We start from the raw sequence: 144,179 nt of genomic DNA, 5'->3' as shown, positions 1-144,179 counted from the left end.
TGGTGCGACACGAGCCAACCCGCTCCATAGGATTAGCGTTAACTCGGATGATTCACAGCGATCGACATCGCCGTACTACGGCTGAACTTTGCCGGTCCAGAAATCCATACCCTTCAATGGAGCAGGAATCGGGCCGCCCAGTATCATTCATTATATATGTGGAGGGATGCGAATTTACGCGTGGAAGTTACAGCGAAATGACAATTTCCAGTCCAAGACTGTTGACTCCTTGCGATCTGAAACTTATCGGAGCTGCAAAGAACGTTGACTGCCTCGTACCTAGCGATCACGAATCTGTTAGTAGCGAGGGGAATGTTAGATTGAAAACAAAATGTAAGGCCTATGCAACCCTTAGCAATGTGTCATGTTCCCGATTTTGAGTGGGTCTAGGGTCCTGAGGGATTGTTTATACACCGTATCACATAAGTTTATAAATTGTTTTGATACGGTATGCGATTAAGATCAAAGTTTTCAACCATCAGTGTTAGGTTCTCCGCCAATGGTCCGGACCTGTCGCCAGACTCTGCCGCACAGTGGGACCGCAAGTACAGCCTGTGTAGTGTAGCCAACGTTTCTGGCTTGTTGCACTTCGCCCACGCTTAATCCACAGTAAACACGCCTTTTTGGGAGTGGTACGAATAAAATGACTATAGAGCCCAGCCCATCCGTATGCGCTGCGCCAACAGCTACGAAAAATACATGCTGGTCTTCGAGTTGGCCAATCCCCGACCTGGTGCTGACCTAAACTCGAACGGGTAACGGTCCCGCCACACCCACCATACCCATAGCACCTGCAGCCCCGCCAGTTGATCACTTTTGTGTTGGCTAATTTAGCAGTGTTTCCGTGACTGCATGATTAAAAGCTTTGTTTATGGAATAGCCTCGACGCACCGGTGAATTAGAACAGTTAGTTAGCCACTGGATAGTTGGCATTTCGTTGTTGTTGTCATTTCGTTCAGCTGACCCCATAATGCAATCCCTGCCAGGTGTGAAGCCTGTGCTACGCAATGAGCTAGAATCGCTTTTGAACCAGGGTGGGAGTGAAACATTTCATCGCAAAAAGACCGTGCGGGAGCGAACAAATCAATTCACAAAAGATGAAACTTATGAACTTGTGACTGATGTTTCAGCAAACAAAGACATGTATTTCAAGTTGGCATGGACATAATATCATAAACCTGACAAAACCGTCTTGTTTTTGTAACATCTTAGGCCCTAAAAGTGAGACGGAATATATTCAAGAATAGTAATTTCATGACAGTGCAATGAACATACAAAATTATTAACACCAGTAATTTGATGCTGCACTTTGCACTTCCCTTCCACAGCACTTTCAACACAAAACAAAGCAAAGGAATGCAATAACAAAATAACAACAGAAAATTCAACAAGCATAAAACACTCAAACAACAAAACCCTCGGATTCCTACACATCAGCCCATCACCAAGTCAAACACAATAAGCATACCTCTGGCTTCTGTTAAGATGGGGTCTGGGAAAACAAACATTTTGTCATTGCTTCTTACAAAATACCAATGCTTATTTCCATGAAAGTAGCCTTACTGTGCCTAACCTAAAGAGATATTAATTCATCTCATCATGTCTAGCCTGTTTGTATCACAGCAGCAGTCGTGAGTTACTGATTCTTGCACAATTCCTGTTGCTTCTTACCATGCACTTAACCAACTTTACCTACATTAGAGTAGCCCATATGTTGAACATCATCTCAGCTCACCTATCTGTTGACAGAAACACTTGTGATCAAAACATGATAAAGCTAATTTTTGGCTGGCTTCCACTTGCATTTTTGCTCAGTTCATTTGGGTATGCTTGTTGACATCAGACAAAGTTGACAACACACAAATCAAAACACTTTAAATCACTTTGAACAAGCAACTTATTGTGATTTTCATGGTTGACCGATGTCAAGGTCAATAATGGGCATGCTCCACAAAACAACCTCTCTTCTTCAAAAGTAGCATAACTTTTAGATAACCATGCCAGTGTTACGGCTTGCCTTTTCAGCTGCAGCAAAGGCATCTATTTAGGCTTGTTTATTCATATTTAATGACAAAGTTTGAGATGTTGGCCTCACATTTTAAACGGGATTGTCTGACTTTTTGTTACATACTTACATTGTAATTGTTACATACATACAACTGATATTATAATTGCTATGCAGCTTACACTATTCCTGTGTTAGAAATGTAGAGCATATATACAATACAGTCATTTGCCAGTCAGCAAACTATGACAGCTATGGAAAAATCTGGTTGAAGCAGCCATGAGGGACCACTTCAAGAAATTTGGGGCAAATAATCAAGAATATGGAACAAAATAAGCCCATTGCATGCCTTGTGGTATCATAATTTATCTTTTGACAAAACTCCATGGATTAAAAGAGAAAATGGCTAACTCTGGTTACCAATCATGTGTTGAAACCAGGTAAGGTAAACAAGTACTTGGTTCACAGGAGGCTTACTGGCTTTTTCCTTCTCCCCAAAACAAAAATCAACACCTTTTGCATGGTTTACTGGCAGACAGAATCATTCCCTTCACTGCCAAGTATAAATATAAATCATGCCTTCCAACCTACGAGATTAAAATAGGAAACAAGTAAGAGGTGTGCATTGTAAACATCTCCAGAGGGTAGAATTTTGTCATCAAACACTTCTGTATTAGCTGCGTCAGGTCTGTCCCAAAGCTCTGTATGGCAGCATTAGGATAGTCTCGTCAGGTAGCCTGGCGAGTTAGACACTCGAAAGGCTTAGATTTATCGTTATCGAGCACGACCATGAACCAAGAAGGCGGTTAACCGAGGGCTTAGTAGGGTAAAAATGACAGTTAACTGTTTGTAAATGACTACTTCTGTCTGCATATAATAACAAGCTGTCTGTAAATAAGTTCCGTGCTTCAAAGTGTCTCTTTCATTCCATGTGAATTGTTTACTCTTGGGTGGATATCAAACATGTTTGCGTGGCTGGCGAATTCATCCAAGTCATACATAAAATAGTACAAGTTTGCAGTACCTTTAAAGACAATCGGAAAGTAAGGAAGAAGAAAGTAGTATTACACTCGTATGATACCAAGAAAAACAAAAGTAATTAAAGAAGCATGAAGACTGATACTATTTTTGGCAAAACTTTGTACTCAGCCAATTTCACTTAAAATATGTGAACATGAGTGCCCAAACGATGATATTTATGTTGTAAATCTAATTTAGAAGTCATTTCGTAATTTTTCACTCCTGTATTTCGGGAGTGATGCAGTTTAGTGGTCAAGTTTCCTCGAGAAAAAGTAATACGTGGAGCAGAATTCTCTGCCAGGCCTTCTGGTGTTTTCACCAGGCTCTGCTTTCGTGGTGTGGTGGTCAGACAAAAAAAAAAAATGGGGGATTCGTGAAAACCTTCCCTTAGCGCATAGCTGCCGATTGTGATGCATTATGTAAACGAGCCAAATTTGATGCGTGCAAGCGGCTTGGGTCGCTGGGCTTCTTGGGCTTGGAGGTACCTGGCGCCCTTGCTCTGTCCATACATTCGACATGATTCGGATGTAGGTGAGGCAGGACATAGCCATAGGTGTCCAGATCTTTGGAGCCTTGTTTATGCTTGGTGGTTTCAAGTGAGCTCGGTTTTGGATGACATCTGGAAACCTCACAGAGGGAAACATGGGTTTGACATGTGCGTCTAGAAAATGTCAGGCAGGAGTGAGAAATTTACGTAAAATGTTGGGAACAGGAGTGAAAATTCCTCCTCGTAGGGCGCTGCTTTGCACTCAAAGTCGGCAAGTCTAGAACACTGGTGCCACGCGCTTCAAACCTGCACAGAACAACCTAATGTATCCAGATCAGTGTGCGTCGCTGGTTTTAGTTTGAAAACCTGTCTAAATGCCACTGCAGAAGCGCCGAAACAACGGATGACGAGACAGCGAGCAGGCCCCAAAATGAAGCGCAAAATTAATTCATGCCTATGAAGTAGGAGATGAAGACGCCGAAGAAAATGACCGGAGACGCATCGGTACTCGACAGCTTGGCGCGGCAAATCGGCGGCAGCGACAATGAGCTGGTCAAACTGCCAGGGCTCCGAGTAATGCTGCGAAGAACAGCACTTACGTGGTCCAAAGCGGGGTTCTTCCACAACGTCTGCAAAGACAGCAGCGGCAGCACCAAGGTCATAAGGAACATAGTGCACATTGTCTGCTGATACTGTCAAGCCGGAAATGGTCAGGCAGGGATAAGAGATAGTTGCTGCGATGGCAACATGGCAAAGTTGTAACTATCTAGTGGCCACCCAAGGTCTTCAACATGCTCCTCCTTATGCACTCGTCAGAAGCCAAGCATTTCAGGGAGAATGTGTAGACGTGAGATAAACCACTTATGATGAACCACTGCGTTGCCGGCAAAGAGCTCACATAGTGCGGCTTGTTTACCACGGGCAAGGTCCAAGGCCAACGCCAGCACAATATCGCAAGTCTCACTCATTTGCAAGATGAGGAGCCCAAAGTCGTTCAAGCCACATCATAGGAAGCGGAAACGACGGGGCCAGACGACGCTGCTCTTTTCAAGACGGCATCAGGCAAAACATCGCTCTTCAGACCTGCAGGAAATGCTCCACGAGACACACTGTAGAGCAAAAGCTTTAGCTCTGCCTGGTTGCAGCTCGAGAAGCCAGACGACAGAGTTGTCGTACCGGCTGATAAGACACCCACCGGAGACCACGAGTACGGCTTCAATGCACGAGTCGCGAGCTAAGCAGGCTGCAGTCAGATTACCCGGAAATTTCGCTGGAGGGCTTCCAGCAATGAAATGTAGGTACGAATGCTTGCTGTATAAGTCAGATCAAGTTGCGACTATGACATAAAACAACGTCCGCAAACCGTACGCTGGCAGCCTATTTTTACATTTTCCTGCTTACTGCGCTCTGTGTAGTCGTTGATAAGCTATTTGTGAAACGGATCCATTGAATCGAACTTATGCCTAGCTGAGGGCAGTTTTACCCAACGTAATTGTTTTCCGAAAACGGCTTCCGAACAGTATAGTGTAGCGACACCAAACTTGGCAAATCTGCAGACAGCCAAATAGCTCGCCCGGCGATGCAGACAATAAATTTGAATCAAGGTCACGGGGCTGTAACAGGACACGGCAATCTTAAGGGCAGCAGGTACAGAGCTTTTAATGCAGGTATAGAGCTTTTAATGTAGGTACAGAGCCTTTAATGCAGGTACGGAGCTTTTAATGCAGGTACAGAGCCTTTAATGCAGGTACGGAGCTTTTAATGCAGGTACAGAGCCTTTAATGCAGGTACGGAGTAGCGTTAATGCAGGTACGGAGCTTTAATGAGGTACGGACAGAGCTTTAATGCAGGTACAGAGCCTTTAATGCAGGTACAGAGCCTTTAATGCAGGTACGGAGCTTTTAATGCAGGTACAGAGCCTTTAATGCAGGTACAGAGCTTTTAATGCAGGTACAGAGCTTTTAATGCAGGTACAGAGCTTTTAATGCAGGTACGGAGCTTTTAATGCAGGTACAGAGCTTTTAATGCACAGGTACGAGCTTTAAATGCAGGTACAGAGCTTTTAATGCAGGTACAGCTTTTAATCAGGTACGGAGTTTTTAATGCAGGTACAGAGCTTTTAATGCAGGTACGGAGCTTTTAATGCAGGTACAGAGCTTTTAATGCAGGTACGGAGCTTTTAATGCAGGTACAGAGCTTTTAATGCAGGTACGGAGCTTTTAATGCAGGTACAGAGCTTTTAATGCAGGTACGGAGCTTTTAATGCAGGTACGGAGCTTTTAATGCAGGTACAGAGCTTTTAATGCAGGTACGGAGCTTTTAATGCAGGTACGGAGCTTTTAATGCAGGTACGGAGCTTAGGTACAGAGCTTTTAATGCAGGTACAGAGCCTTTAATGCAGGTACGGAGCTTTTAATGCAGGTACAGAGCCTTTAATGCGGGTACAGAGCTTTTAATGCAGGTACAGAGCTTTTAATGCAGGTACAGAGCTTTTAATGCAGGTACGGAGCTTTTAATGCAGGTACAGAGCTTGTAATGCAGGTACGGAGCTTTTAATGCAGGTACGGAGCTTTTAACCATCGCCCTGACAGTGGGGTCGATGGGATTCTCCCTCAGGCTTTTGAAGATGACCCTCCAGCATAACGCGCAATCGCGTAAAAATATATTAACCAGCCTATGTAGTATCATATGCGCATGTTTTGACAACAAAAACGGGTTCCTAACTTTTTTGGTTTCTGAGTAGCAGTGGTTTTTTTTAGGAACACTCCACGGCGATCTACGGTCGGCGCGTGCGATGGGCGGTAAGCGACAATGCCGCGGAGCGCGAGGCGGGCCGACGTTGATACATGAACAGAGTCACACATCATAAATATGTGCTAACACACATAAAACCGACACGTTTGTGGTCAAAATGGAACAAGGAGCCCATTATTTTAAAACTGCTTTCATAATAGCCTGCATGCTATTATAACGCTGAAAAGTGCGATATTCGCCAACAAAATCGACCTTTGACCAGGGATAATGCCATTCTTTACCTAAACAAATACAAATAGTACCAATCGCGACATCTGGTCGAGACCAACCCGCTTTCGTTAGTTCAAAAATGTCGTGGGGAAGGGGGTCGCATCGAGCCCCTATATGTCCGCGTTATGAAAAAACCACGAATCAGGGCAAAGGTAAAACGCAAACATAGACATTTGGATTTCCTCAGAAACGAACATAAAATGCATGCATCTATCCATCTACATCTGAATAGATATATGCAAATATATGCATCAAAGGCACCAATGAACTGATCTCAGTCACATATAATTGGTTTGATTCTGTCTCAGTTATGAAGATCAGATGCCAAAGACGATGTCAAACACAACAGCTTTTGTTCAGAAAAAAACATGCAACCAGCATCTAGGTCGCAACTGGTTGCCTGAAAAGGTCTGAGCACCCTTCTGGCACTGTTTTTGAGCTTAATGACTGATGAAACGCACCTATGTTTGACGTGCACACAGCACATTCGTGTGTTAACTCGTATGGTTGCCCAGCCGCTCGTGGTAGCAGCCCGACCACCCTACCGCAGCGTGCGAGACGGCCGAAGCACCATCAGTGAAGAGAAGAGCACGCTGCCATCGTCGGCGCGGGTGCGCAGGGCTCAGAAGAACGCCCCTAGTGCGATGCGGCGCTCTTCGTGGGTCATCGTCCCTCGTGCGGCTGGAATCGCGAAAAGAAGCCCGACGCTCGACAGCGCTCGACTCGTTATGCCGGCGCTCGGCTGTGTTTCAATACTTACTACAGCTCGTAACCAAATTGGATGTTAGAACGAGGACAGATCCTGGTTGACAGTTGTGCTCACCCCCAACCACAGACAATGCTTAGATACAACGGAACGCAACCTTCATTTATGTCGTGGTTTCGCCACACCAGTCTATAGGCATTTCAACGGGGGAAATTTATACCGTTATTGATCATAGCACAGAACAAGTTTTCACAAAACCGGCAGTGTCCACCCAGCTCTCCTCGTGCCCATGCCCTTGTTACGATTGCCCACGCACGTGCCGGCTCTCGGCGCCGGCCCGCCGGTCGGTGTCGCGTTTCAGCCACAGCGAGCGCGGGCCTACGCTTAGAGGTCGATGCCGCATCCATCTGCCGTCAAAGCCGCTCGTAGTGATACAGGCACCGCACAACGCTGAGAGGCTGTAGCATACAGCGCATGTATGAAACCATTGAGAGCTTTTTGGTTGGCACCCTTCGCCATGGATAGGTAGCGCGTACTGCAACAGTCGGATCAGCATTTCCGCAGTATTTTGGACAAACTGGAACATGATAAGTCAGGCGAGGATAGCGCCGGTGCAGAGGAAGATACGACGTCTTAAGTCGATTCACGCTCCAGTGACAAGCGATGCCGCCGACACACCCGCCGCTGGTATCGCGGGAGCGCGCAGGTGTGGCTTCTCAGCCCTCAGAAGGAACAGTGCGGATACATATCGGCACGTCGCGACAGAGGCTGGAGAACGACACTGACGTCGCCGAGGTGCGGCCCTCTGAGACAAGTGTAGCGCACGAGACAGGCGGAGTGGAATCAGGGAAGAGCGGAGCAAGCAAGGCTCCTGGGCGGACCCCATGTAATATCACCAGTGATTGTCTTGGTCTTAAGGCTGCTGCGGCGGACACTCAGACGGAGGCCCGCTGTCGTTGTGCACTGTTTTGTACATGGGAGGCAATATATGATACATTTGTGCACACAAACCAGCTGCTAGATAAGACACGGTATCGGTTTCTGGATCAGTTACTGGACGGCTCCAAACACTCTCATCTTAATGATCTCGCGCCACTGACGCTCGTGGAGCTGATTGCTTTCATCGGGCTTTAGGCTGCTCCGCTGCTCTGGCGGAAAAGGTTCTCGTGCTGATGACCTTTTTGCAGCATTCTCGCTCCGCTTCGTCGCTCGTTATTCTGGACAGGCGGCAGCATGCTCGCATTCTCACCTCGCTGCATTGATGATGCCAGAAGGCTTACACAGAGGGGGAAATGTAACGAGCTCCGTGCCGTGTGGAATGTAGTGGAGTTGTTTGAGCTCAGCTTTTGGCGCTGCTACATCCGCACGGCGTTGGCTCCTGCCGACGAAACACTGGCTCGACTCCGTGGATAGTGCGGCCTCAAACTAAGCGCGCCCGCCAAGCCGGGAAAATCCGACAATATCACATTCTCGCCGATGCAGAAAATCGCTATGTGCGTAAAATCAGGCCACGTGACGGGCCGCGCGTCCAAGCGAGCCTAGAGCAGGCAGACACCCTGATACCGTCGGTGTCTATCTTCTGGTCCTGCTTCTGGCAAGGGACATGGCCAGATGCAGGAGACATGTCGCCACAGACCTCTAATACACCGCAGTCGACTGCAGCAGCGGAGACGGCTCACCCCGGCTCGCGAGCGGGGTCAATGTAAACAAAGTTTTGCTGTCAACATCGTTTAACCAGTACTTCATGGACTTCTGGTATATTAAAGGCCGATAATTCATTCACTCTGCACTTACGATTTAAAAAGGAAGCTAAAGGCCCTTCTTCACTACATTAAATAGGCGCGATACAAGCAACGTGTCGTAGCTGAGGTCATTTCCCGCCCAGATTTGTGGCTAATCGCTGCGCTGGGTGGCTTGAGAGAGAAGTTTGTGACAAGGCATGAGCTCAAAGGCTTATTCAACATCTTGTGACGAAAGCACAGAGGTTTTAAGTGCAGCATTGGTATTGGTCGAATAACTCGGTGACAATCACACTGTGAATGCGCACGTCCATCACGTGTGTGCGTGCAATGCGCCACGTGATTTGCCGGATTTGCACAGCTGTGTTGCACCATTTCAGCAGCGGTGGGAAGTGGGTGGAGGGATATCACCACACCTGGGTTAAGCCGCCCAACACCCGGTGGCATCATACGGCGAACAATGCGCCAGGTGTTGCGACGTGATAGGGATAGGAAAAGGGACATGAATGTGAGTGCGAATGAGATAGCGATAGGGGAAGCGGATTGTTGGGCAGGTGCGAACTGAACAAACATTAGGTCAAAGCTGAGCTCTCGGGCGTCCGACTACGCCTTGGCACTTTTAGAACTCTGGTAGCTGGCGCGCAACGCCCATTAAAGGTTCCAAGAGCAGGAAAGTTTCATTACAATCTTCTGATATGGAAGCAATCGGGCGTCGGAGTTGCGTAATTAGATAACTCTGATTGCTACGCCGGCCTGCCTTAATTGCTCGCAGGTTGTGGGCTCAGTACTCCGTTAATCGCGTGGCCACCAACGCCGAACTAGGTACGCATCGTAGTTCAGCGTAATGGTTCTATGCACCACGAACAAGAGTGACTCGCCTGGTCACAATGCCCAGTAGCAGGCTACCTAGCGGCAGCGCATTTTTTGCAAACTGTGCAAATGCATCAACGGACTATGTGTGCTGACAAATTGCACTATTAACAGCAAGTACATGAGGGCAAATACCACGCCACAAAAGCATTAAGCAGTTCACAGGCGGACGAGCGATATCAAGACCGGAAAGGTAATCTGCTTGATGGTATCATAAGTGATTTGCCCTCACTCAAATGGTCCGCGTAATGCACAACAACGAAACATCAGGATACTCTGTTTGGATGTCATTTACGGGCGAGGTCGCTGACTGATTGAGTCGTGCTTCAGCTACGACAAAAGTTTCCATTTGAGGTCACCGTGACACAGGGCTAAAAACACGGTTGGCCGGTGACCAGATCTTTTCATAAGCTGGTCACCATTCAGAAAGGCTGGAAGGCGGGTGTCAACATTTTGCTGAGAATTTGTCTCGAGAAGGTTAAGTTTGCAATCTCGCTTGATAACCTTAGATGAATATTCATCACAAATATTTGGCAGAAGAGCACTCGGGTAATGTTGGGTGGAAGAGCACCACTGTGCATTCGTGCTGTCGTGCTTATCACTGTGCATTCAAAGATGTGTCCGATATGATAAAAAACACAAGTGTCACCTGAGACCTCCCACTGAAGACGGAACGGCGTGAATTCCTTCTTTAAAAACATCATCCACTTTTCCGCGCTGGATCCATCCAAAGTTTTTGTTGCAGACGTAAGTCTGCTTTGGGTATAAGAAATATGAATGATAGATGGGATATCTTGATAATAAAGATATATGTGTGTTCCAAACGAAACAACGTCCGTTACTTTAAAGATTCGTAACTAAGCATAAAAGGTGTCTTTACAAAAACCTAAAAATGTTGTAGCTTGTTTTCTCTTGCCCTCTTTCTCGCAACTTTCCATTTTTGCGGCTCCAACAGTGAGAATCTCGTTGAGACTTAAATTGAATGTTGTCCTGTCACATCAAAATTGGACAAGCGGCTCTCGAGACATCTGGCTAGGGCGGAACTTCCCTCCCAGAAGATTAACGTAAATCTCACGGCCCACGGGGAATCGAGTTAACCAACCTTTTGTTGACGGAGAACGAGAGCTTTTTCGGCGCGTCGTAGGTTGCTCAGACAGATGAAGGCGCCATCTCGTTGGAGGGGAGCCCTGTTGGTGCTCAGACGGGGTGCGGGCTGCCAAGATGGATCCGACAGTATTGTGTATATGTGAAGCGTGGATGGTACTCGGGACACCGGTCTTGCGGACGTTCCAACGGGGTTTTAGCATGCTACATCACTGGGGCTGTTGAGCCATGTACTTGTCTGCTCGAAACCAACGTACGATTTCCGTCTGCAGCTGGCGCCGAACCAGCAGTTCGCGATGCGTGGAGCTGCCGCAAAATACAAGCGCAATGGTCCACAAGCTGCTGTCGGCCACAACCACTGAGTCGTGCGGAACTATGACGGACATTAAAGCTGGGCACGAACTTCGAGCACTGAAACTTTTATGATTGCGTTAGTTCAACGTGAACCTAACTTCATTGATGGCCAAATCCTGGATTGAGCTATTTATCGTGCCTTTCCATCTCATTATAACATATTCACTTCGGCATTCCCCCAGCAACCTGAAGACAAATCTTTCAGCGTTTAAATGCAGCCCTAATTCGTGGATTCATCACAACTGAAACTCAAGCGGAATGCAGCTTAATTCGGCTTTGGCATGAATAGAACTATAGTTAGAAACTAGACTAGAACATATATAGATGCATTTACTTGAGTATATGCGGTTTCCAACTTTGGTTTGACCTAATAACTTAATAAGAATTGCCCGCCAACTTATGCATTCAAGTATTTATTTGCAGACATGTTGCGACCCGTCGATGTGGTTTGTGCTGTTGAAGAATATCTAAGTGGCAAGCGTACTCAACAACTTTGCAGCGCTGCAACATGGCCACGATGTGACCTTCCCATTCGAGCATCGTGAAAAAATGTAGAACTATCGTCTTGAAAACAAACTGAAGAATAATTGTACAAAACGGGTCCACATTCTAACGACTTGACTTCGCAGCGGCATGAAGATTATTCACCCTAGTGGAGGATAAAAATGGATTATCGTTCTGGCGAAGGTGCATACCGATGTGTACATAACAGCATGCGTTCCCAGATTTTGGGTGTTTTAAGAATTTATGTTGTATTTCTGCAACAAAAGGAGATCAGGGCGCATCAAGCAGTGCGTGGAACGAAAGGAAAGGTGAAGGTACTGTCTATAAATCACTATTCGTTATCGACCCCGCCCGAACAAAGCACTCAGGCAGTCAATGAACAGGAAGCAGTCAATGCCACCTTTTCCAAAGACAACCTCGAATTCATCACATTATGGTCTAAGCGATCAATTTTAACGATAGAACAAATAGTCGTCAAAGCATTATCTGTAAAAAAACTGCATTTTTGTAAATATCCACTTTCACCACGCAGAAATTCAAGGAAAAGGCCTGGAAATCCTCGTTCGGTGAAATTTGCAAACGTTGCCTGGTAAAGGTGTGCTGTCACTAGCTCTAATTGACAAAATGTCCAAGTCCACGACACATCACGTTGTGTTGCTGGTAGCACCTATACCAAAACAGGGTAGCTGACAGCCATCCTCAAGAGGGGTAATCGCACCACCAAGTGTGCAAAATACCTCCATCGTCGGGCCAATAGGCCGCTGACAGGGTCCTGTTCGCTCCACATTTGAATCAGCGCCGGTCAATTTCCGCTTCATGTCACCGAGGCGGCTCGCTCAGCCGACAACCGGCGACGACGGCCTGCGACCGAAGCGACACCTGGTCGGCGGGGCGTGAACTAGACTGCCAGTCGATGCGCAATTCTGACAGCCCGCGGTCTCGTCAGCTGTCGGTCTGCTGAAACACGGCCGCGGAGCGGAGCAACACACGGCTCGCAAGTGTCAGAGGGACACGCTGTCTCCTATGCACGCGGTGGGGGAGTGATGGAAAGGTCAGGTCGTGTAGCTGCTCGCTCCAGCAGTCGGTGTTAATTAAGCTCCAGCCTCAATTTCGGCTCAAGTGAAAATTAAACTGCAGCAGTGCCTCGAACGACATGGGTCCAGCATTGAAGTGATTAATTCCTGCATCGTCCGGTTAACATAGTTGTAACGCAGCTGGTAACCGCCAAAAGAGCAGTTGCGGTAGTAGCGCAACTTGCAAAGCGATGCCCTACGCTGTCCTCTTTTGCCCATCCCTCGCAGCACATTTGGTGCTCCAACCCTATCGTATCATATCGCATTAACGACTTAGGCCGTGGCTGGAATGCTGAAGGGTTAAAAAATGCATAACAGGACGCAAGCCCCCGCTGGCCGCTCAGCGTCATGGCCCCCACATTTGATGCGTTCTCTGGTACTCATCTGGGCCCAGACCTGCCGCAGGACAGAATTTGCCGTGTTTCACCGGTGACGTCACAGCCATTGTCGCGTCCTTGATTACAACCGTTCGCGAAGCCCAATGCATCAAGGCTCAAGGCTTTGCCAGCTCCGGGTCTCCCATCCCCTCCATTTCAACAGTGGCGTTCCCTTGGCTTCGCTACAGCCGCCTTGTATTTCTGCATTCACGGCACGGCGGTCCTGGTGCCACGTCTCCTGACGCGTTGACCTGGTCCCTGCCGACGTCTCTGACATCCCTGTGGCCGGCACCACGTCTCCTTAAGCGCTGACCTGGTCCCTACCCACGTCTCTGACATCCCTGTGGCCGGCACCACGTCTCCTTAAGCGCTGACCTGGTCTCTGCCGACGTCTCTGACATCCCTGTGGCCGGCACCACGTCTCCTTAAGCGCTGACCTGGTCTCTGCCGACGTCTCTGACATCCCTGTGGCCGGCACCACGTCTCCTTAAGCGCTGACCTGGTCTCTGCCGACGTCTCTGACATCCCTGTGGCCGGCACCACGTCTCCTTAAGCGCTGACCTGGTCTCTGCCGACGTCTCTGACATCCCTGTGGCCGGCACCACGTCTCCTTAAGCGCTGACCTGGTCTCTGCCGACGTCTCTGACATCCCTGTGGCCGGCACCACGTCTCCTTAAGCGCTGACCTGGTCTCTGCCGACGTCTCTGACATCCCTGTGGCCGGCACCACGTCTCCTTAAGCGCTGACCTGGTCTCTGCCGACGTCTCTGACATCCCTGTGGCCGGCACCACGTCTCCTTAAGCGCTGACCTGGTCTCTGCCGACGTCTCTGACATCCCTGTGGCCGGCACCACGTCTCCTTAAGCGCTGACCTGGTCTCTGCCGACGTCTCTGACATCCCTGTGGCCGGCACCACGTCTCCTTAAGCGCTGACCTGGTCTCTGCCGACGTCTCTGACATCCCTGTGGCCGGCACCACGTCTCCTTAAGCGCTGACCTGGTCTCTGCCGACGTCCTCTGACATCCCTGTGGCCGGCGCCACGTCTCCTTAAGCGCTGACCTGGTCCCTACCCACGTCCCTGACATCCCTGTGGCCGGCACCACGTCTCCTTAAGCGCTGACCTGGTCTCTGCCCACGTCCCTGACATCCCTGTGGCCGGCACCACGTCTCCTTAAGCGCTGACCTGGTCCCTGCCCACATCCCTGACATCCCTGTGGCCGGCACTACGTCTCCTTAAGCGCTGACCTGGTCCCTGCCCACGTCCCTGACATCCCTGTGGCCGGCACCACGTCTCCTTAAGCGCTGACCCGGTCCCTGCCCACGTCCCTGACATCCCTGTGGCCGGCACCACGTCTCCTTAAGCGCTGACCTGGTCCCTGCCGACGTCCCTGATACCCCTGTGGCCGGCACCACGTCTCCTTAAGCGCTGACCTGGTCCCTGCCGACGTCCCTGATACCCCTGTGGCCCGCACTGACGTCGCTGCGGTCGGCGTCTCACCTCCCGCCTCCGCTCAGACCCGGCGGGACGCTCAGCCCGGCCTGATGGATGACTGCCGGTGCTCACGTGACGCGCGTTCACGTCTCTCCATCTGACCCTGGCCGGCTGGCAGCCTGTGGTGAGGCGCACCGGGCCAGCCCGCCGCTTCGTTGAACGTCGCCGGGCGCGCCGGCACCGCTCCGGGGCCGGCCTCACAAAAAGCGACAGACGGTGGGCACTGGAGTGGCAGCAGCCACCGTTTAGCGCTCGAGGGGGCGGGCGACGCCGCGCCGGGCGGGATGCGAGGGGGACGGGGAGGGGAGGGGGAGGTCTTGCCACGCCGCGGCGAGCTGCGACGCCACTGGAAAATGGGCTGCCACGCGCCGGCTACAGCTGGTATTAGAGCGCAGCGCTGGCGTCCGGAAAACCAAGCCATGTACGAGATGTGATCGACTTTGTGTTAGTTCGCGTTAGTGTGACAATCCGCACAGTTCTTCGATGCGCTTTACGTTGGCGTTTGTTTTTGTGTGCTGTTTGGATGATGCCATGATAATTAAACATTTCCAGGCTTTTCCGAGACGAGTGTTGGTGGCATGGTGACCACCAGTTCCTGACCACCGGGATTGCACCAATGGTGCAACAGAGATCTGAGTTTCATGCGGCTTCCTCAATCGTGTTTTGTTCCAGGCATTCTTACGTAACACGGAGCGTCATATGTGTATCCAGTGACCTTGTCCACAACGTTGCAGCCTCTGCGTCTGGCATTTCTGACAAGATTGTTGGTCTCCGTCTCAGCTTCCCCATCCGGCCTGCTGCGCCACAAGCTGGTCAGCGCGACAGCTACCCTTTTATTTGACTCACGTCTGTCTTCCAAATTTCCGCACCATGATTTGCTGATGACCTGTGGTATTTCTTCAATTAATTACATAGTGTCCATAGGTTTTCTGATGCAGTCCGCTTCGCAGAAGAGCTGGCCTACCCCGCCTGACTCACAGCGGGCTTTGATCTGCCGCGTGTGCGTCAGTTGGTGGAGAGAACATTGCCGATGCAAAAATGCACTCGCGCGTTTATGCGACGCTGAACTAAGCACCTGCCTACGCCGCGGTGGGATCCTCCGAAGACAGGGATTATGCTCTCAGGCGGCGCGACTTTAAAATGCGTTCAACTGAAAGAGCGTAAGCCTTCCTTCAATCGAACCACGAAGCGCCCCAACTCGCTTAGCAGGTCTAGCATTCAGCGAGCAGCGTTCTGGCCTCGCTTTCTGTAAAGACGATTTTGTGCAAAAGCTTGTCGGCTGAGCCAATGAGAAGCATTAAATGTGAAATTCTAGAAAAGATTGACATGAGCAAAATTTCTAGCGATCTAATTAAAGCATTTTTCAAGAGGAGAGGTGGTAAAGCTTACCGACTTGGTGGATAAGGTCAGCGACAAAAATGTCTATTTTCACACGACACTCGATGCCAAAAAATAGATTTACTTACAGTTTTGGTGACGGCCACCACAAAACATTAGAGCGTGGATTTCACAACTTTACATGAGCTTCAATGGTAATGTATTTCATCCCATAACACCACGAAGCCTTTCCGTAAATACCTGTAATCGTACCCTACAGGCCTATGGTATCTTTTTTAAGCTCCATCTCAGCCCGGCGACAAAACTATCCTAATATATTTAGTTAGTCACCCACTTCGGTGACAGGTCGGCGACAAATCAGTGTATTTCCGATAGCAAGCATTGGAGAGGGACAGGGCCCCAAAAATCATTTGAATTGACACTTCTGCATCATGCATGACAAGTACCACAGGCTTGCTTATATATCTTTGCTACCTAGTACGTAAAAGGCTATTGTGGCTTGCTGATTTAATCAGCATCAACGTATGCACGCTGATAACGAAAAGTGTCATTCTGATGTACTAGCTTATTTGTTTCCATGATCTCAAAATGCGGATTTTTACATCAGCATGTGTAAAATAAAAAAGCGTGGTAAACAAAGGTGTTAACCTTACCCCGATTCTCCGTTGTTCGTGGCGAGGACTGAGAGGGGGCGATACTCCTGCCATTTTCATACTAAGCATGAGAGCCTCAAGTAAAGCAGTGGACTGTTCGCAGCGAGATCTCGCGTGCTGTAATATGTTTTATGTTGCTACTTGCTGTGTGACAAATTTTGGGAGCCCACTAGACCAAGTCGACTTAACCAGACTAGACCCCACTAGACCATGTCAAGTTCAAATGCTCCCTTAAAATTAGGCTCTTTCAGCTTTGCATGCGCGTATGTGCAAAACCATACCGTCTAGCACCACGGAACATAAAGAAGTGTACTCCTTGTTTAACTCTGGTAGCAATAGCATGTAGCTTCATTTGTTTTAAACATACATTTACAATGTTGGGCTCCGTTAAAAAAACGGTGCCAGGCTTCCGCGCGTGGTCCACAGAATCGTCGGTTGCCCGCGCCGGCCGTGGATCGTTATGCAATGCTCACAAAAACCGTCTCTTATCAGAAACCAGAAATGCTCAAACCACGCTTTTTGGTGTCAAAACAGGTGCCATAAGTGCCCCAGTGGCCACCACAAAATTGGGTGCGACTGCACAACATCCTAGACTTGCATTCTCAGAAACCTCAAGGGAGGCGGCGCATAAGCTCCCTTTTTGAGGCCGAGGGTCAATATGTTCAGACAGAACTAGCGGGCTGATGTGAAGCTACCAACAAATATTAACGCAATTCCCTGGTTTGCTGCAGCTGTTGCGTGACAAAGGTTTGTACTAGCAACATAAATACCTGTTTTAATGACGTCTAACCGGAGTAACCTGGACTGACCTGGGCTGATTGCACTGGGTCGTTTTAGTCACCTAAGCACTCCTCTGGCTATTCAGGGCTCCATCGCCAAAGTGATTTAGCCATCTACAAAGCTCTCTGGATATTTGGGGTCTTCTTAAGTGCTCAAGGCCCTTTCGGTCATTTGGAGGCCTCCTCCATCGCCCAGGGGCCCTGATGGACTCCCAGACCGGTCAGAGGCACTCTGGACGCCCAGGAGCTCAGTAAATGTCCAAGGCTGCCTGCAAGCCTATTGCCCCTACTGCCCCTCTGAGATCTGGCTCTGAAGTAGCCTGTCTAGTAATTCGGTGACCATCGTGTCCCCCAAACAATTCTCCAGTCACTGACATTTATTTCTGCCTGTTCAGGATCCCCATCGAAATAGTCGTCAAAATCACCTTGCCACAACTGAAGTCACGGCTAGAGATGATGTAGGGTATGGGGTAGGATTATGGGTGAGGGTGGGGATAGCATTTTACTCTGACCCCGTAAGACGCAAAACCTGAGGTTTTGTGCAGGTGTACGCAGGGCTGTTTTTTCTGCGTGCAGCGTGTAGAAAAAATGTCCGTGCTGAATGAGTAGAACCCATCCTCTGCCTACTCACTAGGAACCATTTGGCGACCCAGAGGCTCCTGTTACGACTGCATGGGCCTCAGCTGGCTACCGTGGGCGCTCTAGCCGCTGTAGGGGCTTAAAAGCTTCTCAGAGGCTGTCTGTCAGTTAAAAGTCCTTCAGCACACAGAACAACCTCGGAACTACCCAGGCCCTCTTGGACCGCTTTGGTGTGGTGGTTGAGATACGCGCCGGGGAAACCAGAGATACTGGGCTTGATTTTCCTCTGTGCTCACCCTTTCTGCTAGGGTGAGAAGCATGTGGCGCCATTTGGCACACAATCTCAGAAGCTTCGTGCGACGTAAAGCCCCTCCGGCAACATCCGTTCACGGCCGTACTGACCTTTCGATCATCTATGTATTCCGGGCCCCTCTGGCCGCTCACGAGCCGTTTTAGAGGATCAGCGCTCTTCTGGCCGCGATCAGCTCTGGCTTCTCTGGTTACCGACGAGCCTCTGGTGAGTGGTATTCCTCTCTGACAGCTTAGGGACCACACTGGTCGCCCAGGCCCCTGGTCACGAGGCGAACTTTGGATCGCTTGTGGACTTTTCCGGCCATCGAAGTGTTTGTTTGGTTGCTGATGGCTCACTGGCCGCTTAGCGACTCATTCGGCATAGCGGCCCAGCGACTCAGATAATATCTCTATAATCATCGGCCTTTTGGACACCTGTCTTAGGGGCACACTAAGTGTTTAGATGTTGTCAGCTTACCGAGGAGCTAACCCGCGGGCTACTCCAGGGCTCATTGTCTACTGAGATGATCTCTGAGTTATCAGAGCCCTCATTATGAATTCAAAGCTCTTTAGATACGCATTACCCCTTGTCTACCCGCCCTTTTAGCCGCACGGTGCCTATTTTCCCTTTCAAAGGTCACTTGGTTACCACGGAACACTTCTATCGCTTTCAAAAACAGTTCAGTCTTATACATGACTCTGTTAAGAAGTCCCCGTTTGGGTGAAAGTGCGCCGAAAGGTTGGGGTCCTAGATCAGCCAGTTTAATCTAAAGGCAGTCAGAGTGCAGTCTTGTCATGCCCCCTCCCCCCTACAAAAGCTTAAGGCTCAACATTGACGATCAAATTTTATTTCGGAAACCTTGGATTTAATTTTACTGCTTGCAACGGAGCTGGTGTTCTCTACGTACTAAGCAAAATTTCAGCATATTCTGCGCAGAAATATTGAGGTTCGGCTCAAAACGGCAGCGTATACCAATGCTCGGCTGTGAATTCTTGTGCGGCTTTATTTGCATGTAATTGAAAAACATCTTCAGGTTATAGTGTAGGAATGAACGGACGCATGAGATAAACAAAACTAAAAATTCGCGTCTTCGCGCCTCCGTCCAAGTCAACCAACGAACTGTTGAGTTTTATATGCAAAGGTCGTAGAGATGGCTAGGATCGGTGATAGCTGGTTTGCGTTCTGATGGTGAAAACACTTGCTATTTCCTTGTTCAAACGGTTGGACATGAGTAACCCTCAGCCCAAAATTTCTGGGACCCTCATTCGCCAAAGCATGTAGCAGTCTTGTAAAGGTGGGACTGCACCGCAAATTGCTTTTTTCGTTTTTGTTTTGTTTTTGTGTTTGGTTTTGCTCGGCGTGACAGGAATAGGAAACAAACAATATCTATTTTCCCCAAACAGTTCTGTGCTTCCATCTTTCTGCGACCCCGACACATCCTTCTTCAGCACGCCCCACTACCTCTTGCCCAACATTTGCGTAGTTGCCTTCGCCTTAATCTGAGCCTAACCCGGAACCCAATGTATTGCTCCTGGCTTTCCAGGCAGCCGAGAAACCTAGTTTAAGCATGCATATACCAATTGCTATGGCGCATCGAAAGGCGTCCACCAGACGAATCACGCTGCGCCAGGCTTTGATCATGCCAAAGTATGGCGAATGATGGTGGTTGGGGTGGGGCTCGAAGCACACTCGTGGTTTCCATAGGGGGACACGAAAGGAGGCCCGCATGTTTGACGTCATCCCCATGGCTACCTGCCACCACTCTATGGACCAGATTGCCCTCAAAAGTGGGATTAACATACGCTCCGGTGGCCAATTGGAGACACTTCGCTCGGGTGGTGGGGATCATCTTGACCCCCATTGAGATCTTAGGAACTCAGAGATCTCAAGGCACCAAATGCGCAGGGTGTGTGGACCTGTACGTGAACTCATTTGGGTGAGGGTTTGAGGTTTAGAGGTTATGACCTTTGTGTCGAATGAGGTCAAACAAGATGAAATTCCAGGCTGGTCTCCAAAGGGCCCTTGAACTTAAATAACTGTTCTAAGCAAACGGTTGCATGCTCGTTTAAGGTCAGTGCCACTGTCTGACCTTTTGAAGGCCTTTGTGACCAACATCATACAAGACTGCTTTGAGCTTTGCATCTGAATAAGCGACAAAGCTTATGCTAGGCAATATTTACCTAAAAACAAAATTTTGAACCTGTATCATGTTAGGTATGTGACCTATCCTGACTTTTAAGAGGTATATGGAAGGTGTATAATGCGGTTCCTGTCATCAATAAATTCGAAATGAGCACCAGAAAATACCCCTTAAAGCAAGCCCTAAAGTAATAAAACGTATTGGTTCTATACCTTGGTCTGTCCCTCATACCTGACCCTAGGTCAATGTAATTTGTTCATATCATTGCTTTGCTGTTTAAGAAAGTATCTCAGAGATGTATGGCTTCGTCTAACGCTCCGTTGTTGGATCAGATTGAACTATTCACTAGTAATTGCCTTCGCTAAAACCATGACCTGACTTTGACCTGCCATAGGTCAGCTACCTTACATGGATATCTAATTTTTTGACGCCAAGCTATCCGCTAATTAATTTTTTACAGCTCTGAAAAATTTGGCTACGATACTCTGCATTGTTCTGAACCATTCCGGAAAGACCTTCGGGGGGTCAACTTGGCCCCCACCCGACCGCGTGTTAATTCAGTAAGTGAAGATAAACTGCTAGCAACCTGTGCTCCTGACCAGAATCCCATACAGAATCTGAAGCTACATTCCATTTGTATTGTGAATATCAAACTACTGACATTTTCTCAAGGTCAGGCTGAAATCACTGACCTCAGACGATATCTCTGGTAGTTTACTTTGAATGAATTACGCGTGCATGAAGTTTTTATGCGCTCAACTTGAGTTTAGCATTATTTTCAAACTGCCGACGATCGCAGCTATCACATGGTCCATGTTTACCGGGCGTAATAAACCAATTAGATATGCACGCTGATTCTTACTTGTTTCGTCGGACTCGGCGTCGCTGGTATCGTCCTCATGTATACACGACGAGGCCTTGGGGGAGGGGGGGGGGGTCTTCTAGAGGGGCGAGGGCCTCTTTCAACAGCGCTATCTTGCCCCTGACAGCACTCTTACTCCGCACACTGATCGCCTACGAGCTGATCAAAGGGTCACTGATGACCAGTATGTGTCCGATCTGGTCGGCAATGTTATGCAGGCGAGAGTCTTTTCTAGCGTGTCCCACACGGCATGCTCGTAAGTCCTTATTGCGAGACTCTTGTGTCTCTTCACTGAAGAGTCCGAGTGGCAGTGGCAGTGCGTCAATGCCAGCCATTTCATGGAGGAGTACTCGGTGCACAGACACGGACATCGAATACCACGGATACATATGTGCATACAGTTCGGCTGTTTCTTGGTAGTAGGCACCGCGCTTATCAACGTCTGTTTGATATCCGGATGACTTGGCCTCCAGTACAGCATGCAGGTGCCGAATTAGGCACTCGTCGACCCCGGTGATCTCAGCGAAGGTCGTTTCCTCTGCGAAGGCCCGCCGGGCTGTACTGCGGTCGTTTGACGAGCCGCTTCCTCCAACTCTCGGCTGGTATAGATATAGAAGAAGTCTCTCCCAGGACTTTGCCTGCACTCTTTTTTTCTTCTCTTGCATCCGTTTCTTTTTGCCTTTTGACCTGAACTGCCACTTCTGTATATCAAGGCGATAGCTCATGTTGAGCATGCACTCAAAAACCTGGGTCCAGGCGAGCAGTGTTGAGACCTAATTGCAACTGACTTTTGTTGACCGCAAGTTGCCGGACACGCTGGAGATTGTTAATTACTTTTAGCGTTGCCTTGCAGAGTGGACATCGTTGCATTTAGGCGGTCTCGGTAATTGCACCTGCCACCTTGTCGTCGATCATGGTCTCGTGCAAGGGAAAGTTCATGCTGATGGCGAGACGCTCGAGATGCACCTCCTGCTGGGTTAGGTCTTTGATCTGCTGGGTCCAGTAAGTTGATTCGGACCTGCAAAGTTCGGCCGTCTCGCGTTGGTGCTCCAGCTTCATGGGCCGACAGAACCTGGTGTACGACGCTGTGCGGTTGTGCCACACCAAGCTATCTCCGCAAGTCATTTGGAGTGACACAAGTGAAGTGAGCAGCACTCGACCGTCTTACACAGGCTCCGAAGTGCCTCTCTGCTCATAGGAGCTTTGGCCGCTGGACCCATCGAAGCCCCACTTGCGACGTAGTTTCAACTCTACGCTTTCTCGCTCGCCTGCTAACTGGCGCATGACTTCCTCTCGCAGCAGTGTGAGACGACTGGCGGTATGCTCCAGCAGCAATTGCAGCGACACCTCAGCACGGATGGGTTCTACGATGATGTTGGCTGGGTGACACTTTGCTTTTGGCGACCGAATGGCATTGCACGTCGGATAAATATCCGCGCCTTGCTCTTGCAGCGAGTCGTGTAAATTGTCACGTAGATTTGATGAAATGTCCCTCGGCGAAAACAATGAGGGCCTCATTGTCACTGTACTTCCTCGGCGGGCGAGACTGACTTTGGTCTCGGAACAGACGTCGCACTTTTGTTGGTGTCTCGACTGACCGTTTAATAACGAAAGCCAGGTCGTTTCGTCCTTCCCTTTGAAGTTTAGTTACGGTGTGCCTGGTAAGTGACTTCATCGCCTTCCTTTTAACGCTCGCGCCCTTTTTACCGAAACATAAGGTGCGCCGGCTACGGATGGGTGAAGCTGAGAGCTGCTCCGGCAAGACTTCTGTCTTCAGCCACTCCTCGTTTTCCGACATAAAGCTCGCTGTGCACCTGTTTGATTTCAGCCATCTTTCTTTCAGCTTTGTTATAGATGCTTTCAATTGCTGCATGCATTCTTCCAGCTTTGTGACACTGACACCGAGGCCTCAGAAGAAGGTTTTCACCTTTCCGACTGTCACAGCGCTGAATCCACTGTTAAGCTGGATAAAATTATGAATGCGCCTCCGTGACATTGTGGCAAGGGCGACGCCACTCACTGACCCGGGTACACGCGTGAAAGCTCTGTCAGTCGTGCGCCTTGCTGTAAGGCAGCCCGAAGGTGATTTGACCCCACAACTCGCGGGCAGGGAAATGAGCCTCGGATGTTTTATGACCCCTGGCTGACCCCTACTCCGACGACACCGGAAGGAATCGTCACCCAAAGGCACAACAGGAAAGAGAGGGTGAGTGAAAGAGAGAGAGAGAGAGAGAGAGAGAGAGAGAGAGAGAGAGAGAGAGAGAGAGAGAGAGAGAGAGAGAGAGAGAGAGAGAGAGAGAGAGAGAGAGAGAGAGAGAGAGAGAAGAAGAAGGAGAAGCAAAGCGCAAAGATGGGTGATTGCGAAAATCAAGTGGCGTTTACGATGCTTGCTTTCATACGCAGTGTACACTTCAATGCCCAAGCCAATTTGTCATATATGTGCGTATCAACTCATGAATTATATCACGGTACGCTTCGTTATGTCACAAGAGCAAGCCGTTTGTGTCTTTCAAGCCCCAATGAGCATGCCTGGCTGGCAGCGTAGCTTTTTCCCTGCTAGGTGGTAGGCCACCGAAACATGGTTTAGTTGTAGCTTGATAATGTTTCTCGCGCAAGTTTGCGTAACTTTTTTGCCGAGATTAAAATTCAATGATTTTATCTCAACACCAAAACAGGAATTATTGCGGTACTCCATGGAACATTTTTTTATATCCGTTCATCTATCTTTTGATTTCTGTAAAGCGATGTCGCTGTTATGCACATCTGAAAACCAACCTCACAAAAGCTATTATATCCACTGAAGCGTTTTATTCTTTGCGGATATATATTCCACATTGCTTCACTAACCTAATGGTTTGCTTTGTGAACAGAAAGGTACACTGGTACAAAGGTACACAGCAGCTGTCTAAACTTGATTGAACCGTCGCCCCATTTGCTTGCATGCGAACGGCGCCTGGCTGCTATGTGACTTTGACTGATTGGCGGATGCAACAGCGTAGGGATATTCAAATATAATGGTTAGTGCACAACTCTTCATTCAATTTGCAGCTTGTCTGCATCCAAAAAAGTATTCTGACGACTTTCAATATTCGAGTTAATTCCACTTTTGAAAGCAATTTGACCCCATAGTACACCGGTTGGAGTTTTGTCATGCTCTCAGCTGCCCGTAGATCAAGCTTAAACGTGGAGACCACGGCAAGTCTCGAAGGTGTAAGAAGTCTGCCGTGATTGAACTTTCCCATTGTGCTGGGCCGGTGCACCTGCATTTTTCGCAGCAACAGTTTTTCTGACAATAGTTGGATAGCATTGTAAACATAAACGTTTCGGTTGTTTGCATGATATTGCAAGTTGTGGTGATAATGGAGGCTTTCGGTGAACGGCCAATTTCTGATAGCCCTGCTGGGCATTAAGTTAATTGCCATTTTTGTCATTTTGCATCGCGTTTCGCTACTGGCGACAATGTTGTCCGCAGAAATTCGGTCGGCAACAAAAAACGAAGTTTTTACTACTCCTGCGCAAGAGCACAGCAACTCTCCGCCGTCCATTCACTAGGCTTACATGAGCATGGGTTCAGTTAGCGCACTATGGTCGTACATCAACAGTCATGGAATATGTTTGTGAACTTGCCAAGCGTAAAAGTTCGAGGTATGTTGCACTCTTAGATTATCTAATCACTATCACTCGCAGGGAAGAGATGACCAATTATGTCGATTTCCATAGTACGGCGGCAAAACACATTTGTCGCCAGGCATACTCGACAGTTGGTACCACTGCTGTTATCAATCATGCCATGCTGACTGTTAGTATGTGCGCAAGCATTTACGTCGGCGTCGGTGCGATGCAATTATCCGATGTTTATTTTAGACAAAACGTCATCTCTACTCGAGGGCCGGCTTTGCTCATCCTCTCCCCTGACGGGTCCCGGTATTTCGTTACTATCGACTTCATGGGGAACTGACCCCCGTCAATTTCACATTCAACGTGCTGTAGAAAAAAAAACACTTGAGACAGGACGACACGTTGGCAGCTTTGATGAGGCCAATTTGCATAATTTTTACTGTTCACCCGTAAGGTGGGGGTTAGGCAGGATCAGGCTTTGGTGAGGTTGGACCGCTGGAAAAGCGAAGATTTTCCGCCTGTTCGCCGCGCAGAGCTTTGAGAACAACTGTTATAGGCGTCGATGAAGCAATAAAATATAAGGCAAACTTGGGGAAGCTTTAGCAGGCTTGCAAGTAAAACATTACCAGATGCAAGCGATATGCTCCAAGCGAAGCGAAAGGCCTTCAAAAAGGCACGGGGAGGCAACCCCCTCCCCCTCCACCATCCCAGTCTGTGCTCCGACATTAGCTACAGGCCATATGCGCCGCAGCCTGAGATGACGTGTAGTTCCCGTGCGTGTGCCCTGGTACGTGCTCGCGTGATACCTGCGTGACACTGGGTCTCATCCCTGATGTCCCGGTCGATCACTGCCATCTCGAGTGATGTGCTTGAAGGAAAAGAGATGTAAGTTACAGGCGAGCCGGTGTCGTACTTGATCAGAACCGTTCCGTATATCATCTATGTGAACTATGTGACCTGTCATTACGTAGGTCATCTTGCTATGAGGGGTTTTATGACTACATCAATTTGCTGTAAAGCCGACAATACAGGTTTATTGATAAGCCCAAGAGAACTCTACCGCGCACATCGCAGTCGCAGATGGGAACGAACTTTCCTTGCTGCTGATGACCACATTTTCTGTGACCATGCTCGAGTTTGCTTGAAGAGCATATTCGAGGGATAGCGCAACAGGCTTAAGTATGAGACGTATGCGACATTGCTGATGACACATCACGTGCGCGATTGTTTACGAAGGGAATTGCGAGTATAGCATCGATCATTGTAGGAAGACAATGCGACGATTATTTAGAAACGTTCGGTGCGGAAGCCGAGGAGGTCTTTAGATTAAGGATCGCAAACTTGATGAAAAGTAAGAAATCAAACTTCAAAAAGCTAGTTAATTGCAGCTGCACTGAGAAACTTAGGTAAAAAGAAGAAATGTGGAACTGCCACAAGAAGGCGAGTCCCTGATCTGCCAACAAACTTGAAAAATCGGAACTAGGGCCATTTTAACTTGAACAAGTTTTGAGTGATTTTTATGGCGATTAGCCGTTTGGGATAAAAACCAGACTGAAAGGCTGCACTGAAACTGTTAAAGGAGTTAGAAGCGAGGGCCAAGGGTGCAAGCGCATGCCGTCGTGGGATAATTTCTCTTTGGCCAATGCCATGAAGCTTTTCTATGGTGCAAACGAAAAAGAGCATGTTTTGCATGACAGCCAATGCAGAACAGCACAATAAAAACGCCAAAACCAGACCTAGCGAGGTCCTAAGACAATTATGTCACATGTGAGAAGCCAAGCCTACTTGTACGTTGAAAAGCCAGTGCCACCTGTCATGCCGAAGACAGAACGCCTGCGGCCCTTGTTGTAAGAGGAGTCCAGGACAAGTGTCGAAAGCTTAGTGTTAACCTATAAAGATAACCCTGTGTGTATCAAGATCCTTCAGAACGGGTCTGGTTGCAGCTAGCAAATTAGATATCAGCACTTTTAAGGATTCATAACTGGTAGCAAACAGCTACTGAAGCATAAAAGCTTTACTATAAACTTTTGAATAAACAAAACACCAAACTAGAACCTGCATATATTACTGGTATAATGCATATGTTTCCCGCTTCCGTCACCTTAGCTAAGCTCCCTGAGGATGAGCGACTAGGGCTGGTGGACTAGGGCAGTGAGAGAAGAAGTAATCTGACGTGGGCGATGGCGTTGCTGGGCGATTAGATCGACGATGGTGATCTCATGGGAGCCTGCCGCGGTCCGGGACCAGCACCCTCAGACACCGCTGGTGATAAACATCCGAGTGGTGCACTGGTGTCCCGTGACTGGCGATTCCAGACCAAGAACATCCTCCAGCTCCCCCTGCGGCGATCCTGAGGTCGACCTCATGGTCGAGCCGCGCTCTCCCCGCTGTATCCGGATGTGTTCGTCTATTCGCACCGGATGTATCCCTCTTATGTAAGGCGCCCTTGTGGTTTTTCCTTATTTCGGAACCAGCAGTCAAGTGCAACCAGCCACATGTGAATTCTCCGAAAATGTCACCCTGTGCAGATTGGAACTGGTGGATGGCTTGCCGGCTGCTCGCCCGTTCACCTTGTGCGGCAGACACCGCGTCTGCACGCGAGAGGTCACGTATCGACGTCGGACGGACGCCGCTACCGCTCTGGGCTGGACACGGGGAAGTTCGAGGCATCTCCCTTCGAGGTGGAAGGAGAAATGAAAGTCATTCGATGCAACAAACCTCGTGATAGAGGTACAGAGCTTGACATGTTCATCACGCTGGTAGTACTGTCTAGGTAAGGATAACCCAACCGACCTGCTTACACGAGTAATTTCGACTGATTGCTGAGCCCAGATATGTGGCTTCCCCGGACAACATTAGGTGTCTGTTGCAGTCCAAAGGTAACCCCACGTTGCCGGAAAGAGCGTTTTTTGGTGGTCTTTTACTGCATATGACAAAGTCTACCTGCCTTCGGTGGAAAGCAATATTTCGCCGAAGGACTATTCGATGCAGTGTTGCGGATAATTTATAAATGTCCTCCGTGTTCGTGTGTGGGAAACTGCGCAATACACAAAATCCTCGTTTCGCGTAAAGGCAATAGGAAATGTTAGAAGAGGACATTAATACACCATGAGGTTAGCTACTGGGGTGTGTGCGAGTGTACGCGTCTCCTAACAAAGAGCAGGCTCTAAAGCCAGGTACAGCTGTATCCACAGGCTCACCGGCGCACAGGTTAACAGTCTAATGTCCCATGTTGACTGTCCAATGTCAGATGTCCCAATGGATCTTCTGATCCATTGGAACATCTGAAATTTCAAAGTGTACCGCGCTGGTTTTGACGTTTCAGGAGCCAAGCTTGCGGCCAGAGCGTAAGACATGTTTTGGAAAGTACTTCGGGTGGAAAAGAAAAAGAAGAGTAGCATTGGTTTTGACCGCATACTCAGTTGTGAGAAACGTCTCACAGAGCACATTTCTTGTTTTTCAGCCAAGTAAACGACTGATTGACAAGTCGCGTACAACAAGACGACTCGTGAACCCTCGCAGCGTTGTAGGATGACGGCTGCTAGAATTGCAGATGACGGGGTGGTAGGACTTTTATCCTAAGTCATGGCTTCTCAATCTGTTCTGTTTTCTTTCGCTGAGGATGGATTGAAATACTTAACTCAGTCTGGTGTGCAATTTTGCTGAATAGCAATGACTTGGAACGCCATTGACAGACCTAGGTTTTATGAGAACAAGCGAAAGCATAAATCATTGCGTAACATTATCTAAGTGACAAGAGGGCTCCGAAGGTTGATAATGCCAAGCATTGTACAATCTAAGTCGTACCTGATAAAGTATATTGCTTGGACCATACAGACTGGTGTTTCGCAGGCAAAAACGACAGTGCCGGAAATATTTTAGAACGCAAATGTCGGCCGATCCTAATATTCAAAACACGTGGTCGCTTTGGCAGTGGCCGATATCAAAACACTAAGCAAATGATTAGTTTGATTACCAATCAGGATATCTTTTAATCATATTTTGCGACGGTGCACTAAGGCCAGCCACTACAGAAGGATATATATCACCTCCTTTCTTGCTTTTATGAATCGTCCTCTGCTATGTTTTACTATACATATGCAAGACAATGTTGAAATTATATTCAAATAATGCTACCGAGTCAACAGGAAAACGACAGAGCTCGAAGTCAAAATATCTCTCACTCACATCGTCCAATACTGCAGCTGTTTATACTTGAATGTACTTTAATTTTACCATTAAGGACATACATGTTGCCAACGGTAGACCAAAACAAAATATGCTTATTGACTTGGCGGCTCAGCGTAACTAGTTGCCTGGTGTAACTCCACCCAACGCGATTGCCTTTCGACGCCGGCGTACATGCAATATAGCCGTAAACTTAAACGGTATGCGGTAATTGCAGGCATTTCATTATTGGAAGCCTTCGAAACCCTCTATTACAAACACTGCACTGCTTTCGTAAGCCTCTCAGCATAGCTCATGTGGACAGATAAGCATCCATACTTCTTTGCATATTACTCTCGTATCCGTCCATGCTAGTTTGCATGCATGACATATTATCTAAATAAGATTAGCCTTGATGTAATGAACGATGTTATGCTAGGCTTCAACGGGACTGGCCAGGCATAGTCCAGAACACGCCGTCGCCACGTTTCCAGTGCACGACCTGCGATTCTCCTTGACTTGCCCCGTGACGTCCTTCCTGTGGTTGCCTGTATGTAGCGCATAGCGGTAACATTTTGACAGATATGTGCAATCGATATTTGGTAGTCAGCGAGTTTTAGAATGCCAGCCTCAAAGACTTGATTGCAACGGTGAAAAACGTCAGGGAAGAAAAAGACCCATGCCAGGAAATGCTGCGGGGAGCGGGAAATGACCCGAATGACCCGAGGTTTAAGGAGAAAAGTCCAATTGGTGGGATTCTAATGGTGTCTCTTCTCAGCGCAGATTAGTGACAGGGGCACAGCCGTGTCACCACATACTTCAAATAATCAGCGGAGGATGTTCACCCGCAGTAAGAATACTATAATTGTATAGTTTTTCTCCACGCAACATGTACTGTTCAAGTCTTTCTGATTTGAGGCATTCGGCTAGTTTCCAGCGCTGTGAAACACCCCGAAACAGGCATAGTAACCGATAAGCGGATTATGTCAAAGATAATAGAAAAACAGAAACAGACGACACATTTGAAGTGCATTTATTTGTGGCAATCTGCCCTGGATCAAGCTGACACAGTTCCAATATTATATGTTGGTTTGTACCGCGCACCGATTATGTTCCACTAGCACTCCACCGGCATATCTTTCCAACAAAAAACAAATGTCGTAAGAAAGCGCCATGTAGGGATGCAGCAACTCCCAGCCTACCACAAAATATGTGTTTGTTGTGCGACCACCAATGTTACAAGGGGTCAAGTTAATAGTGCATGATGCCTGCAATGACGGGACAAATATAAACTGAATGTTTGCTTAACAGATGAAGGCTCCGAACAGCGATTCACAGACATGCGACGTGTTTTGCAGTCAGCCTATCCTGAATGCAGCGAAGAGAAACAGTTGCACCAAAAGTGGTTTGTGAAGGAGGCATCGCTCAAAGATACAATTATAAAGCTTCTCAATAATGAGCATTATTCTCAAAGTGCAAATGAAATGCAAAAAAGGAAAAACATCGATGCTCGGCAAACTGGATGACTGAAACCACTTGATAGTCCTGCGGATCTTAAAGTTACGTGGTGAAAGGAAAGACACAACATGTTCTTGCACACTGGTCAGACTTATGTCCAGCACATCTCTGGAATGCAGACACCGTCTGCACCCTCAAGCTGGATACACACATACAGAAACTTCGATCTTGGACCACGTAAACACAACGGAGCATTCATCCGTGAGATCACTTACGACTAACAAGAAACCATTCGACCTATTACAGCCGATCTGACGACTCATTGTCGCAGCTTGAGTGATCCCCACCCAATTCCCCACGTGCTCCAAGACTTTCCTTCAGTCTCGCGCGCTTGAAGAGTGTCTCACCCCATCGACCGCGTCAGGAGGTGAGCAGTTCCCCTCCACTCCTCGGTGGAGCACCCGACAGTCTCGCGGCGGCCTATCTGAGTCCCCTCGCGCCGAGCAGGCGCACCGCACCGTGGCCTCCTCCAAACGAGCAGCTCTTCAAGCCAACGCCTATAGCCGCCGCGCCAGTGGTCCACTCCCGCTTCCAGTAGGAGAGCCCAGGTCTCGCGCCAAGGGTAGCGGTTCGTCCCGCTGCCCCTGCACCAGCTTCCTGCACTAACTCACCACGTAAGCAGAGAGCACCACTGCCCCGGCGGCGGCCACAGCCAGCGCTGGTGCAGCAGCGTCGGCCGCCGCCGTCCCGGCTCTAGGCTCGCATCAGCCCGCGCACAGCCTGAGCTGCCGTCCCTCCAGCGCGGCATGACAGAGCAGAACCTGGCGCAGAAGGTGGTCCGGCCGCCGGACCTCTCGCAAACGGCGGGACGCCCACAGACGGCGGCCTGGGCGCCGAGGCCGGCTCGGACGGTATGGAGGGCGCTGGACCGTCGCTGCGGCCTGCGCTGGGCGTTAAGCCGTCGTTGCAGTCTGCGCTGGGCGCCGCTACATCGCCGGCGGGTCGTCTCTACGCGGTGCAGCAAGCTGTGTAGAGGTTGGTGGCGATGGAGAGCAGCAGCAAGGCCGGAGCCGCGGCCTGGCCCACGCCGCCCGTCTGCATAGCGGCCGGGTGCTCGCCTGCATGACAGCGGTGTACTTGTTACCAAATGGGAGCAGGCGGTAGAGCATAATGGTCACATACCAACACGAATATCGGTGGGCTGCATACCACGAGGAAGCCCGACGTCCATGTGCAATAACGGGACTCAGAGATAATACATCTCACCCAAATTTTTCATTGTTCTCATATCAAATAATGGTTTTAAGCCTTCCAGTTCGTGATGTTTTACACACGTTGCGTGAAACAAATATACAAATGCAGGAGTCGTGTTCCGGAGTCTGTACGGATTTCGGTACTATTATAAGCGACTTGTCTCACGCTGTTCAGAGTTTTAGCCGTTTCACTACTCGAAACATTATGGAACACTTCATTTGGCATGCATTTGGAATATCCTGGACAACCCGCCGTGTGTATGCAAACCTCACCTACTATCCTTTATCAGTACAGGCATACGAACATCTCAGGAAGTGTGCGCGTAGGGAAGGGCGAGAAGGAAACGCTAATTTACAAATAGATCTTTCTATGCATTGGCATCAGCTTATGTTGAACATTCTCAAAGCTTGGGGCATGGGGCCGCTGTCACATGCCACCCTCCCTCTGTTCATTCTCTCATGTTAAGCGCGTAGCACCAGCCAGCTGGTGTTAAGCCAGCACAAGCTGGCTTGAGTTAAAAAACGATGTGCTGCTATAAATACCTGTTCAGAGTTCCATACAACCCTATGATCCTTTATGTCTTGTAGCGTTTCCTAATGTTTCAAAAGATCAGTTTAAGATTTCATTCGAACGTTTTAACGGGATGGATTTCTGGTAATGGAGCCGACACTAAGCAGTATTCGTTGCGAGACCTCTGACCCACATCTACCGATAGTAAAATTCCCGGCCAACGGCAGAATTTCGCGGCGAAAGTTTGACGCATCGTAATTATCGCCACGGCCCGTCCGACAGTCTGACGTCACCTGACCTTTAGCACCGCTCTGCCATCAGCCGCGTGCCACCCAACCCAGAGGCGAACACCTAAAACAACTCGACCCCACCTCGCTCCGGGTATGTGGATCCGATGGTCATCCTAACCACCTGAGCTACGGCGGACAACCGGGCGTGCCTGGCCGTACCACCTCCGGTCAGTGATGTTAGTCACGTGTTGACATGCTTTTTCATCACACGTCACTGCAGTAAAATGCAGCAACTACATAGAGCACATCGTAGGTATTGCATGATGAAACACGAGTATTTGCATCAGAACAGTGTTAATGTAACTAATTTTTCTTTCAAGGCTAGCCCAAACGTTTCGAAGGAGTGGGTTTATGGGGTTCAGAGTTCCCGCTAAGCACCAGTTGTTGCGCAAGCTTTACCCCGCCATCCGAACGTAAAATTTCAAGTGCATGGCACAATTTCGCGGTGAAGGCACAATGCACCGCCAGGATTGTCACGGTCCGTCCAGTCCTCTGGCGTCACCTGGACGTTTACGTAGCTGCTGCCACCGGCCGCAGACCATCGCGGTCCGGGGTAAATAGCGAACGTGAACAGAGACTTTAACCCAATCCAACGAGGGTGAGCGAGTCCGAATAGAAAACACCGATGCTCTTACCCACAGAGCTATCAGACCGCACATGATTGGCAAGGAAGGACATTTTTATTCAACACTTTACATTTAGAAACACGTTTCTGTATTAGTTGACGCCACTTGTGCTAAACTCATCAGCTTAACCTGGTCCCAAAAATACGCTGTTGTACACGGGTTAATCCCTTGAAAGTCATCCAATAAACTGCCCCAGCGACCTCACGCACGCCACGGGCAGCGGGCCGTCTACGCGATCCCCAGGCGGCCGTAGTTGGGCTTTGAGCCCGCCGATGAGTTTAGCACGACTTTCCAATCACAGTTGTTTTGCCGGTGAGCGATCCCAGCAACAAGTGCCAGTCATCATCTGGCGCCGGCTCTGGCCGACTTTTCGACGGCCGCCGGGCGGACAATCCGCCGCGGAAATTCGCCGCCGAGGGAAGCGTCGGGAAAGATATCGCTTTGTGAAATGGCCGGCGGCGCGGCGTTAGCTCGAACGCGATGTGAGCCATTAGCGACAGTGCCGATGGCTGGCGAGAGTGGAGTGGGAATCCAATCAGCTGGGCACGGCCATGATGTAAGCTCCGGTGCCAAGTGGAGATCATCGGCTGCTGGGTCACCGGCCAATGGGGAGCGATGTGGGGCGGCGAGAGGTCTGCAGAGCAGAACGATCCGCTGACGGGCGGGGCAATAATCACTTTTACATAGTGTATTCAGCAGCGGCCGGATCACCTATAGAGGTGGGCAATATTCCAAAACGTTTCAAACGATGAAAAAATGGTACTTGGCATAAATGTATATATATATATGCACTTGTTCTATATTACCCTTAGCAATCTGCGAGCTTTGAGACATGCACGAACCTCGCCGTGCGAGCGGAGACGTGTGTGGTAAGCTGTTGTTCCATTGTTAGTTTGCGGGGGACCAATCGTCCGCTCTGACAGCGCTGCTGATCAAAGATGTCTGGAAATGATGTCAGCGAGCGGACACGGCGTGCTGCAAAAAGCGTGCCCACGTTCAGGGCGGGCGCGGCACGCAGCATTGACCGCCGCGCCCACTCGGCTCGTCGGCCGTGCTGTCAATCTGGCGATTTTGAAAACGCTTAGTTTCAGTGGGCCTAACGATGTTATACTTCGACGATGTATTCTTAGCAGTGGTAATTCCATTCTGTTACGGAAGCCAGCATGTGGTGCAATTTTCAGAACAAAACTTAAAAACAGAACGGTATCCGTTATATAGTTCCCTGTTATTTCAGTTGAAGTTGTGTTCATGGTTCTCCGTCCCGCTCCCAAGAACACAGGTCTCCAAACCTGGCGGGTTCAAGCTCAGCATGTGTGGCTAGTTAGTCTATCGGCCGTTGCGGGGCTGACGTGAGCACGCCGTGGAGTAGCGAGCAGCTCATGCGTCCCACCCAGCAGGTCTGACTAGCATAAAGTTCAGGTACGAGCCAGGTCACCGTGTTGGCGGATGACTCCCATATGGAATGGAATAAACCAGGCTTCAGTTGGACCAATAAGACATATTTACCGACGACATATCGCGCACTTCGAATATGCGTTTTGCTCCCAAATGAACATGTTGAAAAACGTCTTCATTTAACTATTTCTGCTTTTGTACTACCCATATTGGCAGAGACTGATTTGCATCAGGTCTAATCTAGACATCACCACTAGGGCCGTGTGTCGTGTCAGTACCACTCGGAAATGCTGCAGTCTAGTAGAGGCCAAATTAGAACCTAATTACAGGCCAAGCCAGGGTGCGCAGGCAGTACCAGCTCGCCGAAAATCGAACACTTGAAGAGGGAAAGCGTTTCCCTCGCCAATGTCTTCAAAATAACGACTACTCTGTCAGTTGGTTCACTTAGATTCGTGCCTGCGCTACTCCTCCCCCCAGACTTCGGGCTAGGGGAACTGCCAGGGAAATACCGTTGAGTTTCAGTGTCCCTGTCAGCACGTTACTGCCCCAAATCCCTTGAGCTCCCTGAAACGTTGCTGGTCAAATTCAGACAAGCACCGAATCGGAAGCGCCAATAGCGTCGCGTGCAACCCGCCTTCAATTACATGATCTGAAGCATGCCGTGCACAGGGGGTCCAGTCCGAACGTTCGCAGCCCCCCCCCCCCCCCCCCCCCCCGCCAAGCCTGCCTAAGGAGACTATTCCAATTCAGAAACCCGCCGTATCGGTGGCAGCGGCTGCCCGAGGCTACGACGAATTTTGCACGGAACGGCTTCAACGCCCGAGCCGGATGCGCCACTGCATAATGCCCCTCTCCGACAGAGCACTCTCCCCTTGGTGGTGGCACCGGCGTCGCCTCCGTCAGATGCTGTCTCGCGCGTCTGAGCTCGGCTAACATTTCAACCGGCTAGTCCGGCGCGAATAAATACGCAGAGAGCTCCTTTCAGCTCCGCGGAGCTCTACCGCAGTGCGTTTTGCCGAGCTGTGAGAAATATGCCGTCTTAGGACCTCGCACGCTCCGCTTCGTCGCCTCCGACTGCGCAGTGTTTTCTTACGCCGTGCTTTCCTGGGTTCTCCTTGTCACCCCTCGTATGTATCAATTGTTGCCCTCACTACACCTTTGCGGAATCTGTTTCTTTTGAACAACTCTACATCTTTTCTGTGCTACATCCGGGCTTGTCGCTCCCTTTTCATGTTTTTTTTTAGAACTATTCGTTCTACATGTCCGGGCCCAGAAGTCAACCCTTAATGAGACTCCAACCCACAGTCACTGGTTACAAGACCTAACATTATCCCTTCGACGAACGAAAACGAAGGACTCTCCGCTAGAGTACAGCTCCGAGTCCCTTAGGCGCTCCCCAGTCACTGCGCCCCGGTCCGGGCGGGTGGCTAAGTGACCAAGCCGCCTCAAACCACCCATTCATGCAGCCCTTCCAACTCCTCCTTCCCGCAGTTGTTCTCATTGTTCGTCCACTCCATCCGGCTGGGCCGTGCTCCGCCGCTCCCTTTATCCGTCATACATCGTTCTCCCGCTCCTAGCCCCGCCCGGCTCATCGAAGGCCACGCATGCACGCCGATGGTCCTGGCCGGCGCCCGCGGGCTCGTCTGGAAGTTGCCGCTCATCCGCATCTCGGAGCGTTAGGGAGCGTTCGCACGAGCCGCTCCTGTCCGCCGCCGCGCCCCCTGCACCGCAACAACCGCTGACTTAAGTCACCCTGCAGGAAATGCTTCGGTTTTGGCGAGATTTCTGCCGTGACAGACGTTCTCGTCCGATTTTTTTTCCTGTGGCGGGTAATGACACGATGGCGCCATCGGTTATACATGGGCTATTTCTTTCTCAAAAGCCAGATCCGTCGGGCGGAAGTTATCTTTCCCATCAAAGTTAATGAACCCCGGATCTAAACGGCTGGACGACATATTCTTACCAGCCTTGAGCGCCACCTGGCCTGTGGGGTGGTAGGATTTAAATAGTGCAAAGCTTTGGCATCATGCACGCCTGCACGGGCTTGAAATAGTCTGCACGAAATAGTCTGCACATCTTTGAGAGCGTGTAGCTCAGAAACTAGAGGGTTTTAATCCACAAAATGGGGACTGTGAGCTGCAACCAATGAACTCCAAAATTAGTTTTTAATCTCAATAGCCCATACAAATATCGAGCACTAGCTTTAAGTTGCCGTGTAATGTCTGCCAGTCTCTGGATGCCAGTCGGCCATCTGTGGAATGACTCTGACCAAGACCACATGTCCGACAAGTAAAATTAGGTTGGAAAACTTAAAGAAACGCTTCCGATGCCATGTGTGCCTTAAGAAGGATTATACTTGCAACAAACAAACTCGGTGTTAAATTTATGACTAACGAGCATACTCAGAGCACAGCATCGCTGTGCGAGAGGTGATATACGAACATTGCATATTAAGAACTATGAAAGACGGAGGAGTGGTAAGGCATCCCAGAAAACGGGAACAAGAATTCCTTGCCCTGTAACTATGATATATTTGGATATGATGGGTGACCAACCATCGAAAAATATGCAGCATTTGCAGAATTTGCTAAATGATGTTTTGAAATACGCAACTACCTGATAAGTTAAGGCAAAATGAAAAACCAAAAAAGAGTTTCGTTTCGAAAAATCTCCCGACAAAGAACATATTTTCTTCCACTCATTTCAGCTCTATGACCGGTTTAACAAACCCGCATCCATAAAATGCGTGTAAATCAATAGCCAAAGAAACGGACGTGTTAATAGCCCACGCCACCTATGTTACAAGACTGTTCGATGAACAACGTAAGTCAACTCGGATTGGGGTCATATACATGAGCAAGGAAAATCAGGAAGCAAGTCAAAATCAATTTTTTGCGGCACATATGCTACGGCAACGTTTTCCTTTGTGCCTGGTTACTAGGAGTCAGCCTTAACTTCATGGAATCAGCTATTAGTGATGTCGGGTGTGAATAGTTTCCTAAATAGCAGAGACGAATAGTTTGGAAGTAAGGATAAGCTTACTTCTTTGATCAATTGATAAGTTTGAGGGAACACTCACTCGATGCAACACAACTCTCGTTGAAGCAGAGAGCCCCGCTACATTCGCGAAGTCTTCTACTCTATAAAAACAGCGATATTTGACTCTCGGCAAACAAAGTCACCAGCTTGAAGCCAAAGCTAGTTTTCGTGAGCCTTTTCCTTTTCCACAACAACACCATCTCAAAGCGTTGAAACCCTGGAAGCGTCGGCAACCAATTCCAGCAGGGATTCCGATTTCCGGTTATCTCCACCAGAACCACTCGTCCACCCGTTTGTGCGGAATCGCAGACAGTAGTCAACGGAGCGTTCTCGATGTCCAGATGACGATGTAGGCCCAGGTCACGTCAGTAGTCAGAAGACGTACGTCCAGCAGTTAGCAGAACATTTTTGATGTCCTGGTGAAGATGTAGGCTCAGCGCAAGTCAGTAGTTTGCGGAGCATTCCCAGTGTCCTGGTGACGATGTAGGCCCAGATCACGTCAGTAGCCAGCGAAGCACTCCCGGTGTCCTGATGACGATGTAGGCCCAGGTCACGTCAGTAGCCAGCGAAGCACTCCCGGTGTCCTGGTGACGATGTAGGCCCAGGTCACGTCAGTAGCCAGCGAAGCACTCCCGATGTCCTGGTGACGATGTAGGCCAAGGTCACGTCAGTAGCCAGCGAAGCACTCCCGATGTCCTGGTGACGATGTAGGCCAAGGTCACGTCAGTAGCCAGCGAAGCACTCCCGATGTCCTGGTGACGATGTAGGCCCAGATCACGTCAGTAGCCAGCGAAGCACTCCCGATGTCCTGGTGACGATGTAGGCCCAGGTCACGTCAGTAGCCAGCGAAGCACTCCCGATGTCCTGGTGACGATGTAGGCCAAGGTCACGTCAGTAGCCAGCGAAGCACTCCCGATGTCCTGGTGACGATGCAGGCAAGGTTCACGTCGCGTCCGCAGGCGAGTCGACCTCGGCCTGTCCTTACCGCAAGACGTTGAGCCGCGAGCACGCTACCACGCCCAGATAAGGACCGCCATCAGTGCCAGGCTTCCAGCTGAACCTTCTCACACTCGCCTTACCGCCATCCACTTCAGACTCCCGCCGCCGGGAGGCCCGCGCTGCCGCAGTACTGTGCGGGCCTGGAGCTCAGTCCGGGCTTGCAGAGTACGCCTGCACGCCTTTGAGCGTGTGCGACATCCCAGGTCGCTGCGGTCGGCCGTCGGGTCTCGTCTGAGGGGGCGATGCTCCAGCGGCGGCGCCAATCGACCTGACGTCGCTTCATCGACGCGTAACTCACACGGCTCTCACCGCATGCCAGGGCGCTAGATGGCCGGACGCCGCCACAGGCGGGGTGCGGAAGTGCGGAACGGATCGCTGCGTGGGAGATAAGGTGCAGGGCTCGGGATTAGGTGCGGGTGCGGCTGTGGGCAAGTGCGAGATGTTTGGGGGCTGTGAAGACCGAGCTAAATGCTGTTTGCAATGGATTACATGGTGAATTGAGGGTGCGTGCTGGAACTGCAACGATGTGGTTCGGACTAATATCTTTGTGACGGTCAAGGGCATAGAAACCCTCCTTCGGCGCATCTGACGCCCTCTGGTAAATGTAACGCACTTTATGCTTTCCAGGTTCCATTGCGACAAAACAGAATGTTGCACCTAACTCCCCGGCATTACGGTTAGGCTTTTGCATAAGGATGCTTCCTTTCAGACGTGTTGGTGAAAGACGTTCTTTTGAAGTATGTGACAAACAATTTTTTGTGTGTAACTTATTCGGTATAGTAACGCAGCCAGCCAGCAGAGCTCAATTGCAATATGCCGCTGGTCACTGACGCGCTTTAATACCCCTGCCCCCCCCCCCCCCCTCCCCCTTCCCTCCCCCGCTATTCACTGTCCCGCCGACACCCCCGGGTGCCCTGCACCAAGCGGCCATCTCCGTCCCTGCAGGCACAGCTCGCTCTGCAGGCTCAGCCGTGGCCCACTGTGGCCGCGTGGGAGGGGTCCCATGGCAGAGAGCCACCTCCATGCGGCTGTAAAATGCATCAGCGCGGCGAACAGTGCTCGGGACTTGACCGAGCTTTCCCCAACTTTGGCCAGGAAATTTTGGCTGCGATAGGCTGCCAATAGAATTCGTGAAATCCGGACATGTGTCTGGGTCACAATAGATGCAGTGGCAGACCGCTGTTACGTGTATGTAGTATGTTTGAAAGTGGGATACCCTTGAAGTTCTAACCCGGCATATTGCATGCCTCCAGCTCAAGTAAGTTTGGCTCTGTCGAGGCACATATAAAGCAAGTTTGGTTTTGACGAAGTCAGTGTGGTTCACATCTAACAACACGGTATATTGACGCGAGCCGCGAATGGTTAATCGTGCAGAGAAAGGATGCAACAGATGTTCGTACATGCTGACGGAAGCAATGCAACAAACGACCAATATTACGAAGCGATGTTTCATCGGGATTTATGACCCGGACAGGGCACTGCAATTATTTACTTGTTCAGTCGCACCCGGCGAGCGGCAGGCACTGTTAGCGGGCATCGCTGACGACACTGGACGGGGTTATTGATCCCGACTCTCGGAGGATGTGGGCCCCTGGCCGGCCAGTGTCTGACCGATCCCTGGCCGGCGTCCCTGGAGAGCCCCAAAGCGTCCCTGGTTCCTGAGTCCCTAAGGCGTGCCGTCTTATCGTCCTTCCGGCGACGCCAGCCGAGGCCGGTCAGAGCCCGTTCGATCGTTGAGTACATGGTCAATGCTATCTTTCTTCCCAAGAAAATTAAAAGAAGACAGATGACAGGCCTGAACTCTTGCCCGCTCCATTCGGCGCATTGAAACCCTCACCCTGGTAGGGGGGGAGGTTTGCATCAAGCCCTCTAAAGTTGTCTAAGAATGCCTTTCTGGCATACTGAGTAACCGCGGCCACGTTTTAAACAGTCTTTGGGCATTTATTGCGCGCGTTGTGACATCAAAAACGTGACTTTGACATTCCTGGTTTGTGAGAAGCGACGGTTTTGTATGGGCACTGCACGGCGATCTACGGCCGGTGCGGGCGGCGGACGGCAAAAGACGAATCCACCGATCGTGCGAGCAGGGTCGACACTGCCATATCAATGGAGCGATGCCACAAAAGTGTGCGCTTAAACAAAACACATGCAAATGTGCTCAAAATAAAGAATACGGATGTTTAACTATCATCTTTCTAGGAAGCATGATGTCGTTTACACTGTTACGCAAAGCTGAAACAGTTGGCTTTCCGAAAAGTTTAATTTCCGCATGGCTTCGTGGAATTGTTTATCTCACGCCAAGCTGACCACCGTCAGGGAATCGTCGCGCCCAGCTGACCACCGTCAGGGAATCGTCGCGCCCAGCTGACCACCGTCAGGGAATCGTCGCGCCCAGCTGACCACCGTCAGGGAATCGTCGCGCCCAGCTGACCACCGTCAGGGAACCGTCACGCCAAGCTGACCACCGTCAGGGAATCGTCACGCCAAGCTGACCACCGTCAGGGAATCGTCACGCCAAGCTGACCACCGTCAGGGAATCGTCACGCCAAGCTGACCACCGTCAGGGAATCGTCACGCCAAGCTGACCACCGTCAGGGAACCGTCACGCCAAGCTGACCACCGTCAGCAAACCGTAGCGGCCGTCGCCGCAGCACATCCGGTGCCTTCCCTCTCACAGGACAGGTCAGACCCGCCAGTGCCCTGTCGCACCCGTCTGGCTGCGCACGTCGCCGCTCGAAGCTGTGGGGTCTGCAGCCACCGATATCGGACCCACATCACGTACGTGACGGGCATCCCGTCCAAAGGTCGGCGTCGCGGGCGTGACGCGACCGTCACCCGCGCTCGTCTGAGCCAGCGTCCCGCCGGACGGAGGACCCTCGCAGGACCGCGCCACCCGTGTCGCAGTGTCCCCTCGCGTTTGTCTCGAGTGAAAGGAGCGATGCATGGGAAACTTTATTGACAAGACACGTACCCACGTGTCATGGGCAGTTGAGAACATGGTGCTGAGAGATTTTCGCCTTGGGAACTGTATTCGTGATCCCCTGTAGCCGGCCAAAGTATGAGCACCGTTATTTGAGTGAGAACGTCCGAACACCTTATTGCGTGATGCCCATAAATTCATTATGTGCAGCCCGTGTACTCTTTCGGTAAATATGCAAAGGGAATTGGTGGAAATTTGTGGTTCTCACTCCAGCTCAAACTTCTAAAGGAACAAAGGCCTGTGTGTTCGATGCAGTCAAGGGTAAACAGCGTTCAACATCAGCTTGACATCAAACAACAGTAGTTCGATGACAAAATAACAAACACAGCCCCATACCACCCGCGCACTGTTTTCACCCGCAGCAATTCACATGTGGATCGACCTCTAAAACAGGTAAAAAAGAGACACGGGAAGGCTTGGTTCACACGCGATTTGAGGGCGGTGCGTGAGACATTTTGTCAAAGAAGTGTGCTATGACCTCTGGATAGCTCACATAGCTCACATGCAAATAAGTCGTCTAAGGAAATGCCACCCTTATTGAAGGGACTGTCTGCTCAAAATGTATGGCGCACTGGGCCATCAGTTCAGGAAAAGCACCGCGGGCGTCACGACGAGCGCGAGTCTAGGTCCGCTGGTGGTCGTCTGACGTTCACATGCGGACACATACGCTGGAATACCGGACCCACCCTGCCGTCCAGCTGGGACGACGCGCCAGCCATGCTCAGCCGGCCGGCCTATTTGACGGCCGCGCTGCCGCGTCATTAGCGCCACGCTGCGCCACTTTCCCCGCCGGCCCGCCGCCACGCGGCGAGTTCGTCACGCTGGGGTGCGATCAATCGGCGCTGACGACAAAAACGGCGCGGCTGGAGCGGCCATCACGAGGCGATCGCGCGGGCTGTCTTTGTCTGAAGGGGGAGGGGAGGGGTAGGGGGAGCGGCGCAACCATCCATCGACGCACTTCGGCCAACCCACTGTTTATTCGACGGCCAGCGTAGGGCTGCCAATTCAGTGAGATGTTATTGCGCTATATGCTGCGCCTCACTGGCTAAGACGGCTTCGGCCGCGGCTGCGGAGAATGAATCTATAGCTTTGAAGTCATGGATGACCTTAGAGGTTTGACTTATTGAGTGCTTTGCTTCCCCTAGCTGACGTCTCTCTGATGCACTGGGCAGCGATGCGTGAGATAGACCAAGAGCAGGGTTGGCTTGTGTACTGGAGGATGCTGCAAGCTGGATAGTATTTTACGATGAAGATGACGCAGTATTGCTATTACGCGTAAAAGCAGTGCCCAGAGACCATACGCCTAGCCATACGGATTTGATTGACCGAGCCCAGTCTGCCTTATAGCAATCTTAAATCCAAAGATGACACCGAAGCGATGCAGTCCTCCCGCAGCTTACCGAGGTCCAGACCACAGAAATGCCAAAATGGCTCTGCGCCTGGAAAGCATTGGGGACCATTGAAAGTTGGTCCAAAACGTCCTGACCTAGATCTCAAGGAAAATATAGTTTAGAAGCCCAGCAAGTGATACCACGTTTTGCTTAAGGAAGGCATGATTGTTAGCCCTAGGGATAGCCTTTAGGGCTACCGGTAGCCGTGGGAAGTATGCCCACTGAATCTGGGCGTGAAGCGTCTGTGTAAAAAGCAGCTAACTCTCTTAGTGTTCGCTCAGTATGGGACCTTGCTGGTGTCTTTACATTGCTGGAGTTATCACCGAATGCATCGCGAGCTGCTATCAAACTGTAACAAAGCCTGCAACTAGCGTGAATCACCACTTGACTATCAATGACTTAAGTTTGGAAATGTCTCGCCGGAGACTTTCGAACACAAACGCCACTTATGACTTGGCTCGTCAAATCGTCACCAAGGGGACAGTCTTCATTGACGAGATTTGACGACGAAATGACGATATTGATGACGAGATTGACTTCGAGAAGGAAGCCAAGTGGGCTCAGACGTCCAGAGCCCGAACCCGGAGCTCAGTACCTCGAAACTAAGTCATTCCCCATTTGGCATATATGACCCAGCGGTCAGACCCGGTCGAGTGTTCCACATTGAGCAGAGCGGAATTCGCCCCGGGCCGCGGCCCACGCGCGCCGCGTCGGCCGGCGCCGGTCTGCGTTTCGCTGAGCGTGCACCGGAGCAGCGCGTTGTCTTCTCTAATCGATGGCGACGATCGTCCGGCGAACCGATTACCGGCGGCGAAGCCGTTTGTCAAAATTACGTTCCGTTGTCTCAGGAGCGGCGACGGAGCGTGACAGGCGGCCGACGTTTACATCAGCGGGGCTGCTCGGTCAAAAGGTGGCCGCGGCTGGCGCGGACACGGCGGCTCACGCGGCTCGCCGGGCCGGCTTGAGCTCAGGCTCAGCGGTGATGAGCTCGAGGAGTCGCGAGAGGGCGAACGGATAGGACCTGCCCGCTGTTGGCTGGCTGTGCGGCTGCCAGCGGGGCTCGCTGCCAACACCAGTCCGAGGGATCCAGCCACCGGCTGCGCTCCCGGGAAGAGGCGCTGGCGTCACGAACGCCTCAAAAGGAATTCAAGTTCCAGCACGAGTCAATACGAGCCAATTGGCTTTATATGGGGTCTTTCACCTCATGTTTCTAGCGGCGTTTGCACATGTAAGTTGCTTCATGTGTCGCGACGGTCTGCATTATACATGGGTAACATCAACAACTGCATCCATATTACGAAAATACGTAAGACAACAAGGCAGCTGCATCCTTACCGTTGAGCACGTGAAGAATCACCTTGACCTGGGCCAGACCGTCCGGGTCACAGAAGTACTCCCCAGAGTCGGAGGGTAACGCCCTCTCTATGCTGAAGTAGCTGACGGTGCGGTCTCGCTCGTAGAACGTCCTGACCTTGACGCCCGCTCGAGCGCGGTCAAACTGCACCAGCTGGCGATCAGGAACCGACGATTTAGGGGTCTTCAGGTCAACGGAATGGGTGAGGGTGATGATTTTTTGTCAGTGTTACGATGGAAAGTACGTTGAACGTGTATGCATCTCACCTCCAATGTCTTTCTAGAAGGCGAGCAGCTAGCAGTGAGCAAACAATGCGTGAGCTATTTGCATGAGCAGATAAACAGGGAAACACATTTAGAGTTTACAAGAAAACACGAGATTGTGTAAAAATGTTGCATACGTGAACAAACACGTTCTGCATAGGCGTTCAATGCTCTTTGCACCACGGACCCTCGGTCGTCCCATCGGCGACCGCGCCTCCCATCGGTGACCGCGCCTCCCATCGGTGACCGCGATTTCCATCGGTGACCGAGTAGGTGTTGGCTGATGAAGGCCGCAGACGTAGGTGCAAAAACAAAATAAATATCCCTTGCACTTAGTTCCACAGCTTGCAGTACGCTCAGTCCATCAGCTGGACAAATGGTGAAGGCATTGGCGCTCCCTCGCCATCTGGCCGCGAACTGAGTTAGAACCATGACCCAAAAAAGCGGATTCTTGCCATTCGGCCGCGAACTGAGTTAGAACCATGACCCAAAAAAGCGGATTCTTGCCATTCGGCCGCGAACTGAGTTAGAACCGTGACTCCAAAAAGCGGGTACTCGTCATCCGGCCGCGAACTGAGTTAGAACAATAACCCCAAAAAGCGGTTAGCCTGATGTAATATTGGCAGAAATGATGCTTTTGTATGCCCCATGGTGGAACCCAACAAAGTTCAGCTTGCCTGTTTGGGTAAAACCGGTGTTTCTCCATGAAGTATCGCTTCGGATATTGAACTTTTTTCCTAGCGAAATAAACATGTATTGCTCTAAATCAGGCTTGTTATAAAGAATGCACCTGAGACAGGCCTGAAGTCAAGAGAGGAATCATGGATCATGAGCTTTGCTTGAATGGGTCATTGACCTATCAAGATTGGCATCAGTTGAAAAAAAACGTATCGTAAAATTATCGACAAGTATACTCAACGTCTTATTTTATCCAAATTTCATCCTCAAAGGTGGCATTCGCGGCCATTGCATGGCAAAAACGACGTTCGTATTAAAAACGCCTCTGCAAGCCTCCAGAGAAGGCGTTATAGCTCGGGACCTAACATGGTTTGAGCCAATCATTTTTTACGATACATATCTATATCTTTCAGTGTCCTTAGGAACGCCGCTTGAAGGTAAAAGCCATCAACCCATCCATCCTGGAACAACATCAATGAGCTTTTTGCCTTCCGTATCAAAACCACCGAGTTCCGGCTAAACAAACGATGCTATCAGCAAGCCGAGAGAATGGTCAGAGGATCATCTCTTCACTGCTGATTGCCAGCATCGAGCATTTCGAAGACACCGCGATAGAAAGAGCACAAATGGAACTCTCAGTATGGTTGCGATACGTCGACGACAATTTCGTCCTCTGGCGACACCACGAAGACGTGGCTGTATTCCGGGACCACATCAACAGCTTGCGACCATCGATCCGGTTCGCTATGGAACGCGAAGACAATAACAGGCCGCCGTTCCTAGACGTAAAGTCGAGAGAACCAACAACAGACTTAGAGCATGGGTGTGCCAGAAACCAGCAGCAGCCGATCGCCGCCAAAACTTCCAGTCACAGCACCCGGATACAGTAAAGTAAGGCATTGTTGGTTGCCTTCATCATCGCGCAAATGCCATCAGCGATGATAATGCGACCAGGAAGAGGGAAATCAACTCCCTATCCGATACGCTCTGCGGGGGCGGGTATCTGAAAGGCTTTATGGACCGGAAGCCCAAAGAGTATGCTTGATAAGCAGGGCAGCCAGAGTAAAGCCCAACAACAACGGTATCATTAGCATATGGCAAGAGCTTGCCAGAGAAGGTTAGAAGAATCCGTGAATGATACAATATAAGGCCAGTCTTCAGAAGCAGCTCCGGAAAACACTCACCAATGTCAGACCAACATCATCTTAAGAAGACACGACGAACTGCATATACGGTATACCACGCTTAGCTGTGTGAGGTCCTAAAACGGATAGACAAGTCGCCTTCTATCAGTATGAATGGACGAGCAGAGAAAGGCAACCATCCGGGATGAGACTCTGAAGTCCGGCATGGCAGATCACGCGTGGTCAGGCACCGATCATCCACTGACAGGAAGTGAGGTGACCATCATCGATGGAGAGCAACACTGGAAGGCTCGAAAGATCAAGGAGGCAGCACAGGTACCATTGGATAACAAATCCATCAGTACATTAATCATAGGCTATACCCGATATGGCTTTTAATTATACAGGAAAATCGCCCAGTATCCAGGAGATAAATGACACCAAGTTCCATAACGGAAAGACTGTGCTTTCCGGCTAACTCAGGTGGTAAAGTCCTGCACTCGCAATCAGAAGACGCTGGTTCGAATCCCAGCAACTCCAAGGGAGAATTCGGGCTGGGACGCGTATATGCCTGAAAGCCAGCTGTCATCAAGCCCTTCTCAGGATTTCAGAAACACTTGACGACGGCCGCAGAGTTAAATGGTCGAAACTTTGCGTGTATACTAACATGCTACATGAGGCCGCTAGTCTAGAGAAGTTCTCCGTCCGCAAAACTCATACCATGTCTCATCCTTTGTCAAAAAGGTACCTTGAAAGACAGCGGGCGTCTCACATTTCAATTATCATAGACTGCCTATAGTGACGAAATAGCTGAAGTAGTGCAAACTTTTCTGTTCCTGTGATACTTCAGAAGAACTTCAGAAGCGTCTTCCGTGTCATATCAGACGTATTATGCTGTGTCGTGTCAGACGTGTCTTCAGTTACAACAGAAGCGGATGACCCTCGCTTACGAGCAGGGGGGTCGCGGAGGCGCCCCCCCCCCCCTCCCTCCCCATGGTTTTACTGGAATATCTTCTGATCAAATTTGTGGACGTCGATGAGTAATTGTTTTACATGTTATCGAAGTTACGCTTTCTGGCTTTCACGGTTCATGGTTATGACATATTTTGCGAAGCCGTGCTGCCGACAATTTGCTCAAAAGTTGGGACGCTTTTTCCGCGCTGGAAATGTCCTCCAAAGAGAATTGGTCGACTAAAAATTGTACCTACATCACTATGAAATGCATCGCTGTCGTTTTGCTGGGTCTGTAAAAGACGTGCTATCCAAGGTGAAACTAGATGAAACTTTAACCTTTCAAACAACATTTGATCCTTTGAGGGTCTTAGGATTTAAGGTGTAATGAAGCATATCTTACAGATTTGAAAAGCTCTTCTGACAGTGTTCTCATTGATGTGGTTTGCTTAGTTGTTAATGGGTGGGCAATGCTTGGACGACCTCCACCCCTTCGATCTGACCTGGGCCGCCACAAGCAATGTATGTTAGTGCCTACCTAATTTTTCTGGTCATTCGTTTGTGCCTGTTTAATTTTTAATTAGATGAAGAATTTTACAAGAGTTATTCAGCTGTCTTTCACGTTGTCGCAGTACGCTTAGCTTTAGAGGTAACAGGAGATTCTATAAAGCAATGATTCGACGAACGTTACCTTCTTTGAGATGCTAAAGGTCGCAACCAACATTGTTCAGACATACATCTTTGATCATGTTTGACGAAAACTTTCCAGTACCATGTTTCCTGGGATTCTAGCTCACTTAGCTTTCGAGATTCTAGCGGGGCCTCTGAGCCCCATCTCCCCTCGTAGCGCGAGGGTGGAAAATCCCCTGTAGGTGAGGGTTAGTAGAAACTTAGTCGTGAAGAGTTCTGCCTGCGATGCACAATGCAGCAGAACAACGTGACCAAGCGGAAAGCGGGCAGAGACCCTTCATGTGAACAAACTCAGGGAAATAGTCAAGCATTTGTTATTGGCCTGAGGGGTTGACAACTAAGGACTTGTGCAGGGTACATAGGACTAAATAATTAATTTGATAAGGTTCCCTAGGAAGGCATCAGGCATCATTTAGTTATTTTCAGTGTTTTTTTTTTCGATCGCTGTATAGTTGGTGAGCATTAGTAAAGCTTAGTGGGCCTTATAGTTAGAGCGTATGGCAAATTGTGGCGCATTTTTTACAGTAACAGGAATTTATTGGTTCTGACAAAAAATCAAAGCTGTAAATGCGCCCTGCTGGATTTCGCGGCTAGACAAGAACATGCTAATGCATGGGCTATAACCACAGGCTCTAATGACAGCCGCAACACCATCACATGCGGCTATTAGCCACCGGCACATTGACCCCTTGTTGAAACAGAACTGATTTGTCTCGCTCTAAAGCCTGCCGCCACCGCATACACATTCCTCTCTGTACTTGTGTTGCCTCTTCTCGAAACTGTCTTGATATTTTGCTGTTGTTATGTCTCGAGACAAAGCAACTAGAGCGGTGTCAAATCCACACTTAAGTCTGTTAGCTGTTTACAAAATGACTGTCATTTGTCCGGCGCCGTGTGCCTTAGCGTCACTCTATTTGTATGCAGACTGCCGCAATTCGTATGTTAATTCTTCACTGACTCCTCTCGAGCCTCCGAATGGGAGGCAAAGGACAATTTAGCGACTAAATCCAGATTTAACACAAGGGCACCACACACGCCACTATTTTAAAACATTTTGCATATAATCAATAGATACTTCAGCGATGGCTTGACGGAGTGGGTTTAGGTGTTCCTTCACGAGTGTAATACTGGTGGCCGCTGGAATAACGAAGAATAGGAGGAGGAAAAAGATAGGGAAACCGGAATTTGTCTCCCGATAGCAACAATAATTCGCAGTTGATACCAAAACATTTTTGAGGCATATTTCTGTTTTTATATATTGCTTTGAGCGTTCGGGAAGTTCAGCTTTGATACTGCAGTGCACTAACATTCTCGACAGCATAAGACGTTAAAACAGCTTTGCATACCTCATCAAATTATCACCCTAGTCAATTCACAGGTCGAAGCTAGTTAAGACGAAACTATTTCTACATATGGCATTAAAGTGTAAACTTCCTGATTCATCAGACCACTGAGCTACCACGTCTTTCTTTGCCAGACTTATGCAAAGCAAAAATGTAGGGTATCGGGTATCCTATGCATTTATTACACTGCTAGTAGCTCTCTAAGCGACTTTGAAGGTGCAAGTTAGCTATGTAGCAAACACGAGATATGTTGGTGATCATTTCGAATGTGAATCACGGCGAAGGACACAAAATGTCTCAAACTGGCATACAGCCAGGCCGCACGACCGTCAGCCGGTAGCAAATAACGACTCGAAAGAACGAATGGCGTCTGTGGTGACCTTAGTCATTCAAGATCAACCAAGTCAAGCCAACACACATAGATAAACCGAGAAAATAAAGGTGAACTTCAAGCCAGCACCCACTTCGCTTATTCAGAAGGCAAGCCAAGACGTTTTGGATTTATCAGCTCGCCAGGGAAGCTGAGTCGGAAGAACCGCGTCCGTCGCCGGTCAGATCCTTTAAAATGCATCATGCCATAACGCTTTTCTCCGTTTGAATGTCGGATGAGAAATGTCGTCGTCAGTTTTGAAGACTTCAGAAGTGGCCTAATTATGCTTGGTTGAATAAAAATACGGAAGGTAGACGGAAAGGAATGCCTCTCCAACTTGCCCCCGGGGGCAGTTGGAGAGCATGTAAATTGCAACGCGAACTTTGGAGCAAGTTCGCGGGATTTGCCGATGGCTTATATGAAAATTGGCGGCATAAACGCAGTTCTAATAAAGTTGAGGAACTGAATAAAACTGCAGTGTTGCAAGTAAACAAGCAAACAGCGGCTATTCAGCAAATATCTGCGTTTCCAAGAGCTTGGGCTCACACAATTCGGCGACGTAGACAACTAAACGTAAATGCTTCTTCGTCATCGTGATGATGGTCACGGCTATGGGTTAGGTTTAGGACACGACAGTTCGCCCCACAAACTATATCGGTGTCGAGTTTGAATGACAGATTACTGGGCCGACTGATCAGGATCATAATAAAGCAGCGCGACAAGGGGAGGCGCGCTATTCATATTACGTCGCAAAAAGGGTCACGTCAGCGGAGCGAAGCTAACTGGAAAAGGTTCCACAGTCCACGTGGTTAGAAAAAAAAATGTGGCGAAAAAGAGCACGCCCGTTAACATTCGGTCACAATATGAGACGACTGTGAGCAGACACCATCACAGTGACTTCTCTTCCTGGGCAGATTTCCCCAAGTTCACCTCCAGAAGCTGGGCGTTTCTGTTCTAATTTGGTTGGCTCGCTGAAATGAACCGGGTGGGGTCCCGGTATGCTGTCCTGCAGCGTCGTGACGTACTGCGGTACAGTGTGGCATCGTAGAGCTCGGTAGGCTGTTCCGCAGAGCACCCATCAGCTGAGGTGGTGGATGACGGTAAGGACGCCTACTTCAGAAGCAAGAAAGTAGCGTTGATGGTCAATGCTTACATGAAAAAGCTAAGGCCCGGTGCTATAGGAGTGGTTCTAGAAGACGTCTTTCTGCCATTACCAAAGAACTTGTCACAAAATGGTGTATCCGGCCTCAAATGTTTGCACTTGATAAATTGTTTGAATAAATGTTGTTTCGGTTTGCAGAGTATATCACGATTTTTGATTGATGGGAAAGAACTGTGATTTATTAGTCGTGAAACTGAAATGGTTTCTGCATAGTTATATGAGGTGTTTTACGAACAGATATCTATGACTGAAGTTGCCAGCCGCTAAGCATCGGCTTACGTCCTCTTTCATTCAATTTCTCACAATAAGGCGTATCACATATTTCACTGCGCGATTATTTATTTAGCTTATTAGACCGCCATCATCGTGGGCAATAGAAGTCACTTAGAATGCACTCACATGTGCAGCACGTCTCGTTTGCTTTTAACTTGATAGAAAAGACGTTACCAATCATATAAACCAGGAACATTGGTTGCCTCCTGGCGAGTCAGAGCGTGTTAACCATCTCGCAAGATGAATTTATCGCAATTTTGGCACGTAAGTTGCCACCACATGTTGCTGCCTCAAACATCTCGAATGCGGTTTTACACGCGTAAGATGGTTTACATGCTGGCGGTGCTACACAGTTGCGTGTAACTTATAGGCATTTATTCCTGGGCAAAACGATTTCACTCTTGTTCATCTGTTCCGTGCTTGCGTTGCTACACATCGCTAGCCAAGAATGATATATGCGACAGAGAGTGCAATAACTGCAACAGCATTTTCAAACAAAAAGCAATAGCAACAGCAATCGCAAAAAATGTTGTGTTGTTAAGACATCGCTGGCACAGGGTGCGGGCCGATGCTGCACTTTGAAATTTGGAAGACATTTACCAAACCGCACGGAGCACTCTATCAAAATGAAACTACGTTGATGATATGGCCATTCATATCTGAACTGCAAATTGATTCCGTCCCGCCATGCTATATCATTTATCTGCAAGCAGTTTTCAAATTCCGTGCGGCGAACATGTGGAGAGACGTTGGCTCGCAATGCTTTCTTAAATACATTTTCACGTCTTCCCTTGTGCTTCAGTGCTGATGCAAATGTCATTGAAAGTCGATGCCACCCCAGATCATGCCTTAAAAATAGACCAAACAAATAAGCATACAGAAGGTATGCCACAGTGAGTCCATATCATCGTCACACGTGAATATTGATCATTCAATGTCAAGTTTACGCCAGGTTATGCAATGTCTTCTGGGGATCTCACACCATCTGCTGAAAGTGAACGTCGATGTGCTGTGACTTGAATCATCTTTGTTTATAGGCATTTGGAAAGTTCGGTGAGGTCAGCAAAACAAGCGTTGGACTACGCTTGAGGCAAACTTACGTCAACCATTTGAAATATCGAAGATTATCTTAACAAATGATGTAGATCATGTGCGGGACTACCATCGCGGTTCTGCCCTTTTGGTTATTTGCAGCGGTGCATCGGGTGTAAACTCAACAACAGGCCGCATTAGAAGTCCGCACCAAGATGGCGAAATACTGAGTGTCATCTAGGGTTAAGGCTGATGTGTACGGAAAATTTTTAGAAGAGCCGACTGGTAAAAACATTTTCCAACGCCCGTATCACTTACGCCTTATACACATGCACACTCACCCACACCCACACACACAAACACCCACACCCACACCCACACACCCACCCCCACACACCCCCACACACCCACACCCACACCCACACCCACACCCACACCCACACCCACACCCCCACACCCCACACCCCACACCCCCACACACATACACACACATTTATATATATATATATATATATATATATATATATATATGGGGTACTCATCATCGACTAAACAGCCGTCTTTACTCAAACGGAACGGTAATTTTGGGCAGTTAGGGTCTCAATCGACTACACATTACGAGCCAGTCGAGACACCATTGGGCCACATTTACCAAACGCAACATGACCTCCAGACTGAGTGGAATGAGGGTGCCCACTCAGACCTTGTGGCCCGATTAGCTGCAGTTGGGTATGACACGCCCGGAAAGTGTGCTCTCTCACTGAGACGCGGAATAACCCTTATGTCGCTTGGTGGGGCGTGGGCAAGCTCTGTTGATGCAGCAGTTTAAAAGCCCATTCAACTCAACGGGGGGAGATGAGTGTCTTGGGAGGGGACGACCAGCTGCGAGAATGTCTTGGGAAGCGACGACCGGAGAAAGCCACAAATCTGACGAGGCAAGTCATCAATAGCTTACGCAACGCTTGGACAACAGCCGACATTACAGCACGTGCACATTATCTTCGCGTGATGTAGCTTTGTCTGAGTATTTAGCATAAAAGCGCATATCTCTTCACTGTGGCGATAGAAGTATGATCCAGTGCAAATCGACGTGTCCTTGACTGACCTTATTGTCATGCGTCCACCGGACATTGTCTGGAACTCTGTGCGCATTCCGGATGATGCACGTGAGGTTAGCCGTGCTTCCCCTATTAATGAAGAGCTCGGGACCACCGACGATCTCCACTTTGGGGTCTGAAAAATAGGCACGTGTCAAATTGCATTTATGTCACATTTTGGGGGCACCACTGCCAGCGGGTATCACAAGTGGTATTGCTTCTTTCAAGAACTACTTTCAAGATCTCAGGAATCGCTCAGTGGATCATGATCCCGCTTTGTGTAGTTAATTTTAGACACCAGTTACAAGTTATGAATGCGTATGTATGTGCACCTCATGTTTAAATTGATCTGCTACGTTTACTCACTCTGCTAGTGGAGTGCTGCGAACTGGTTGCGAAATGACACAGGCGTGCTTTTAAGTGGCCAGACGTATTTCTGACCGTGGTGGCCCTGAGTAATGCAACGATTCCCCGCCTGATCACGGTTCAGCATCCCCATCAGTAACCCATCGCTCTTTAAAGAAAGCTCTACCTCTCTCTGGCTCTAATCTAATTCTCGAGGCGATTTCGTAAGCATGAGGATGGAAATCCGTTTCATGACTACGTACTACCTTCACTTAATCTCACTCCTCGCGCACGTAAAGCTTTCACTAAATCTCCTTAAGCCATCGCCCGGAGCGGCATTTGCGATAAAGGCAGGGCTCAATTGGCCGGCGAGACGGCCGAGTGGTCAATCTGCCGGGCCTGGTCTCCATTGCCAGCCCACTAAATCATCCCTTCTGTCATCCATAGCGGTCGGTGTACGGCCGGAAACGACGGCAAATAGCGCTTAATATCAAAGCCGGAATGCAATTTCGTCGGCCATTCTTTTTAGGGGAGCTCCTTCAATGCAAGGGCTTTGTTCCCCGCACGAGACACAAATACAGATTATGTGCGGTAGCAGAGGGCCAAGCCAGGCAAGGTTGTGTGAAAAACCTCTCCACGTGGTCTCCGAAAACGTCTCTGCATCCACGATCTTACAAACAAGACAGCTTTTTATGGAGGTACACCTTATAAAATGCTCAAAATAATGAACACAAGTTGCGAAATAAAAATGCCTTTGCAACCAACAGAAACATTAGGTTGATTTGGACAAAAAATATTTACATGCACTTTATTGTGATCCTATCGACCTTATTATTTACTCTATGTTACCATTTCCGGAGTGCTGCATAACCGTCGCCACAAGAAGTGACGTCATCAGAACCATCGCCACAGAACAGTGACGTAACCAGAGCCATCGCTACAGGACCGTGACGTCACCGGCAACACGCGGGCTGATATCAATTGCCGGCTTGGTGGGTAAGGCTGGCGACACAAATATGCATTTTACGTGCCGCTTGGTGCCAAAAAATGTTTTCAACCGAAAGTTTGTGTGACGGCTACGAAAGAATGCTTCTGTATTCTTTCGTAGCCGCATTCTAAGCGCGCATTCCACAACTGTACATGGAGCTTCAATGGTTGAACATTTAATCTCACAACATCAGCAAGGCTTTTTGTACAGACCCTTAATCGCACTCTGCGGCCCCATGGTGTCATTCTTAGGCGCAATCCCAGCTCGACGACAAAAATATCCTATAATATCTAGTTGCTCGCTCACTTTGGTGACAGGTCGGCGACAAATCAGCATACTTCCTTTGGCCCGGACGGTGGGCCGATTCGCTGTTCTTACCAGCCGACTCTCATTGTTCCAAAAAAGACAGCAGAAAATACCGATTAACATCTAGATGTGGCGATTCATTTGGCCGCAAGGCCATGTTTCAATGGTTGCGGTGCAACTGAGATGAATGTGAGGTTGGTGGTGACATTCAATGCAGTGGGGCTTTGGAAGCCGCATTCGCATCGAAATTTCATGAATACCTTCCTAGGTCGAATGTTCGGGCCTTGTTGACTTAATTGATCGGCAGTCCAGGAAAAGTCGGCCAGATGATTCGTTCAAGGTATAAATTGATATGTGATTATTCAGGCCGCCTTTTCAAGACACAGAAAAGCAACCGAAATGGCTGTTTATTCACAGCACAGAAAAGTGACAGAAGAAACTGTTGACTCACCCTGGCAGTCGTAAGCACCTAGCCTTCCTTCGTTTGAAGAGAACCGCAGGTTCGGTGCTGACAGGAAATGACGGATGAGAATGCTTCTGAAGTGCCAAGCGATTCCATGGGTGCTCCGTTCCTGAATGAGCATGGCTACTACTAAAAATATTTAAATAAGGGTTGGTACCTGATTCCTAATCACTTGAGCCCTACAGCTCTCATGTTTATAAAGAAGCAAGTCAGATCTGGAAAGACAGAAATATTTTGGAGGAAGATGACATGTTTTCACTGCTCAGACACCCCACACGTATTTTTGAAGACCATGCCTCTGCTTGGAATGAAATCATTCAATTAATGATTTGTTAGAATTGTAGTGACAATTCCAAATCCAAGGTAAACCTTTTCTCGGTATTAATCTTGGCTGCTGGAAACTGATGCGATAGCCAATGATGCATGCAACGAGGGGTAAGGAATAAGGTGGTGTGAGAAATGAAGGCGATGATATGGGGGGGGGGGGGGCAGACGTTCCATTGCCATCGCCCGCTCACCCAAGACGTTTTCTTGAAATAGGAGATGATTTGGGGAGGGATTTTGGTCCCATTTCCAAATAGGCTCAGTCGAAATTGGCATTTGGTTATCTCTGTGAACAATTTTGGCTATTTGCTGATAATAGTGCTCCTGTTGTTTGTAACAGGAAATACCCTGAAAATGAGTCACCCTGCAGTCCTCATTCATATGCCTAAGTTGTTGGCATCTATGGGCATATTTGCATAAATGTAAATGTAATATGCCTTATAAGTGTTTTTGCTATCACTGACGTGAAACAGCTTCTGATACAACTCCCAATATGGCCACTATTCATATGAAGTGCAGGTTGTGAGAGCAGACGGTCTGACTTAAATGGAACCCACACTGGTAGAAGAAAACAAGATTGTTTGTCTGGTTGTGGCATCATACAAGAGGATGTCAATTTGTATTCATGATAAAGGAGAAAAGCAAGCCATGAGCCTCATAAAAATGCCTCCCCTAAATCTGTTGGTCAATACATTTAGTCCGCATTGTTTTGATCGCAGGTAAATTCTATTCTTGAATATTTTATATTCTATTTAACACTTTTATTTGAGCAGTAATGTGGTCATGGCCAGCGGATGAATCCTAGAAAAGATAGGCTTTGTGTTCCAGTCTCTAACTACTCATGTTTCGTAATCTCCCTAGTTGAAGTATTCGAGGGAGGAATCAGCATTGAGGGCGCCCAAATCAGGCTGAAACGGAAAGGCCAGCTGGCAACTGGCCAACGAGGCTCAACCCAGACCCGAGGCGGCCGTGTCGCAGCATTGCGCGGCACGTAAATCCCTCCGCATTCCTGTCTGGCGAAAGGGCGGAGGCAAAATTAGCTGTTGAACTGGACGGCACGCTTGGGTGGTGGGTTCGGGGTACACGCAACAAGCCGTGCTTAGCAGGTACTCTGAATCCGAAGGCACCCATGCAAACCATTTGGAAAAAAATTATGGATAAAAAACAACAAAACGAGATCTTACGTGGTGTAATAGGTTGTATGTGACTACTTGACTCTGCTAGACTAAGTAAATTACAACATGTTCCTGAAAATCAGACTTCTTTAGCTTTGTGTGTTCATATGTACAAAGCTATGCTGCGTAGCAATATGGAATATAACAATTGTATTTCTCGTTTAATTTTAAGTATAACAGCACGTAGTTCGATCTGTTTTCAGCTTTCCTCCAAAACAGCGCGCTGGTTTTGCTCCGTGCGGCGTCAATAAAAAGGTCCGTGCTAAATGAGAAGAGTCCATCCTCTACCTATTCACTAGGTTTCATTTGGTTACCCAGAGGCCCCTGCTAAATAGCAAGCAGATAGCAAATCCAACCGTAGATAAAACTTATACGTCAGGCCGTGGCAAGTCTAGATGGTGGAAGAAGACTGCTTTTGTGATTGTGCTAACCCCCTGTCTAGGGCCGATGTGCCTGCATTCTTCGCAGAAGCAGTTATTTTGGAGTTATTTCAATGACATAACATAACTGCTGTTGTTTGCATGATATTGCAACTTGCAGTGGTAGCAAATGATTTCGGTGACGCGTCGATTCCTGATGACGCTGCTGGGCATGGACGTCATTGCCATTTCAAGCCGTGTGGGATCGCGTTACGCCGCTGGCGACAATTTTCCCGTAGGAATTTGATCGGCTGCAAAAAGACGCGTTCATCACCCCCGAACGTCTGAAACGAGGGCAGATTAAAACCAGACCATATACGACCCAACACGAGAGTCGATTGAAATTGAGCCTCTTCGCTCATCTCTTTCCTGGCGTTGGACCCCAGACTGCTGATTTTTCTCCTGTACGTCACGTAAAACAATAAATATTGCACAGCAATCATTTGCGTATGCGTAAAATCATTGCGTATGCGCTGACCTGTCTTATTATTTACTAATTTAAATGGCTTTCGTCGTGGTTTGGGGCTTAACTGCATGCTGATCTCACATCGGAAATGTAAAAGCAACTATTCAAACGGTTTAATAGTCTTTTACGTAAGCTGCCGGATTTCCTCCGGATCTTTAAAGTTACGGCAATGACTGACTTGCCGGTTTGGGTTTAACAAAATAAAACCAGATAGCCATTGCCACACATCCTTCAGATGAACACAGAATGAAGCCGGTCTATGTCAGAATACCCCCCCCCCCTTCGCTTTTTACGGCTAGTTTATGGTCATCCGGGGTCATTATAGTGAAATTTCATTGATGTGCCTCAGGATGGCGGTGCATATTGGACGTTCCTGTTTGCCCCTTGCACCCTTACATGGTTTTGCCACCATTGGCAGCGTATGACGATGACGAAAAATATTGATACCACTATTCACACAAATTTCCATATTTTGAGGTGCGTTTTAACATGTCAGCAAGGTGCCAGGGTTAGTTATTTTTCCAGCATGCCTGTACTTGTGATTTAAGACATGACAATATCGTGGCTAATTAAGCTTAAACGTCAAGGTTTGATCTTTATGCTCCTGTGATCCTGAACAACCATTAGGGGGTTACAGGTTTGATGGCGTTCATTGAACAAATACTTAACAACTTCGAATAAACCAAAGCAGACGACCTGGCCTTATGGCATGACAGCCGAGGTAGGAGGAGCTTTAAAGAACGATGAGGGATACACAAACATGATATTCTGGCTGGGGCTGATGCTTCAAGCATAATTGCAAACTTTTTGTTTGTGTTGTTTGCTTGACGCAAGTTACTTCACTGAGGGCAGTATTTGTTGCTAAACTAATTGTTTGAAACCCCGGAAGTCTTATGGTCTCCCGCATATTTCTCCTGGCAGCTTGAACACATTTTGGAACACTTCACATTGCACGCCTTCGTGCAAGAGGGACCGGCCCGCCGCTCCGTTACATCTGTTCGTCATAACGCTCATCTGCATTGTGATATTTAGCACCTGATTCGCTACGCACACAACCTTGCACAGTTAGTGACGTTTTGATGACACACAGGCATATGAAGAAAGTCGACGCCAAACACGAACACCACCAATGAAAAATGTGTCCCGGTGGTGCAGTTGGGTACAGCGCCTGCCTTCCTATTCATCCTCTCGTGGCGGACAGCTGTCGAGCTGCTTCAGGCGCTTGCTGTTTCTCTCTGGGGTGGCCTCTGACCGGTGGCAGGGGCCACGCTTAACGTCAGACGAAAAGATAAGACAGGGGATCGTGCTGACCATTGCGATACGTTAGGCGCCCGCAAGCTCTGCCTTTAAACAGGAATGTCACGTCCGGATGGAGGGTCAGGGCTCAGACCATGTCACGTTCGGATGGAGGGTCAGGGCTCAGACACTGGGCACAGCTCAGCATGGGCGTTGATCATAGTAGTTTATCCAATCAAAATATCCGGTCTAAGTTTTAAAAAGAACAAAACTTCAGCGTATTTAGCAGTTGAACTTTCTGCAATTTACTCTTTGTCGTGGCGTAAAGGTGCTATGCAGGCAGGTAGCTAGGTTATCATGTATGCATATATTGAGCAGGTTTACCTTCAGGTGAAACTCGATGCCTTTGGCAGACGCAACTCTCATACAGCGGGTGTTTGTTTGTCTGTTGCTGAAGGTGCAGAGGTACTCCGGTTAACCGTTCGTGATCAGCACATGCTGATGCTCGTCCGAATGAAGGACAGGTGTACTACACCATCCAGATCGCCAACAGAACCAGACCGATGTAATGAAAGCAGACCTTGGCACGGCTTAAGCGCCATACACGCGAACTGCCCGAGATGTACCGATAGCGCCTTGATGACAACTGAATAGCGGATCGTTTGACACCAAAAATTTAGAAAAACATTGTAAGGTCGCTGACCTATGGTAGGTCAGTCAGGCAATGGTTTCAGCGAAGGCAATTTCTAGGAAATCGTCCAATCTAATACAATAACGGATTGTTTGACGAAGCCATACATCTCTGAGATGCTTTATTAGGTACCACAAATATTGAATGAGCTAATTACGCTAACCTAAGGTCAGATATGGGGGCCAGACCAAGGTCAAAACCAACCTGATTTATTACTCTAGGGTTTGCTGTATGGGATAGTTTGTGGTGCTCATTTCGAATTTATTGACGGCAGGAACCGCACTATACACCTTTCATTAACTTTTTAGATGTCAGAACAGGTCATTGACCTAAAATGACCCGGGTCAACATTTTGTTTTAGGAGCACACTGCCTAGCGTAATCTTTGTCGCTTATTCAAATGCAAAACTCAGAGCAGCCTCGTATGATTTCGGTCACCATGACCTTCAAAAGGTCAAGCAAGGTCACTGACCTCAAATAGGCTTGTGACTTTTTGCTCAGAAACAGCTTCCTAGGTTCTGAGGGCACTTAAGAGACTAACCTGGAATTTGCCTCGTTTGACCTTATTTGACCTGAAGGTCATGACCTAAGAAACTCAAACTTTGACCTAAGTGAGTTCATGTACAAGTCAAGACACCCTGTGAATTTAGTGTGTCTAGCTCTCTTAGTTCCTGAGATCTCAGGGGATCAAATTGACCCTCCACCAGAGCAAAGGGTATCTAGTCGGCCCTCCGGGCGCGTGTTAAGATAGGTCAATATCGTGGCTAATTGAGCGTAAACGTCAAGATTTGATCTCTATGCTCCTATGATTCTGAACGACCCTTAGGGGGTTACGGGTTTGATGGCGTTCATTGAACAAGCACTTAACAGCTTTGAACCAACAAAAGTAGGCGACCTGGCCTTATGACATGGCAACTGAGGTAGGAGGAGCTTAAGAGAACGATGAGGGACACACAAACACGTTATTCTGGCTGGGGCTGATGCTTCAAGCATAGTTGCAAACCTTTTGTTTGTGTTGTCTGCTTGACGCAACTTACTTCATCGAGGGAAGTATTTGTTGCTATAACTAATTGTTTGGAACTCCGTAAGTCTCCCGCATATTTCTCCCGGGAGCTTCAACACATTTTGAAACACTTCACACCGCACGCATTCGTGCAAGAGGAGCGGCTCGCCGCTCCGTTACCGCTGTTTGTCACGACACTAATCTGCATCGTAATTTTCACCATCGCGATATTTAGCACCTAGTTTGCTACGCATGCACTTTTTCATAGTTAAAGTCGCGTTTTAATAAGGACACACAGGCGTACGAAGAAAGTCTACGCCAAACACGAACGCTATCAATGAAGAATGCGTCCCGGTAGTCCAGTTGGTTACAGTGGCTGCCTTCCAATTCATCCACCGGTGGTGGGAAGGGTTCCATTTGCTTCAGGCGCTCGCTGTTTCTCTCTGTCTGGGATGAACTCTGACCGCTGGCAGTGGCCGGGCTTAACGTCAGACGAAAAGATAAGACAGGGGATCATGCTGATCATTGCAATACTTTAAGCGCCCACAAACTCAGCCCTTAGACAGGAATGTCCCGTTTGGATGGACGGTCAGGGCTCAGACAATGGGTACCGCTCGGCATGGGCGTTGATTAAAGAAGTTTATCCAATCAAAATATCGGGACTGAATTGAAAAAAGAACGAAACGTCAGCATGTCTAGCATTTCAACTTTTTGCAATTTACTCTTTGTCGTGCCGTAAAGGTGCTATGCAGGCAGGTAGCTAGCTAGGCTATCATGCATGCATATATTGGGCAGGCATGCTTTCTGGAAAAACTTGTTTTCGGCAAACCTAACACTCATACCACGAATGTTTGTCTGCTGCTAAAAGTGCGAGGGAGCCTCAGTTAACCGTTCGTGTTCAGCGCATGCTGGTGCTCGTCCGAATGAAGAACAGGTGAACTATACCCAGATATCCGACGGAGGGGATAAAAGACTGATCGACTGATGACTGATAGGACGAAAGCAGACCTTGATGCGGCTTAAGTTACCTAAACGCAGATGCACGAGACGCGCCGTAGCGGCTTGATGACACGCCAACAGCTCCTACTGCTGAAGGTACCGCAGCGGACAGCTGGCGTGGCACGGGTGGGATCGTATCAGAGGACAGGACAGGACCGTGACTCGTAACGTGTTAGCAGGCGGGCCGCGTGACAGGCACCGTGTTATCGTGCAGGACATGTCCTAGGCACACTATTGTGGAGCTGTTCGCGTTGTTGGCACCTTGTCGAAGGGAAGGACGTGAGACGGGTGCCGTGACATGGGGCACGTGTCACGGGCACTGTGTGAGTCGGCAGGGCCCGTCATGGGCACCGCGCTAGCGGACAGGGCGTGGTGTGGATGGGTTTGGGGGAATAGCGCGCTTGCGAACCTGTTCAGCGCATAGAACTATTCACAAACGTTTAACGACTTCTTTTTTGTTTCAATAATGTTAATATTATCTATAAATAATCGAATCAGGCAGAGTACCTGACCAGGAAGATAAGAGGCTATAGACAACGTCAGCAAGTCACGGTATAACGCCTCGTTCCGGTGATTCGTGCGCGAATGCCAGAGTGTCGTAGCTCGTCGGCAGAACGCAGGCTGTACAAGAGCCAAGGTGTGTAGATCGAGACCGACTGCCAGGGGCGTTCCCCTGTACAGTGGGCGTTACAAACAGCGACATCGGTGGCGTTATGGGCCAGATGCATGATACAATGGCCTAAGCATTCCACCGCATCAACACTTGCGTTTTGGGACAGGCCTTTCGCACAACACGCCGACATTACGTCGGAGCATGAGAACACAGTGTCGTGAAACAGCGCATGACCCAAATTGGTCCTGCTTTTAATTCAATGAAGCGGCCAATCCCCAGCCATCGTGAGGTTGATGCTCCCACTAAAAGCAGTCTATGGCCATTACCAGCGATAGTGCAGGGCGGCGGCTGGCGTTAAACCGAGTGTTTCCGCAATCCCTGCAGAACCGAGACGCCATAACAGACCTCCGAAAGGTGGCAGCACTTTCAGAGGATCGTGGCAGCACCATACCGGCCAGCCGTCGCAGCTTAGTGGAACAGCTTGATACTGCAGCGAGGAAAGACAGATGGGACGGCGTGCCAGCAGGGGACTTCAAGGGAAGGAGTCGCTAAGTGCAAAGCCACGTCGGGGTCGGTGGTTCCGTTAATCGGAAATTGGCCGCCCCTAGATTTCTTCAACTCTGGAATGGTACTGGTGTGCCGACAAGTACAGCACATTCGTTTGCGAAACAGCTCATCTTTATACAAAATAACCAGGCATATTACGTACACAGCATAACTAGAAATGATGTGCACCATTTGCAAATTGCTTAGAGTCTATGTGACAGGCGCCACGAAACTATTAGTTAGCTGCAAGCCGCGATTAGTCATCCATACATCATTCAGGCACAATCAGAAAGGTGGCATTTGTTGCTGGTGAATGTTCTTCTCTCTGCGCGGTCCTACACAGAATCACATCACCAAAAGGGCGCGCTAAAATCTTACCAAAATTGCCTAGACGAACTTGATATAACAAACTGCCACTTGAAAGACATCAAGCGATAGAAGAACCCCTTTTAAACGAAAGACTGTTGCCCTGCTTAAGGCTTGTCGCGAAATACTTGCCTGTCGGGAAATGAGTGTAAACGCATACATGGCGTGTTTCCTTCGCATCAAAATACCGATAACGCCCTTCACAGCTTACCATCACAGTAGCAAACACCACGCGGCCGGACCATCCCCGCCTCGACTCTGTCCATCTTACCCAGCCTCAACACGCTCGTTTTCCGCGTCCGTACCTCAACACGCTCGTTTTCCGCGTCCGTAGCGGCACAGCCACTTACAACCTGCGGCCGCCGCCAGCTCCCCGAGCCGCTCACTCTACAAACGGTTTGTTTACTGGCCTCCGTCTGGAACGGCCCGGCCGCCGGCTTTGTGTGCCGCGCTGAACGCGCCGCGCCGCGACCGGCACACAAACCGGCTTAAGCAGGCGGCTTATCTGGCCCAGATAGGAGCTCCGGCCGCGGGTGGGCAGTCGACCGGAATGAACGCGTCGGTCCGCAGGCCCTGGGGAGGGGACCTCCGTCGGGTCCGGCGCGACAGCCGCCGCCGCCGCCGCCGCCACGGCCCGGCGAACGCCACGCGAGCTCGTCCGGGACGGGACAGATTCCCGACTCGGGGCTCCAGCGGCCGGCTCAGAGAGAATTCATCTATTCGTGTTGTGTATGAGGCCGGGGACCGCGCATGCCAAGGCAATCGTCCCCTGTTGGCCGGAGGAGTAGGAAGAGCAGAGTAGTGATTTCGAATAACGACGTGACCTGTTGCAAAGCTGCTGCACTCGTGAACAAAGGGTGACTTGATTCGTCGCGGTCTTTATTTAAACGTGCATCAGTGTTTTTAAGGAAGTTCATACGAGATTCTTAAGAATATTGACATTCTTAGGTCATGCTTTAACTCTCCCGCAGCCCACATCATCTCATATGCCCCTTGCTAAGACGGAAGTTTTGTAATCAAGGGACACGTTTGGTCTTGCTACCCGGCCTCCAACAAATTCAAAGGCGGGGGAGGGCGAACAACTTTGCCATGATCCGTTCCCAGGTGGAAAAAGGCAGCAACGTTCTCGTTTTAGGTTTCACATTTGTGAGTCATTGCATTAAATGCAAACTATTTCCAGAGCTCAGTTAATCCCAAGACCCGTGCTGAATACGCGCCGCTTTACCCAGGACTTCAGTTTGCGTTTGTTTGCATGATATCAGCCAATCAGCTGATGCAGTTCCATTGCTGCTTGCAAACGTTAAAATGGATTCAGGCTGATGCCATCCAATTATTGATTTGTTCATCGTGCGTCATTGCTCGCCATAGGCCGTCAGATCGCGCTTTTCGAAAGCAGTTACAATGTGTAGCTCAATCGTAGTAGTATGAAAAGCTACCAACGCATGAATACGCTTAATCGCTGAACATGACAAAATCAATTGCGTTTGGCGGGGCAAACTATGGCACAAAGTCAATCATGTTTATTAATTTCGGTCTGAAAGCCGATCAAAACTGTGCACAACACTGGCGCCTTTCAGATGTGGACCATGAGCAGTGAGCTCGGCCGGAGGTCAGCCACGTAACGCGTATGTGGAGCGTCTTTAGTAACTGACTGATGTGTGTTGCAGCTGCAGCGAGGAGGAGGTGGAAAAAAGTCATGTGCCGAAGGTTATAAGGTTTTAGGTTAGTACACACCGTTTGAACAAATATCAGTACCGAAAATGACGTGTATTCGTCGTGGCATTACGTAGTCGCAAATCCTTCACATCCACCTGTGGCATTCCCATCTTCAAAGCGTGTGACAACTGACTATGATGATGATCTGATGGTATCAAAACTCATTTCAGTCAGACTTAAGCCTTCGGTCATAGAAATAAGTATCCCAAAGTATGTCTCTGAGAAGGCCGACTTGTTCGGGCATGCCACTGGCAAATCAAATTGAGAGGCGCCCATGAACAATTGGATGTGCCGAAATGCTGTCAAAATTTGTAAAGTCGATGTTCAAGAAAAGATCGGATGAGGACATCCAGATCGGGGCGGGATTGAACATGACATGACACGGGGATAAGCGATCAATACCAGCGACGATGCGCATCTCATCTTTTCGCATCTCATTTTTTCTATTCTTTCCTTTTCAAATCATACCATGAATTTGGCCACAGTGACCAGCATTATTTGCTATGATTGTGTCTTACTGCTACATGTGCTGTACATTTATCGTTAGCGCTATCCCCAAGTAGTAGATTGCCGGAAGCCAAATTTGCGTTAGTTTCAGTTTTATGCTCTACAAATCAGAAAATAATAGTACCTTAACTGCTCATGCTTTCCAACTTGGCGTATTATTTTGACGCCAAGCCTAAACCATGAAACAAGAGTATTTTATCAGCTCGAGTAGATTCTGTTTGTTCCTGATGCACCATTTGGAAGTGCAAAGGCTGAAAATGTGTCAATATCAACTCGCCCATGCGCAGTCCAGGTGCGCCGGCAATGTGTCCATTAATCATCCATATTGTGGGATATGCCAACCGTTGCCTACGTGCCGACGTCGTCCAGCATGGCAATTAAAATGGTTGATATCATCTTGAACTCCTAGGCAACTTGCAAAATAAAAATGATGCACTTCTGTTTCTCAGCTTAATCGTGGGAATATCGCCTGTTGAGCTACGCCGTCAACAGAGCTGTCCTCTAGCCTCTTCCGGAGCTCTCTTTGGTTTCGGGCATTGAGGGCAAAGCAGGCCGGTCACAGTCATTCTAAGATGAAAAAAACAACGTTCGGGCGCCAGTGCCAGCTCATCCAGCACATCTTACACGCAATGTAAGCATGTCGCTGGAACGGGCGTGCTACGCGCCTGACCAAATACAGCAGGGGGAAGCTACCAGTGTGATGTATCTACTACACTGGTGTCAAACCATTAGACTTGGCCATGTCTCGACGGTGGTGACGGAAATAAACCTCCCGCGAATAAGCTGTATCGGAGTGTTATGGCCGGATTCTGGCACGTCTAGGCGCATAACAGACCAAAAATGACTGCCTTACATTGCTGATGAACTAGCAGAGCAGAAAAATTTATTCAACCGTGCATCTTATTGCGGTTAGAGAAGTAAGAACTTCTTTACCAGTCGGTGACGGCGGTAGGCCCGACGTCTTAATTTCACATCAGCGTTTAAAACCCCTCTCAGCTAACTGAGCACTCACTTACCGACCACGTTCAGGTAGACGTGGTGTAAGACTGGAGGTGTGGTGCCCACTTGGCAGTGGTACCAGCCGGCGTCAGAGGGCCGCACAGATGTCACCCGCAGGCCCCAATCCTCGCTGTACTCCTGATGCAGCGGCTGGAATCGGCCGTCGCTGGCGAACACCACCTGGCCGCTGACGAGCACTTCGTACGTCCGACCCCAGGACACCTGGCGGCACGCAAGTCTGTCGGAGCACCTCTCACGGACGGATCCCAGGTACCTGGCGACACACGAGTCTGTCGGAGCACCTCTCACGGACGGATCCCAGGTACCTGGCGACACACGAGTCTGTCGGAGCACCTCCCACGGACGGATCCCAGGTACCTGGCGACGGTCAGCTTACAGAGCCGCGCGCTGACGCTCTAGGACATCCAACAGCTCGACAGTCTCACAGCAGCTCGTGCTAATGCCCCAGGATGCCCGCCGGCGCACCAAGCAGGGAGCGTCTCGTTCTGACGACCTCATCACACTTGCAGATACGTCAGGCCCTCAGGGCACCTTGTGCTGACCACAGCAGGCACACGGAGACGCGCCGAGCACGCAGAACATCCTGTGCGGATGATAACAGTACGCCACAGGACGTCATAGGAAAGGACGGGACGACACAGCGGATTCCGACCACCCCGTTCTGTTGATGCCGAGGACACCTGGCCAACAAGGATCTGCGGCGGAGGTTGATTTCGATTGGTATCGGCTTGCTAGACGGTAAGAGCCGCCGAGATCAAAGCTCAGTGCATTGGAGAATTTCCAATTCCACTGAGTTTCTTGTCATGCATTATTCCACCGGCGTCGGCGGTGAAAGCAAACTTTCTCACAATGTCAGTCAGCTTACTATTTCAGGAAAGGCCGTCGGCTATTTCGTCTAATTATTGGCGTCGGAATCCTGAGACTGTTGGAAGTTGGACCATGTGAAGTCTGAGGTCATCAACCGCTCACAGAGCGGTAGAGCACTATGAAATATAACCCTCGCTCCACTCGCTCTCAACCAGTGTTCTTCATCTAGTTTATTAAGGTGAATCTAAAGAGCACGCACATGCGTTGCATGGCACGAGCGAAATAACCACAAGCTGTGTGCACCGTCACAGTGGAAGCCTCTATATGCTTACAAGCACGATTTAAGACCTGCAAAAACTGAATGCCGGTTTGGTGGCTTGCACTCTTCCTGAATGTTAAACCAGATGCGTCGGGTTTGATCGATAGGGCCAGCCTTCTCCAAATCTTTCTGAATATCTTAGCATCTCGACTTGTGTGTGTGTGTGTGTGTGTGTGTGTGTGTGTGTGTGTGTGTGTGTGTGTGTATGTGTGTGTGTGTGTGTGTATGTGTGTCTGTGTGTGTTGTGTGTGTGCGTGAGGGGGGTGTGGGTGTGGGTGTGGGTGTGTGGGTGGGTGGGTGGATGGGTGGGTGGGTGTGGGTGTTTGGGTGTGTGGGTGGGTGTGTGGGTGTCAAAACGGTTCGAACGCTTTGCAACTTGAACTGACGGCCTAGAGGCAGTCACCATGGCAACAGACGGCCTGTCGAAGGCTACGTTGAATAAATAGACGGGCATTCAAAGGCCTGTAGAGTTCAAGGCCACACAACATTATCCACTTAAATGGAATTGTGCTAATCACACACTTGAAAAGCGTGCGTTTATTTGCGCAATGTGCACACCGGTGTTAAAGCTCAGCAGGGAAACGTCATTTCATGTCATGCGTGCAATGCAATCGGCACAGCTATGCAACAAGAAGAAAAATGCATACGAAACGCACATGCACACAGTAAGTGGAGGTCGCAGAGTTTATGGACTCACCACCACCTGGACATGCATTGCCCGTACATAATTATATTGATGTTCGATGGTCTAGGCCAATAGCACACTAGCGCTGCCCCTTCCGCCTGCCCGCCTGCCCGCCCCCGTCTCTGTCTGCCTCCTCCATCGCAGTTCGAAGAATACATTCGCAGTCGCAGAATACCGCCTGCCGACCACTTCAGACGGGGGTAAGAGCACCGCACGGTGGTACTCAGCTGAAGAGGCCGCGCCGCCCCCGCCCGACAGCATGGCGGCACACACTCGACAGCCACTCACCACCTGTCGGGAGCTCACGCCGCGGATCCGACAGCTGAGGATCGCCGTGCCGTTCACGCGTGCCGTAACGTTGGGCGAGTGTTCGGCGTCGAACTCGAGCCTCGAAGTCAGCTGGGCGACGGACGGCGGCGGGACGACACCTGTTGCAGAGGAGCCGGCGCGTCACACGGGCACAGTATGGGGCGACGGACGGTTGCGGGACGGCACCCGTCGCAGAGGGGAGGCGCGTCACGTGGGCACAGTACTGGGCGACGGACGGCGGCGGGACGACACCCGCCGCAGAGGAGCGGGCGCGTCACACGGGTACAGTACGGCCTCGGCCCGCAGCGCCCTGCCTCCATGGTTGGTGCTTCCCAGGCCCTGGCTTTGGTCACGACTGCACTGCGCCCTGCCTCCATGGTCGGCGCTTCCAAGGCCCTGGCTTTGGTCACGACTGCAGCCGAGGGCGGCATAGGAGACGCTACATACGGAACACATGTATTTGAAATTTCACGCCGTCCATGGCAGAAGCTGTTTCAACGTTTCCCTGATGCCTGAGGTTCTGGCATCACCGTGTTGTTTTGCTCCTTGTAGTCACAGCAAAAAGACAATTGACAGAGGCTGGAGCCGGAGAGGCTGGAGCTACGCTGAGTGCTATTAGACTAGTACATTTATAACAAGCAGTTAGCGACGATAGCAAGTGCTAGCTTTGAGCTCTGTCCGCGTTTGGTAGCAAAAATGTAACCAGGCTATGAAAAAACGTCCCTTTAATTATCCACACCTTTTTGCATCAACACGTTTTTTAAGAGTGACGCTTTGACTATGCGTACTTTTTATGCAATTCGTGGAAAGCAGACTCGACATGTTATCGTGCATGCGCATAATTGAAAATTAAGAACAAGTTTGCAATGGGCGACAAGCCAACAACCTGAATTAATTCACTGAGATTTATAAAGCTGTTTGTGGCGCCACATAACGTTGTCACATTCCATATTCCACCCACATGCAGGTTCAAGAAATTTTAACTCATCCGTATTGGAGAAGTCAGCTATTCATCGAGGCTGTCGTAACTTCTCGGAAAGTCCTGGAGCCTCACAACGCCTTCGACAGTTCACGACACTTATGGGGATTACGGCGTGATAAACCAAGCAAAATGGCCGAACTAAACGGAATGTTTTGCACTGACCATGGTAGCGTGGTCTCCAACTCGGCTCGTGTCGAGTCCAAATGATCCCAGCAGCAATCTGCGAAGTTTATGGCTTGCCTGTTCGTAAGTTCTCTATGTATATTTTAGCGCATGGTTTAAGGTCCCCGCATGAGGTGACCACTGAAATGCTTACAGGCATGCAGAAAGCAAATAGTTGTGTAATGTAGTGCATTGATCGATAGGGTAGTGAACCAGGGGGCTCTGAATTCACGTCGTTGCCGTAGCGAGAATGGGAGCTCGGCAAACTCTACATGTGAAATCGCTCTTGACGTCCTTCACATCACTTATGTATGTAATACAGTGTCGCATCAGAAATGGGCTTGTAGTCGCTCCCCTGGCGCGCGACTCTTGCACCAAAGACAGTGAGAATGGAAGCATACTAATTGAAGTACCAGCCCACAACCAAGCATGTTGCTCAATCCCCACAACTTTCTATTCGCAGCCCATTTACGTCCACTTCCGAACCAAGAGAAAAACCCGTTGGGTCCATTCACAATGCAGTCCGGGCCCTTGGCAATAGTTAGCTCCGATTGGAAACAGGATCTGACGGCCGAACTCCATTCGTTGCGGCCGGCGCGCTGAGCACGAGTCGGACAGTCTCCGGAATGAGGCTGCTGGCTGGTTATCGACGCCATCGTCTGAGTGGACCAATGCCTCCCGTGGGACTAGTGGGCCATCGGAACTCTTCACTGGGCTGCATGGCGATCAGGGCTTACATGGATGAATTGGTGCGAGTGCGGCCGAACTTGGCCTAACGCGGATGGTGTGGCACATGGCTACGCGAAATCGGATCCAAGAATTTTAGAAAAGCTTTTGGAAATGCGGTAGGTTGTTGAGGAAGTTTTGGATCCAATTGGATACTTCTTTGGCGAGAAGTCTACAATCCTTCAACATAATACTAATACTAAATACAAAACGAAACATTTTACACTCCCCTCCTAGTGGAGTGCCTCGCATCTTGAAACTAATCCAGTCCCATTCGCATACCTAGCGGTGCTGACGGAGGGGTCGAGGATTCCAGCGGGAAAAAGCGCCTCACGTTCGCTTTGAACTCAAAAGATCAGAGACTGCGACGACTAAAACGAAGAGTCGACAGCACGACCGGAACAGTCCTAAATGTCAGCTACCGTAAGCGGGGCGTTCTTCGGAGCTGTCCGAATTCCGCAGGACCGGCAGAGGCCAGTGCCAGAATTCACATGCTGGAAGGGCCAAAGTGTCCACCAGCGATCTGTCGATGACAGACGTGCGCTGACGTGGGTAGACGTGCGCTGACGTGGGCAGACGTGTGCTGACGGACGTGCGCTGACGTGGGCAGACGTGTGCTGGCGTGGGCAGATGTATGCTGACGTGGACAGGCATACGCTGACGTGGGCAGACGTGCGCTGACGTGTGCAAGCGTGTGTTGACGTGGACAGACGTGCGCTGACGTGGGCAGACCTGTGCTGACGCGGGTAAACATGCGCTGACGTGGGCAGACGTGTGCTGATGGACGTGCGCTGACGTGGGCAGACGTGTGCTGATGGACGTGTGCTGACGTGGGCAGACATGCACTGACGTGGACAGACGTGCGCTGACGTGGGCAGCGATCGTTGCGCGATGCCATCGTCAGTCACTCAAAGCCGCCCACTCGGCCCCTTGGATCTCTTTCGCCGCCGGAAACACTTTGATCACCGGGGTATTTGAGCACGCCCGGCACGTGGGCCGCGACTGGCTGGGGGCAGCGCTCCGCACCGCCAACGTGGACCGCCTGGTGACGCCAACCCCGGCCGCTCCATCTGTCCTCATTAGTCCACCGACGCCGGCGGCGATTAGCCGGCGCGCCGGCAGCCGGCGCTCGTATATTGGGGTTAGTCGATTGGGGCCCGCCGGGACCGCGCGACGGCAACGGAGGCTCCGGGCTGACCAACACGCCATGGCGCGGTCACCACTGCAGACCCAAAGCGCCTCGGGCGCAGTGCCAAGGGACGTTGGTGACCAACGCTGCCGACCAACTGCGCCTCGGATTTGGGCGTAGCTGGTTGTGCTGCCGTTTTCTGGCATGTCGCCGTTTAAACGGAGTGCTCTACACTCGTGTGGGTTTTACACAGAAAGACATTGTGAAGATAAGACAGTAGTAATAGCCTTATTCCTATGAGAAAAACCAGTAGAATGTAGAAATACACTGGTTGATATTTCGGCAACATGCATTTATCGAAACCATAGAAGAACTAACCCCACTTCTGCTGTTGTTTTGATGAAAGCATGCTGCCGAAATATCTACTAATCTACTTCCCATTCTCCTTGTTTTTATCTGAGGAATAAGGCTATTAATACTGTCTTATCTATGTCAATAAGGTTTCTCGTGAATGCACTGAACAACTTACATTGTGAAGATTATTCGATGCAGCTCACAGCCATGCCCCTCTTAAGATCTAAAATCCTCTAGCTGTTTGGTACACGAAGATGTGCAGGCTATTTCGTGCAGATTTTTACAAGATCATTCTGGCACAAATAATATAATCCGCACAAATAATAATATAGTAACAATAATAATGGCCATAGAAACGTCACTCAAACCTGACGCCCCATTCGCCATGTGTCGTTCAAGACCAACAAGAATATAACCGTCGAGCCGGTCATGTATGCCGTTCGTGAGCAAGATTTCCAGGCATTACGGTCGCGAATTGGCTCTCAACCAACGTTGTGCGGATTGTTCAAATCTTAATCACGAATCACGTTTTTTGTTCATCATACAAGAAGCTGGAAATATTCATCAGTTAATACGGAAATAGGACTTGCAATCGAATACTGTAAGAAAAGCGCCATAATCAAGTTTGCGAGAACAAGGAAACAATTTAAGACTCGGCAATAAATATGCAGAGACAAGACGACAAAGGGCCAAAGCATCAACGCATACCAATGACTGGCTCAGCCCTGCCACGGCCATACCTCCAGCACCGCCAAGACCACCTTCCGGGCGGTTAAAGTACTATAAAAGAGTGCTAGGGCGGCAGTTTTACACGGCTTGTTTGGCAGCACCTTAATGTCATCCAGACGGTCCATGACACAGTCAAACATTAATATATTGAGACGCATAGAGAAGATAGAGACTAAAATAGATAGGGAAATGCTCTTGTCCACAGCACTCTTTTCCACTCAAAGGTATAAGTTTGATATTGACCAAATCTCTTCAGTTGCAAATGATCTTATTTAATGGGATCGCATGTTGGTTCAATATTTTCAAATATGAAGCATTCACTTTAAAGCGAGTGTTCTATGTTTGTGAGTATTTTTAAACTGACGGCCGTCTGGAAGATCTTTCGGTGTGCTTCGCATCTCTGCCCTTCACAAGACCTAGCCCCCTTAGTTCTCGAGCCATCCGGCCACGAACATGTCCAGACTATTTCGTGCGGATTATTTCAAGTCATCCAGGTATCCATGACGCCATAATACCGCCATTCAAATCCTGGCATTCCATTGGTCGTGCAGCCATCGAGGTCAACACAAATCTAATGGTCGAGTCATTTATATCTGTTTTTGTGGCCACCATTTCCGGACATATCGGCCGTCAGTTGGCTTTCAGTCACGGTTGTGTGAGATTCGATTGTGCAATGAAGCCATGATGTATTGAAGGACATATTTCCTAAAAAGGGAGTTTGTGTTGTCTAAAGCAGCCGTTTACACTTAAAAGTATATCAATAGCTTTATGCGAGGTTGTTTCATCATATATGACGCTTGCTCTCACACCTTCAAATGTGGAATATTTTCTTTAATCTTGCAGAACAGCAATCAAAGATGACAGCCTTTTTGTGACGCTGCGAGGTTCCGTCGCCTAAGCCTAAGACTTGCCCGCAAGCCTACTTACCCTTCCCTTCAAAGCACTGTTGACATCACCGGATGCGGTCGTCATTAATGAAACTTTTAGAGTGGCTGTTCACAGAAGTTAGTTTTCGGCTATCGACCGCCCATATTTCGGTCTCGTTGCCGATGTCCGATTGCGTCCCGCCATCGCTGCTGGACATTGGACGATCTCCAGGAATGCGCTAACGCCCGAGAGTAGCCCTTCTGCGTAATCAGGTCCACTCGTTCTGGTTCAGCGCACAGCAGAGGGGAGCAGCTGAGGGTGGTGCCCACTGGCCAGCTGTCGGCGGCGCCGACATGAGAGCCGACAGCCCGCCGAACACGAGAGGCGTCAGCGCGGAGGATGTCGGCAGCGATTAGCGGAACACGAGTGACGGGGCCCGACGGTCCGGGGCAAGCTCCGAATTAGAGACATGCGATAGATGAATGCATCGGAGAAGAATCAGTTGGGTGGTATGAGAATAAGCCAGTTCGTGGTTCCGTTAAGCGTAGTTGGCTCGTAGGCAAGGTTAGACCAGGAATTATTAATCGCACCCTCCTAGATTTAGTGTGTTCGTCAGCACAAATAAGGCAAGATAGACATGGCATGTCTTACATCGATTAACGCAAGTCAAGGCGTAGCGATGTTCGAAAAAATGTGCGTGTGAATAGGCTTTTTCGGTCGATAATTTTCCATTCACCACCATAAGGTGTTAGCTTTTGCGTGCTGTGGGGCGTGCGATAATGGAAGAGGAGGAGAAAGGGAATGAGGAGGAAAATGAGAGAAACAGAAAATAGTGAGCAAGACAAACATCTTCTTTTGTCACTGAAAAGGGTATGTATCAACTTCATAAGCCGTGTGGCCGTTCCGGAACCCAAAGCTTGAGCCCCACCACAGAGCCAATGACCCATTACAATGAAGTCCAACACGCCGTGAACACCGTCTAACGGGAAGCAAGATATATCCACCCTCTCTCGAAAACAATGATTTACTGCAGCGCTTAAGTTGACCGTTGATGATGCGGTAGATCTATATATCGCAAGAGAGCCCGCTAACTGAGCCATGCCCGCCATGCTCAGCTGTAAGCTGTATTTTGCGGAGCTGCAACAGCAGCCATGAAAGACAATTAAGGTACACCACTATTGTCCAGGACGAAACAAATGTACGGGAAAACAGTAATGTAATAAATGGTCTGTTTTCCATCCTGTATATCTTTGCACCTGACTGCGCGGTAAATGCAAACATTTTAGACATGTTGCATGAGTGCCTTTCGCAAGCGGGAAACATGAATTTTAAGGGCGAAGCAGAAAGTGCAGATAGGGAGAAGGGAAAAGAGGGGAATAAGGAGAGAGAGAGGGGCAGGAAAGAAGTGCAGCAAGACTTACAGACAGATCGTCAATGTAACACAACATGCCTTTAAGAGAGATTAATGCTGGATTCGCCTCGACAAAGTCACCAAGAACTCCCGCACCGGATGGATTTTATGACCCGATTTATGCCCGTATGTTTTGTGTGACGGAGCCTTGCAACGCACGGCCACATGTTTTGTTCAGTTATTTCCATAAGCTACACATTCAAGTTTGGGCTGATGTGCCCCACATTCAATGAGCGCTTGGCAGAATGGAGTTGCTCAGCACAGGGCAAAAGACCGGTTGTCAATTTGTAATGTTTAACCAGATCCATTGTCGCAGTGCATATATTTTAGCCTACACTTCAAACCTTGGTGAACTCTGTGCGAAAAAATGGCTAACCTTGAAGGAGAGGTCTCTGAGAAACGCGTCTGTGTTGAGCCAAAATAAATGACGAAGTGGGGTACCAAATTCACAGGATAAACAGGCCAGCACGTGAGCTAACTTAAGCAAACATGTGAAGTCCTAAGGACATGCGTACCTTCGGGTTAAGTAAGGTCGAACTAGGTTAACCTACAGATCTGCGTTCGAAGTTCCTTTAGACCCGCTTATGCAATCACCTTTTACTTGGATAACACTACCACATAAAAGGTCACGGGTGTTCATTTCAGGTCAGTTACCTTATTGGCCTTTATGTGCTCACGGTGAGCAAAAACCTACGAAATCGTTCTGATTTTTTAAGGTCAGTGACCTCTTCCGACCTTTCTGAAGTTTAAATAGCACATTTGTTTACACCCCTATGAACACGAAGTACGAACTGAGCTTCAAAAACTGCATTGCAAATAAAAGTCTCCAGTAACTAAAAACATTGTTTTGACCTCAACCTGGCCTTCATACCTGATCTAAAATCAACGGAATAAATCGCTTCTCCAAAGGTCACTGTCTGGCTGTCAAAAAAAAACTGTTCAAAGATGCATGACTTCGCCCAACACCTCGTTGTCCTAACATGTTGAACGATTCCCAGAACGCCTTTGCTGACAGCCATGGTTTGATTTGGCCTATCATAGCTCAGTTACCTCACCGGCCGTATCAAGGTCATAATGTTAAACGATTATCCATCGAATTGGCAAGAGCTATGCACAGTGTTGCGTGGCTACGTCTCGTAGTTCAAAGTTGTGTTAAAAAAATATATTCGGGATGGTCAAATTGCCCCCACTCGAGTGCGTGCTAATCAGAAAAGGTCACAGAGCGTCGGTGCTCCGAATTGCACCACCGGCCACGTGGTGCACAAGATCACATCCGACAAGTGCGCCAGGGTTACCGGTAATGTGGCAAGGCGCGCAAGTCTCTGGGTTCTTCGGAAATGGAGCTGGCTGAGGCAAGCACCCTAAAGAGTTCGCTGAATGAAGACCATGTGTGAGCGATGCAAGTAAGAGAGGTCTCGAGCTCCAGGCTTCCTGCACTCAGAGTCGGGAGTTCATGGACCTGCATGATACTGTGTGGTCCTGGTTGCTAGTCAGCATGACCAATGCGGTCTTGAAAACGCGAATCTCCTACTATACTGGAGGTCGATGATTATCAAGTAAGAACTCCCAACCTACAAGTGTGAACGATGCATGATACAAATGCTGCTGTTTTAGAGAATCCTTTGCATCGGTGCAATGCTAATGTGACTTATCATTGGCACGCAATGGGTAAGTTAAAGTAAGATCAGGACAAGTTTTTCGCTACCATGCATGGGAAGGAACATCCTACGACTCACCGACAGAATAGCAATGCAATTTTACACCCAAAAAACATCCGATTTCGCTCCATTCTGTAAAACAAGAACTGCTTTCAGCTTTGACGCGTGGTGCGCATTTGATCGCGTATCCCCAGCAGACCACGTGCCGTCTGGCGCCAAAACACTGGCACAATGGTGGAACGAACGTCGACGCATCGTCGGCAACATCCGTTACACGATGTCTTATTAGGAAAGACTGAGCACTCAATAAGCCTCTCTGGAATCCCGCCGCCTGTCTGTTCAATCAGGTCCGACGGCAGCATGTGGCGCACGGTGAGCATCTCCGCTTTTCGACGGCAGCAGCAGCAGCAGCCACCCGCCGCGCACGCTTTCAGACATCAGCAATACAAAGAGGACACTCACAAGCACCTGGCAACGCCAAGTCGGCCATCAGCGTTGGACGACGTAGGGAGGGACGCTCTCGGTCTCAAGAGGCCTCAAACAGAGGCAGCCGTCTCCTGTTGAGCGGGCTTCGTCGCCGTCATCGGCTCCAGTTACGGGGCGGCCGTGGGCCACGTCTGTTACGCTAGCCCACCGGAGCGTGGCCCCCCGTGCTGAACACAATGGACGTGACCCGAGAGAGTACGCCACGTGACCCCGGAAACATTTCCACCGACCAGCACGTAACGTGAGAACGAACACGACGGAGCTCGTCACGTGAGAACCGACTCGGCCGGTGACCTTCGGCGCTGACCTCACTGGCCCTCCGGGCAGTGCGGTCGCAGACGCCAGCTCGATTTTGTTCTGTCGTGCTCTGATCAGCCCAGTCCGCGCACGCCAACGATTTTGTTCTGTCGTGCTCTGATCAGCCCAGTCCGCGCACGCCAACGATTTTGTTCTGTCGTGCTCTGATCAGCCCGGTCCGCGCACGCAACAGCGGAGGCAACGGACAGAGCACGACAGTGAGAGCTTCACGCGCCCGACCGGAGTGGGGACGCGGCTCGGGGACCCGGGCCCCGTCGAACGCCACTGCAGGCGGGGGTCAGGGGAGCGCCTTTGTCCCAGGCGGCTCCCAGTCACATAGAATATGAGTGTTTTATGCATGGCGCAAACCTCGTCTATGATAAAACAAAACCAGTCACATGAGGCATGCCTCAATGCTCAGTCGATGTGACGACAACACCGCAACACAGTCATTATGGTAGCGTTGGTTGCGCCCTCGATCGCTACCATGCATGAAAATGGCGTTGTCGCCCCAATAGCTGTTTAATCGGTTTCCCACACAGTAAGGTCAATGACCCCATCCGCCCGCGATGGCTGGAATTAAATGCCGGCGATCACGATCTGGCAATAGTCGCTGCAATCAGAGGAAGTAACTGAAGACGGACCCAATCGGTGCGTCCTCGAGCAGATCGTTTCGTGTCTCGACGTGCAGGAAATGATCGCCTCTGCGGCAGATCACGCAATATGAGGGCTGCACAGCGCCATGGGGTTCCGGGATCCGGCTCAGGGCCGCGTCGAGCCATGATATGCAACCGGTATCGGCCTGGCTCATCGAGCCGTCCCCGGTTACGAATATATTACGCTAAGGGTGTAGGCGCCAGCGCTTATTCCATCCATATTACACAGGATTTTAGTGTTGTCTGTGCTGTTTTAAAACTAATGCGTCATTCGTTATGAGTGTTGTGATAGTGCATACCAATCAATATGAAATTACGCTGCGCCATGCTGTGTAGTTTTCTGCAACGAGGCGCGTCTGGCTGCTTCAAAATTTCTGAAACTGCCAGCCAGCGAATCATCACACGTTGAGATTTTCTTCCGCATGGCGAACGATCCGTGACATCTGCATGATCACGCGGCCCGTCCATGCTCTTTTTCAGCATCCAAACGCAAGTGCGTGTGGCGGACGACGGGTGTGGCCTCCACGATGAAAATGCATTCTCTGGAGCTCTCCACTCAAGACTAAGCCGCCTCTCCGGGTGTTTACCGTTGAGACCATTACTCTAACGTGTATGCCCTGAACAAGTTGATGCGTGCCAACGGGCCAGGTCTGCAGGCACAGCTCTCCTTATTTTGGCCATTCTCAAACGAAACGAGATGGTGGTACGGTAACAGAGCAAATTGGAGCACGTCTGACCAAGATACGTTAAGTAATAGGAAGAAGCGCCTGACGCAGTATATAATCACTTATTGCAGCGCGTTGCATTCGATCGCTCATCACTTCTGCTTGGAATGCCACAGCTTGCCCCCCCTCCCCCCCCCCCAAATGCGTCAACTGTGGGCTCAATTCTCTGCTCGCTCCGGTTCCCGGCCGAGGTGATGTATGTGAGCTGCTTCGTAACAGGGAAAATGCATTTGCACCAATCTCCCGTAGAAACGACTTGCGGGCGTCTCTGAATACCTGTGCAGATTACATATCGGCTCAAATAATCACTGATTGATTGATTGGTTATGAGGGTGCGGCTGATATCGTATTGTCAGAGCTGTGCAGCGATCGGAAAAATCAAGAGTGAAACGGGCAATATTTCTTTTGTTCCTTCAGGAGCAGCTCCTAACTAAAACAAATACAAAATAGCAACTTATCTTCAGGTCTAAAACTTACATGGTTATCAAATGCCGACACAGTGAGTTCCTCCCATTTTTATTCGTATATTTTCCCCTTTATGCTTCATAGTTTTTTTTCGCCGCCCAGCACCGCAGCACTTATTCTGCTCATAAAACAATGCTTGACACATACTATGTTGATGTCAGCTTAAAATTTTCTTTCTCGAACTCGCTGAACGGCTACAGATCTCTATTCTGATGCAGCGATTCTGCATTGAAACGTTGCGGTATTGCATGATTACAGCACAGAAACTTTTCCCAATGCATCGGTTAAGCCATGCAAAGTCGTATTGTGGAAAAATTGCGATGTTTTAACACCCCGAAACTTCAGTAGCATGGCTTGGCAATGCTGCTGACCCACCACGGGCCATGTGTGGGCCACTGTTACATTAATACCGCCGTCTTCCTTCACCCTAATGACGTCAAGACCTCATCCCTGCCAACAATACCCCGCCACCATTATACAACCCAGACTGGGCGGGGCTTGGGCAGCCGTCAGCAGGCACCTGAATCAAGCATCGCGGCAGTGGCCGGCGCGCCATCCCTAGAAGCGTGCATTTCCTGTGGTAGGCAGAATGCAGGCGGTCGGTGCCAGACGTCGGCGCGGATTGGACGTTTTCGGGATCCTCAGTGGTATTTCCCCTAGAACAGCGGCAGAGCCACGGCTCACCCTGGCAGTGCATCTCCGGCGCAGGACTGATGTGGCAGCCGAGCTGAGGGCGCCCCGGCGTTTTCCTGCATGCATCGTGACCTCACGTCCACTTGGCAATAAGTGTCAGCAGTATGTTTTAAACTGGCTTCCGGGCGCCCAAGATAAAAACAAACGTGTGGGAACCAGCTGGGTGCTCCTCGAAAATCGTTATCTTTCGAGCTGCTGCGATGTGAGCGAGACAAAGCTGTGTTCCGAGGAGTCATGAAAAGGTAGCAATAAGTTTGATTGATAACACAAATAAGTATTGAGATATATGGAGCACACCAGAAATACGGCAGTGCGTTTGACGCATGGCTGTTGGAGCCAGCGAGTGGCAAAACTTCATCAAACTAGCTTTTTTCTCTGTGGTGATGGTACGGGACTGCCAACCGAGTGACATATATAAATGCTGTGTACTTAAGATGATCAAAACGAACAGGATTATGTAACCACTTCACTGCGTTTCGTACGTCAAGGGAAGCGCAAATGACTGTCATAATTATAATGGCGCATTCATGAAGTAGACTGATGGTTAGATCATAATGCTAAATGGTGGTAAGTAGATGGCGGATAGTCAAATTAATTTCGAATCATTTCTTGGTTTAAATCACAAGACAGCCGCGCCTTGCGTGCCACAGCAAACAACTTTCGACAACAAATGTGCTTTGCTAAGATATATTACTATTTACTAACATCTGACAAAACCTAGTTGCAATGAGTCAGATGACTCCGGCAAGAGCTTGGAATGTACACATCGGGTGGACAAGGTTCGGCCTGGCTGGAGAGCATCGTAACTTATATGCATTTTCCACCACGTTATGCACGTAAGCTATATATGCTCACAGTCGGGTAATTTGAAACGTAAAAAAGAATATGGGAAAGTAAGTATTCACGATGTCAAAAAATGTTGCCTGTGTGAACCTCTCAGCCACAACCAAGCCGGCGTCGGTCTGCGCTCAGCAAGGACTTAATCACACATCACAACACCCAGCTAAACATCGTATCGTATCGCATCAGTTTAAATAGAAAAAAAAACTTCACACGACTAAAGTGGCAGTTCAGGTGTGGGGTGGCTATTAGCATCTGCAACGCGTGGATCGAGCGACCAACCGAAATGGCTAATACCGGTGTGCAACGCATTTAATAATCAAGGTTGGTGAATCTCAAAACAGCCAAAAAGTAATATAGGCCAGACTGACTGATATTTAGCCCATGTCGCAGTATGGGCCAGCATTGGGCGTGTGCGCGAACACGGAACTCCACCGAGTGCACCGAGCCACTCGGAGTGCCCCGCCGCTTCAGTTATGTGCTGCATGAGACACAGCGGTTCGTCAAGCGCGGGACGAGAGCGCCAAGCCTCGCTCTCTTTATGACAGAGGTTCCACATTTCTAGGGCAGTTGTCAGCCCATTCCGCGTGTTGATTGATGTTGTGCTTACTTTAAAATGCATGCAAAAGCGAAACTAGTTCAAAATTGGCATGTAGGTAATTAAAGCAAGACGTTCCACGGCTGAGGTTGAGGAAAGCTGCGTTGCGTTGGTGTCTTTCAGATGTGCTGGGCAGTGAGCAAGTGGTTATCACGTAAAATGAACTATACTTACCACTTGGAGCAAAAATCTGGTGACCGTATGACACACTTTAAGTTCGTGTTTTGGAACAAAAATAGTCAAAGAATAATTTTTTTTCTCAGGAACTTCCTCAGGAACTGGCTGGTGACTGATCCAAAAAACAATCTAGGATCCACTTATCTGTAAAACATGACATTTCTGGAAGAATTCAGGCTTTAAAAAAAGATCTGTTCTTTCGCAGCAAAGGAAAGACTAGTCCCCTTAAACAGTTTTCCCTGGCCCTCGCCCTGCCGAAATCCGTTACCTTGCACGCCAGCACGTCCCTTCCCGCACCGTGCGGCGCGGTGCGACAGAGCGCTGCGACCGCGACGGCCGCTTCAGGTCGCGATGCTCCCGGCCGGCTCCTATCCCGGATCAAGCCCAAAGGCTATGCTCGGACAACTCGGCTCACGGAGGTCGCCAGGTGCAAGCCATTAACCTTAGCTGTGATGTTGTAATGAAAGCATATTCTGAAGTGCTACCTTTTTATTCGCACGTCTGTGCATTGCCAAGTCAATTATTGATGCTTGACAACAGGCTGCTTGGTTTCTGCTAACATCACATTGCGCTTTGGAATGCGTGCGTATTCGCCAGATATAGGTGACTTTGTCTGACCGCGTTCGTTGCACCGAATCAAATATCAGGCCAGTTTATGTATGTACATACGACGCGAACATGGCGTCGCCGTGGGCCAAACGAAACGAAAGTGGTTCGCAGCGAGACATATTAAAGGGTTCAGGAAGACCACTGCTTTCGTTGGTTTGTATGGAGTGAGACCAAAGCTATTTGGCTCTCGGTACATTAACAGAACCAGCAAACCTAAAGTACTTTGACCGTCAGTGTTGAATGGCCTGCGACACGCTGCTCTGATGAATTCTGACGAAGAAAAACGAATGGGGGAATCAAGCTCAGCAAGCCTTTAGCAGGACTGCATTTTGTGCGAATGGAATATTTTTGCTTTAATAGTCACACATTGGTATCATTTGTGCAGCAGACTTGCGGTGGTTAACACGCGCCCGGGTGGCCAGTTGGATACCCTTCGCTCGTGGGGTCAATTTGCCTCTTCCCCTCCCCCACCCTCCTAGGATCTCAGGAGTCAAATAACCTAGAGACACCAAATTCACAGGGTGTATTGGACTGAACGTGAACCAATTTAGGTCAAAGTTTGAAATTCTGCGATCATGACCTTAGAATCAAATAAGGTTAAACAAGATCAAGCTCCAGGCTGGTCTCCAAAATTCCTCCAGACCTAAACACCTGTTCTGAGCGAAAGGCCACACATTCATTTAAAATCAGTGACCTTGTTTGACTTTCTGGGGGTCATGGTTATCAAAGTCATACAAGGCTGCTTTGAGTTTTGCATTTGAATAAGCGATAAAGATTACGCTAGGCAGTATGTTACTAAAAACAGAATGTGGGCCTGGGTCATTTTAGGTCGGTGACCTATTCTGACCTTTAAGAAGTCCATAGAAATGCATAATGTGATTTCTGGTATCAATAAACTCGAAATGAGCACCAGACACTACCCCACACAGCAAATCCCAGAGTAATAAAGCAGGTTGGTTTTGACCTTGGTCTGACCTTTATATCTCACCACAGGTCAATGAAATTTGATCATTCAATTTTTATTTTGCCCAAGAAAATATATCAGAGACAAATTACTTCTTCTAGCATTTAGTTAATGCATCAGATTGAACAATTCCCTAGAAATTTACTTCGCAGAATCCATGGCCTGATTTTGACCCGCTGTAGGTCAGCGGTCTTACATCTAAATTATATTTGAATTTTATCTCTAAATTTATATCTAATTATTGATGAGAATATTAAATATAACATCTATATCTAGACCGCATCTAAATTTTTAATACCAAAGGATCCGTTATGCAACTGTCTACAGCCACGTCAAATTTGATACTGCTACGCCGCACGTTCGGAAACTATTCCGGAAAAGCCTTCGGGGGATCAATTAAACACCCACCCGAGCGCGTGTTAGCATGAGGATATGCCTCTCTGCGTTGAATTCAGTATTAACCCAGTTTGATTTTCCAAATCAGCGAAGCATTGAAACATTTGAACCGTGGAAAAGCGAGGAGATGGCTGTTGGTTGCGTTATAATGATGAACAAATCGTTTCAAATGCTTCGGCGTAAAATCGAAACAGTGCAGTTACAGCTTGCGTGGTTTTGCAAGGGTGTGGAAATGCATGGTGTGGGTTTGTTTGTGCTGACGTTTGTTAAACACATGTTGTCATTAAAATTCGGGCACATAATCATGCATGGTTTTGCGGGAATTGACTACCACAACGAAGTAACAGAGTTTGCTGAGGCCGGTATGAAAAAGATGCATTCGCAATATAGCAATGCCAGTGGTAAGAATATTCCTACGTATTGTCATGTTTTCAACTTCTCAAGGGTTAACCATGGCCAAATTAAGCTCGAGATCACACGTTGGAGAACGAATGACTGGTATATACGCCGAGTTTCCTCGACTGTGAGAACTTCATCAGAAGGCGCCCACCTTTCGACTTCAAGAAATGAGGCGCCATTATCGCTAGAAGCAGCATCAGCATGCGGCTGCTCGTACAGGGCGATCAACACCACCATTGTCTAGGTGACGGGCGCGGTCCATTGATGCAGTCAGCCGCTGAGAGCAAATCCCGAGTGGCGGGAAATGCACGCTGACAAGAGCCAACGAGACGAGATTGCAAAAGCAATAGACGTCTTGCTGCTGAGCCTCACAAATCTCGCCGTCGGGCTGCAGCAAGACCACAGCATCAAGGCTGGCGGGATAAGTGCGCGGCTGTTGCCATATGAACTGAGCTCATACGGAAAGCTCTCATCGGCCTATCAGCCGCACACGAGCCCTTCAGTACCTGGCTCCCATGCCAGAGGCAGTCCTACCCATGATTCATCGATTTCCGGACAGCTGAGGACTTGTCTGCTGGGACGGCATGCCATGTCATCAGCTGCAGAAAGATGGTGCAATGACACATGAGGCGAATGAGACGAGGCAGTGTCTCGGGGGGGGGGGGGGGAAGAGATCTGGGCTACGGCTCCTTTCATTAGAAGAGAATCATTTCATTTCAATTTAATTTCGCAACTGGCCTGCACAATCCCCCGACGTAAGTCCCCAAAAGTGCTTCCTGTGGGGTGTGAAGTGCCACGTGTACTGAAAGAACCCGGAAATCATCCTAGACCTAAGGCTGCTCTTATGGATTTCTAATGCTCTTGAAAGTCGTGGAGCTAGAAACGTGCGATGCCGTCATTTCAGCATCTTTGAAAAGGACGGATAATAGGACGGACGGAAGTAGAACGGAACTGGATCGAGGTGAAGGATTCTTGAAGCACGCTTTGCACCGTTCAGGCTAAGTGAGTCGCGGAGAGATCGGCAGACAGGAACAAAACAGCATCGTACACTCTAACACGCGCCCGGGTGGCCGGCTAGATATCCTTCGCTCGGGTGGGGGTCAATTTGACACTGCTATGATATCGGGAACTAAGAAAGCTAGAGACACCAAATTTACAGCGCGTCTTGACCTGTACGTGAACTAACTTAGGTCAAAGTTTGAGGTCACTAGGTTATGGCCTTCGGGTCAAATAAGGTTAAACAAGGTCAAATTCCAGGTTGGTCCCCAAAGTGCCCTCAGAACATAGATAACCGTTTCTAAGCAAAAGGTCACAAGCTCAATTAGGGTAAGTAACCTTGTTTGACCCTTTGAAGGTCATGGTGACTAAAATAATACAGGACTGCCCTGAGTTTTGTACTTGAATAAGAGACAAAGATTACGCTAGGCAGAAGGTTCTTTAAAAAAATTGACCTGGGTCACCTTAGGTACATGACCTATAATGACCTCTAAGAAGTCAACTGAATATGGATGATGCGGTTCCTGCAATCGATGAATTCAAAATGTGCGCCGAAAAATATAGCATACAGTAAGCCCTAGAGCAATAAAACAGGTTAGTTTTGACCTTGGTCTAACCTTTATACCTGATCTTAGGTCAACTTAATTTGTTCATTCGATTTTTGTGTTGCCTGATGAAGCATCTCAAAGATGTATAGCTTCGTCAAACATTCCTTTGTTGCATCAGATTGAACAATTCTTCGCTGAAACCATGGCCTGAATTTGGCCTGTCATAGGTCAGTGACCTTACAAAGTACATCTAAATTATTCACACGAGCAATTTGCTATTCAATTGTCAACAGCTATGCAAAATTTGGCGCGGCTACGCCGCGTCGTTCATAAACCATTCCGGAAAAACCTTCGGGAGGGTCACTTTGACCGCCCCACCCGAGCGCGTGCTAACATTTCTGTCTTATTTAAATAGATGTGTGAAACTCAGTATACTCCGGCTTAAGTCCCTCCGTCCAATTTTGTTTGAACATCCTGTTTATTACAGGAATCCCTGAAACGCCAGGTCGGAGCGCTTTGATCTCGTTCATTTCCCGCCCGACCATATCGTCAGCGCTTCCACGACCCGAGACCCTCAAGATCGTTCGATTTCGCGAGAGCTTCAAATGCTTCACCAACCCTATTCGTAGACGGTTGGCCATGTCTCGGTGTAAACTTCGCGGAACAAACCTGAAGATCACGCGCCTGCTGGCCTAATACGAAGACACCCTCCCAATGGCTATTGCATTGCATAGCAGTTTGCCATTTTAAATAAGGTCACACACGGCATGTTCTTTACTTCACGGCGCCACTTACTCTGATATGGGGATCACCCGGTGAGGCCTTTTGACAACATATGGTGTCCGCCAGCAATCACATAGGTCCTCATGTCGGACACTCACATTGACATGATGCCCAATGGCACATGAAAAGCATTGCGTGTCCGGGTCTAGCTTGGAGACGTTTGGGTCTTAGACGACATCGATTCTTAGGTCCGCCCGCCGCAGGCCCCAATGGCGCGAAATGAACCGCGTTGCACAACTGCATACGATGATTGGCAGCACTTTTACAGCTGCGGTGCAAAGAGGAAGTTTTCAGCGACGTCATCACCAACAGCGGGTTCTTCGTCCGGCGCTGAAATCCACCGCCGCGTCCATCAGAGGTCCGAGCATGCCTCTTCCGCTCGAACCCCGGTCCTCCTCTGCACCCGCCTCATGCAGGCCCAGCAGCGCCTCACTCACCTGGCGCGGCCGAGGTCAGCGGCGGAGGGCTGATCAGTAGGGACACCCAGCACGCCCAGCCGGCCAGCAGCGGCCGCCGCCACACCGTCCGCATTCCGCACGCTCTCACTCCGCCCGGCGGAGATTGGAAAGTCCGCAGTCTGCTCAGTCCGCCCGGCGGAAGCTCGCTGTCCGCTCAGTCCACCCGGCGGAGGCCCGCAGTCCGCTCAATCCGTCCGGTGGAGGCTCGCAGTTTGTCAGTCCGCCTGGCGGAGGTCCGGAGGTCCGCAGTCCGCTGAGTCTGCCCGGCGGAGGTCCGCAGTCCGCTCAGTCCGCCCGGCGGAGGCTCGGAGGCCGCTCAGTCGGGCCTGCGGCTCCGACGCAGATCCATACTAAATGTTTGCTGTAACTTCTCGGCGGCGCCGCCCGACGTCGCCTGGAATAGGAGAGCAGCATTAGGCCAGATGGGCGTGATAGAGCAGAAGGATCGAGATTGAGTTTGCAACGTTTTCAATCAGCCGGCGGCGTGCGGCTTTGAAGCGCGTCGAGTGGCGCCGCGCCTCTGCAAGAGACGTGAGGGGCCGCTTTGTCTAGGCGACGGCGCAGGCGGCGCGGCTGGCTTTGGGCGGCCCCTGACTGATCTCGGGGATATTGGGCGGCGGCGGTGGGATGCTGGTGGTCCTCTCCTGACTGACGATGGGTCGTGGCCGACCGACAGCTGCCGGGCGAAGAATCGACGGTCGCTACCATCAACGCGGAATTGGGGCGGCGACAGGGAAAATGGCACGACAGGCAACAATACATCACCGAACTTGTCGTCACAAAAAGGCGCGCTGTCTCCATCACGGGCTTTAACAAACGTTTGGTGTTTTGATAACGTGACAGCGTAGGTCTCAGGATTTTACGAAGCCACATATCCGTAGTCATCTATCTTTGCCGCCAATCGCTTTCAGAGCCCTGCGTCACTCAATTAAAGTACATCACAAAGTCAAAATCCAGCGAAAGTGAAAACGCGAGAAAGTGACGCTGCAAATATGTGTTGGTTTTATGCGGTGGCACAGATGCAAACGCATGGACATAACCCGCACTCAATGTTTGATCTCCACTTGACATTGTCAGATGATCGGGCGTCTACTGCCCGGTCAACAGTCGCGGCCTTTGACGGGAAATGTGCACCTATATATACGTCAGCTTTAATATCTCCATTGGACACGGTCCCGGACACGTTGGACACGGTCCCGGACACGTTGGACACGGTCACTGACTTTGACGTGGCTCATTACCCCACCCCTCGAGCTCCCGACATTTACACAGCTCCGGTATATCCGAGCTGCATATGCGTGGTCAAGTATACCCGACCAAGCTGTAATTCACCATGGAAGTTGTTCACGCGCGGCTTCATCTTTTGGGTCCCGATAAAACAGAAGGAATGAAGGGAACTCTAAAGCTCCAAGAGAACGTTGAACCAAGGTCAATAAAGTGTGTTTTTAGAAGAATAGGTTTAGGCGTACCAGTAAGGCAAGCGTATTCGTGATGAGCCAATCCGGTGCAAGACGGGCGAGATAATAGCAAGTGTCAGATGTCATTCACTCACCTGTAGGTGACGCCAAAACTCACGTGGGTGAACCCGGTGACGTTTGATGAATCGTGCAAGGAAGTTGTATTATTTTATTGCAAGGTACGTGTTTCGCTAACGTATGGATGATAGAGGTTTATTGCTGCGGCATTTTCGCGTCAATTTACGAATTACACGGCTCGCAATATGGCTGGCTTGGATTCTGGCCAGGCCTAGCCATTATATCCAACTACATCGATCAGTTTGTAATGATTAACGTGTTTGGGACAGTGACCAACGTAACGAGCGGAACACCAGTGTTGTGGGCATTAAATGTGAATAACAGCTTTCCGCCTGTTTGGTTCGCATGACCAAGTATGCCTTGGTTTAGGTCACAGCGAGTTGTATCGTGATCACTTTCGGAAAACATGGCGTTGGCTGCTTCCGGTTAACCACCGACGCACTTCTGGATGGGGCAGTGCCATGTCGTTTGGTGGTTGTCGTTGGAATTTTCGACAACGCCGTGAATTCGGCTATATGTGCTTACCTGCTCTGGTGGGAATGATCTGACCGCAGTCTTCAAAGACGTCGAGGAGCAGGCAGCTCCATCCCTTACGCTTTAGCGGATGTGACCGACCGCACGTCCACGCTTCGCCACGGCAACAATTGTTTCTTTCTCATTAAAAATGCATTGCTTTTGTTAGTTTGGAAGAACAGTTTTGGGCTCTGGGCCTGTCTTTGTGTCATGTGGTTACGATGGCGCGCTGACGGTGTCAGGCACGGCGGTGGCAACTGCGGCTTTTTCGTACCTCACAAACATTACGCTTCCCATGCAAACGAACGGGAACCTCGCTCAAATTGCAGTGCTGCAAACATACCGTCTCTGTACAAACAGGCTGTACACCAATGCCTTAAAACCGATACCGGGTCACATTCAAAGAATTGCGCTCCTTGAAAAAACGCCTGAAGCTGTGAGGGATGATGGTCAAGATATTAAAGTTTGGAAAACCCAAGGGTAGCAACGCTCACACATTTTTTACTGTTTCAGTAAAACTTGCTATGCCTGCGGCATCGTTTATGTAAAGATATACGAATAACTGAAATAGACACATTTCTTCACATTTCCAAATCATGACAAGAGGCTATAGACACTCGATCTTATCGAGAAAACAACCACAGAAGTCTCATGCAGCGTGGATTGAGTGAAGCGGTAACAAGTATGATAGTTGTTAGAACTAATGCTCATCTTAGCCCGGTCTTTGGTAACATGCACCTGATAACACCGGGTAATCGTGTGGATGATGCTGAAGATTGAGCTGACGTAGACAGATACTTTTGGCAACCGATGCCAAGTGGTTTCATTGATGCATCACAGAATATATATATCTTGAACTCAGGGGCCGGCTCGCGCGATAGGGAAATGTTCGGGAGATGTAGTGTGAGGGGGTGGGGGGGGGGGTTGAATTGTATGGGTTTGAGTGATATCTTACTTTTCGTCCTCAGCCCTCTTCCGTGCACTTGCTGGTAGCGCTACAATACTCAGGCTGCGCGCATACGCTCGGTCTATGGCAGCGAGGTCACCATGGCTCACCGCACCGGGCGCTGGCCTGTACCGTTTCCGGACGGCGGGGCGGGAATGAAGGTGCACGTCCGCCCGATGTCCGATGTCCGCATGTCTGCGTCGGTGCTGCTGACGTCTGACCGTCTGCTACCCTTACGGCCTGCTGCTGCTCCTGCTGCTGAGCTGTTGCTCCTGCTGCTGAACTGTCGAACTCCTGCTGCTGAGAGGCTGACCAGCCCGCTGCTGCTCCTGCTGCTGAGCGGCCGACCGGCCTGCTGCCGCTCCCGCTGCTAAGAGGCCGGCGCGACCCACCGCAGACGCAGAGCCGCTAGGCGCTGCACACCGTTTTCCACGTCTTTCCTTCCCCGGTCGCTCGGCTCTCTGAAGCTGCCGCCACTCCGCATCTCGCGACTGCAACGCTTGACATGCTTTAGCACATTGAGTGACACCTTTTCTCTTACTCGTGTCGCTCTTACAGCTCTCGCCAGCTTGCCATCGCATTGGGCTCGTTACCTGTATTTTTCACCGTCTCCATCAGCATCTCTTCGAACAGCTAAGTTGTGAGGCCGCCGCCGACTCTCTCTTGCTGCATCCGAGCGATGTATACGGTCACTTCGTCAAAAACAAGCATTGTTCACGGAGAATGGGCACTCACGTGGGAAACATCGACAGCACAGCAACAGCGCATGCCTGTACATTCCTGATCGTTACTCACACGAGAAGTTTGGATTCATAATGCCAAAAAAGCAGGAGCGGAAGGCCTTTTACTTAGGTCAAAGTTTCCGAAAAAATCAGCGGTTGTTGTCGGTTCGATTGCTGACTCACGTCTGGGTCAGTGCTGATATCCACACGATATCTGTAGCTGGCACATTTTGTTTCGCCTTGCAGTTGGTATCACACCTTGATCTGCAATGGCTGGTTTTTTCTGACTTATATCCTTACATACCCTTCCAAGCCGGTGGATCCCTGGGTGGTTTATAGGTAAGTGCGCGTCCATCTCCACACATCGAACCGAACTTGTGCCAACCTGATCGTCGTGTTTCTACTTTTGCGTAGTGTGCCAGCTTCTGGTTATTGCGGTGCCAGTTTATTTCGATCCTGATACAATTTTAGCTCTTGTTTTACAGCTTTGTCGCGAGTGACAGTGATTTTCCTTTTGCATGTTAATTGAGCCAGAAAGACGAAATCGTGGTCATATTGCAATGCTGCCAGAAGCCCTGCCAGGTCAAACAGCTTATACGCAAATGCTAAATGATGTATGCAGCAGATTTAAGGGTATGCATTTCTCGCGGCTGAAAATTGCGAGAATACGGGATCCTCAATTTCACATATTTTAGACCCTAGAAAATGTGACGGTCGAGCTTGGCCACTGAATTTTGAAATTGTTCCATAGTGCAAGCCAGGGTCACCGGTCTCGCAAACCATATCGCGTGATCCTGTGGTAATACGCAGATGGCCTCGGTAAGAATAACTGCGCTCTGCTGCGCCCTGGATAACAAACATGTACATTGGCGTCATTCCTTCAACCACAGTGACGTCATAGTGGGAAATATGATAAGCTGTTACCCTCAAGGTCATGCACAGTTAGTGGACTACCGTAGACATCTATAAAGTAACGAATGCTTGTGGGTTTCAGCAGATCTAACTTATGTTTTTCTCTCATCTTCATAAAACTTATGCAATCCGCAACGAACGAGGTCCAGCCGTGTGCATCTGATCCCCTGAGCAATCCAATTCCAATACCATCGTGCACGGCTCATTTCCCATCTCACGTGTATTTATGTTGTTGAGAAGCTTGGCTTAACTTGCACACATTGTTCAAACAAACATTGAGAGTCTCTCTGGTCTACGTCTGATAAAAATTCGTAGCGCATCCACAAGAAAAAGAGAACAGTCTCAAAATGTTGCCGCGTTGGAGCACTGGCAAATCTGCATTCAGGCTGAAGAAGATGACTATTGCTGACGTGCTAAACATCATCCTCCCGGACCGTGTTTTATCCCTTTCTCAACCGCCCGTTTCTCTTTCTCGCGCTTAAAAGTCTTAACCATAAATTTTCGCGTATTAAGTTGCCAATCGTTACACTGTCTACTTCTACATCAAGTCTGCAGTATTGGGCGTGACTTAACAACTTGCTGGCATGGGAGCTGCACGGCCTACAGCAGTCGATGCGCCCTAAAACCCCAAATCATCATCATTAACAACCTGCTGGCCAGTGTTCTTTACTGAACATCCTGCGACTATGGTATGTTGTCTGTCATGTATTATGTTCAGACTGTAATAATTTTTCAACGATAAAAATGCAGTCTAATTCTGTGGGCGATAATTATGATCAATGTGACGCTATAAACAATTCACTGTGCTCGCAGATCGACCGGGACCCAGGCGGGCAGGGGGTTCCCAGCGCGTGTACCCACCGACCGCAGGGAGCGGCGGGGGCGGGGTGGGGTGATGCGTGTGGGGAGGGGAGGGGGTAATGGGCCTGCGCCTGCCGGTGGAGGGGTAGAACCAATCAGTTTCGTCGGTCTGACACGACAAACACTGCCGTTCGGTCGCGCCCACGCTAGCGTAAACACCCGGCTGGTGATCAAGAGGCTAGGCGTGGGGGTAACGACTGCCCGCCAACTCGGCTCGGCTCGCGCACACCATCCGCGCCATTGGTGTCGGCTAGGAGGCTGGGCAAGTGCTTTGCGTTGGGGATGCAGAAGGGGCCAGGGGGTCTGATTATTTTGAAAGGGGATGAAGCACAAAGATCAGTGGCGCGTGCCGGCCACGGGGCTTGAAGTAAGGGCAACTTTTATATTCTCCGTGTTGGAGACAGTGTCATATTTTTTCGTCCTTCGGACCGAAACTGATTGAAAAAGCGTGGAGAATATAGGAGATCATATGACCCGTGTGTATGCCTTGCTGTAATAAGGACTGGTATATCTGATGCGCTTGTCACGTGCTTGGTAGACTGGTGTGTGAGCAGTGAGGTGATCAACATACATACAGCACTGTTAAACTTCCTCCTAGTCTCGGTCGGTTATGCCGCGCATACTGTTAAGAGGAATGTTCCACAGTTAAAGATACTGAAGCAAGCATCAGATATGATCAAATGAGCTAATTTATTGGCATACTTTCAAGTGGAAAAGACTGCTCTGGACAGTACAATTTCTTTCTGAAGTAACTTTGCTTCTCGATACGTCATTTTCTTGCGTAATCGTACCTAACGAAAAATTAATTGAGAGCCAGTTGACGGCCGTTATTTCTGAAAGTGGTAGCGACGTACATCAGATACCAATGTCTTGACGATTGTTTTACTTGGCATTGATCGCCGCATAGCCAGTGGACTGACATGGTTGAAATGATGGTATTATGTGCGTCATTTATGGCTGGATGACCGTGAAGAAGTCTGCACGAAATAGTCTATACATCTTCATGGCAGTGTAGTTCAGAAACTAGACGGGTTTAACACGCGCCCGGGTGGCCGGCTAGATACACTTCGCTCGGGTAGGGGGAGGGGTCAATTTGACGCCCCTCCCTCAATTTGACGCACCCAAATTTACAGGGTATGTTGACCTGTACGTGAGCTCATTTATGTCAAAGTTTGAGGTTCCTAGGTTATGACCTTCAGGTGGAATAGGTCAAACAAGGTAAAATTCTAGGCTGGTCTCGAAATACCCCCAGAACTTAGATAACAGTTTTTTTAGCAAAAGGTCACAAACTCATTTAAGGCCAGTAACCTTATTTGACCTTGTTTAAGGTCATGATGACAAAATCATACAAGACTGCTCTGAGTTTTGCATTTCAATAAGCGACAACAATTACGCGAGACACTATGCTCCTAAAACCAAAGTGTCAGCCTACGTCATCTCAGGTCATTTACCTATCCTGACCTCTTACAAGTCAATGGATGATGTATATGCGATTCTTGCCGTCGATAAATTCGGAATGAGCACCAGAGACTGTCCCATACGGCAAGTCCGAGAGTAATAAAACAAGCTTTTTTACCCATGTATGACCTTTATACTTGACCTTAGGTCAACTTAATATTGCTCATGCAATACTTTTTTGCCTACGAAAGCATCTCAGAGATGTATGGCTTCGTCACACACCCCGTTGTTGCATCAGATTGAACGATTCTCTAGAAATTGCCTTTGCTAAAACCATGGCCTGATTTTGACCTGTCATAGATCAGCGACCTGATAAGTAACATCTAAATTGTTTATGTCTTACAATCCGCGATTCAATTTTCTACAGCTATGCAAAATTTGGCGCGCCGTTCGGAAACCATTTTGGAAAAACCTTAAGGGTGGTCAATTTGACTACTCCCCCACCCGAACGCGTGAGAAATTTAAAAGGGCAGGGTTGTGAACTGTGTGTCATTGGGGCTTTACCACGCACCCAGCTGCTGAGGTTATATGGCGCCACGTGATTCTCACTCTGGCAGGAAGGGCGGGCACCGCGGGGAATCGAGCACCGTATCTCTGGTCTCCCAGACGTGCGGTGGTTAACGCAGAGGCGGTAACCACTTCACTGCCTGCACCTCCTGGTCTGCGAACTGCCCCAAATGATTTTCAAGATGGCTTTTTCAGCTCAAAGCCCGATACAAAAATATGTTTTTCTCTTTAATTAAACTGGATGTACATAGCAAATGGTGTTCAGTTGCAAAAAAAAACATTGCATTTTTTACCAAAAACATAGTTGGTTTCAGAACAGCAAAATTATACACCAGGTAAAAAACTATTCATTTCATGTGCAATGAGGAATCGGTTTGTGCTCTGAATTAACAGAAACTTAGAAGCTTGTCGCTTGGGCATTAATTTCTGTATGGCAGACAAACTGGTCGTTTATGCAATCTATCGCATAGTCTACCGTCAGACGCATCGAAACTGCAAACGAAATATCGGTTAAGTTTGACATGCAGACGATGGCCACAAGGCTTCTGCTGGCCTCGGTTCCCGGAACAGGGAAGGGCATAGTTCAAGCGGACAAGCCAAGTTGTTCTAGCATTCAGTTCAGCAGCCACTGCGCTCTGCTCCCACGAGGCCGAGATTAGTGTATCACAGGTTGTTCGTCGTTCCTTGCTTGCCGGCCAAGCCCTTGGCCCAGTGGAAACGTGTGCTGAAATTGCGGGGTGATTGTGATTGGACGCCAATCTGTCAAGTGCTTGATGCATTCGAGACGAGATTGCATTGCGCTGGCCCCGTTTCTGTGTACTCCAACGAATTGTTTCCAATACCAAGCGTTTGGGACTGTTTGGCATCGTTTAGTCTGACAGGTGTCAGCACTGGTCCAAGCTTGAAAAGAGCCCTCTTCGGCTATTTCGGTAATGCTTCAAAATCAACGCTGGTCTTTCGAGGGTGCCTCAAAGGCCCCAAGGCCATCTAGGGGTGACCTCTGCGGGTTTTGATCAAGGTTTGAAATTCGAGCTAGCTGAGTTTGCATAACTTCTACACTCAGTGTGGACATGTGAAGTTTATGGTCGCCACGGCTTATGAACCCTTTCACGAGGTCATGTTGGTGACATATGTCCAAAGCGAGAAATTGCGCCTATTTCTCGTAAGAAATGCAGTCCAAGGAGACGTTAAACTGCTGCTCTTAACGGCAGCATTTGTACACGCATTGCGGTTGTTATGATTGATATCGCAAGATCAGGTAGTCAAGAATCAAGCTAGGTGGAGCTTTTAACCCTGTAAACAGGTTTGATCTGTTAGAAGACATGCGCTTTAAACCTTAATGGCACTAATACATGAGAGTTTTGGAATGCCTTTCTACGAATGTTATCTACTTAATGCGGTTTGTTTAAATCTTGATACCGCTGGAGGGGTCAATGCAGCATTATTATTTACTAGTTTGACCTGACATGACATACCACAGGTCCCATCTGTCGACTTTTACTAGCATCCATCCGACACAGTTTTTCCAGGGCCATACAACTCGTGTAAGTTTATGTAAGCGTTGTAGAAGGTAAAAATCGTGCTGTAAGCCTGGAACATAGTCCCGTAGTTTCGGACACGCCTTTATCATTAATAACTGTTTTGTAAGATCACATTTGGCTCATTAAATCGCAACGCCGATATGCCAGGTAAATGCCGCTTCATGGCGTAGCCAGTGGGTGTCAAAAACGCTTTCTTGCAGCTGTTTGAAGCTGCTTAACAACGTTACAATGGTCGATCTTTGTTGGTTCCATGCATTGCTTTAAGAGAGGCCATGCTAAATCAGGTCTGGTTTACAGGGCATGTTTTACGTCTATATGGGGTTGTGATCTGAAATGGTCATCTTGAAGCGCTTTCAGGAAGGTTCACAATTCCGCCTCTCTTAATACCTAAGCCCCTCTAGTTTCTGAGCTACGCAGCCGCGGAAACGGGGAACGGTATAACGGAGAAAGTATTTTAAAGTCACCTTGGCATTCATGATACCATAACAGCGTCATTCAAATGCTGCCATTTCATAAGCCAGGCGGTGATCAAGGTAAAAAAGGACATAGTTGTCGAGCCGTTCATATTTGGCATTTGTGAGAGCGATTTCCAGATATAACGAACATCAATTGGGTCTCAGTCAATGATGTGAAGGTACGATGACGTTATCAAACCACAACTATTAAACAGCATATCTACTTGGCAGAGAACTACGCTGTCTATAGCAGTCTTTTCCGCTTGAAAGGTATAACAATAGTCATAAGTGATCTTTTTCATCACATCTGATGCTTTCTTCAATATATTTCAGTGTAAAATATACTGTTTAATGTGTTAACAACACTGAGCTTGGAGGGCACGTTGTTGGCGTGCGTAGATGCTATTTACTGCGGCCGCGGATTTGCATGCTGGGAGTACAGCTGTTCCACTAAAAGCAGATAAAGTTTGCACGTGCTGCCGGCAATTGACTGCAGGAGCGGATGGGAACAACGTTACTAGATGTCGCGCGCATAACGGTGGCGTCTGCGTGCTCCGTAGATGGAACCCGAACAGGGATGATAGATGGTGCAGCGGCGATGGCTACCGGCAAGTGGCGCCGCCTCGCTGCGCGGCCGTTAGTGTAGTTAAGCGAACCCTTTTGCTTCGCGGTTAGATGACGTGGCGAGAGGCGCGAGTTTTGACGTGCGCTGCTGGGAGCCGCCTGTTTCGTCAACGGCGATAGTAGGAACAACTTTGGTAAGAGAGCCGTATTTGCCTAATGTATTTATTTAGGTCAAGATGTATTGTGATAATTTAGTATTCGGTGTGCTAACAAGTGATATAGGACGATAACTTCGCTGTCACTTCTAGATGTGCCGTATTCTGGCTCGGTATGCCAGCGTGCTTACTTCACTGGATGACAATGTTGTGTTTATTTCAGGAACAAAAAAAAAAATAAAGCATGTAAAAAATACGAACGTCTCAAAGTCGTTTTTCCGCCGTCGACGACACTAGATGATAAGTAATAGCATGTGAATTGACACATTTTGGGGATCAGTTTGGTTGAGTTTGTTTGGAAGAGCGTTTAATTTAGGTACGCTCTTTGAGGTAGCAAGGTCTTTGGGTGACAATCGTTTCACTGGATTGGAGCGATCCTCCGATGAGTTTCTCCACTTATTTTATCAAAAGATGGAATTTTCAGTAGTGTGTTCCCTTTCAATTCCTATCTCCCTGCAAAGTATCGCTGCCAGGCTTGAGAGTGGATAGGAAAGCCAGGGTGACCTTACGATCGTGTCGCTCTTCTATCCGAGGTAAATTCATCTGTAGACGGTTACGATGGCCCAAGCACAATCTACCGCATCGCTACACTGCTTATTACAGCGCAAGTGAAGCATACATCCATCCACGGCGCATCTGGCACGTTTCCGGCAGCACTCGTTATGGTTCATCAGACGATGTTCAGGTATCCATGCGGCTGGTGGCTTCCGGGGTCGTTATGTTCTGAGCGCCGTGGGGAGGGGAGGGGCAACGAGAGGCTGCCTTCACTGGAAATGAAAACTGACGCATGACAGCCCTGGGATATTAAATTTGCGGCTCCCCGCCGCGAACATTGCAGCGTTTAAGGCGGGCTATCTCTCATCTTAAGCTTGGCTCACTTAAGGTTGGTTTTCTGTTAGCATGTTAGCCGTCTAGCTGCCAGACCGGTCAATGTCGGTTGTTGGTAGCCAATGCTTAGCTCAGTGTTTAACTCAAATTGAATAGACTCCTGCAAAGGTTGGAGAGCCCCCGTGAAAACTGTTTGAACTGTTATGTCGCAGAAATCGGAATAAATTGTCCTATGATGCTAAGAATGCAGTCGAATTGAACTTGAAAAGAATACCCCACCTTTGGCACATATTTTGAAGAAAAAAAACATTTTATTGGAACCTCAAGATCAGTTGCGTCTAATAATGGCACTGGGTAGTGACACTGCAGGACCGCCAAGACGTCATAAAGTTGTTAAGCTGTCAATGTTATATAACAGCTCAACGCTTCTTCCCTATAGTCGCGACCACCGTTGTCATGACGAACGCCGTGCGCACCTCCTGTGTCGGACATAAAAGAACGTTTGTGATTGACCCAGCGGGCGGCAATGACTTGCTGCCTAGAATCGCACTGGTTGAAGTTTGAACCGGTGTGTCACTATGGACTATATGATGCTTTCATTGCCAAAGCCAAAGTACCCCTGGAAAAATGTGATGAGCGCCATAGGGAAAATATCAAAGCCTTACTACAATTTCCGTTGAACTCGTGGGAAATTGCCTCATGTTCGCAATCTCTTTTTTCTAAACTGAGTAATCAAGCTACCGTAGCAATTATTACACATTTTGACAATTAGTGTGTTGCAAACATCACAGAACACACACGGTGGAAAAAGAAGAAAAAGGAAACAGAGAAGAAGGAAAAAGAAGAAAAACGCACGTTGCAAAGAAAATGTATAACTTTCATAGTGATGAGCAGGGAGTCAAATGTAATTTTCTTCGCAAGAGCGGCTACTTCAAATAAAAATCCTGAGCTAATCAGAAGGGTTTCGAGAAAACTGGTGACACTAATCAAACGTCCGTCAGGCGCCACTGTCATCTTCCACGTAACTCAACGGAACACCTCAAAGTGTGACAGGCAATTCCATCCGCTCGAGGTCTCCACCACCCAGACACTGCCTCCCCCTCCCTCAGCCGGAATCGATTAGCGCACTACTCAGTTATGCCATTCGACAGCTGTCGGAACGGTCCTCAGATGAGGGACTGGTTATTGGCGTTCGCCCCATTAGCAACCGCCCCTTTACACCGGCGCCGTGTCTAGCGGCGGGGGTCACCTGGGTGCGAGCGGGCCGCACGGCCGGCACACGGCCATGCGTTATGGATGGCGTGCATTATGTATTGATGGCCAAAGTTTGAGTACTGTTACATTATTCATGACGCTGTGAAGTGGCGGAGGACCAGGGATCGCCCGACAAGTTTTGGGTCAGAAAGGCTTCCCGTGTGTTGGTGACGAGTTGCTCTGCAAACGTTTCTATGCAAACGTTAGTGAAGAGTTGCTCTGCAAACGTGCTTGGGCCATCATCGGCGGCCATCCAGCTCGAGCTGGCAAGCGGTGGTGCAATGTGTTCTTGCTCATGAGGTAATATGTGATAGCTGGCAGCATAAATCATGCACTGCAGCACTCACAAATGTGAGCATTTTGGATTCATAGCTGGAGAGATCAAGTGCTCGTAAGGCCACTTGTACTTTGGGAAGTGTCCTGCTGTCCCATACGGGGACATACTGGTAGTTAAAGAACAAAACACCGCTTACTCACCGACTTCAACATTACCTCACCTGCGCGCCGTTGGATTTCTCCAGCCTATTTAGCTTCAATATCGGTTTACCTATGGGCCGTGAACACGAAGTGTTAACAATACCGAATGGCCCAATGTTTGTGTTAATTTATTCATAGCTGTCTAAATCTGCATTGTTTGAGTGAGCATCTCTCTCTCTCTCTCTCTCTCTCTCTCTCTCTCTCTCTCTCTCTCTCTCTCTCTCTCTCTCCTCTCTCTCTCTCTCTCCTCTCTCTCTCTCTATCTCTCTCCTCTCTCTCTCTCTCTCGTCTCTCTCTCTCTCTCTCTCTCTCTCTCTCTCTCTCTCTCCTCTCCTCTCTCTCTCTCTCTCTCTCTCTCTCTCTCTCTCTCTCTCTCTCTCTCTCTCTCTCTCTCTGCTCTCTCTCTCTCTCTCCTCTCTCTCTCTCTCTCTCTCTCTCTCTCTCTCTCTCTCTCTCTCTCTCTCTCTCTTCTCTCTCTCTCTCTCTCTCTCTCTCTTCTCTCTCTCTCTCTCTCTCTCTCTCTCTCCTCTCTCTCTCTCTCTCTCTCTCTCCTCTCTCTCTCTCTCTCTCTCTCTCTCTCTCTCTCTCTCTCTCTCTCTCTCTCTCTCTCTCTCTCTCTCTCTCTCTCTCTCTCTCTCTCTCTCTCTCTCTCTCTCTCTCTCTCTCTCTCTCTCTCTCTCTCTCTCTCTCTCCATCTTCCCCACCCACCGACAATCGTACCATGCCACGGTCCACTGCAGACAGCACAGCTCGTCCCGCCGCCGTCATTTCACGCTTCGTGACCGATTGGATGAATCGGATCAGCGGGCAGCTCCCATCAGGGCAGCCCGTGAGTGGAGGAGCTCACGTGACGTCACACCGCCCCGGACCCGCCAGCCTTCTTGTACCATCCTCCGGACCGCCTCACCGGGAAAGGGAAGACCGCGGGACCAGCAGCATCCTACAGCCGCTGTTCACTCTCTCTCTGTCTCTTCTGAAGAGGAAGGGGCATGAGCTTCACAGCCTTTGAGCCGCAGTCGTCTGGCAGCAGTCCCTTCACCTTATCGCGACACTCTGCAGATTCTCGGCGACCCGATATCTTATACAGGCTTCCTTATGCACAGGGTGTGTCTAACCGGCGGATATCACTGCCCAAGCTGTCCCATAAGCTCACTGGCACGCATATTTGCGGGACGGCTGACCATTTCCGGCGCCCTTGTTTGAGCAGGCAGCATAATTTCGGACCGTAATCCCATTGCCCTCGTGAGTACTCTCTGTTGTTGCGTGACAGGAGACAGTCCCCATTCCAGGGACTTCCACGTGACCTGAGTAAAGCTCTCCCTGACCACATCACAGGCAGCCCGAATGGAACTCACCCCGACTACAGCTCACCCCGACCACAACTCACCCTGCCCACAGCTCAGTCCAGCCACGACTCACCCTGACCACAACTCACCCTGACCACAGCTCATCCCGACTGCAACTCACCCTGACCACAGTTTATCCTGATCACAACTCATCCTGACCACAACTCACCTAGACCACAACTCACCCCACCACAACTCACCCCGACCATAACTTGTCCCGACCACAGCTGACCACAACTCACCCTGATCACAGCTCATCCTGGCCACAACATATCCTGACCTCATCTCACCCCGGTCACATCTCACCCCGTCCACATCTTACCCGGATCACAACTCACCGTGACCACAGGTCACCATGCCCGCGGCCTGCCCTGGCCACAGCCCACCCTGACCCCGGGCCGGCACGGTCCAGTGCCGCGGCTTCTCGTTCTCTCCGCGCCGTGGACCAAGGAGCACACGATCAATGCCAGCCCACTGTTCGGGGACTGCACCATGAGCTTCTCGCACGGAGGCGTTTGACACCGCGCCAAGAGGCTCAGGCCGGCGAAGGCCGCAGGTGCGGCGTGCCAGATCACGCCGATAGGAGCGCCGTCGGGACAGGCGATATGCACGATCATGCCATGGAAAGTAATTGTACTCGGCTCTTGGCAGCTGGTTGTAATTTGTGCTTATTGTGTGGAAGACTGTCAGGATTAGGTAACGGCTCGGTAAGTGCACTCTAAATAATGCGTGACAGAGGCATACCCTTTGTTTGCATTGCATGCGGCGCAGTAGTGAGCAAACCACTCAACATCGACCGTGAAGTGTATGGTCCTTGACATTACCGCGCGATCAGTGTTTTACTCTGCGGAGTACGCGCTCCCGTAGTGTCTCTTTTTATCCTCGTTCCCGTAAACGTTCTGTAGACGTCCCGAAAGAAGCGCAGTAAGTCGGGAGTCTTATAGACGTATAAACGTCCTATAGACGTCCCGAAAAAAGCGCAGTAAGTCGGGAGTCTTGCCTCCCCCTCCCCCCTCCCCCACCCCCACTGAGATGTAAGCCGTAGTTTGCTGTCCTTGCCAAGTTTTACTTGTGCTTGAAATCGACAAAAACGGCCTTCAGCTGCCGGTTTTTGTCATCATGAGTTCAGTGTGATTATGCTGAGCTATCGACCCTCAATGTACCAGGCGGTACAGGATAAAGACCGTGCTTCACATTTGAGGACACTGAGGAAGGCATCAAATATGATGTAGTAAGTGCTACGCTTTTAAGTGCAAATGGCTGCTCTAGATCACAAAATTTACTATGTAGTAAATAAGATCCGTAATATGGCATCATTTTACTGCGTCATTAATCTCACGCACGATGTCTGGGGGCTGTAACGCTGGGCGTGCTGAATTCATACCGTAGCGGACGGGCTGACTCACTTGAGGTGCATCAACTTCTCGAGAAAAGTGGGGCAACGTGTGTGTCATTTGTCACTTTCTCGTAGCGTTCTTGCGATTAATCCGTGATCTTATATTGTTTACTGGCATTCGCATATTCCGTTCGTACCCCATTCTTAAGTTATTCTATTCCCAGTCTTGTTGCCGCCATAATTTGTACCACTGTCCAAACATCGCGTGCCATGTAGCATAAAACATGATTGGTGTTCGAAACTTCCACTGCATTTATAGCATTGCTTTATAGCCAACTGAACCCCGATGGTGCCAGAAATTGTGTCAAAATACCCAAGATACGAATATCTCGACGCATATATGCATCTTAGACTCGAGCGCCGCATGGACAATGGGGTGACAGTATTTTCGTGACGCTTTTATACATGCCTGTGTGACGTTTCTGTGCAATAGCAAGCACGAAATAGTTTGCGCAAGTTCGCAGGCCTCCAGCTCTGAAACCAGAGTCCCAGGAGGGCAGGACCGTGAAGTGCACTACACGAGTTTCCAAGTGGCCATCTCAGTTAAAAACCCCGCAAAAATGTGGAGCACTCCCTTTAAACGACGTTATAGAGCACACGTTGGTTATATTGGCGGCCGTGTTCAACGTTTGAAGGCGTGCTTCTGACCATGAGTAAGGACTCCGAACCCATAAAACTAAACCTGAGCAGAGTTCAGTTGCAGTGTAATGATGAACGCCTTCCAATCCCCACTTCGCGCTTCAAGAAGGCAATTTGAAATGATATGTGTGGAATCTTACGATCTCAGCCTGACAATAAGTCACGCTCTGTCTCTCAGGCTTGAAGGATGTCAATTCAGCCTATCGATCAGCCTATACCACGCCACCCCAATACACAATCCATTAACCACGCACTCCAGACGGTATGCGATCATTTTTATACCGCTCCCGTCAGTTGGCCATACAACATGGATAGTATTCATTTTTCTCTTGTATATAGAACTCGTTTATGGATTGCAACGATTTGAATTTGCTTGAGGTGCTAATTGAACTAAAAATAGTTGTACTTTAAGCTTTCTTATATAGTGTGTAAGTCTGTATGCTTCCTTATATAATGTGTGTACACATTTCCAATGTGTGTGTTGTCAACAGGTCGTTCAGACCAGCAGAGTAATGAAACATTGCGGAGATCCGTTTTCATACTCTAACTCGGTGATCAGACATGTGCCTGGTTCCCAGTTTTGGTTCCTGATTCCCACTGGTTCCTTCGACAAAAAACCTGGATCCTGGTTTCCACTGGTTCTTTGGACAAAACAAGACCCGGATCATGGTTTCTACTGGTTCCCTCGAAAAATCCAAACCTTCAATCCCGGTTCTCTCTGATCCTTTAACAGGCCATGGGCCTGGTTCCTTGTTTCTGGTTCTCATTGGCTCTATTGAAAGCACTACTAACGCTGGCTATCGCTTTTTTGTAAATACCAAACTATGACCCTGGTTCGCAGCCACAAACTCAAGCAAGTCACACAAGACCAAACACACACTTTTGCTTTCACACTTACCAAAGGTAAGTGTGACTCACTTGCTTGACTTACCACAGGCAAGTCAAACAATTAGTTTGCCATGACATTGCCAATGCAGCTAACAAAACTTAAATGCTGGTTATAAATAATTTGCCTTCCGCTTATAAGTGATGTACACCACACCAGTGGACAGGCTTCGTCCAGATGCTTAAAATAGCATAGCCAGTGTACATGTCACACTAGTGTGCAGGCTTGGTCCAGATGCTTGAAATTGCAGATGCCTGAATTGAGGTCGCCCTCCGTAATTAGCGTGTAACCAGGGTAGCGTGGTTGAAAACACACCGTAATGTGTCGCATACTCTATGAACGGCTCCTTTGATATTTAACGTCATTGAGTCACATGTCATGCACAGGACACTTCTGTCCACCTTTTTACAGGTAAGACAAAAGTTTGGCAAAACACAGATTCGAAAACATCGCATTTGCTGTCACAACTAAGGATGCATTTTATTATTGCCCTTGTATAAGCTTAGAGGGATGCAGAACCAGCGCAATATTCTCTGAAATGCTTAAGTTGTGTTTCACGCTCTGTTTATCATCGCCTAGGATATGCACTGACGTCAGAGTAATGAGGTAGGCGTAGTGTGTTTTTTTTTAGGGAACGTGACGCATGCCATCACAATCCTTTTCTGGAGCGACAGCGGCTGCATAGGCCATATGAACGCTCAGGGCCCAACCGAGCTTTGAACGCAGCCCCCACGTGGGAGGCCGATGTGCAATCACATGGCCATTACGCCCCCGCATAGACGTGCTTGTGGCTAAGGCCGCCCAACTCTTTGTTATCACCTGACCTGAGATATGCGCCCGTACAGATATCGAGAGGGCTGAGATATGCGCCCGTACTTCTACGTCTGGGATGTAGCAGACATGCATGCATCCTGTATGTATGACACTGACCACTCAAGAACGCCACACAAGTAGTACGACTTGTGCCTGCGTGCAAACTGCTGTTTGCAGTCTGTGGGCCATTTAGTGCACAGGGCTCGTGCAGTGCGACATAACATGGTCCCTATAGCTAGCCGTTCTGACAGCGAAAAACATTTCGCGTGGAAGAGTCGAAACTAACTGGTGATGTTTCACAAGCCCGCCGCGATCGCCCACCGCCCTGATACCTGGATCTCAAACTGACCGCAGGGACCGGCCCACGGATCGGCGATCAGTGCGTAACTTAGCGCTTAATCACACTGATTTACTTTCAAGGTAATGCCACGCCAGTGGTGTAAGTGAAGGCAGCTGCTCCGTCCAATTTTTAATTACACGGGCTGCACGGGCCGGCCTTTTCAATATCGCGCAGGGCGGCAACATGAGTACCGCGCATTTGACCGCTTTACAAGTCAGACGTCAATTACGCTGGCATTAGGAAAAACAGAGGCCCAGGTTACATGTGTCCGTCTTCCGATAGATAAACATGTCAGCATGACATCTCATGCACACGGAACGAGGGCTGCATCCGTATGTGTGATCACCCGGTCGGCTGGTAGTAATGTATCCTGTCCAGATTTGAACGGCTGAGATCTCGCGTGTGATTTCACGGCATGCCAGTATTTAATAAAGACTCGTTAATCACAAAGCTATTCATGTTGGACCTGACGAACTTATTGGACGCGACCATCCATCAACTGCAGAATCATCACGAGCCGTTGGCGTAGCGCGCTAGATTATGTTCTCAAATCCTGTGGATGCCGTGGTGATGGTGAAGCACGGGCGCCAGCAAACATAAAAAGGAATGTGGTAGCAGGAATGCATGTGCAGCTGGGCGCAATGAACTGCATCGAAAGGAACCAATGTTCCACACAATAGTTTTCTGATCTGTATCGGAAACGGGCACCATGAAGAATTGACGAAGATACATTTTTAACTGCCGGGCGTTCAAAATATATGGCATGCGATGCCTGACAGCCGATGCCGTTTCAAGAGCCCACTCCGACGTTATGTATTTATAGCGTTCCTTCACACGAATAGACATGGATGGATCCTGAAATGTCAGCACTAGTGCTGAATGGAAAATATCTGGAAGTGACAGTTGGCTCCAGAAGAGCTGCTGCACTGGCACTATTCCAAAGCCGTCCCCTGATCCCTCCCCCCCCCCCCCCCTCCTGTACGTCACCGCTAATCTCCATAGCGGCTGATGGGTAGCACAGTTCATCGTCCGATTCAGGACGTAGGACTCGCCAGTCTCCACGCATTCTAGCTGCGTTTTACGTCGCCCTGTCAGTACGTGGCAGCGACGCCGCTGACCAGCACTGTCCGTTGCGCGCCGCGCGGCTCGAGCGGTCCGACTAGCCGTCGCTGCAGGACTCGCGCACCGACGCACGAGAAGGGGAGCGGCAACAGCAGCCAGGTTGTATTTCTCCCGAAAATACACATGCGTGGCGAAGCGGGATTTGATGTAAGATCGCTGCAGAAGCCTTCCGAGCATGTCAGGGTATTGCACCGGCAAGGTACCGCGCAGACCTTGTGCTCGACAGTTGGGGAGTTGGAGTGGGGCGGGTGTGACTGGATTGGAATTCTCACCGTCAACAGAATGACTACGAACGGAGACCGGGCTTTTGACTATCAGCTGATGCTCCATAAACGACGACGGCACCAAACCCCAGCATATGCGTAATAGCGTGCACCAGGCTCCCATCAGGGTCCACCGGGACTCCAACGGCTATCAGCTCTTTCGAAATCACTGCCGCTCTGATGATGACTCTGAGGAACGTCGAAACACTTTAGCCAGTCCAGTGGTGAAATCCCCGGGCAGCAAACTTTACCTCAACCAATATGCAAACGCCCGCGTGGGCTCAGGCATCGCAATCAGGATCCTGCGGGACGACCCCAGACGACTGCGACAGCGCTCTCGCGTCTGCCTGCCTCAAAATACCAGCTCTTGTAAGTCGCTTTCCAGAACTTCAGTTGATATGGCACACATGGGATCTATCAGTACCGTCGGCTTGCATGATGTACCTCGTCTGCCCGGCGGCACGGTTTCAGTGTTCTCAGTCACTTGTTGCGCTTTAATAATCGCCTCATTTAAGTGATATGTACATAGATGTGCAAAAGCTGCCTGCGTTTTTCCTTATCTTTAAATTTAGTGATCATTCGAGATATATGAGTTCCGGCCGATATCGCTTCAGTCTGCGCTCTGGACGCCCAGAAATTCGTGCGCAATCAAGTAGTCAAACAGCCCTGCACAACTCCATTTTGGCGGCCACTCAACACTACTCAATACTCTGCCGACCACCTCACTCAGCGGAGAATCCCTGATTGCCGCTGCCGGGTGGCTCATGGGCAGGTGAGCCGACGGCCGCCTGTCGCCGACCACGGCGATCGATCTAAGTAAGGCATTCGACATCGTCGGTCTGGGCATCCCCCACGGCAGGATCGAAAGCACCGTATCTCTTCTCTCTGGTTTGGTGGTCACCTCCGCAATAGGAAACGGATGCATGGAAATGGAATTCTGGCTCGTCGATCGCCACACGGGGTGACTCAGGACTTCCTGGTCAGACCACTGATGTCCATAATCAATGACCAGGTCGATTTCCCATTCACAAACACACGTACGTAGTCGACTCTTGTCAGACGGCGTATAGGTGACGCAATCTTTGGCTATAAAATTTCGTATACGACGCTCTCGAACGCAGATAGCCTCCCCAAAGCAAAAATCGCGATGAGGAACCTTTCTAGCTCCTCAGGTTTAGTTTACAATGGGTTTCCTACCGACGAATGTTTCTTAAAGACAAAGATTTCACCCGCTGGGGTTTATTCCACTCGATATTTCCGAATCAACCAGGCCCAGTTTGTCGCTACGGGACTCCAACTGACTGCTCGTGGATGAAACCTCTTGGTTTATCACAGTTTTACAAATGTCATCGATGGCGTATTCGGGAACAGAAAAGGTTGGGCAAAAACTACTTTGTAAAGTCTTAACAGCAATTTGTGTAACCGAATAGGTCTATGTACACATATGAAGTGTTGTGAAATGCACGCAAGCCCTTCAGGTGTCAGTGATAGACGCGAGAGTGTGCATTGTTCGCGGTACATTTTACATCAGGTTGGCGTTTTTCAAGCTCCTTGACCAACCTTGCCCGAAGATGGTTACAGATGCTGCACGCCGTCCGTGATGAAAACATCATCAGACATGCCCAGAAGGGTTGAAAACACAACTTATCACGGGCTATGAGATCGCGCTCACGAGGCTACGATAATTAATGGTCTGGCTTTTAACCCCAGAAAGGCTGCAAGAACGCGTCGTTCTTGACGTTTGTCAGTGGCGGATGTTGGAACGCTAAGTATCGGTGAAAGTTTGATAAACATTTCAGATCTCGCACCAAAACATTGCGGACCGTTGCTGACAGATCAGTTTCCAGTTACACACGCGACTCCTTTGACACTATGTTTCGTTCCATGCAAAATGTGTTGATTCAATGGACATTCTACGGAAGGAGACATTCGAATGCAGCTGTAAACACTTGGTATCAAAATATGTGTGCCTCATTCACATTACCTCATTGAGCCCCTGTACGAGCCATATACGTCTCTAAAATAATACGGCTGTCGATGCGCACAAATGACAGGCAAATGACAGAATGACAAACAAATCACAGTCATATTACTCAGTAAATGATCCCATGATAAATTTACTTGGTAGTTTCCCCAAATTAATAGCCTATTGTGACCTATACAAATGCGTTTTGTTACTTGCGTTCACGATATGTGTTGCCCGCACATGTGTACGATCACGTGCAGGTCGAGTCAGGCGGCCCAAGCGAACACTGAAAAATGGTGGGGTAAGAAAGGTAGAAAATAGCCCGTCCCAACTTAATAGTAAATAACCGTGGGCGACGCACAAGCATTAAACGATCCAGACATGCTTCTCGGGTATGTGTAGGGTGTTAGGTTTTTGACAGGTTAGGAGGGTGACGAGTTATCATATCGATAACGCTATCTCGGCCATTCGAAATGCAAAGGAGCAAGACACCGGTAGGGATCAATATCATCATCCGTATGAAGACATACAGGGTATCTTCAAACTGTGAAAAGGCCGAGTTATCCTAAGTAAGTTAAGTTTATCCCACATCAGGGTTACGTCAGACCAGATGCATACTGATGTCGCATCAGGAAAATGCTGAGGTTGTCTTCGAATCGCCGCGCGCGATTCAATTTATAACGAAAAATGTCTGACTTAAATCATGCATATGAGTTCATATCTATGTTGCAGAAGAATGCACTCCACGCGTAGGATGGCGGGGGGGGGGGGGTGGCTTGGGATATGTGACTTTTAGGGTCCGATTGCTGAGCTCTTGGCCTCTGTTTTGGGTCGTTCTGATTATCGGCCGCCAAAGCCGAAACGCTGGACGCATGTCATGAACTGCCCTTTTCCATTGCAAACGAGAGCCTTGCCCATAGTTGTCTTGGCGAAAGGTCTGATCAGTTAATGGTGTTACACATGACATTAAAGAAAAGTAGATGCGTGATGACAGGCGCACATTTCGTTCGGTTTTAAGCACTGACAGTCACCCAGTGCAAAAACATAGTTACGTTACCGACCTGGCCGGACACAAAATACTAGTTGTCGCTGTATCACTCCTACTTGCTGTTGGTGCTGCTGAAATACTGTTGCATTCAGTTGAATGAAGTGGAATACCAAAGACAATCGGTGCAAAGAGCAAGCGATACTGCAGCAGTGTTCCCCCCTCTTATGCTCTTGAAGCTGTTCACCACACGGGATGCTAGGCAACTCATCGATAGCTTTGAATAAGGAGTGGGATTAAAAGCAAACAAACGGTTGTGGGTCAAATTCACACGTTCCTTTATAGTGGAAATAGCGAAGGATTGCCATTGTTCTCGCACAACCAAAGGCCATTGCAGTTAAAGATTGTCCTTTCAAGACTCGTGTGCTCCTCTGATAAGGCGCGCACACACAACTATGGTGTGCACGCCCCTATACCACACCCTATTCTAGCCGCCGTCACAGAGCGATGCATCGGTCTCTTGGGAAGCGCTGCCAGCCAGCGAGCATATTGTCGGAGCCGGAGGAGCCATATGCACGTGACTAGAAGTCTAGGAAAAAAGCTACCGGCGAGGACGAGAGCTGAAAGGAGAAAATAAGTTTGGTGGAGAAGGGGGAAGATGGGGAGAGTTTGGGAGACCAAAATATGGGAGGAGGCCGGAGTCTAGCAGCTGAGAGAGGCACCCCAAAAGCTGGTGTTTTTCAGTACAAGATCATTTGACGAGATCATAATTGGGTCATATAATTAGATTGGCGAGTGATATTAGCGACGTCGTTTATCTGACTAAAAGTCCATATCACTGGTGGGGTTCCTCATTAAGGTTTGCGTGACGTTCTTCGCCGTGTGAACCTGCATGGGGCATTAGTCATCGCAACAGTGATTATATAAGTGCCCACCGACCATATTACCATCCGGGAATGGAACCTGTACCATACACGTGAAAATCCGACATCCTCCTAGCCGAGCTATTTCGGCCACAGCATTGTCTCTGATGCCCTTCATGCATGCCCCATCTCTGCTTCGATGAAACAACCAGGAATACTTACATCCCAGTAATACATATAAGTGTGGTGCATTCTACACTATATGACGGTGTATGCGTAACAACCGATCCGACCCTAACTATATCACAAAAAGAAAGGGAGTATACCTTTGTTAGACGTTTTGGACTAACTCGGGAAGCATGACTGAACCAGTCTCCGCATACACATATGCACGCATCCATGGCGAGCTAAACATATTCAGATCATGACCAAGGCCGCACAAAATCATATTGTATTTAACTAAATGAACCGCGAGCGAGCGAGTCATGCATCCAGTATAGTTATGTCTTTTCGGAGCCATCAAACTTTAATTATATTCGGGACCCACCACGCTTGGAAATTGCCTCTATTAAGATGCGCATCGTTGCTCGTCGAAGTTCGACCACGGAGGCGGTGACGGTTGCTGTTGAAGTGGTGAGAAACAAACTTGGTGCCTCTCGGCGTCCTCCGTAGGCCTGTTCGGACATACGACAGTTCACTGCAAAGGACGGCGGCTCCAGACGGCCGTGTCTCCAGCTTCACCTCAGACGCGGCCAAGTCCTTGCCAGCCGTCCCTCCGTCGCCGTGGCGCGCCGAGCGTGGCGATTCCGCCCGATCCGTCGGCTCAGCTGCCGTAGCGCCCTCGCCGGCGTGAAGAGCCGCGCAGTCATGCAATAATTCTGGGTCGTAATTCAGCGCCGCCATCCAGGGAATAGTGCTCATTTTGTCGGCGCCTTACTCATCGCCGGCGCCGCCTCTCCCGGCGGCGCGGCGCCGCTCGGTCTCCTGTCGGCGACGGGGCGGCACGTGCGGGCGCGCGACGTGCGTCTGGGAACGGCCTGTCGCCGATTGACCTGGTGGTGACGGATCCTGGCATTGATCGCCGAGGTCGGTGCCGCCAGCACGGGGTGTGGCACCGCCGATTCAGCCCGATGCCGGATCCGACTCATCGGCCGCCAAATCAGTTTTCCATTCAAGGCTTCGGGCACGGCTGAAACGGACTCGGCAACGTATTGCTCGCGGTGTCAGCCGCCGCCGGCGACTCACGCCACAGAATATACGGAGGCCGCTGCGGGAGTGGGTGATCTGCTGTTTACACGGTGCATTACCAGCACACAACAAGGGGGGGGGGGGCAAAGGACGACGGGCGTTCAGCACTGGGCGCCGGTATAAATGCATATCTTAAGAAAATATAGCCCGAAGCACACGGGTGGCTCCGTCGTCGCTGATGAACGGGCCGAGCTGCCGCAAAAACATGATTTGATGCCAAGACCATTTCCAGCGGTGGTTCAGACTTATGTCTAACAGGGAACGGAACGTTGAATTCAGGCTTCGACGCCCAATACCGGTGTTTAACTAAACGCAGGATTTCCTGCTAGGATTTGCAGAGCGGGTGCACGCCATATCACGTATATTCAGGTTTCAGTTTGTGGAACAACTGATCGGGACATCAGGCCATCATTGTTCCCTGTTCAATGTAAGCACACATACATGTCTGGAAAAACCGCTATTACGCTAAAATGTGCCGACCGACGGGACATCTGAAATCGAAGGCATTGAACTTGCTATGAGCAATTTGATCACTGTCGATAAAAATAAGAATGTGCCATGGTTCGTAAGGTACAACCTTGCTCAGCTCTGCTGTTACTCAGGATGCTTTGCGCCTGTTAACTAGCCATGCATCCAACCAACTCACGTTTGCCCTTGCATGGCTCAACTCGGAAATGGAGAATAGCTTATCTAGTTTGGCTACAGTCCTCGACGAGTTAAGATGTCTCTGACTTTGATTCTGAATAACCATAGGGTGTGACTCAAGAATGTGTAGCCCACGTTCAAGTTTTGTATCATTGGTGTGGGTATTGTTCGAACAACGCAGCTCCAACCTTTGTGGCATGTGCGACATTCGTGGTTTGTACGCATTGACATCAGAGTCCAGTCTTCCAACAAGTGTCCCGAAGAAGATGGCCAACTTGACCTCCCCCCCTAAAATGTATAAGTTGCATCAGCGTAAAGTCTATTTATATTTGGCACATCAGGCACAGTGTCAAGAACATCATTTGTTAAATACCTGGGTGCTCATCTACGCTGCACATATGTCTTAAGAAGACTTTGATTTTGGACATAGCACAGGCTTATCGATCTCATGTTTTGCCGAAAACGTAACGTTAACCACAAAGGTTTTACGAAAGCAACATCAAATCGTCGGCGTTCACTGAGCATATGGCTGACCCAGTTTTACCTCTGGCTCGCTGAAACTTTACATTGATAATTTACATCTAGATTTCATTCAAATTGGGCTGTACGCGGGTTCGATTCCAGGGGTGGTGAAACGCGCCGACTCGGTGGATAAGGTTGGCGATAAAAATGTATATCTTCACGCGCCGCCTGGTGCCAAAAATGTTTTTAACTGAGATTTTGTTATCGGCAACGAACAGATATTACAGCACGCACTGCACAACCTAACTTGAGGTCTCCGTGGTAATACATTTCTTCACATAATGCCTGAAAGTCTTTCCGTAAAGACCCCTTAGCATACCTTACGGCGCCATGGTATCCTCTTTACGTTTCATCCCATCCGGGCGACGAGATTAAAATATGGTTTAAGGTTGGTCGCTCGACTCAGTGACAGACCGACGACAAATCAGGGTATTTCCTATGCTTCGGCCAATTTGCCAATTCGCTGTTTTTTACCGGGGCGACTCTCAGTGTTCCAAGCTATACCTTACAAAATACTCAAGAAATATAGATATGGCGGTTCATCTGGTCGCAAGAGCATGTTTCACTATCTGCGATGTTCATTGCACTGCTACTTTGAAAGCGGCATTCGCATTGCAGCTTCATTAATACCCACGTGAGTCTGTTCTTTGGGCCCTGCTGATTTTTTGGACCATGCCGCTACCCAACATCCTGTCCTCAGCGACGAGATGCATTGACAGCCAGAGGGAAGTCGACGAGCTGAGCCGATCGAGGTAGACATTTGCCTGTGATTTAGCTTCTCACGTTCGATTAGCACGGAAACCACAAAATTGGTGGCTGCAAAAGAGCTGCCTGGCACCTGTTCGAACCAGCCCAGGTCTCGCCCTCCCAGCGTCGTGACGGCAACGTACATCGTTTGGCAGAGGAGAGGACGGGCAACCGGGCTGGCGAACGTGTGGCTTGGCGCGTGCAGCCGGTCGCGGGGTATCGAGAACCAGCATACGATCCGGCCGTGTGTTGACCTTTTCAACGATCGATGCCACGTATGTCTGGGAGCTAGAGCAGACAGAGTGGTGAGCCCAGAAGCATGGTCTGCGTAAACATACACTGCCAATCGATGGCTGATACCAAATTTGCATATCAAGAACGACACCAAGAATGGACTAGGAAGAAATCAGGGTCGCCTTTTCCAACTTTTATCGCGGTGTAAACTGAGAGCGACTTGATGGCGTGTAGTGCAGTTTACGGAGGTCAATTTCCAATCAAAATGAGCGCGCTGTAGCTCAAGCTAATCATCAAAATGTAAATCATTCAACAAGCATGGACTTCGTTGTCTGAAATGGGGAAGTCAATGTCTATCCTTTTTAAGAATGATACTTTGCAAATTAACGCCCAAGCGTTTATATAGTCAGCTTTTGCCCGCAACGCCGTAAATAATGTTTTCCCCGCTTTTCATTCAGTATAGACAGACATTCTAACGACAACTCATCATTGTATAAATTTCCGAACATGCAAGTGCAAAATATGATGGAAGTTTACCAGTTTTCTGCCCGTACGCACCGCACAAGGCACCCTGCTGGCTTCTTATCATTTGTTATCGTCGGCCGGTCAGATTGGTTAAAAAAGCTCACGCTCGTGCTCTAACAAACCACATTGCTAACGTCAGTGTAAGAGCCCTGTACACACGCAGAACAGAACTGGTTGAAACCAAAAATGCCACCATTTGCATTCAAGGGATAACTTGGGATAACTTGAAGTGATCCGGGGTTATTCCATGGACTTTGGATGACTTTGCACTTATCTCCGGGGTCAACGAAGTTCCCCCAAGTTGGGGAGCCGATGGCCATTTTTTAACACTTATGTCCAGTCAACGCCCAAAGGATTAATTTTAAATTTTCAGACAGCTGGCAGTCAATGTCCTACTGCCGCCTCCTCCTCCCTCTGGTTCCCACGCCCCTGCTTGAAAGATCTATCTACGGCCTCGTATTGCTGCTTTGTCTAGTTTCTACCGGCAGTGCTTCAGCTAATTCAAGGGCCTGGCCCGGAGTGGGTGTTGCCGTTACATTGTTACAGCGTAGCCGTCCGCCAATGGCCAATGACCGCTACACTGATACCGACGGACAACATTCGAGCTTTACGGTATATAGCTTTTGGGTGGCACGTTGACGTGAAGTTCATTCGATATTCGATTTTTGTGAACACGATTTCGTGTGACCTGTACAAATGTGGAGGAAATTGACGCTGTTCATTATGTTGTAGCTCGACGCCAACAGAACTCAACATGCAAGATCAAGCGGCGAATGCGGTAGGAAGAATAATTTGGGGATCGCCGCTTACCTTCATTTTGTGTTGAAGATTGTTCGGGAAGAGATCATGCGTCAACGGTCTTATTTGGAAAAAATAGAGGTTTTAGATTGGATCCAAAGGTAAAATATATGGGGCCGTACAGAATGCAATCGTGGCACGACGACGGAATAGTAAAACGGCCGCATATGGGCAGATTATAAAGGGAAATGCATTACAATCTAAGTGTATTTTATGAACCTCAACCTACCCAGGCGTTTGTTTGATTAATGTGCGCGAATGCACACGTCATCTACTTAAGATCAATTTAAACTTGCATCATTGCTTACTTGTTTTCTTACGAACTGACTTCACAGTCGTTTGTGAACATGGCAATAACCCTTTTACACAGAAAGTGAGCATCTTCTAAAGCCGGTGCTGGAATATTCCCCACCCTGCGATAGCCTCAGACATCAATGCATGGTATTAGATTCCTCCATATTAAAACATTCAAAGAAATGGCATATTTGCCAGTGCTGCTTCTGGCATTGTTATTTGCATGTCAGAAAAACTAAGGACGGGTCGGATGTTATTGCACGGCTTTTGGGATCTAACTGTTGCCCACGTCACGACCCGGTTGTGTTATGATGACTCTCTACTCAACGCTAGCATCCTAATGATTTGGGTACAATTACGCACATCGTCAGCAACTAAAACAGCGTGCTTGCAAGAAGATTACAGTTGCAACCGTATAGCCTGCCTGAATATTCAAACAGCTTTTTGGTTGGAAAGGTATTATGGGATTGAGAAGCGAGTTATGGCTTGCCGGGCCATGGCCGAACCAGCCAACCCGAAAATTATGCCATTTTTCACCCAAAACTCGGCAGCTTTGCTTGTAAAATTGCAATTGCGCTGCCGGCAAACACAAAAACGACATGATAAGACGTAGGAACCACGACAGCTTAGGCTGCCTTTCGTAGTGGCCAGTAAGTAGTTTAATGAACTGCAGACGTTAACCAACTGGACGCACTTGTGTGTTCCTTCTCCTCAGCTCACCTGCCGCGACCACTGAGACCTCGTGCGTTTAGAACTGGGCGACGGTCGAAGCTCCTGCCTCCGCTCCGGAGAAACTCTCACGCTGACGAAAATCCGCGCACAGTCCAGTCGGTCACGCGACGGTCATCACGTCACCGCTGCTTCCGTCTTCACCCACGCCGCAACCGGCGTCCAGCGTTGTCCGTCACAACGCCTGGTCTTCAGCGCCGACCGTTTCAGCTCCAGCCCGCAGCACTGGCCGTCACAGTCGTCCACCGTCAGCACGGCCCGTCACAGTCGTTCACCGTCAGCACGGCCCGTCACAGTCGTTCACCGTCAGCACGGCCCGTCACAGTCGTCCACCGTCAGCACGGCCCGTCACAGTCGTCCACCGTCAGCACGGCCCGTCACAGTCGTCCACCGTCAGCACGGCCCGTCACAGTCGTCCACCGTCAGCACGGCCCGTCACAGTCGTCCGCCGTCAGCGCGGCCCGTCACGGCGCTCCGCCACCAGCGCGGCACGTGACGGCGCGCACGGTCGCCGGGTGACAGTGCCGGCTGCCGGCGCGCCCGTGCCGGCCGCCGTCGCCGGCGCCGTCGGCCGTCGGTAACGACGCTTCGCAGCCGACGGAGCCGACCGCCGCCAACGGGCCGCTTATTCATACCGGCCGCCTTTGTGGCCGGGGCGGACGGTGCGCCGGCCGGCCTGCCATCAGCAGCCGAGGGGTTGCCGTCCCTAATCGTCCGGGTGCAGCGGGGTGGGCTGGCGGGCGGGGAGAGGGACGCCCACTGACAGCGGGGGACATAATCGGAGAACTGACGCAACATTTCGGTTCTGCGGTGCCAGCAGCTGGTGCTCAGTCCATACCACGGCTCTTGAACGGTGTCCTTGATGATAACGCCGATACTCTACCGGTAAGCACCGGGGCACGGTTGTCTGCGCTGCATGCCTGGAGGGGTGGCGACAGCGTCGGAGCCAGCAAAGCTTTGCAGGCCTTGTGACAATTCCCGTGCAGCCTGGGAGCCGCCGTACAGATTTCGACACCGCGTTTTAGAAAATTATTGCGAATTTTGGAAACTGTGGGGACATTTATAAAAAAACTAACGGCGTTTGAATCCTCTCGACGGAGTCTACGTTTCTGAAAAATATGGCGGTGGTGTTATTGGAGAGAGGCCACAAGCGGTAAAAGTGGTTAAGAAGTAGGTCCCGCGCATCGCATGCCTCAACCTTTTGATAGTTGATTTTGCTGGTAGTTGATCGAAACTGATAGTTGATTTTTGATAGTTGGTTTTGATTTTGATACTTGTCAGTTGATAGAATGCTTCATACCGTTTAAGGCTGTTGTGTTCCAGATAACAAAAACAAAAATATTATCTAATTTCTGGAGGCACCTTTTCTCAAAGTGCCTTTTCCTTTTTCAGCTTCACAAGCTCATCTTTTTCCAGCATTATTCTATCTCAGTGTCAAAGTGCTGGCATAGTTGTGACATCCAATGTTATGACGCCTTATGCTCCTCTGCAACCCTTTTCACGTAGCCGAAACACGCTTTTGTTGCCACGCATCGTGATTGTGCAAATGTCAGCTTGAAAGCAAAGATTACATCTAAATACAGGGGAGCATTCTGTTATCCTGCTTTGTCTATCCGTATTGCACTCCCCAATATTAAGAAACTTTTTCGGATCCCCGGGTAGCCTATGTCATGCTACTACGCTCTGACCCAATAACCAAACCCTTGACTCAAACGCCTTATTTACCGGCAGCACGAGCTATCCGTGCAAACGGAAGGCGATGCATATCATCTCGGGACACGATCTTGGCATGAACGCCAAATGTCAATGAATGATGTGCCCCAATACCGGGCGCTAAGGCAGTCGCTGCGCCCTATGGTATAAATCCCGCCAGAAATTTGAAAACATCGCGTAAAATTGATGGTAAATAAAATTACAAAATAATCGAATGACTCGCTCCAAACCATTTCGGGGACGCCATCGAGAAACAAGCCAACAGAGGGGCCAAATCCACCCACCTTCCCCCGCACCACACACACACCACTCGCAACCCCACCCCTTGCTAGGAATAAGGTTAAACATAGATGCCAGTAAACGGAGACCGAAGAGGAGCCCTTGCGTGATTTTTTATACTTACGATGACAGACGACAGCGATGATGGAAAGCGATGTCTAGGCCACGCCCTGCTCTATAGTCACTGTGGTGAGCTTGACTGCAAGTACCAACCGTTTTGGCCAGTGCAGTGGCTATCAGCAGTATGCAGAGTGCGGCGCCGAGCAGCTCCTGGACGTCGTCAAGGATCGATTCCCAGGGACCCAACAAACAAACGTGATAGAGCCCCGCTGCAGAGGTCCTTAGCCGGCTGGCTGCCCGGGTGTGACGACATTAGCATGCCGTTTGGCCGCCGGCGCGTCTGGCGAGCCGTCCTCCGCCTGTCAACACTGGGCGCCGGCTGACCGCTGCACATCTGCACCACGGGTCAAGCGGGGGCGGCTGCGGCCGCAGGGCGCCGCCATCGATCCGGGCCGCATCGGCAGCGACGACACGACGGCCCGATCGTGCGCAATCAGGCACGCGACCGGGCGCCATGCGGCCAGAAACGACACGCTAGCCGCTCCAGCGCGCCGGACGTCAGGAACACCGCGCGCCACTCCGCTCTGTTACACAGAGCTCCGCGCGGGACGTCAGGAACACCGTGCGCCACTGCACTCTATTACACAGAGCTCCGCGAGGGACGTCACGAACACCGCACGCCACTCTGCTCTGTTGCACAGAGCTCCGCGCGGGACGTCAGGAACACCGTGCGCCACTGCGCTGTGCTACACAGAGCTCCGCTCCGCTCCGTTTCGCGACGTTGGACACATCAGGCCACTCTGCTCTTTGTGCTCTGGACGTTGAAAATGGCAAGCCATCTCTGTCCATATGCGCTGGACGTTGGAAACACAGCTCCACCCCGCTTTGATACACAGCGTCAGCGAGGCTGAGTGGCGAGCCGTCCTGCCACTCGCTTCGCCAGAAACACAGCGCCACCCCGCTGCTCTGATACACAGCGTCAGCGAGGCTGGGTGGCGAGTCGTCCTGCCACGCGCTTCGCCAGAGACACAGCGCCACCCCGCTGCTCTGATACACAGCGTCAGCGAGGCTGGATGGCGAGCCGTCCTGCCACACGCTTCGCTAGAAACACAGCGCCACCCGGCTCCATTAGACTGAACGCCAGCAGCGTCCCGCCATCATGCCATATTAGAATGTACGTCAGTGGCATTACATCACGCTGTCGTGATAAACTACACGTCATCTCGCTGTCATGATAAACCGCATGTCAGTCTGGTCATGCCACCTAACTCAAATGCACTGAATTTCAGTAACGTTCCGCATCAAGCCCAAGAAGACTGGACGTCAGTGCCACACGTCAGCCTGTTGTACACCGTGCGTCGGAAACAAAAACCGCTTTGTTCAAATATACCGCACCTCGGTGACGTGACGCCATTTTGCCGCAGTGGACTGTGCGTTGACAACCAAGCCGCCCTGGTCTGCAAACTGCAAGTCAGAGATGTTCCTGCACCCCACTCTGACGAGTGCTCCGGAAGCTCCACCCTGCCCTATACGGCAGTCGTTCATGTCCATGAGGCCACCCCGTTCCATTACACTGTAATTTAGTGATGCTAAACTGCAGTGCTTTGATTTCCTGCACGTTTATAACGTCGCGTCTCCTCGCCGTAGTTGGCTGTGCGTTGAAAAGCACACCACCATGCTACAATAAACTGCGTGTTCGTGAAGTCACGCTACAATGCTTTATTGGGCTGAACGTCCTACCGCCCTGCTTTATTATGCTGCACATCAGTAATGTCATGGTATCCCACTGCCGCATGCAGTACGTTAGAAACACCACGCCACCCTCCTCTGCAACACGGCACGTCAGTAACGTCACACCGCGCTGCTTTAGCACGATCCATTTGGGCAACTTTCATCACGTGATAGTACACTGCATATCCGTAGCTTTAAGCCAAGATTCTTTGATACACAAGGTTGCTAACAACATGTCACCGTGCTTAATAAATTGCGGCAGTAACGTCGTGCTATTCCGCCAGAAGTACCGCTTCGTTGATTCACAGCGTCAGTATCCTCTCGCCACTCCACAGTAATGCACGGAGTCAATGCCATTGCGTCTTACTGCGCCACCACACCGCACTCGATGACACCACATAACAGTGCTCAGACATACTGCAACAGAGACATCACGCCACCCTGCCCTAATGTCAGTAACATCAGTAACGCCATACAACTCACGCACGTCAGGGCGATGAAACATAGCGTCCCTATATTGCGTCCGAAATGTCATGCTAGCCTGCCGCATTTCTCCAAGATATGCCGACCCGGGTTGGGTTGCTCATTTGCGACTGAAATATTTCGGAAACCATCATAAAACATGAACGCACAAAATGCAGGGTGATAAAACATTGCTTTCTATGGTCATAGATAAAACGTTAAATGATCACTGAAACCCATTTCATTCTTTGCATCTATCATGCATAGCATGCATTATGCTATATAAGAATCCGGTTATTCTTCCACCATCATGGCACGTCAGTGAGCTAGGCTTCATGGAAGAGATTGGCCGTAATATGTAAGCTATAGATCGAGGATAAGACAGAGAGTAAGCATGCCGAGCAGGAAATAGGAATTGTGGGAGTTTAATGGAGAGGAAGCCGGGGCGATGCATCACCAGCCACTGAGCACCGCACTCAACAAGTTGAAAGGAAGATAAGCGAAATGACGGGGCATAGAAGAGCAATGCAAACCTCATTCACGAACCACACTGTGATGAGAGAAACGCAGAAATTCCAGTGGCGATTACATTACTGACTCCACAACAGACTATCTGTTTTTTGCTCACCACAAGTCATTTTAGGGTTTCTCGTGAAAGGCAATGTTTTTGTCCGTTCCAAACTGCCTCGCGTTTTTCTTTGTAAACAATAACAGAAAGGTGAACAGTTTGTCGAAAGGAAGCCATCGCTCAGCCAGCATTTGTTTCGCGACGGGAGGGGCGAATAACAGAGTTTTGAGAGAGCCGTTTGTCTATCAGCTGCAGCGGGCTATCATGTACCATAATTGCTGATTTTAATATTCAAGAATCCTTCCCAATTTTGTACTCCTGTTTTGACATGTATTTTTTGCCGACTTTTACGTCAAGTTCGCTTGCTCGCCCCTCTTACTCTGTCTTTCACCTTTTCTTTCTTTATCTCCATCCTCTTTTTGTCTTCTTCCTTCCCTTCTTTTTTCTAATCCTCTTCCTCTTCTTCTTCTCCCTTTCTGTCCCCCTCTCTCTTCCCTCTCTCTAATTGTTATTGTTCTTTATATCTATCACATCCTAAACATTATCTTTTCCTTCGTCTGCCCCCGCCCCATTGTCTCTTCCCCCATCCCCCTGCCCAGCTCCTCTCTCCGTTTCCAGAGGTCATGTCTCCCAGCTGTGGCGGCGCCATCGAGCGGGCAGGTCGTCACGGCCGCCGTGGCGGGCGCGCGCCGTTCCCGCACCATCTGCCCGGCACTTGCAGCATGAGATGCCGCGCACGGATGGGCGTGCTCGGCTAATTTGAGCGCCGTCGGGGCTGCCGAGGCTAAGGACGCCTCGTAAGACTGGGGAAGCCAAATGTATGCTGGGAGTGATCCGCTGCGCATGCGGAGAAGGTTTAGCTCGACCCGAAATTGTTCTTAGAAATTGAAAGGTGGGGCACATTTCGTTGAGAATTTATCATTGAATCGACGTTGTGTGAATTCCAATGCAAGTACGAAACTTAAATTCATCATGCAAAATTAGTGCTCCTTTATTCGCTTCCAGCCTCAAGTATTGCAACATTGCTGCACTTGTGCGTAGCCAACACAAACAAGAAGCTATTTGGATTTAACATGTTCTATAAGACACTGGCAAATATCATTCAAACCGCAAGCCATATTTTCGTGCTGTTGCGTGAAGCAGGGATATTGAAAGCGACAGCACGTAATGATATTACACTTCATAAACGTTCGTAAAATTGCGCGTGGTTTAGAAAGTGGCATTTAGATCATCGCATCCCCTGAAATACGTTATTACGTCCGGAATGATAGCATCGCATCCCCTGAAATACGTTATTACGTCCGGAATGATACCCTTCTTTGTTGTGGTGCCAAACTACCGTCATCCATGATAAGGTTAATGCTGACAGTTTATCACGATCGATATCTACAAATTAGTTCTCGAGGGGTGTTTTGCGAGACCACTAGATGCTATTATATATCATGTCAATTATGCTGACATGCGACAGCATATTAAATACCAAGTCACGAGCCTGTAGATAGACATATTCCCAGGCAACCCATGGCAGCCAGCCCCGAGCGGCAGCTGGTAACAGTCTTTTGTGCAGCAACTTCGGCTCCCTGTCGTAACTCATCCGGCCATCAGTCGATCAACGCGACCCGAGCAGCCTCGCAGCGATCAGCTCGTCTCGACCACATGTCCATTGCTCTCGACGCTCGGAACGATCCGATGCGCTGTTACCCCAGGTAAACCGACCTGCGTCTTGCGCAACGGCCGTCTCCTCCGGCCACGTGCAAACCCTCGTTCATCCACGCTCGACCCCACCTCATAGCGATCTCGAATGTCGCCGCAGGCCACTTTCACCCATAACCGCAGCGCCCGTCCACGCTTCGAGCCACGTGTCGCCACGTCCTATGGGGCCGGATCGCCCTCGTGCCGGCACCGTGGTGCCACATGTCCCTCGTAAGAGCGGCCGGTGCGGCGCGGCGGGCCGCCTCGAGGTGCGACCCCGTCCCGGTCCCGCCCGCCACCGATCGCCGCTGTTCCCGGGCGGCCGGGCACGCCGCACCCTAACGTCGCACCAATCACGCCTGCTTGGCATTCCGGCAGCTTGGGCCGGCGACGGCGGCCTCTCGGGCGGACAACTGCGCAGGGCCCCGGCTCCGTGTCGCGAGAACTGACGATGGGGTCCAGACCGCCGCCGGCGGTCGCCAGCCCACCGCGCGGAATGATCCCAGCGATGAGCGGGTCGCTGAAAACACGACCGTGATTCTAGCGGTGAGCCAGCCGCTGAAGACACGACCATGATCACAGCGGTGAGCGGGTTTCTGAAGACACGGCTGTGATCCCAGCGGTGAGCGGGTCTCTAAAGACACGACTGTGATCTCAGCGGTGAGCGGGCCGCTGAAGACACGACCGTGATCCCAGCGGTGAGCGGGTTTTTGAAGACACGACTGTGATCCCAGCGGTGAACGGATCCCTAAAGACGCGACTGTGATTCTAGCGGTGAGCGAGCCGTTGAAGACATGACTGTGATCCCAGTGGTGAGCTGGTTTCTGAAGACACGATAGTGATCCCAGCGGTAAGCGGATCTCTAAAGACACGACTGTGATTTTAGCGGTGAGCAAGCCGTTGAAGACACGACTGTGATCCCAGTGGTGAGCTTGTTTCTGAAGACACGACTGTGATCCCAGTGCTGAGCGGGCCGCTGAAGACACGATTGTGATCCTAGCAAGGGACGGATCACAAGGGACGCGACAGTCGTCTTACGGACGGGCGTGTCGCAAGGGCACGACCGTGATCCCAGGAATGAATAAGTCGCTACATAGGAGGCCATGATTCCAGGGATGGACGGGTCGCAAGGGACGCGACAACGGTCCCGGAGATGGATGAATCAGAGAAGACGTGGATGTGGTCCTAAGGATGGGCGTGTCGCAGAGGGTACGGCCGTGATGCCCAGGAATGGACGGGACATCGAATCCCGCGTATAATGCGGCTGCAGCGGAGATGGAGGGAAAGCTTGACAGCGTTGTATATTCTGCTCTGGCAGTGGCGTCTCGACGGTGTGCTGAAGACAGAGCAAACCCCTCGGAAACAATATAATGCGCGTCAATGATCTCAATCATTTCTGAGCGATATACGAATCACGTTCGAAGCGAGAAGTGTTTTTCTGTTCTTTTTTTTAGTCATTTCACGAGACTGATCATTCGCTCCTGTCTTTCAAAGGGGGAAGGGAGTGTCCTACATTTATATGAGATTTGAAGTGAAATAACCATCTTGAAAACAATTCTGTGCAGTTCATACCCTTGCGCCTCTTAGAACCTAGACCGCTCTGGTTACTAAGCTACACGCCCGCGAAAATATGCAGACTGTTTCGGGTAGACTATTTAAGGGTTACCCACGCATCCATGACGCGATATTAATGCCATTCAAATCCTGCTATTGTATTATTCATGCGGCGTTCAAGGCCAAAAATAGCATCGTTTAGTCGTTCATATCTGGCATTCGTGAGCGCGATTTTCAGATGTGACGAACTTAAACTAGCTCTCAATCAATGTCGTGCTAAGCATTATCACGTAATCAAGCAATGACGTGTTGATAAGCATATTTACTAACTGGAGAAATTGTGTTGTGTAGAGCAGTCTTTTTAACTTAAAAGTACATCAACAGTTAAAAGTGTGCTTATGTCGGCATATCTGATTGCTTCAATATATTCAAATGTGGAGCGTTTCCTTTAAGCAAAGTTAGCATGTCCATCGGTCCGCACGTCAGGACACCGCGAGAGCGCGGGGCAATGGGGAGGCGGGATTCCTTCCTTCCTTCCGTCATGTATTTGCCTCAGCGTGACAATTCTGTATTCCAACTAAGCTGAAGTTCATTTTACAACCGGCTCGAAAAGCTGACTAGAGGCCTCTCACACATTACAATGACTTGCATTTATGTTCAATATCGTAAGATACGATCGCTGTCGCATTAATTACCACAATTACTGTTGTCCACAATTACTCCCCAATAGGTCTAGAATGAACAAGCAGTTACGTTGTTGTGAGAAATTGACTTGGATCCCAAAAAACATCAATGTTGACTTGCAAATGCAGCATTATGTTTGTGGGACAGATGAGCACGCCGCCAATTTATGCGGAAAACAAATGAAAACCAAGATTGAAATCATGCTGTCAATGTGCCGCGTGGCACAAGGCAAGCCGGATTTTCGTTTTGCACAAAAGACTTTCCCCTTAGTCTAATCAAACGTTTCAAAAATATAGTAAGGCTCAAGTTTTAGATCGTTTGGGTGTGCTAAAGATAATTTTTTTATAAGACAGGCAGAAGATATTAACTGCTTCATTAACTGTAGGATTGCTTTTCTTTATATACAACGACACTGCCTAAAGCACTCATAACTGAGAGCATCACAACCATGAACTCGCTTTCCATTTGGCACACGTAGAGAAGCATGACGCATGAATGACGAGAACAAAGGCTAACTTCATATGCATTTAACTAAAGGACTTCGTTCTGTGGGCCGGACCCAAGAAAGAATGTGGTGCGCCTAAGCAGCATGCATGCTCTTTTGTTTGCCACTGGTTTACATAGTCACTTAGCCTGCTCTCTCATACTCAACCATACCATCCCCCCCCCCTGCCCCATCTCAACTTCGGACACCCGCACTGGGCGGCACACAGGTGCGAACAAGAGCGTACCATGCGAAGGATATGGGAGATCGCGACAGTGTCTCTTGGCTCTCCTGACCTGGTATTGGTATTGGCAGTCATGGGCTCTGGTAATCTTTCTGGGTATTTCTGATCGCCTTAGATCTCCGATGGTGACCGTAAAATACGAAGATGTTGCTGGCGCCTGACACTTCCGTAAATTATAATCTGGCCTCCAGCATAATGCACTTGGATCCCATAAGTTAAATTGAGGCCAGTTCAGTGAAATGATATCCGGCCCATCTATTTGAGGTCCTCCTTTAGTCCACCTGTAATAACACCTAATTATAAGGAAGGTTATAGACCGCGGAATTCAGCGGAGCTTTTCGTAACTTACCGACATATCATTTAAAGGCAAAGACACGTCATCCGACTAGCAGGGTAACGACATCGGTAGCAGGGTAACGACATCGATTCGCACAGCCAGAATAAAGTGCATTCAACAAAGACTTCCACACTTAACTGAGGAAACACAAACATAGAAACACAAAGATGAGCAAACAGCTAGGCAACTACATTGCGCAAACATGTTGATGTTCGTGTGATTACATTGACGCATAAGCCAACATTGCCTCCGCATCCGTGTGTGCGTACGTCCCCCTCTAGTCCACCTGTGCTCACACGCGTCCGCAAAAACCGCGATGCAGCCGGCATTAGGTGCCGTGCCGACAGGCACGAGTAACAGGTGTAGCCAAGTGCAGAGCACGGCCGCATCCTAACACATTACCCAACGCAACCAGGTCGAGGTGTCAGAGGCGGTCGACTCGCGGCGCATGGTGAAAGCGATGTCGCGTCGGCGCCACGGGACACCCACGGTGAAGGAGCCGTCGCAGGAGTTTCGCTGGGGATTGCCCTGCCAGGCGGAGACGGATCGGTTGTCGGCACGTGGGGCAGTGGGCGAAATTTGTGCTCTGCGGTGCCCGGGAGCGTTACCGGACGGAAAAGGAGGGGGATGTAATACGTCCACTTCTCCCCGACCTCCGTCTTCGGTGGCTGAGACTAAGGTACGGAGCCTCAAAACAGATCACAGGATCCAGGATCCCATCAATATGGAACCCTATGGGATCCTGGAAGCACGCTCGGGATCTAGGTGTAAGTCTGCCCGCAACCATTTTCATCATGTGCTCGGAGAAAGAAGCGACGAGTTGCTCATCAAGTGTCGGACAGGGACTTGTCAATCTCTGAAAGCAACCAACGCCCTTTGATCGCCACACATTGACTTTTGAGATTCATAGCTAAGCACAATTGTGATATCCTGAGCACGAGCTTCACTCTGCACTTTCAGTTGAGAACACTTGTGTGCTCCGATGAGACTGTTTCAAAGAAATTGCGAAACGGTAGGGAGCCTGAGCAGCACAGTCTTCTATGAACATGCTGATGGCAGCAACTCTACGTCTGACTTGGGTCGTTCCGTGAAACATTTCCGTTATAAAGTTCATCATGCTAACGTGCTTTTATAGTGATGCCGAAAAGCCCGAGTTCCGGGTCTCTCGATCTCACCCTCTACAGCGTGCCTCGCTGCTGGAGCCACCAGATCACATTACAGCCGTCGGATCGCCAGTGCGATGGTGCGGGGCCGTAATTCAATTTCGACCATCCAATCATGCCGTCCAATGTTGTCCTTGCAAACGAGCATCCCCCTGTAAGCACGCCATTATTTGATGCTTGCTCCTTGCGGCAGGCAGAGTTTCCACAAAGGAAAATATTCGGCATGCGAATAAGTGGCAATGTACGATTGTCAACTATAATGCTTAAGACCAAGTGCTGTCTTTTGGATTTTGTATTTTTTCATCCAGCCATTGAATCTTTGGAAATCAGGACCGATGAGAAGTGGGACCTACATTGGATTTGTTTGCCACACAATACACATTTGAACTGTTAACCTCTTGTATATGTACCTGCTAAATCGCCCTCGGCGTTATGTCAGCGATCCCTGGGTTGATATTATCCGGATTTTGCTCGCCCGATGAAGGCCTCATAACCGGCAGTCGTTCATCTGAACTGGTTCTTGCAACCCGTCGTTAAGGCACAGCGCCGGTCGACAATTTAGCACCTCTAGTAGGCAGAATGATTTTGGTTGCAGTGTTGGTAGTCCTGTCCCTGGTGTTCGGAATTAGCAGTAGGTGTTGGCTCACAAAGTTTGCAATTTTTTTAAGCTTCACCACAAGCTTTCCACGCTCTATGGTGCCAGAACATTGGCTAATATCTCATTCTCATAGCCTTGAACAGTCGATACATACCAAAAAAATGTCGCAGTACTATACAAAATGTGTCCGGTACTGTGTTTTTCGTCTACTGGCTTTCATCTTGTGAAATCATTGTTTGGTTGATGCATTATATCAAGACGCATCACGCGCGTGGTGCACGCCCATAGGCGACAACCACTCCAAATTGATAGTAGCCTACACATCAATGTTGAAGCAGATGCTGTCGCGGCAAATTGCAGAGGGTAGAGCGAACGCCTTACAAAAAGACAGTTGTGGCTATCGACAGACAGGCCATTCTTCTTCGTACATACTCAAATGTGTTTCCTGTGAGCCCTTCCGCTTTTACCTTTGCCCTGATCCGCCATTTTTCATAACGCAGACCGATAGGAGTGGGGGGGGGGGGGGGGTGATGCGACCCCCTGGCGTTTCCAACATAAAAAACAGAGTTGAGGAAAAACACCGGTGGATTGCCTTAATGATATATCACGGTTGGTACTAATTTTAATGTTGCTAGATGATTAGTTGATCTCATTATGGTAGGTCAAAGGGCGCATTTTCCAGAAAATAACACTTTTCAGCTTTACAGCATCATACCTACGAGACTATGCCTTATGGTGGCCTAAACATAAATAGGCATGTTTCTGGTTTAATTTTCAGTACAGTGGTATACATTTCATGCGTGTTGAACATACTTTTATGCTTCACGACCCTGTTGATATAACAATGTTGGCCGAGCGCGAGCATTCCGCGGTATCGTCAGTTGTTGCCTGCCACCCGCTCAGGCCGTTGATCGCCGTGCAGTGTGCCTCACAAACCGCCGCTGCTCTAAACCCAGAAAAGCTGGCAGCATGCTTTTGGTGTCAAACCATGTGCAATGGATGCTCAATAGGCGCGCTGAAGATTTGGGCACGATTGGACGACATGCCGGGAGGTATCCTCATGAAACCTTAGCGTGGTTGCATCAACAGCTACCTTTCAGGGCGAGAGTTAAAGGGAATGCCTCACATTCGAAGATATTGAAGCAAGTGTGATATATGATGATAAATGATGACAAAGCTCACTTATAACTACCGATATACTTTTTAAGTAGAAGAGACTGCTCTAGACAGCACAATTCCCTATTTAATAAATATGCTCCTCAATGCGCCATAGTTTAGTTCAGTCCTCGTACCTTGCACAACATTGATAAGACAGTAGTAATTGCGTTATTCCTCGGAGAAAAGCCAGGACATTGGAAATGTAGATTGGATGATATTTCGGTAGCAAGTCTTCATCGAGGCAATCGTAGATATTTCGATGATCATAGTGTTATTGTTTCGATAAAGGCATGTTGCCGTAATATCAACTCATGTATATCTCCATTCCCCTGCTTTTTCTCTGAAAAATACGGCTATTACTACAGCCTTATCTACGTGAATAATGTTCCTCGCAAATGCACTGAAGACCTTGCACAACATTTGAGAGCCAATTGACGGCCTTTATATCCGCGAATCATGCTTACGGACGCCAGATATAAACACCTGCACAATAACATTCTTCTTGGTCTTAACCACCACATGGCTTGTAGAATGACAGGATTTGAATGACGTTACTATCACGTCATGAATGCTAAGGTGACTTTGAAACACTTTCTTCGAGATACCCCCCGTTTGTGGGCGTGTAGCTCAAGAACTAGAGGGCCTTAGGTCTTAAGAAGAACAGGATTGTGAACAGCACCAAAAGGTCTTCAAGATCGCCATTTCAGTTCAAAATCCGACAAAAATGTGGAACACTCCCATTTGGTCGATGTTAGCTAATCAATGATGTTAACAATGATGTTAACAATGCCTAACATCACATACTGAAATGAGTGACGTGCGTGATTGGCGACCTTAATATCATAGGCCTAGTGTAGCATCAGGTGAGCTCCTGACGCAACCAAATGATATCGTTAGGGATCTTGCAGCGTAGATCTGTGAATGCGGGCCCATCCGTGGCCAGTGTCGTAGAATTAGAAATGCTTTGCAAAAAATAGCGCCATGCCCTGAGCTGCTCTGCACATATCAGCTGTACCCATATGTGACATTCGTGCTGCAGATACGGCAGTTGTGATCCGACCTCATCCGTTTCCGATGGTATTTGAGTCAAGTTTTTTTGGCGGATCAAGACAAAAAAATAGTGTAGGAGCTCTAATTAGACGTCAGAATTTGCTGTTAAATGGTTAAGAATATGAGAAAAGATCTGAAATAGAATCGATGACTTTGAAACGACCCTCACATAATTTGCAGTGAAACAAAGATCAACGTTTCGTTTCTTCTCAATATTTTCTCTCCAGAATAGGAGATGAAGAGACGGGAAGGATGGGTTGTGCAAACTAAGAATTATGTTTCTACTGTGGCTCTCTGCATACAGGTTTTGAAAGGAAGACCACCGAAATCAGTGGCCGGTAAGTAATGGGCAAACGAGCACTCAGCGACTTTCAAGGACGCGGAAGTAGGAAAACCCGCTTCGCAGGTACACGGGTCGCTTAACAACTATCACCCAAACAAGATCGAGTTGACTACGCTGAAGGCCGTAAGAACTGATGAAATCGTACAGGCCTACGGCGCCGGAACAGTTGACATGACTGTAGATTTAAGTTACCGCTAATGGCGGCCCACGACGGCGAAGAGGCAATCAATTGAATCATCGTAACTATTTCATTTATCCGCCGGTATTGCTCTCAGCTGGTTTTATTATCCAGGTCTGACAATGTTTGGCAGCATTCCCATAACAAATGCTGGCAAAATCACTGAGTTCTATCAATTCATACAAATTGCACCGACCCATTGTAATATGCATAGCGCCGGCGGTTTATTCACTGCAGTCATTTAGCGTCCGTTCGTTCAGTTTTGCTTCTCTCTTCAAAATATGAACAGAATTGCGTCTCCCGACAGCTTCTAGCTTCTGGGTCGTCACCACAAGTCAACCGGAGGATAACACAGCACCCCTTCAAATTTGACGAGAACGCGTCCACAGTTTAATTACGCGGTCGGAACACGATTCTGCACGTTTTAGAGCCGTACGGGGTAGCGGTCAGGATCTAAGAGCAGGTCAAGATACGCGACGACGACACGAACCTAATTTTTTTGTAATTCGCTTTAATAAAAAGAAGTTGCTGAGTGTAATGCTTGTAAAAGTGCAGCGGAAAGCTGAATATCTCTTTTTTCGGAAACGTGGGTCAGCACAACAATTAGTATAACATAAGTACATACAGGGACCTGGTTTGACCTTTGACCTCCTTTTCTAAACATCGTGGCACCATCGATTGTTTTTAAACTGCTATGCAACTAAGAACAGGCTCAATGCCGCTTAGACGAAACAAATAGATCGATAAGATATTTTCTTCATCAGCAGAAAGTCCAATCTGAACATCGGAGGCTCACACACGGTGGCGCAGCACGCCATCAGCGGACGGTCAGGAGGGGAGGGGGTTATGGAGTGCGGTGAAAAAAATCTGTTATTTACAGGATATGATCGGTGACAGGAACATATTTTTGAGACTGATGATACAAATGCAAAAATAGAAACAAATGACAACAGACCAGATCATAATATATCGGACCATTTCACAACGAAACACATAGCTTAGTATTAGTCTGCACTCGCTATCGCATGCAGCACGAGCTTGTGTAGAACACAAGTCAAAACGTTGGGGTTTCCTGCAGGAGCAAGTTGAACAAGATATTGCCAAACACGGTAGCTCAGATAAGGATTGTTTAGCAGGTGACAAAAATATTATACAAACTTTATTATCCCAGTGCTGACATGACAGACCCTCTCACTGCTGACCACAGCATCTTGCGACGAACGTTGCTCAGCTTGCTACCAAGCGTTTTAAAGCGTTGTGCCGTTTGAGACAGATGGGCTCGAATGCTCGCCACCTGGCAATGCACTGGGTTCGGTGCAAGACGGGCTGCAGGCTGCTGTTGGTTGTGTTTGTGTCGTGAGAAGCTGACTGGCCTGAAAAACGTAGCTAATCGTCAGCTTTTTGTGAGGCGCTGTGCGGCTTTCCTGAGGATTTACCATGCAGGGCGTCCCTGGTAATGGCGTTAAAAAGCCCTGCCAATCTAGGAGGCTTGTTGTTTGTGGATACCCGGACTGTAGCTTCAGAGGTCAATGGCTGACGTTGGAACGGCACACGTCAAGGATTCATCCGGGGCATCCTGCTGGTGCAGTTCGCTGGTCACATTACCCGTCGCCCCCCCAGGGTCGCGCGCTGACCGCTGGGCAGGCATGATATAAAACGCTTTCAATTGTCATGATATTGTATGCCACGGCACAGAATGTGCTAGAGGTGTTCAAACTAATTGTTTGCATCTGCTGATACCAACATTGCATGAGTTTCGCACTAAATGAGTGGGGTCATGCTAGGAAGTGCGAGGCTTGAACCCGTAATGCCAGTGATCATGCGAACATAGTGAAGGTCGCCAACGCTTTCAACTGCTTGTACGATGGCGTCTCGAAACTAAAAGTGATATTGTTTTAGGTGCTTGCAGACCCATTTTATCGGTAAATATAAGGGTACAGGGACACAACTATACAAAAACGTAGGGGAAATGAAGGGTAGGGGGTGCCGCACGAAAACAAATGGCTGAGCCTACCTCTGAAATGCTCTCAAATCAGTTTTCCTCCCAGGTTTACCACTCTTCCTTTTCAAGGATGGGAACGGAGGCGTAGTTTCTCAAAAGTAGTTTGGAAGGGCTGAATTGTAAAAACAATGATTAATGAAAGGTGATGAATAAAAATCACAACTAACAATAGAAAACTACATCCATGGCTAAGACGCACAATTCCCCTTTCCTCAACCAATTGAATAGGAAATTGCATGCCTTTATGGCTGGTTTTGTTCAGTATGCCTCTAATAATTGCATTACACTGATCTCAAGCATTGTTCAATGTTGGATGGCAGCCAAATGATCTTAAGCACGAATGTTTGAAACGTAAATGTTTGAAGATCATGCCGCATTGTACGTAATTTTTCTTTTTGAATATCGCACTTATAGTTATATTGCAATGTTTCTCGATAGATTTGGCTTCAGTTGACAATTCAGGCTTCCAAATGTCGTCGGTGACAGGACAGACAGTGCTCTCACCCCTAACAACGGGCCGGTGTCTGGTTGCTTGGCGCGATTGGCTTACTGCGTCGGGAACTGTAACCATGACCTTGGAACCATTCATTTCGATCACCGATCACTTTGACATTCTTCAGGAACTTTGGGACAATACCTGAATGATAAATGCGTGTTAACTGACCTTACGTACCTGTCGTCAACGTCGTGCGCTCCGAGTACTCACAGCACATCGATAACTATGGCATTGTATTGAAATTCACCAGGAAAAGGAACGAACAACTGGTTTAACACGCACCCGGACGGCCTGCTGGCTACCTTTCGCTTGGGTGAGGGGTCAGTTTGACCCCCTGAGATCTCGGTAACTAGGAGAGAAAGAGACTCTAAATTCTCAGGGTGTGTTGATCTGTACGTGAACTCACTTCGGTCAAATTTTGAGGTTCCTAGTGATGACCTTCGGGTCAAATAAGGTCAAACAAAGTCAAATTCCAGGTTGGTCTCCAATGTGTCCCCATAACCTAGATAACTGTTTCTAAGCAAAAGGTCACATGCTCAGGTAAGGTCAGTGACATTGTTTGACCTTTTGAAAGTCATGGTGACCAAAATCATACAGGACTGCTGTGAGTTTTGCGTTTGAATAAGCGACAAAGATTACGCTAGGCAATATGTTTCTAAAAACCAAATGTTGACCTGGGTTATTTTAGGTCAATGACCTATTTTGACCTCTGAATGGCCATGGAAGGTGTATGATGCGGTTCCTGCAATCAATAAGTTCGAAAGAGCACCATTAACCATCCTATATAGCAAGCCCTAGAATAATGAATCAGGCTCGTCTTGACCTTGCTCTAACCTTTATGCCCTTTATGCCTAACCTTAGGCCGACATAATTTGCTCCTTTAATATTTGCGCTGCCTAAGAAAGCATCTCAGAGGTCTATGGCTTCGTCTAACATTCCATTGTTGCATCAGATTGAACGATTCCCTAGAAATTGACTTTGCTGAAACAATGGCCTGACTTTGTCCTGCCGTAGGCGGTGACCTTACAAAATACATCTAAATTTGTTTAAGCCAAACGATGCGCTATTCAATTGTCTACAACTGTGCAAAACTTGGCGAGGCTGCGCCACGCCGTTCGAAAACCATTTTAGAAAAACCTTCGGGGGGATCCATTTGACCTCCCCACCCGAACGCGTGTTAAAGATGCATATTTTTTCTTTTCTGGTCTGGAGCCCGAGCAAACTGCTGACCCAGCACGCTTGGAACCGCAGGCATGAAATTCGATGCAGCACGCACCTCATTCGGCGTCGTCTCCGAGTAAACCATGCCAGGACCCAAGGGAGGCTCAGGGAGTGCAGGGTCTCATTGCCGGTGAGGTCCGGGAAATGAAGACCTGCGGTTCTGCTGCTTTAAGTAAGTGCCTCCAGGAAATGCTCAACAAAAAAGAATCAGTTGAAATTAGTCGGAGAAGAACAGAACGACTTGTTTGCGTGGCACCGCGATATTGCGGCGAGTGCGTTGTAGGCCATTTTTAATTATCACGAGCAAGATTCGTTAACATGTTTGGCTGTTATTAAGATACGGAATTTCCGTGGATGTCTGAAGACCCGTTTGACCTAAAGCACGAGGCAAGAAGTAGGAGTTTGCGCAAAATCATCGACTGTTTTCTGGAGAGCTCCTCCCTAAGGGTGTGGTAGAAACTGAAGAGAAATCACATGCGGCTTGCCGGAAAAATATAGTCATCCGCCGTTTCGTACATTGATGCAATGCCGTCAGCGAATGGTTATGTCGGAATAACAAAATCTATGGACACCAACTCCGGATTACCAGCAGGATCGAGCTCGGCCACGGAAGTGCGACTCCGGATCGAGAGATCATGATCTCGTGATTTATTATTGATTCATGCTCATGATTCTTGCGACTATGATTACAAGGTGCACCTTGGGGCAATTGCACACTGACGTGAAAGGCTGAAAAATTACGGTCGTTCATTTGGGAACAGTTTCATTCCTTTATCCATGCAAATGCTCAACTGATGAGATGAGCTCATCCACTTGTCTGCGTGTGCTAATCAGATACAGTAATGATAGTGGTAGCATTTGTGGATAAAACTGGCGTTCAGGGCAAAAACAGAGTGCGATCAAATGACTCAAAATATGAATGGCAACATGACACTGACGTTCACTTATGGATACTCACTAAGAAGCTCCATGGGCCGAGCGCTGCTGAGCGCCCATGGAGCTTTACTTTACTTTGATTTTTAATGCTTGTCATATTTGTATTACCTAATTATTTACTGCTGGCAATGAAAACTTGCTAGACGGCAGGATTTTAACTTCCCATGTGGAAATGTTCCAAGCAATTAAAGGCTAACCTGATCAAAACTGACAAACGTGATCTTGGGAAGACGGCGGATGTGAGTAGACAGTGAGCATATTCGGGAGTGATGCCTTGTAGGTGGTTCGGAACTAGGTGTGATCGAAACACAATCCCTATGCGTTGTTGTTAATGGTAAGAAAGCAGTATCAACTAAACTGTAAAGGCAAGAAAAAATTACGTTGTTTATGTACCCACATTCATGCAATATATCTATGCTTACCATCAGAATTGAGACATAAAGACATAAAACAGAGGTGCCTCTCTAGGTTGCACTGTTGCCTCCCGGCATCACAACCATAGTTATTGAACATAAAACATAAACATGAATTTGGTATACCTCATCTATGTCTACGTCCTCACGTACGTCTTTAGTCTCGTAGCGGTAGTTTCAATGTCTTGTTCAATATGTGCAGAAATACGCCAGATGTCCCTGCTCTTTATACCCAGACGGGGCACCACCCTTGCAGCGACCTTCAGTGACCTTCAAGCGCTCTATCCCGGCCCGATGCGGCCACGAAAGTGCCACGCTCCAGACAGCGGTGCCACTTCAGTCAGCATCTGAATCATCGGACCATGCGGCCCCGCGGACGGTCCCCGAACGTTGTGATCGATGACGCCACACTGAGAGCATGCAGCCCCCAGGAGAGTCCTTGTGTCACGGGCTGGTGGGGGTAGGGGGCTCCAGACCACGGGCTCGTCACCGACGAGTGCCCGCCGGCGACGGCACGGCGGCGTCGCCGCCGCCGGCCGCCGGTGTCGACGGAGCGACATTGACGGGACTGGAGGCTGAAGTGTTTACTACATCCCCCTGCGTGATCCTGGGTTGTCGGCAATGGTTAGCACCTCGCTGCTGCGGAGTTGCGCAGTGACTTGCTTTGTTCAGCATATGATGCGTGCTCTGTCGACCGCGAACGAGCTTGTATTGTCGTGGCTGAGAAGTCATGTGATGTGCTGGCCGCGGGCATCCACAAGACGTGACGGAGGAACGAAGTGAAAAACGGCCAATGTGTGTGCTCCCACCGCTACGCTGCACCCAACAGGCGTTTGCCTCCGCCACCTCCGTCTGTTCTGCATCCGCCAATGATTGGAGGAATTTCCTAATGCGTATACAGACGGCAGGGAAGGGGAAGATTGGCCGCCGCCATGATTTCCATCGTTACGACGTGCACGATAGTGAAAAACGCTGCATCATTTTCAAATTATGACTTCCACCAGCGATCTCAAATCATTTGCATGCATGCCCTTCATCTGTATTGCAATAGTAATATGGGAATGTGCAAATATACTGGTTAGCTAGCTTTTATGTTAAGCCGAGGTAATATAATGTATAATAAGTCAATAATAAGTCAATATAATAATACAATAAGTCAAAACTAACCGTTTCGGCCTAAAGCACGCATTGCTTGGATTTCAATTTGCCGTCAACATCGCATTCCCTGGCAACATTCAGGTAACCGCTATGTCCTCCGGGGGCGGTAGGGTGGTGGAATGGTTTATAGATGGCATGTCAGGATAAATATATTTCCCTTAAGAGGAAGATATGCACAAACTTGTACCAAAATGCGGCATCTACTACTAAAATACATTTCCTGCCACTGAAATGCATTACCTAGCTACTGAGGTGCATTACCTCCAACTTGGCTCAACTAACTTCCTTATTTTCAAATGGCATACATACCTTTTACCCATTCTACTAAATACAATTAAATCCAGAACAGACACTAATGGAAATAAGCATCACGGAAATATGAGCATTTTAAGTGTTTATACGCTTACGCACATCTAATATCCTTTTGATTCTTAAGTAAATAATGCGTTCGCATTTCAGCAGAGCCAAACTAAAGCACAAAAGCTTCAAGGCCAGCTTTTTCGGAATAATATAGACATAGCACAGAAAACGTTTCGGGTAACGCTTAGCAGCTCACACAAGGATAAAGCACTTTGGCTCTACTAGTCTTAGACTGTACCAGCCTCACCAGCACCAGACTCACAGCACATGATCTGGTGATTTGATACCGTACCAGGTTGTAAATATATGATGAGATGTAAAACAGGAGCAAAGTCACCGAGCGCAAGATTAATCACAATTTTCCGAACTATCATGAAATGCGTCGGGAAAAAGCTGAGGAAGCCACGCAGCAGAAAGGCTGAGAATAGGGCCTACTCGGTCGAGGGCTAGAAAATATCTTACAAAAGACTTTCTTGAAAATGGACAGTTTCAAATGGATATCTGAATGTTAACTTGTGCTTGGTTGGCTGGTTTAAGGCGACGCGCTTGGGTGAGGGGGTTGCAACATGATCTCCCTCATATCTCGAAACCGAAAGAAAGCCGAAAGACAGGACCATTAAATACGCTGCATCGAATACTAAATTAAACCCGACTACACCACACTGTTCGGGAGTATTTTTTTGGAAAAAAACCTTGGGGGGGGGGGTAAACTGCCTCCCGCCTCACTAGTATGTGCTAATGTTGAGTTACGTAAAACAATTTGGGGGGCATTGAGGGCACACGCATGCTTGTACGGTGCTGCTGTTCGTGTGTTTGGCTTGTTCAGCTCCTTGTTGTATTGGGGTTGGGTATTGCATGCGTCGAAAACATTAAGTCTGACCCCATTTTTGGAGACACAGAGTGTAGTTGATCTTTAGCAGTCTTTTATTGTCCGATGGGTCGCCGTGCTCATTGCTAATCCGGCGGTTGGCTTCTGGTCGGCCCCACAACGGTATAGAGCTCTCAACACATTGAACATTTTCTATGAATTGACTTAGTGAGCGCCGACACGCCAGCGGCCAGTTCAAAGGCGGGTCCGGCCCTCTACTGCCCTGAACTGCACGCCACGAAGCTTTTATGGGCTAAATATGGCCCCCGACGGCTTAATAGGGTAGACGGGCGGGCGCAAGTTTGATTGATTAACAAGTCGCCGGTGATTTACTGGTGTTGGCATCGCGCGGTCGCCATGGTGGTGAGGAGTTCTTGCTGGACACTGGCATGCCGGAATGCAGCGCGGAAGGACCGGTAATGGCATTTGACGCGCCGTCTCACACTCCATGTCCAAGCTTGAGGCTGGTGGGCGGCAGGTGTTCCGCCCTCGCTGACCGTTTGAATACCGCCGCATCAGCGTGTATGGGGGGGAGGGACAGATTACTGTTGTGTTGATGGTTTGTGCCGTTCCGAGTTTCTGACTCCTGGCAATTACGCGGAGCCAGCTTTGAGCACACCAAAGTCGCTGGTAGCACCACCGCTGACTGGGCTAGTGTCCCGGCACCACTATCGTCGTCTGCCTCAGTAAGGCCTGCAAAACGTTATTTGTCTGCACTGTCCCGACCGGCACGAGCATTGCTGTTTGCACCAGCGCCACCGGGACCACTATGTTTATTTGCACTAGTATCATCGTCACCATCCTCGCTCTATGTATCATGACTGCCGGTACCGACATATCCATTTGTACCAGCGCTATTGGATCCACCTCCGCTGTTTGCAACGGAGCACAGGCCTCACCGCCGCTGTCTGCACCAGCTTCTCAGCCCTCACCATGGCCGTCTGCACCAGTACTGTTAGAGCCACCGCCGCCAATGATGTCAATGCCTTGACCATCCAGGTCCGAGTCTTTCTCCTGCTCCACATCCACCCGCGTCAGCGTCACTGCCTCTTTCGTCGCCAGTGTTAAGTGTGGCGAGCCAGCTGGCTGGCCGCCCGACCGACGGGCGCGCGGGGGGCACGGTCGGACGGTCAGCGCGGGTAACGTGGTAAGGCCAAGTTATGTGATCGGCTGGTGCAGTGAGCTGTAACGGCGGCGGTGAGTGCCAAGTGGGGGACAGTCGTCTGGAGCGTCTCACGGCGAATACACCTCCGCACTGCGCTTCTGTCCCTCCGAGGGCACAACGGCACGGCGCGACCCCGCACAGCGCATCCCCGCTACCACCATCTACGCTTCTGTCCAGTTCAGGATCTTCATTTTCGCGTCCGTCCGCACCAGAGTCCTCAACTTCTTTGCCTCCACCGGCATCAGCGTCCGCATCTACTTTGCATTCTTCCACATCAGCGACTGCACAGCCTCTGCCCTTGTCTATATCATTGTCTTTTATTTGTTACTTCCTTCCGCATCAGCGTCTTCACCGCCTCTGCCCCTGTCTACAGCGGTGTCTTCCCTTCCTTCCTCTCTGTGCACGGCAGCGTACTCCGCAGTTCACGCTCCAGTTCACATGAACGAATTCCGTCTTCTCCGCCTCCGTCCACGTCAGTGTGTTGGACGTGAGCGCATCGACACACGGCTGACAACCGACAAATGGCAATATGACTGAGGACGCGTCAGTCGCGTTGAACATCTGGATGGCTACCCACGCTCATACGATGGCGGCCCTGGAAGAGCTGTGGTACAGCCTATTTTCCATCGCGATGCAGTCTTTTCCCGGCTATTGTGGAGTCATTTACCGGCCGTGGTATAGCCTTTTTCCAGTCGTGATGTAACGTTTTCCCGGCTGTGGTGTGACCTATTCTTGTCCGTGGTGGGGCCTTTTCCCTGACGTGATGTTGCCTTTTCCCGGCCATGGTGTGGTCTTTTTCCGGCCGTGGTGGAGCCTTTTCGCGGTCGTGTTGTCTTTTCCCGGCCGTGGTGTTGCCTTTTCCCGGCCGTGGTGGGGTCCTTTTCCGGCCGTGGTGGAGCCTTTTCGCAGTCGTGTTGTCTTTTCCCGGCCAGTGGTGTTGCCTTTCCCCGGCAGTGGGGGCGGGGGGGGGGGTCCTTTTCCGGCCGTGGTGGAGCCTTTTCGCGGTCGTGTTGTCTTTTCCCGGCCGTGGTGGGGTCTTTTTCCGGCCGTGGTGCAGCCTTTTTCGGCCGTGTGGGGCCATTTCCCGGCTGGGGTGCAGCCGCTTTGCAGCCGTTATGCGGCAGGCTTAGTGTGCGTCCAAGCCGTCTTCCGCTTGACAAATGACAGAGCTGCTGAGTTGCATCCAGCTTTCGGAGTGCGTTTTACTGTCCAGTGCGCCAAGCCTGGGGTGGCTGAAGAAACCAACTCTGGCGCTCGAAAACCCTGAAAAAGGTTGGCTCTGTCCGTAGTAACGAGCTGACGCTTCCACGCATGGAAGAATAAGCCCCTACAAGCAATGCACCCTGAAACGAAAGGTAGTAGCCAGCATAACTGACAAATGGCTGAACTAATATCGGGACACTCGAAGGGTGCTTTCCGCGTGTTTGCACGAGCGGGTTGCCGTTGGCTGCTTCATCGTCATTAAAAAACGCTCATCAGAAAAGCAACCAGACCCCCCGTTGCGTCCTTAAGTCACCACTGTTTCATCGTAGTGACGCACAGTTTGACGTGAGGCAATTAGAGTAATGAATTGGCTCACTCAGGGTCGTAAAGCGCTTACTCACGGAACGGCGGGCGGTGCAGCGTTCGCCCCTCTACCCTAATGCCCAAGCGGATCGAGTAGTCATTTCAGCTGAATACTATTCTCCACTCTCCCTTAGCACCGGCTGCTCAATAAGTAATTCCGACGGCATTTCCCAGCACGCAGTACATCAAGCCCTCCCTGCCTGTCCGTACCAGGACGGAACTATTCAGCTGAAGTCAATGGTAGCATTCAGTGAGGAAGTAACTGTCCGCGGACTGATACAAATCGGCTATGCTTTAATCGTCAGTGGGCAATATGCCGTCACAGACGCGATTTTGATGCACTAACGCTGTAACGCCCTGGCTGCTCAAACTGCACGCTGGGGTCGATACCATGCGCTCGCTCACGCGGCGACCGCGTACAGTCGCAGCGTTAATGGCTGGAATCCGCCCCACATTCGCGCAGCGCGCGTGGAACCGGAAGATGTGCGTGCCGCGAGTCAGTAACAGGTCCGTGCTGTCCTGATTGGTCGCTCCATCGCTCGCACGCGGTGTGCACGGGCATAAGAGAGGCCTTTCCCGAGCTAAATGGAATGACGAGAATGATAAGCGCGCCAGTAGTGGCAAGCACGCGACCACGTAACCCTCCAGTGGCGTCTGTCGATGAATGCACGCTCTGGGGATTTAATTCATGTTATCCCGTAAAGTGTCACCCAATATCAAAACCTGAATAGCAGCAAACGATGCCCAGGTGGACAACTGGACATCGCTTGCTTCCCGTTGATGAATGTTTAGCTCTCCGCTGGAGTGTGGTTCGCTGCACGTAGATGCCAGCCCGTAATAATTAATTTGCCGAGCGTTAATTATTGTTGCGATTTAAGCCAGACGCTTCTGATGCATTTAAGGTAGGTCGCCATCAGCATGGAAACTCACAATACCGGAAATCCAATTACGGGTCTGTCTTGCTGACGTCACCAAGCTATTTGCATGCTAGTATCGAGGTGCACTTGGTTACATTCCACGGGAACGTAACCCGGTAACCATTTCCTTGAATATGGCCTAACGGTGGGCAGGCTTCGATAACGACCACGTCTCGCGGGGTAGCATGACTGCAAGAGCTAATACGTGTCGTTATTGATTGATGCTACTTGGGGCCGGGGTTGACACGCACCTGGCAGACGCTGGTGTAGTTGCCGTTACTGCACCTCGGCGCATTGTACTCGAGTGGTGTTCATTTTTATTGGCGCACGGAGCGTGCCAGAAAGGGACGATCACTGAGGTTAGCACGGACTTGGACTGGCACGGGGTCCGCAGGTCTTCCTGTTTCTCGTATGTTGTGAAGGTTTTATGTACGGTGCAGTAGCTGCGCTGGGCAGCGCAAATTCGCCTGAACGAATCCAGTCGCCGGTTTCTCGGCATTTAAGCAGTGCTGTCTTGCATGCATTATTCTCTCCGTCACTATACTCTGAAACCTTCTTGGCCGAAACAGCCTGATCCCACTCAACCCCAACGCCCCAAGTGCATTTGCCTACGCCAGCATCCACTTAAATGAAAGACCGTGAAACGGTGCGCCTCGCTCCTGCACGAGCGCAGGGCGAGCGTCCCTCCCGCGGCACGACGGCGCCGGAGCCGTGAGTCGACAGGGAGCTGCTGGGGGAGGCGGCTCCATCGGCGTGCGTTTGGCGCCGCACCGCCTCCCCGCGCCGATGGTCACCCCTGTTGTGTGCCGCGCGAGATATTGAATGAGAGGGAGGGCGCATCGCCCGACAGGAAAAGGAAACAACCACATAAAGTAACGGACGGGGACACGACGACAAAAACATCGGCGAGAAACCGAGGGAAGCGTTCCGAGCTACCGGGGCATATGGCGGAGGTAAGAAGAAGGGCGATTCACTTGCCGGGATATTGCCCCTCGTGGGGTTGTCATTAATTTATGGCACGACTTGACCGTGGAACTGGCGGCTGCGATTACAAGAATGAAAGCACTTTGTTTATTGTCATCTTGAGATACGCGAACTGTTACTTGAATGTATGGCCCCTTGATTGCTCATATCAAGCTCCCCTAAGTTGGGTATAATTGGATGCATTGTATTTCATTTTTATTGCGGATGCTTTTATCTGTATGTAGCAATAAATTTTGCCTTGTCGTTTTTGGCTGTAACTTGGGCTCCCCAAAAAAGGACAAGGTAATACGGAATGAGAGAAACATTTGCTGACAAAATTAAATGTTTAGGTCAAAAAACAAGTAGCATTTTGTCTTACTCTGTATATTATTTCCCCGTGCTTCAACTCAGACAAAACAAAGACATTAAAAGACGGCGGCATGCGCAAAGACGGAAAAACACGGCGATGTTTCGGTGCCTACAGTACAATGTTACAGCGCAAGATGCTGGGTCGTTGTGAAGTTATCGCACATACGCCTGCTGTCTGTCCGTGCTTGGAGTCTAAGGCATTCTTCTTTGACAGTTTACTGGTATGGCGCCCTCTGGCGCGGCGCGGGACGAGGGAGGCAGTAATAGACGCAATGTTTACGGCGGGAAACGTGAACAGCACGCGAATATGTAATGAATCAGAAGAGTTTGTGTGTTTCTACTCGACCCAGTGTGTTTAGGAACCACCCAACCTGGTGCAACTTGGCCCCACCTAGCCGTTATGGCTTGCATATTCGCAACCAATACAACTAGAATATCATTTTCTTTCAAAGATGGATTAATTGCTTGACTGTAAACTGAGTGGACTCGGCACTCTGCTGCGACGTTGCTGTCACGCGTCCCGAGACGCCCCACTGGCTCATTGTTAGCATCTATATGATGTCAGAACCTAACCCAACGAACCCGAACATTTTCGCGGAACAGACAAATGATCCAATCAACTCCTTAAGAGGCCGTCTTTCTTCACAGTTCAGCAGGATGATGCTTACTGATATGGTGTTCGCATGCTACTTCACAAATTAAACTACTAAGAAATTAGCCCGTCACGCTTCTGACCGTGCCTGGCAGTTACACGTTACGGGCCAGGCGCGGTCATAGATACTAGCGCCTTTCGTGGCAGTAGGATGAAACTGTAACCGGTAAACGATATGAAACGCATAAAAATGCTAGATTTTGGCGTAAAAGTCGCAGGGCAGGTGAAAGTTCACCAGTACTCTTTCATAGACAGTTTACGTCAGCACTCATAAACGTGGAACTCTGTGACATGCGACTGATTGCCAAATCGGAGAAGCCTTTTCCTCTGGTCACCAACCGTTGTCCGTCGTATTCAATGGCTGATATTGGTTCGAACCAGTAGCGCAGGCAGAGAAGGGGCTGGGACACAAGGGCAAGTACCCCCTCCCCCTTTAGGTTCCGAGGCACCCTTCGGGCCGCTCAAGACCGACGATTAAGGGTTTGATTTGAGTTCCCGAAAGTATGCCAGATGTCGCTTTTAGGAGCCCCAGCCCACAGGGCCGGGCAGAAGGCCTCGTGAGGCCAGGGCCAGCGCACAAAGCCAGAAGGCCTTGTGCGCTGATCAGACACCGCCTGAGTTGATAAAAGACCTACATGTCGGTCAGACACTACCAGTAACGTTAAGTCGCCTCCGTGGCGGCATAGGCCTGACGGGCCTCTGATCAGGGTCTTCCTGTGTCGGTCAGGGGCCGAAGTGATCAACAGGGTCCTGTGGCGGCATAGGCCTGACGGGC

At 49.4% G+C, this 144,179-nt stretch overlaps 2 protein-coding genes across 2 annotated transcripts in view; both read right to left on the bottom strand.

Annotated features, from left to right (window-relative positions):
- Positions 1-14,285, bottom strand: part of LOC119102998 (uncharacterized) — a 35,853-nt gene extending 21,568 nt beyond the window's left edge. The window contains exon 1 of the mRNA XM_037226446.1: positions 14,259-14,285. Within this exon, the coding sequence (XP_037082341.1) occupies positions 14,259-14,285 (27 nt within the window). The remainder of the gene's footprint in view (positions 1-14,258) is intronic.
- Positions 14,286-30,199: 15,914 nt separating this feature from the next.
- LOC119103881 (hemicentin-2) lies at positions 30,200-116,332 on the bottom strand. The gene is made up of 7 exons (XM_037227562.1): positions 116,012-116,332; positions 86,851-87,265; positions 68,743-68,882; positions 66,640-66,844; positions 53,470-53,597; positions 44,460-44,631; positions 30,200-31,758 (listed from the first exon to the last, which is right to left on the bottom strand). The coding sequence occupies exons 2-7, from the start codon at positions 86,942-86,944 to the stop codon at positions 31,649-31,651; spliced, it is 849 nt and encodes a 282-aa protein (XP_037083457.1). The 5' UTR covers positions 86,945-87,265; positions 116,012-116,332; the 3' UTR covers positions 30,200-31,648.
- Between the last annotated feature and the right edge of the window lie 27,847 nt (positions 116,333-144,179).

The sequence above is a fragment of the Pollicipes pollicipes genome, unplaced genomic scaffold (assembly GCF_011947565.3).
Source record: "Pollicipes pollicipes isolate AB1234 unplaced genomic scaffold, Ppol_2.1 Scaffold_5724;HRSCAF=6776_pilon_pilon_pilon, whole genome shotgun sequence".
Lineage (NCBI taxonomy): Eukaryota > Metazoa > Arthropoda > Thecostraca > Pollicipedomorpha > Pollicipedidae > Pollicipes > Pollicipes pollicipes.
This window is presented reverse-complemented; position numbering and strand designations above follow the sequence as displayed.

Bases quoted from the DNA above. Each gene is read 5' to 3' on its own strand.
- LOC119103881 (XM_037227562.1), bottom strand. From the start codon at position 86,944: ATGCGGACGGTGTGGCGGCGGCCGCTGCTGGCCGGCTGGGCGTGCTGG. The intron at 68,883-86,850 runs GTGAGTGAGGCG...CCTCTGCAACAG, and splicing joins GCTGACCTCGGCCGCGCCAG to GTGTCGTCCCGCCGCCGTCC. The intron at 31,759-44,459 runs GTAAGGATGCAG...GCTGTCATGCAG, and splicing joins GATTCTTCACGTGCTCAACG to GCGAGCACCCGGCCGCTATG.